This window comes from Onychomys torridus, chromosome 2 (genome assembly GCF_903995425.1).
Source record: "Onychomys torridus chromosome 2, mOncTor1.1, whole genome shotgun sequence".
Classification (NCBI taxonomy): Eukaryota; Metazoa; Chordata; class Mammalia; order Rodentia; family Cricetidae; genus Onychomys; species Onychomys torridus.
In genome coordinates this window covers 89,997,050-90,141,228 of record NC_050444.1, presented here as the reverse complement: position 1 = coordinate 90,141,228, position 144,179 = coordinate 89,997,050, and the positions used below count along the sequence as shown (strand labels likewise).

The window sequence follows — 144,179 nt, the reverse complement described above, 5'->3', positions numbered from 1 at the left end:
TGACTACTCTCTGCATGCTGTGAGAAACTTTTTAACTGCAACAAATGCTAGTCACGTTCATTCTCATGTGAAGAACCTAGATTCTAATTGTTATATTGTGTATTTATGTAAGAATATGAATGTGTGGAGGCCAGGAAGCTAGAAATGGGTCTATGAGAGGAGAAAGAAGCTTTAAGGGAAGAGGATGGGAAGAGAAATAGAACACATGTGATATGTCAGTGAAAGAGGAATTCTGTGGGAGGAAGTGTACAGGGTACAAGGAAATGGACAGGCTGGATCAACAAAATCTAAGTATATATGAAAGGGCCATAAAGGAAATCTGTTACTTTGTAACATGTTTTTTTAAAAAAATCTACCCGTAGGAATTACCTTTAGGCCCAGCATTCAGCAGACAGAAGTAAGCTGATCTCTGCGTTCAAGGCCAGACTTATTTACATAGCAAGTTCCAGGCCAGGCAGGGCTATGTAGTAAGGCACTTCCTAATAATAATAATAATAATAACAATAATAATAACCCCACATTTCATTACAAAAAACATCTTATGTTCAAATCGCTGATGTACAAATCAACACATTGTTTTCTTACATATTACCTCTTGTGAGTCTGTGAACTTGGGTTTATTCTGCTTTCTGCCTGTGAGCCTGTGAATGCAAATTTCTAGCTGTGTTTGTACCCTGAGAATTGTTGGCCTAACTTTCAAAATGTTACTCAGTCACCTCTGGTTAATAAGTGATGGGCAAATGGTAGACAATATTTAATACCGCTGGTATGCTTGTGTGAACAGTAACCTTCTCATACTGTCTTTATGAGGAACTTTCAGCAACTGAGATGGAACTGATAGATTGGAACTATTTCAGCAATAGCGCTGCTGGGTCTGAAATCAATGTCATATGCTGACACAGTTATCTGTGTTTTAAATACATTTATAATGATGAAACAGTTTTATTCTAAACCTAAGAATGAGGAAACTCTCACTGACCCAGTTCTTCCATAAGTTTCATGGCAGTAGGGATAAGCAAGCAGTTGGCACCAAGCATTTCAAGAGAATAGAAAGCTGAAGGTGTTCCTGAGTGCAGCTCTAAGCACATGAGAGGCCTGGGGGTTGATATGCCTAGCACTGAAGGTAAAAGAGTTCTTAGGAGCAGAATGGCTTTGAAAAAGTAAGGGTACTCAAAGAATTTGCAACAGAAATATTTTCTGTCAAGGGCAATGTGCTCACTCCTCCCCTTGCTTTGTGTAGCAATATGCTACACATATGCCATAAAGGAAATCTGTTACTTTGTAACATATTTTTTAAAAAATAATCTACCTCCCCTTCTTTCCTTCCAGCAGACTGTGGTAGGAAAAAACTGACCAATTTGAAAGTAAAAAATGGACTTTACCCATTTATTAACAGGTATTTCTTATTTGTTTATCATATACTCTGAGGATTGTATTTCTTCAGAATGGTATACATACATACATACAATTATATTTACTATAACTTATATGCTTATATGTACTGAGTTTAATTTTAGGTAGAGCGATAATAATATGATTCCTCATGATTTTGTCAAACATCGCTACTGTTACTTTACCCTCCTCTTTCCTTCTGTATTAATTTCTCTCCCCATCCCTGCTAAAGGCTCCCTTTTCCCCTGAGAGCACATGTCACCTGCTACCCCCTCTTTATTATTCCCCTCCCACCCCAGGCAATGGTCTCTTTTTATTTTCCTGGTTTCTGCAGTTATTCACATCTGAAGATTTGTTGCTAGGAACTTCAGATGAAGAACAGGCAATTTTTCTATTTCTGGATCTGAGTTACTTCATTCAATATGATCATTTCTAGTTATATCCAATTACCTGCAAAGTTCAAGATTTTATTTTTCTTTGTTGCTGAATAGTATTATATATATATATATATATATATATATATATAATGGGGTTTTTTTCATCAGTTGAAGGACATTCAAGTTGTTTCCATTTCCTAGCTATTGTGAATAAAGCAGCAGCAAACTGAGCAAGTATCTGTGGACTAAGATGTTGATCCTTTGGGGATCTGATAAGGGGTGGTATAAGCTAGGTCACATGGTGCACTTATTTTTAGCCATTTGATGTTATCTCCACACTCATCTCCAATAGTCTAAAATCTCACCAACAGTGAACGAGAGTTTCCTTTTCCTCAGTGTAACACAAGTCGTAAAAGGTCTTGTTAAATAAATAGATAGATAGATAAATAAACAAACACGGAGCCAAATATAAGGGTGAAAGCCTTAGAGATCAGGGAAATGGGGAAAGCCACCAGCCAACCCTACCTCACCAACTCTGCAGCTTCCAAAATGGCGTAACTTCCTGTCTACCCAGGCTTATATGCCTTGCTTTTCTGCCCTGGCATTGGCTCTTAGCCCAGCTACCTTCCTTCCTCTTCCTACAAAGCTCTGTCACTGTCTGTCTGTGTGTATAGACCTCTAGGTCTCTATGGTTGGTACTGGAACTAAAGGTGTGTGTCACCATGCTTGGCTTTGTTCCCAAGTGTGGCCTTGAACACATGAGATCCTGCCTGCTAAGGGATTAAGAGTGTGTGCTGCCTGACTTCTTTGTTTACTTAAAATGGCTGGCCTTTTCCCTCTGATCTCCAGGCAAGCTTTATTTATTAATGCACAAATAAAATATCACCACATTTCAGCACAAATAAAATATCATCACATCTCAGATCTCCTCCAGAATTTGTTGTCAGTTGTTTTGTTGGTCTTTGTCATGTTGACTGGGTTGAGATGAAATTTCAAAGTTGTTTTGATTTGTATTTCCCTAATTCCTAGGGATGATGAACATTTTTGCAATATTTCTTAGTCATTTTTTACTTCTTCTTTTAAGAATTCTCTGCTCAGGTCCTAGGCCCCTTTTTTGAATCACCATTGGGTTTTTTGGTTGTTGTTGTTGTTGTTTATTCTTTGAATTCTCTCTATTTTCAGGGTATTAGTCCTCTGTCAGATGTATAGATGGCAGATTCTCTCCCTATCTGTGGAGTTCCTTATTACTGAATTCATGAATATTTCTTCAGCTATGCAGAAGCTTTTTAATTTTGTGAGGTCCAACCTGTCAGTTTTAGGCTTCAATTCCTGAGCAAAAGGATTTCTATTTAGAAAGTCCTTTCCTATACCTATATTATGTAGGGTACTACCTAGTTTCTTCTAGAAGTTTCAGTCTTTCTGGTTCCATATCTGTATCTCTGATCCATTTGTAGTTAGTTTTTATGCAAGGTAATAAATAGGCTTCTACTTTCATTCTTCTATATGTGGACATATAGAAGTTTTCCCAGCACCATTTGTTGAAGATGACTTCCTTTTTTCAAATATTAGATGGATGTAATTATATGCACTAATGCTTTGGTATTTGATTTTGTTTCATTGGTCTATATGTCTGTTTTTGTGTCAATACTATATCATTTTTATTAGTATAGCTCTATATTTTGAGAGTTAGGATGGTATCCCTACTATGTTGTTGTTTTTGTTCAGGATTCTTTTGGCTATCAGAGTCTTTCTGGTTCCAAATGAAGTTTAAGATATATACATTATATATATATATATATATATATATATATATATATATATATATATATATGCATATAAAACTATGAAGGATGAGATGGGGATTTTGATTGGGAATGCACTGAATCTGCAATGGCTTTTGGTAGAACTGTCATTTAAAAAATATTAATACTACAAATCCATGAGTGTAGGATATCTTTCAACTTTTTAGTATCTTTATATCTTTCTTCAGCAATTTAATATTTTCATTGTAGAGGTATTTTCCCTCTTTAGTTAGATTTATTCTTAAATATTTTATTTTCGTTGATGCTACTGTGAATGGAAGTATGTCCATGATTTCTTTCTCAATATATTTGTTGTTGGTACATAGAAAAGCTATTGATACTTTTCAAATTGATTCTGTATCCTGCTGCATTGCTGAATTTATTGATTACTTACATAAGAACAGGCAATTTTTGGAATTTCTTATATATAATATATCATCTGAAAATATGAATAGTTTGATTTCTACTTTTGCTATTTATAGCTCTTCTGTTTCCTTCTTTTGTCTTATTAATCCAGCTAGTACCTCAAGTACAATAATGAAAAGAAGTGAGGATAGTTGACAGCCCTATCTCACTACTTTGAATTTTTGTTCATTTAGGATAATACTGACCATAGGTTTCTCATATGCAGTTTTGCTTATGTTGAGCTATATTCCCTCTAGTCCTACATTCGCTGGGATTTTTATCATGGAGGCATGTTGAATTTGTCAAATGATCATGTGATTTTTGTCTTTAAAACCATTTATGTGGTTTATTAAAGACAGTTAGGTCATGGGGGATAATCTTTGGTGTATGTCAGCATTTGATTTCCAAGTGTTTTATTAGGCTGTTTTCAATAAATGTTGATCAAGATATTGCCCTGTAGTTTTCTTTTTTTTGTTGTTTCTGTATCTTTCTTTACCTGGATTTGGTATTAGAATGGTATTGGACTCATAAAAGGAGTTTTGACTATACCTTCTGTGTCCCTCACCCTCACCCAGCTGCAGATCTTCTATGAAAGTCTGGTAGAATTCTGTGGTGAATCCATCTGGGCCTGGACTATTGTTAGTTGAAAGGCTTACTATGGTGATATTTTATTTGTACTGAAATGTGATTTCATTTGTATGTTAATAAATAAAGTTGCCTGGGGGTCAGAGCTAATAGCAAGCCATAGCAGAAGCCAGGCTGTGGTGGCACACACCTTTAATCCTGACAACATGGCAGGCAGATCTCTGTGTGTTCAAGGATATAGCCAGCATAGAGACACATGCCTTTAATCTCAATACCAACCACAGAAGACCTGGAAGTCTACATAGACAGGCAGTGATGTGGAGGTCATGTGGTTGGGTTTACAACCAATGAGAAGGCAGAACAGAAAGTCAATAAAAAGATAGATACACAGGAAGTAGGTCTATTTCTGAGGGGAAGGACAACAGTGGCAACAAAGGGTAAGAAAAGTGGTTTTAAGTCTCAGCTCTCAGCTACTGCTTTGACCTCTTGGGCTTTTAACTCTGCAAATGGCTCTGTGTTTCTTGTTTAATAAGACTGTTCAGCTACAGATTACTACTTTTTCAATCTCATTTCTTATGAGTCTATTTAGATTGTTGACCTCTTCTTGGTTTAATGTTGGTGGTTTGATGAATCTAAAAATTCATCCATTCATTTTAGGTTTTCCAACTTAATGGAATTATGTTTTTAAGCATTCCCTTTTAACATTCTGAATTTCTCTGGTGTTTGTTGTTCATCTTGTTTCCATGTTCATTTCTGATTCTGTTAATTTGGGTCCTCCCTTTCTCTCTTTGGTTAGCTTGCCCAAGCATATGTCAGTCTCGTTTATCTTCCCAAAGAACCAGCACTTAGATTCATTAATTCCTTATATATTTTTTTCTCTTTGCTTCCATTTCACTGGTTTCTGCTCTGGTTTTTAGTATTTTTTTTTTTAATGTCAACTAGGTTTTTATTTGGTTTGTTCTGGTGTTTCCAAATTTTGGAGTTGTGCCATTATGTCATTTATCTATGCTCTTTCTGGCTGTTTAATATAGACACTTAGTATTATAAATTTGCTCACAGGACTGCTTTCCATGTGTTGCAGAGGCTTTGTTATATCATCTTTCCATTTTAATTTATTTCTAGAAAATTTTAAAATTTCTTTCTTGGTCACTTTTCTCCTCTGTCTCTCTGTCTCTGTCTCTGTCTCTGTCTCTGTCTCTCTCTCTGTCTCTCTCTCTCTCTCTCTCTCTCTCCCTCTCTCTCTCTCATGGTTTTTCCCAACAGGGTTTCTCTATATAGTCATGGCTGTCCTGGAACTCACTCTGTAGACCAGACTGGTCTTGAACTCACAGAGATCCGCCTGCCTCTGCCTCCCAAGTACTGGGATTAAAGGTGTGAGCCACCCCCAAACCCCAGATTCTTTCTTGGTTTCTTATTTGACCCATTCAGTAATGAATTGCTAACTCTCCATGAGTTTGTTTACTTACTAGAGATTTGTTTGCTGCTGACTTTAAGTTTTATTGTATTGTGGTCAGATAGAATACATGGAGTTGTTCAATCTTCCATAATTTGTTAAGGTTTGCTTTGTTTCCCAGGATGTGATTTATTTTAGAGAAGCTTCCATGTGCTGCTGAGTAGAATATATATCTGGTGTTTGGCTGAAATATTCTGTAGGTATCTGTTATATAATTTTAATGTATGATGTTGTTTAATTCTTATATTTCTCTGCTTATTTTTTCTGTCCAGATGATCCGTTTATTGGAGAAACTAGGGTGTTGAATCAACCTGAAATGAGTTGATGTTAACCTATGTCTTTAATTCTGGATATATACTTTTTATGAAATTGGGTGCACCAGAGTTTGGTCCACATGTAATTGCTTCTTGGTTAACTGTTTCATTGTTTATAATGAAGTGTTCTTCTTTATTTCCTCTGTTAAGTTTAAGCTTGATGACACTTTTATCCAGATATGAGGATGGAAACACCTACTTGCAACCTGATGTATTTGATTGACATGCCTTTGTCCACCCTTTCAGAGATAAGTGGTGCCTATCTTCAAAGTTAATATGTATTGTTTGTAGACACCAGAGAGATGGATTTTGCTTCTTAATCCATTCAGGCAGCATGTGTCTTTTGATTGGAGAAATAAGGCTATAATATTTAAAGTTATTATTATTGACTGCAGCCATTATGTTGTTTAATTTTGGTGTTGTTTGTCTTCTCAATGGCACTTTGTTTTTCTTTCTATAATTTCTTGGCTATAATCATTCCCCCTTTCAACTCAAACATTGCTTATTGTGTTTTATATTTAGGCTGTTGTACATACATTTTTGGCTGTTTTTAGCATGAACATTTTTCTTTCTCCTTCAAATATGGCAGATAGATTTGCTGAGTATATGTTTGGCTATTATTATCTTTTAGGATTGAGAATACATTGCTCCAGGCTTGCAAGTTTTCACTGAGAAATCTGAGGGACTTTCCTTTATACGTGTCTTTGATCATTTTGTTCTTGCCACTTTAATTTTTTATTTATTTTTTTATTTTTTTATTTTTTATATTTTACTGGAGCTGAGGACTGAACCCAGGGCCTTGCACTTGCTAGGCAAGTACTCTATCACTGAGCTAAATCCCCAACCCTCTTGCCACTTTAAATACTCTTTGTTTTGTATAGTTGGTGTTTTAACTATGCTATGCATTGTTTGTTTGTTTGTTTGTTGTTGTTGTTGTTAGCTTGTTTGTTTTCTGGTCCTGACACAAAGGTTGGATATAATGTGTGAAAGGACTTTAGGTTGTGGGCAGGCATGTATAATCTTAGCAAATGCCTGTAGTTTGTAGGTGGTGCAGAAAGGAGTATCAAGACCAGGCCTGGACACTGGATATGGGACCCAGGCCAGATCCAGGGGTTGGTACATGGAGGAGTATATCAGATTGACTCACCTGGCTAGGCCCTGGTAATGAATGTACACAAAATAGCTGGGCAGAGGAAAGGGACATTAGTACTAACTTTGAAAAATGTAGTTGTTGTGTTCTTAGCATAGGATCTAGAAAGTGCCTGAAAATATTTGGCAAAATTAATTTGACTGTATTATTCATACATGCCCATGTCAGGTAATTCATAATCACCTGTAATTCTAGCTTCAGGAAGATCCAATGCCTCTGTCCCCCATGGGTGCCTGTACTTAAATGCACTGTCCCCATATATACATGCATACATATATGTAATTCAAAATAATAAAAATCTTTAAAAAAGAAAAATCTCCCTACTAGAAAAAAGCTCAGCATGAACTGGATTCTACACACAATTCTAACAGACCTTCAAAGAACTAACAATAGCACTCTTGAAATTATGTGGAAAATACAAAATGAACCTTTCTAAACTCTTTACAAAGCCAGCACTACCCTGATACCCAAACCAAATAAAGACCCAATTAAAAAAAAAAAAAGAAGTAAGGAAGAACAAAAGAAAGAAAAAGAAAATTATAGACCAATATCCCTGATGAACATGTATACAAAAACAAATCTCAACAAAATGCTTGCAAACTTATTCAAGAATGCATCTAAAAGTTTATCAGCTGTGAGCAAGCTGGTTTCATTCCAGTGATTTAGGTATGACTCAACATATATAAATTAGTAAAAGTAACTTGTCACATAGAAAGATTCAAGGACAAAAAAAATACATGATCATTTCAATTAATGAAGAGAAAGGCTTTGACAAAAGCTAACATCCCTTCACACTAAAAATTCTGGAGACAGGAGGGAAGACGGGGACATATTTCAACATGATAAAGGCTATAAATGGCAAGCTGTTGGCCAGAATTACATTAACTGGAGAAAAACTCCAAGCATTCCCTGAAAAGACTGTGAATCAGTCAAGGGTTTCCACTTATACCATCCCTGTTCAATACAGTGTTTGGAGTCCTAGCCAGAACAATAAAACAAGAGAAGAAAATAAAAGGGTTACAAATAGAAAAGGCATGTTAAAAATTAACATACATAAATCAATAGCCTTCTTATATTACCAAAGACAGACTGAGAAGAAAATCACAACAGTCCCAAGGGAAAAGAAGATAACTTGGAATAAACTTACCAAAAAGATGGAAGATTTATATCATTAAAACTTTAAAACACTAAAGAAAGGAATTGAAGATGGCCCTAGAAGATAGAGACCTCCCATGCAATGTATTGGTAGATTTAATATTGTGAACATGGCCATCCTACCAAAATAATTCCTCCCAGAAGCAGAAAAAAATCAATTTTAATAATTTACATGGAAGCACAAAAGACACTGTATACCCAAAGTAATCTGAAACAATAAAATCACTCCAAGAGGAACTGGAGAGGTGGTTCAGTGTTTCAGTATTTGCTACTTTTACAGAGCACCTGAGTTTGGTTCCTAAACCTATGGCTGCTCACAACTATCTTTAATTACACTTTCAGGGGATCTGATATCCTCTACAGGCACTGTATGCACATGGAACACTTTCATGACAAACATTTATGCATAGATAAACATACAAAATATATTTTAAAAGAGAGAAAGACTTCTGGAGGTATCATCCTTCCTGATTTCCTGTTATACTATAGAGGAATAGTAATAAAACAGCATCATAACAGACACAAAAATGACAGATCAATGGAACAGAATTAAGAAAACAGATATAGGTTTATGTACCTTCAATCACCTGATTGTCTAAAAGATGCCCAAAATACACATTGGAAAATAATATAGCATTAAATACATGTTGTGAAATTGAAACTTGATCCTTCTCTCTTACCCTCTACATAAATCAATTCCAAATGGATCCAAGATCTCAATTTGACACTCAGAATTCTGAAGCTTCTAGAAGAATGAGTAGAGGGTGCACTTCAGAATATAGGCTTTGATAAGAAAACTTTCTGAATTGGACTCTAGCACACAGGAAATAGAACCAACAATCAAGAAGAATTCATGATGTAATGTAAAAGAAACTTTTAATGAACCAAAAAGGCAGCCTACAGGATGGGAAATAAAAAACTTTTGCTAGCTATACATATGATATAGAAATAAAGATAGTAAACACCAAGAAAGCAAACAATCCAATTAAAAAATTGGCTGTGAATGGAATAGAGTTCTAAAAAGAAGTAAAAATGGATAAGAAATATATTTAAAAGCATTCACCATCCTTAGCTATGGGAGAAATGCTTATTAAAATGACTGAGTTTCTTGTTATTCCAATGTCAGTGACTAAGATTAATAAAATGAAAGACAATAAGTATGGATGAGGATGTGGGTAACGGAGAGCCCTCATATCCTCATATTGATGAGAATGGAAACTGGTGCAGACACTATGGAGACCAGTATAGCAGTTCCTCAAAAAACTAAAACTAGACCTACCATATGAATTAGCTATACCATTCCTGAGCTTCCATCCAAGGAACTCTGTTTGCTGATATAAAGACACATGCTCATCCATGTTTATAGCTAGTCTATTCACAGAATCTAGGGCATGGAAACATTCTTCATGCACATTATCTGATGACTGGATAATGAAATGGTGGGACTCATATACAATGAAAATTTACTCTACTGTAAAGAAAAATAAAATTTGTGGTTAAATGAATAGAACTGGAAAACATTATACAGAATGAGGTAACCCAGACCCAGAAAGAAAATGTCACATGTTTTCACTAATATGTGGGTTTTAGTGTTGAATCTTCAACTTCGTAAGTTTAAGTTGGAAGTACGTGCAAAATCCAGTAAACTAGAAAGGAGCCATTACTGGGGAGAGGAAAGAAAGTTCTTAAGTGAGGAGACAGAGTAAGACAGTTGTTACGAAGTGGGAAGGAGAATAATGAAGAGAGAGGTTAAGTAGACAGAAGGATGGGAAGGTATGGTGGAGAAGGATCTGAGAAGAGAAATAACATGAAGGTTGTTTGAAAAATCCATACAGAAATATACTATTTCATAAGATATATATATGAATGTATATATTCATATACATATATTCATCTAAAGGGGTTTAATTGGAATTATCTTGCATAGAGGGGAGTGCTCCTCCCAGAAGCTATAGGTTGCCAAATGAAAAGCACAGCATCAGGTATGGAATGCCTCTCCTTGAGTTGCTGGTCAGTGGTATCCCAAATGCCCAGAAAACAATACAAGATATTGCCACTGCTTTTGCTTGCTCACCAGAACTTGATGATAAGACCCTAATTCTAAAGACAGCACACTCAAGCGGGGTGACAGTGGTGAATGCCTTTAATCCCAGCACTTGGGAGGCAGAGCCAGGCGGATCTCTGTAAGTTCGAGCCCAGCATGGTCTACAGAGTGAGATCCAGGACAGGCACCAAAACAACACAGAGAAATCCTGTCTCAAAAAACCAACCAACCAACCAAACAAACAAACAAACAAACAAAAAACAGCACACTTAAGTCACAGGACATGGAGAAGCAAAACTGGTGCCAACTGGAACGCTTCCTCCCTGTTATTTTTCTTTTACACCTGCAAAAACGCTATGCAGGCTGCTGGGGGTGAGAGTCATCAACTGTCTTACACATCATCAGATCATTTTAGTTGGAATAATTACTGTCTTACCAAGATATGCCCATAGATGTTATTGTGGCACAAATGTTCCCAGGGTAACTAACTGCCTTCTGATTGGATTTAAGTCCCAGCCCACAGGAAGAAACACATACTTGGTACTATAAATCTGGCCAAACACCCATCACTAGGGAGCTCATAGATTCCAGGGCCAAGTGTACTAGTATTATTTTGCTAATTGAACATAATTTCAACTGCCTTCTAAATTCATATCTCCATAGATTAGAGATTAGTACAACTCTCATACCTCATCAGATTAGTTATTTTGTACAATGAGCAGTAGTTAACACTAAAATACACAACTGGTCAAAGTACAGAGAATAAGTGCTTTAGAGTTTTCAATAACTAATGGGATAACAACATCACATCTCCTTTCCCCAAGGCTCAGGGACAATATGAGAAGAAGAAGTGGAAAGATTGTCAGGACCAAAGCAGTGTCTTCCACACATGACTGGACCATTGGACTCATGAACTCACAGCAGCTGTGGTGCCTACATCAGACTAGCACAAAATCAAGCATCATAAACATGGTGTAGAAAGGGGCTCATGAATTGCCACCCTTAATAGTTGAATGAATAGTTGATGACTTCTGAGGGAGGCACAGTCAGTTTTCATTAAGGTAGGCCAAACATACTCCAATAGATACTCAGACACCCATGAATACATTTGATTATTATTATTAATCTTATTTGAAATTTTCTTCCAAACTAAATGAACCAAATTGATCTACTACTCAAACTAAACACTCATTGCCTTCACCACCTCTATCTTCTACTAATTGTATACCAAATTAAAGTAGTAGAATTGTATCTGTTTTCAGTTTCTTTGAGAAAAGACTCATTATACACCCAAGGGTAGCCTCAGTCTCCTCAGGTAGTCAAAGCTGGACTTGAACACTCAGTCCTTATGCCTCAATCTCAAGAGAGCTAGAATTACATGTGTATACCACTATTCCAACCAAGAATTTTAAATTCATCAAATTCTCCTCTCTCTCTCTCTCTCTCTCTCTCTCTCTCTCTCTCTCTCTCTCTCTCACGCGCGCACGCACGCACACACACACACACATGTCCCAAGCTCTGATCTCACTATTATTCTTTAGTTGTATGACAATTTAGTATAAATTGAAAAACTCCATTCCCTAGAAACAAACAACTCACAGATCTTGGGGAGTTTTTGAAATGTATAAAATCCACCCCCATTCCAGGTTATATAAGCAGTAAGAACTGCTGAGTGGAGCCTCCCCAGTTGGGAGCTGACTGCAGAGGGGTGTGTGTTTGTGTGTGTGTGTGTGTGTGTGTGTGTGTATGTTGTACACACATTTTTCTATCAGTAGATCTGTGGGGAAATCACTAGAAGAGCATCTACTGTGCTAGCCATGACCAGGGTCTGTTAGTGAGTTTTGTGGAATACTAGAATTAGAAACAGACCTCTTCCACATGAGACTCTTAGCTTCAGATTCCTTGCCAGTAAAATAAAGACAATGGAGAAGAAGCAGGAAATAGAAATGATTAAGACAATTTGAGGAATGGGGACCAAAGTACTTATTTGTAGCCAGAAGCTATAATTGTCTTTGGTTTTGTTCTAGAAGTGTTTAAGGGTTATGGTTGCCTGTCTGATCTTGCTTCTCCTTTTACATGGCTGCCTGGAGACTGTATGTTAGGGTGTGAATGAAACTTCAGTACACACCTGAGAAGGTGAGGCACAGATACCTAGTGTGTGTGCCAATTGAACTGGCTCCCTCTGCATATCTCAACCAAGCTTCTGCCATATATCCTATAAAAACATCCTTAAATTAGTATCCCAATGACTCTCCATCTCTGGAACCCACTACTCCTACACAGGAACTCTGCTTCTGCTTGCTTGCTTACCTGTTTGCTTGCTTGCTTGCCTGCCTGCTTGCTTGCTTGCTTGCTTTTAGCTCCTACCTATGAGCCTATAGTAAACTGTTTCCTAAAACCAGACCATGTCTGTGGCCGATGAAATCCATTCTTCCAATTCATGAGACAAGAACCCAGAGCAGCTCAGTCAGTAGAAACTTCATGTGACCATGAGCTTACAGCACCCTAACTCCTGAATCAAACTCACAAGATGTTAGAAAGCCTCCACAGTACTCCAGGACCCTGTTTACCCTAACCTGTGAGAGCCAAAGTTACATTTTAAGTTTTAATTACTAGGTCTAAGAGATCATGAAACGAAAGTGCCTCTGATCTTCTAGCTGCTTGCCCAAGGACAGATAGTTCCTGAAATGCTGGAGGCTATTATTTATGTAAAATAACAAGCCACACACTTTCACTCCCTTTAACAAGTTTGTTTGACCCAACTGCTGGAATGCCTGGCCACTCCCCCAGCCACATGACCGCACATGTGCTGTCCAGTAGCCAAGTAAGAGGCTTAGTCATCCCAGGGCCTTACTTCCTACATAATCCATGTGCTCTGTGGTCATGTAATTTGCACACAGCATTATCATATAATCTATGTGCATGAGTGGTGTAGCTATATAAGCCCATATGTGCATGAGCAGGGGAATCCCTAAAAAACGGGTCACAGGCCCTCCCCCCCTCTCCTTGCACAACCATTTCCATGGGCCTAAGCACACTCCTCTCTGTTCTCTTTCCCCTAATAAACTTCTATAGTGGGTTTTGTTGTGCCTTGTGGCTTTTCTCAAATGGTAAACAGCTCTGCTTAATGAATAACACAGTGCTGCATAGTAACAAACACCAACTACAACAGGAGTGCTTGATCATATGTGGGCAGGAGGTTCACAGGCAGGAAATACATCAGAATGTATGCTTGCCCCCTGGTTGGACCTGATAGGAAATACTTTAAGACCATGACCACTATGACTCAGAGCCATTTCCTGGGAACCCTGGTGTAGACCTGGCCAGAGTCCATCTATCTGGCCAGTATTTAATTAAAGTTTGCTTCAAATTTGGCTTTCAACTGTGGTCAAGGTCTTATTTTCAACCAGTGGGATAAACATTTTCTGGAGGCTCCCAGTGAAATTCAGACCACCCACCCAAATTCTAAAACTGGACCTTCACTCTGGAACTCGAGGGGTGAGGGCCACTTCAGGAGGCATGTGCCTTGAGATATTCCATGGATCTGAGGCTACCTTCAGTTCACAGACTATCAGGAGTGAATGGTCATTTTGAGAAATGAAGTAAGCATCTACAGAGGCCTCCTGGTGAGTCACAGTCTTGCTCTGTTATGTGGAATTCCTAACTGAGATATGGAGGGTGTTATAATTTAAAAACAGTTGGGGAGAGCAGACAGACACACCATGTGACAGGGCTCTTGTAGAGGGTTTACTGGAAGGATTGGAGAGAAAAGGAACATGGAAGCCTGCCTCTGAAGGAGACGTGACAGAAAAGAGAAGGGGGAATAGGCAGAGCTCACTTTTAATAGGCTTAGTGCATGCACAGAGACTATGCAGTGATGTAGTGGCCAGTGCTGGCCAGTGTACCTGCCTGAATGGTAGCAAGTGCATGTGAACAAGGGGTGCTCTTAGTGGCTATAGGTGAGGACCCCAAAAGCAGGCTAGCATGATGTATGAATGCTAGTAAGCACATGTGGGCAGGGAGTGGCTCTGGTTGGTGACACATCCTGCTAGGTTCCCAAGGGCAGGCTAGTATAATGCCTGAATCCTAACAGAGGGGATTCAGTGGAACCCAATAATCTCTTCTCAAGGGCAAACAATGAGTCTCTGTCCACCCACCTGGTTCTTGTTATCATTCCCGATACCCTCCTAGCCATTTCTGGAGTTGCTGCACTGTCAGCATTCAGGCAAAATGCTTAGTCACTCCAGGGACTTAGGTCCCACTTAATCTATGCACAAGCATGGTGTTGTTATGTAAGCCCCTATATGCATGCACCAGGTGATCCTTAAAAGAAGACTCACCTGTTCCCTCCCCACTTCCACACATTTCTCTCCAGCAGGCCTGCAGGACTATCTGCTCTTTCCTATCCCCTTAATAAAACTCTTAAAGGGGTTTTGTTGTATCTCATGGTCCATTCTTATGCCTGGTAAAGAACAGTTCTGGTTCTGGTTGGAAAGTTCTCTTTCCTACAGAAAGTTTTGTCTGTCTGTTTCTTGTTGATAGTTGTGTCTTCCTATGTTTTCTGGTGTGTCTGTAAATTTCATTGCAATATTTTGTGCTGTCTCTGTGTGCCAGCCACCAAATACCACCTCTGCCATGGCTGTTTTTATGGCCAGGGCTCAGAATTTATCTCTAAACTCTCTGGTCACTGGATTCAGGTTAGCAGGAGTTCAGATGTCTTTTGGGTGTGGGTAGCATTAAAGTTGTTTTGTGCTGTTCTCTTTTATTGGAAAGCTGGCTCTAGAGCTGAGTTATCACACTCCCTTCTCTAGACCCAAGCATACCTAAAAGTTTCCTTTATGTACGTCCTGTGTCAGATGATCTTCCTGACACTGTCAGGGAAAAGAAAGCAAAGCAGAACAGCCAAAAAAAAAAAAAAAAAAAAAAAAAAAAATTAGACTCGGTCTATGTGAACATTCTGTACCTCGAGGTTTATAAGCTTATTTTATTTGATATGGTTAAAAATCTGTAAAATCTATGAAAAAAAATTAACTTTAAACTAGTAACACTAGGAGTTGATTGTTAAAAACCTATGCATAGGTAATCTTAAAGGAACCATGTGGCACAATTCCATTTTGGGATATAAGTAACATGTGAATTACCACAATATTGAGGTAGCCTCATGGTTGGCAGCCAACTTTGCTAAGATTGGAGACTTCACTGCCATCTTGATTAAAGGTGACATGGTGGAGTGGGCCTACCTGTTAGGATTCTGCCACTCTAGCTATATGACCACACATACACAGTTCAGTAGCTAAGCAAGGGGTCTTATGTCTTATGCCATCAGTGTGCTGCTGTGTGATTATGCAAATGCACGCAGAATGGTCACACAATCAGCACATGCATGGCATAGCTCTGTAAGCCCACCTGTGCATGTGCAGGAGAATCCTTAAAAAGCCAGACACAGACTACTCTGCTCTCTTCTGCTCTCCCTCCCCCTTCCCTTGCACATGTCTCTGCTCTAGACCTGGCCATGATCTTTTCTGCCCGCCCCCCAACTCCTAATAAAGCTCCGATACTGGCTTTTGTTGTGCCTCTGACCTTTCTTGCATGGTAACCAGCACCATGTATTTTTTAAAACCAACACTACCAAGGAGGTAACAACATGTCTCCAAGATAAAGCTGCATCTTGATGCATTCATACGCAAGAATGTACCTTGTACTGGAAGCAAAACTTTGTAACATAAGAGTCACATAGGTGATATTGGTTTTAAAGACGTGAAGGTATAATGGTGAACAGCTGAGGCTTGCCAGTGTGTAGCAAGGTTTGAGTTCCTAAAGGGAGCCCAGTTGAAATGGGGACCCTAACAATTTTGGAAATGCTAGTGTTATGTGAAGTCACCAGCAGCACCAGCCACAATGAAATGGAGCAGGCTGAGATATAGAAGGCAGGGTATGTATATGCTGCCAAGGGTGGGGCCAAAAAGGTAATCCAAGCCCCTGAGGAAAACCCAAAGAATTATGAATGAATCCCTGATATTGAGCTTTGAATTAATCACACTATTGGAGCTTGGTTTTGCCTTATGCAGGTTGTAGTTGTGCCCTATATATTTCCTTTTGAAGTTAAATAAACAAAAAAACAAAACAACAACAACAAAAAAAAAACCAAACTTTATATTTTTGGTAGTTCAGGAATTTTGGAGTTTCACAGAAAACTTAAATAAAAAACTGGATAATTTTGAAGGAACAGTTTTAAAATATTTAAATTTATAAAGCTATAGGACATTTTAAGTTTATAAAATATTTTATATTATTAATATTTGAATGTAAAAATAAATAAAAGGTTAAAAATTAATGCCACAGCTATGAGCACCAAATACTAACATCAGAAACTGGGATATTTCTATCTTAAGATGCTGCAAGACAATGACCTAAGCTGTCTGGCAAATAACTTGAAGCAGCTTCTTAACTTATAAGTTCCAACCCTTTAGGAATTGAAAGACCATTTACAGAAGTAGCCTAGGGCAACCTGGATGTTGGATGTTTGCTTTGTGTTTTATAACAGTGGCAAAATTGGAGTTGTAAAATATCAATAGGAATGATTTTGTGGCTGGGAGGTTACCACAACATGGCAAACTGTGTTAAAGGGTGACAGCATTAGAAAGGCTGAATTCCACTGGCTTAGAGAATGTTTTTCCTCACCACCTAAGTTCTGTTTATGCTTAAGAATGCATGTCTAGCCTCCTTATCTTTGCTAACTTTGTTAAGCTTAAGATATTTTGATAAGCTGAGTCTTATATGAAACTTACATTCTGTAATGGTATACTAGGAAAGGACCAGGAAAGTAAAGGTGCCAGTCTTCTTGTGGACTATATTTATGAGTTAAAGTTTTATTCAGAAATTCAGAAATTGTTTTTAAAGGCAAACTTAAAGATAAAGCTATAAAGTCCTAATCTTATAGAAAGCTTATAATTGTAATCTGTTAAAGATAATTAAGACATGCAAAGTAATAGTCAGCCACTTTAAAAATGATCAAATTCTTTAATGTGTTCAGAACTATAATTGTAGTTATGCTAAGTACTAATGTAATTAATTATAAGAAAAAGGTTTATTTAGCCTCCTATATGTGTTTTTAAGGTTTAGCCCAGGTTTATTTAGCTTATGTCATATAACAGTAAAAACAGTAAATGTATAGAACAAAGAAAGGACACTGAAAGCCACAAGAGAAAAAAAAATACAAACTCACACATAAAGGGAGACCCATGAGAACAACAGCAGCAAGGAAAACCATGAGAGCCAGAAGAGATTAGAATGATGTTTTACAAGTTATGACAGATCACAGATGCAAGACCAGACTACAATATACCTAGCAAAACTATCATTCATAATTGAGGGAAAAAGGAAAATTTTCTATGATAAAACAGATTTAGGGGATTTATGTCCACTAAGCTACCTCTACAGAAGATACTGGAAAAAAGACTTAGGTCTGAAGATAAACACACCCAAGGAGGTAAAATCAGCAAATAATTCCAGAAAACTGACAGAAAAGAGGCTTAAGAATATACGAATGATGGTGCACACTCTGGAGGCAGAAGTAGGCAGACCTCTGATAGTCAAGGCCAGGCTGGTCTACATAGTGAGTTCCAGAGTTTCAGCTAGGGCTACATAGAGGGACCATGTCTCAAACAGCAGGTAAGTAAGTAAGTAAGTAAGTAAGTAAGTAAGTAAGTAAGTAAGTAAGTAAATAGTTGACTGAATAAAAGAGGTCTGAAAAGAAACCCACAAAACAACATGACAGAAAATATTGTTCAGTAACTCTTAATATTAATAGTCTGAATTCCCCAATAAAAGTACAGATTAATAGAATGGATCAGAAATAGCATTCACATTCTTGCTGCCTATAAGTAACACAATAGTGCAATAGTGCCACAAATGTCAGTGGAGCAACCAACCATTTTCACATTGGGTTTAAAGGCCACTCCACAAGATAGAACCCATACCTGGAGCCATTATGGAGCCAAGAACCCTGTCAAGTCATAGGTTCTCAGAAGAACATACTACTACTATTCTGCTAAATGGATATAGCATTAATCCAACTCCATGTGATTTATCATTAAACCCACAGATTAATGCATTTCTCAACTCTTATCAGAGAAGCTTGTATTTGTCATAGATGATTAACACAGCGATCCATAACTTGTCAAGGTACAGAGAATAAGAGACTGCAGGATGCTCAATGTTAATATATATAAAGGAATGTATGTGGACCCCTTCAAAGGCTCAGGTATCATTATGGAAGGGAGGGTGGAAAATGTAAGACCCAGAGATAGTGACTACAAGTAAATATTTTCTTTTGGACATGGCATGGAAGCATCACATGTGTACTCACAGTTATTGTGGCAGCATGTACAAGATCTGTTCAAGCACAAACCAGACCTAATCCTAGCATGAAAAGGGAAGTTGGACACACAATCCCACCCTTAGCCATGGAGCTACCGGCTATTGTTAGTTAGTGGGGAAGGAAGAAATAGTTTTCTCTAAGAGTGTAGCCAGTCGAAGAATGTTGGAAGGCACAACTGGTCTTGAAGGTTTTGTTGTTGTTTGTTTGTTTGTTTTTCTTTTTTAAGAACACAAAGTTAGATGGGTAGAAAACAGGGAATGATGAATTTGAGAGGAGTTGGAGGAGGGATGAATATAATCAAAACAATGTACAAAGCTCTCAAAGAACTAATTTTAAGAGAAGAATTTTTCTAGTTGCGCAGATCAATAACCCAGTTAAGAGACAAACTCGCAGGAAGGCACATACACTTTAAGCCACACCACAATGATTTGAGCGATAACTATCCCTTTAATAATATAATGCATTTTTTTCTTCTCAGAATTCCTGTCCCATAGTGCAGTTACTTACAGAGATTTGGCCACATAGCTTTTTAAGTCTGCTTGCTTTTCTAAATTAGTCATAAAACTGTAATTTTCACTTTCTTTCTCTTTCTTCTAAGCCTACTTTCCCTGACATTTGGGGTTTCTCTCTTTTCTAATACTTCGCATTCTGTCATGTGGCTTCTTCTCTGCCATGTAGTTCTCCTCCATTCTGGCCCAACTAAAGTGGCATGGCTTTCTTCCCTTATCCATCTAACTCCCCTGGGTAGCTACCAAGATTTACAACTTGCTTGCCCTGAGGATCATTTATTTATTTATTTATTCATTTGTTATTTTTCCAAGGATTAGACATAAGTCTTTCTTAGCCATAGCTACTTGGTGGTGGGGCAGCAGCATGTTAAGTGGTCAAAGTATGTGGCACCAGTGCCAAGCCAGCCATGCATCAGAGATGTGTTGATGATGGAGACCTCGCCCCGGTAGTAGCCAATTATCTCTGGCTTTATCTCCACCTGACTGAAGGTCTTACTGTTACACTTGCCTACTATGTTGCCCACCATCTCAGGCAGGATGATCATGTCTTGCAGTCTTCATCACTTTTGGCTTATGGTACCTCCTTCTTTGCCTTGGACAGACACTTGAGTAGCAAGTGTTGCTTCGGCCATAGCTGTATGTCTGTGCACCAGATGCATGTATTGCCCCTAGAAGCCAGAATTTCTTGGAAATGCAGTTTTAGACATTTGTTAGCTGTCATGTTGTTATTGGGAATTGAACCCAGGTCTTCTGGAAGACCAGCAAGTGTTCTTAACTGCTAAGCCATCTCTCTAGCACCATTGATCCATTCTTAAATTCTTTTATTTACCAGACTATGAACTGGAGGCAGAGTTTTCCCTTCCAGGACATTATTCCAAATTACCACATAGAGACTTACATTAATTGTAAATGCTCAGCCAATAGCTCAGGCTTATTTTTTTAGGTTAACAGTATTTTTTCAAGAATCAAACCATTTCTCTTGTCAGTATCACAACTATTTCAATAATTGAAATATTCTGTACTGTGATATAAATTAACTGACTCTATATAGAAGACACTTATTCTAAAGACATTCAGTAACTATAATCTAGAGAAAATTAGGTCCCAATATCTAAAAGACTGAGTATTTATTGAATCATCTTATTTGGAATCACAGCTGTAATCATTTTCATACTTGAACAGCTGATATTGTTCTTTAAGCCTATAACACAGCTTGAATGGAAGCATAAGATTCTTATCAGCAAAACAGAGGTATTGACTATATTTGTGGAAGGGTTCACAGTAAAAACACTCTGAGGAGGACTGTTCCTCTTACCCACCATTTCCCATCATAGAGATGAGAAGTAGACAGAGTGGATACATAGAGTTGAGGGTACCTTGCACTGGAATCTCTGAGGAAAAAAATCTTATAAAGAAAATGTGTAGGAAAACTGTAACAACACTTGCCTTATGAAGAGATGTGAACTGTATTTTCTTTAGTATTAAAACTAATTTGTCCTTAGCTCTAGAGATTGACATAGATACTGTCTTCCAAACATCTTGCTTACACAAACACAATAAAGTAAGTAGACAGGAGTATCTGTGTATAAGCAATAATATGCATGATAGGGTCAAGTAAATTTATGGGTATCAGCTTATACCACCATACAACTTTGTGCTTGCTTCTAACAAAGGTCTCTAATGCATATACTACTTCATTACTCACTTTCTAGAAATTTGCATTAAGTGACTTGAGTTCTAACTCATTCAATTTGCCTCAAGCAACAGTACTTATTATTTCTGTCAATGGAGAACATTTTATCTATGACAGGTCAATATGTTTTGCTCATTTCTGATATGATTTCATAGGTACCAGTATAAACAAGAAGAAGCTCAAACACATATTAAAGCTTACCTTAAAGTGACAAGTGGATTCTTCATTAATTAGCAGGAGATGAATGAATAAATAATTAGATACTGTACAAAAACTGCTGTCAATCTTTGTACCTATAATACAATTATGTGATATTTTGATTTTTCATGCAGAAAAGGGGGAATTTAAATACAATGGAGTTATGTCTCATAATAAAAGGGCCTAATGTGGGAAAGCATACAGAAATGTTGGCTGTGGTGTTCATTAGCCACCATCCACTATTATATACAAGAGCATTCCAACATTGTAAGATGGAGGAGAGGGCATAAAAGCCTAGAAAAGTGAACACCAGGACCAGGATGGCTCTAGGTGACTCTGGACTCAGGGAATGCACTGATGGAAACATGAGTGCTATGGATGTGTTGAACCCATTGCTTGTGCCGGTAGAAAATGTCAACCATGGATCCACCAGTCCAGGCAATCATCACAGAAAGCAAGACTTCAGGAAATACAATTAAAGGTATATACAATAAGCCTGTGAGCTCATTATAACCTACAGTGGAGCAATATTTTAAATCTCTTTTATGTGTCAGGCTTTTTCTGTTCCCTTTGATATATAGATACACAGGGAAAATAATATTTATTATCATGTACAGGATCCAGCAAAGGGAAATGGAGAGTCCAATGTACTTTGGAGCTTTGATTTTCAGATCCTTCCAACATAAGTCACTTGGACTGATAGTGATGGCCTGATAGACACTCAAGAGACTGATGGTGCCAATAGACATGTTTCTGCCAAGTCTTTGAATGTACAAAAGTAGTTTGTAGCCAAAATCACTGATAAAACATTCCATCCCGAAAGCCTGTATTGTCTCTAGCACACCTTTAGAAACAATGATCAAGGAGTTGGCTGTAAAGAGGTGTGAGAGAAGAATTCCTTGATATTTCACTTACACTACTTCAGAGACAGCACCATGTGAGTATCAGCTGAGGGTTAGCACTCTTAAAGGAAGTATTGGGGAATCTAAAGTTAGATAGTAAATTGTATGGATGAATTGTGAATTTTGAAGACAAAGCCATAGATTGACATGTAATTTTATATTCTTTCCAGTAACATACAGAATTCCAGTTTCCAAAATATTGGCTACAATGTGATCACTGTTTCCATTCTGTAAGATGCTTGCTTATCCCAATGCTTACAAATAGCTGCTCTTTCCTACTTTATATTTGTGCTATGGCATCATGATCCATACATTAGATCAAATGAAAGCACTGACATTCTTATCTTGTTTATTCCGTAACTGAGTGTGCACACTTGAATACTTCAGTAGTCCTACAAAGTCATTACTGTTGCCCAAGTAAATTTTATTTGAGGAAATGACTTGGTGTTTTGCACACACTGGCTTTGCAATTTTAAGCACAAGTGATTCTGGCATACCCACATAATAACTATAGAAATTTCAATTAATCATTTTGCTTAACCAAGTAATTTTTGCAATAATTTATATAATTAAAAGATGCTAAGTGACAGAATGGACCTAAAGGATTTGGCAGTAGGAATAGTGTTCTTACTCCAGAGCATAGTTGGAATTCTGGGAAATTTCTCTCCTTTCCTACTACTATCTCATCTATTACTACATTGAACAGAAGTTAGCTCAGGCTTATTACTAACCAACTCTTACATTTTAAGTTAACCCATATTCCTTATTTATGCTCTACCACATGGTAGTACCTCTATTAGCCTGCTATATTCATCTCCTATTCCTTTTGCATCCAGCTGGTGACTCATGTCTCTGCCTTTCTCCTTCCCAGAATTCTCAATCTTGCTTTCCCTCTTAACTTTATCCTTTTCAGATATTGGCCAGTCAGCTTCTTTATTAAACAATCACAGTGACAAAGCTTCACAGTGTAAATTGATTATCCCATAGCTTTCCTCCCTTTTTGTCAAATTAAAAATGAAGGTTTTAACTTTAACATGGCAAAATTATATATAATAAAAGTTATTAAGTAAGAATTAGTTACAATATCCAGTCCATTTGTATTTGGGAAAATAGAGAAAATATACTATTTTCTATCTTATCTTGGTGAGTCTAAAGGTTTATATCTAATTTGTCTTTTTATCATAACTAAGGGAAACTATAATTGTAATTACCTAGTCTTTAACTCTATCAAAGACCCCAGAAGGGTGAAATGTTACCTATTGACAGGGACATCAGACTGTCTGGACAGCCACTCAAAGTTCCTCTTAGGGCATACAACTCTGGCCTACAGGCCTATCATATCTGACACTTTCCTATAAAGCAGGGAATTCTGAAGGACTGTCCTACCTTGTCTTGGCAAAGTTTGGCAGTCGCCTTTCTTGTGTCCTGCTGGTCCAATTTGGACAGTATATTGTCAGTAATTAAGGCAGTTTCTTTGCCCACATGGCTAGCTTTTGCCATAAAGAAAATAAACTCCATAGGGAGTTTCTTTGATGACCATCATATTCTCTGAAGCAGAGTCATGCTGCCAGGAGTCTCACTGTCATGAAAAGCCTTAGGTTATTAAACATATTAAATGCCATACTCTATAGGACTTTGAAGTATTAGAAGAACATCTATCTATCTAAATACATTTGTTTATGACCTTGAAAACATATCTAACATGACTATAAGTTTGACTATTATATATGACTATTAATCTGTATTTTTAATCATATATTACATTTTAAATGAGTTGCATAAATACAATAACCCAAACAAGACTAGAAACATAATTCAGTATAACAAGATTAACTTTAAATTTGTATTAATATACAAAAATCCATACCAATGTAAAATATTTAAGATTAGTAGTTGCTTTTTTGATTTAAAAGTAGATCAAATAATCTACCTTTTTATCCTATTATTTGTATATCCTCCCTTTTTCTTTTCAGAAAGAGATCCTTGAATCTAATCTCCTTTGTTCAGCTTTTTTCCTGACCATTACTAGTAACAACTTGAAACCAACCCTTCTTAAATGATGACAAACATCCATTGCCAATCCTTTGGGACTGTGGGCATAGTTCTCTAGACTACTTCCTGTTGATTGAGGGTGCTGGTAATCTATGGGGAAACATGAGAAAATTCAGAATTATGGTCAGGTCCTGACTGGAGTATTCTGTGAGGCTAGATCATCTTAGTCATCAGCCTTGAAGCTGTTCTGGATGAAGAATTCTGAGAAGACTGTAACAGAAGCATTTTGAAATGTTGGATTGCCTGGGCCATCCATTTTCATTGATGTTTGCTTGCCCTGAAAATATATATAATTTTAAAGGTAATATACATCTCTGCTTAATATATATACTCTTTAAAATTTATTTATTTATTTATTTTTAAATTACACTCATGATATTCATTAATTACACTCATGATATTAATTACACTTGTGGTATTCATTTTTACATTCACAGTATTCATTCAATAGTTATATTTATGATATTCATTAATTACATTAATTGTATTGATTTATTATGTTCATGATATTATGTACTGATACTACTGTCCATTTGTGGGACTTTTCCATCACACAAAACAGAGATTCTGTACTTAGGAAATCATTGCTCTATACCTTTCGCTTCTCCATCTTGAGATAACATCTATTCTTTCTGTCTCTATAAATTTTCATGTTCTATAGAAATACAATTCTATAATAGTTGCCTTTTTTTGAATGTGAAAACATTTTATATACAACTGCAGAAGAAATAATACACAAATAGAATAAACATGTAAACAGGTTATAATTCAAAAGTCCAGGGTTATTTTAAATAGTAAAATATTTTCTCTGCAGAAAATAGTAAAAATGATAACATTTCCCAATAAGCCCTTTTAAGCCAAATATTAGCTGAATTATATATATAAATATTGATTAAATTCTGGGATACAGAAGAAACCTATCTTCATCTGTTCAGATATATATATACATATATATGATATATATTATACATATACTTAATACATTAATAGACTGTGCATTGTACATAAGTCAACCAAAGATGATTTTTTGTTTTATGTTTGAGCAGATAAAATATACATCATGTGTCCTGTGATTCTTTTAGGTTTATTTCTTTATGTTTTTAGTCAGAATTTTCAGGGGGTCTTCCTGGATCAAACCTGATTTTCTTTAACATGGAATGAATCCACAGCTTCTCATTTCCCACTAAAACAAAAGCATAACCTCTTCTCCAAAATTACACATCTTTTGACTTAATTTCTAAGTCAAGACATTTTCAAAATATATAAGTTGGTTTCATCTAGCAGCCCTCATAATCCAGTGTATCTTAGCAGCTATCACTTCTTCCTCAGCAGTCAAAAAATTAAAAGAAAACACAATAATAATCTTTACATGGTTTATGTCTTTTATATTACTTTAGTCTCCTTTTTAAGGACTTTACTATTTTAAAACTGTATTTTTAAATCTAAGACCTTATATACTCTTTCTCTTTTCTCTCCCAAGCCTATGCATGTTTTCAAACATACTGGGGCCTGTTTAGAGGTTCTTTCTGTCTGAATCTGTCCTTACTGTTCATCTGTAACCTTTTCTGTCTGCATGAGCAAACACAACTGCTGTATAATTTAAATCATGGATGTTGATAGCTGGATCCTCCCCCTCAGTTACCCGAGAGTCTAGTCTCATAGTGGAGGTACAGTTATCATCAGCTCTGGGAGCCATGTTTACCATCCCAACTCTGGGAAGTTTCTGGGTCCATACCACCACTGAGTAGTGTGCCAGCTGCTGCTCATGAACTCCATTTAAGTGTTTGGTAACAGGACCTCTGAAAAGAGCCATGCAGTTTTTGCCACTAGCATTGAGCCAGAAAGTTGTCTCCTTTAAACCACCAGCAAACAGAGCCCACCTAAGGAAATGCTGCTACCAAGAAACCATGCTTGACTCCATTCTTGTGTGTCTAGAATAATTTTTTAAAGCTTTCTCAGGCTTTATGTGGATGTACATAGCCCTGGATGTTGGGCACCATATGGAGGTAGAGTTTTCCCTTCCTGCAAGATGCTTCCAAATTACCACACAAAGATTACATTAATTGTAAATGCTCAGCCAATAGCTCAGGCTTTCTACTAACTAGCTCTTACATTTTAAGTTATCTCATATTCCTTACTTATGCTCTGCCACATGACAGTACCTCTATGAGCCTGCCACATTCATCTCCTACTCCCTCTGCATCTGGATGGTGACTCCTGACTCTGCCCTTCTCCTTCCCAGCATTCTTAATTTGGATTTCCCTCCAAACTTTATCCTGTTTAGCTATTGGCAAGTCAGCTTATTTATTAAACCAATCACAGCAACAAATCCTCAGTGTACAAAAGGATTATTAAATAGCAATGAGCCTAAAAGACTAAAATGGGTAGTCTTATTTCTATGATAATATGTGGCAGCTTTGTTGAGACTCCTCACAATTTCTACAAGGTGACTTTTCAGAATTTCTTTCCTTTTTAAAACCTATGGACTTATGGACTTTTTTTTTTCTCTTCTTATTTGTTTTTCTGAGACAGGGTCACAGTCTGTAGTCCAGGCTGGTCTTGAACTCACATAGATATACTTGGAATTTTCCTGCCTCCATCTTCAAGTGCAGGGATTACACAAGTGGAATCACCATTCTCATTTTTATCTTTTAATTAATTTCTTTTTTTTTTTTCAGGAATTTAAGATGTAAATAAGAGGACATTTAGCTTTTCTCCAGCACAGAGGAATAACTTTTACTGAAACACTCCCTGGAGTTTGAAGATAGTGTCTTCATAGAACTGCTAATTGGAAAGTACTTTTCTTAAGACAGGCATTATTCCTTGAGAGAGGCTGTTTACATTAATCCACATTTCTCTAATACTTGTCAGTGTTTTGTAACACATTTTCAAGTGCCGATTTGCCAGTTCTCTCCAAGTGTGGAGACTGCAAAAGGAGGAAACTGCATAAGGAAAAGGCAGTCCCTTGGGGTTGGAGACTGTCATAGTGAAATACATCATTATCATTTTATTTAATTATTGGTATATAGATGGTAGCTAGAAATACTGAATGAACTGATTAGTCATTGTGTGTGGAAAGTGGCAGTTTCCATGTATTTTCACATTTATTGTCCTTTGGGGCAATTGATACTTATTACAAACTGCAGATTGAGTGGCTGAAGAAATGGCTCAGTGGCTAAGGGCAATTGCTGCTCTTGCAGAACACCTGGATTGGATTTCCAGCACCCATGGGTCAAAACTGTCTGTAAATCCAATTCCAGGGCATCCTCCTTTGACCTCTGGGGACACAGACACAAATACAGGCAAAACACCCATATACACACATATATAAATAGATAAATATAAAATAAAAAACAAAGTGCAGACTGAATCTATTTACACACAAGTTATAACATGTTAATGTCAAACAAAATTTTCCCTTTAATAAACATAATACAGACTGAAAAAAATGAAACTAAAGAAAAATCTATTTTCTTTTAAGACAGGGTCTTATGTAGCTAAGGATGAATTCAACTACCTTGAACTTCTGATGCCTGGCCTCCATCTGAAGTGCTGGGATTATAAGTGTGTACCACCATGCTCACCTTGTTCACTGCTGGAAATCAGACCTGGGGCTTTGTACGTGCCAGGCAGGACTCTTACAATTGAGTCATATTCCTACCATAAAGAAAGAAATAGATGCATGGGGCATATTAGCTATCTCTTCTCAAGCTACACCTTATCACTTTTCAAGGTATTTCTGAAACACTATTTATTAATATGTTATAAACACAGTGGGCCTTTCATTCCTCTCAACCAACAGCTAATTGAAAATAGTGGGGGGGGAAAACTACTGAGCATTACAGACTCTACCGTGTCATCTGTTAAATAATGACATAAAATGACTTCACAACATCTATATTTCATTAGGTAATGTAAATAATCTAGAGATGACGTAAGTACACAGGGGGTTGTGCACCATATATAAGGGACGTGAGCATCTACAGATTTTCACAGAGGTTTAGAACCAATCCTCTAATGGTTGCATTAGAGGATAATTTCAACTATTAGACTTAGCGCTATTTCTAATGTCCATGTTAATGTGTCATGCTGAGTACACAGTAAAACAATGGACATCAGCATCATACTCCAAAACATTGAGAAAATTGTGCTGCAAACAGCTCAGTGCTATAGTGCATTGCAAGCACAAAGCCTTGAGTTCAGATTCCCAACACGCTTACATAAATAAAAGCCAGTGCTGGGAGTTGGAGACAAGGATTCCGAGAGCTTGTTGGCTAGCCACTCCATGCAAATGGGTGAGTTCTAGGTTCAGTAAGGGACCTGCCTCAAAAACTAAGGTGCAGGATCAGCGAGCTGGGAAGGCTTACCAGTAAAAGGCACTTGCTGCCAAATGTGAGGAACTGATCCCTAGAATCTACAAGATGGAAGGAAAGAGCTGACTTCTGAAAGTTATCCTTCTATCTCCATACATGTGTGTTATGTATGTGTGCTTACACACACACACACACACACACAAACACACACACACACACACACACGCGCGCGCGCGCGCGCGAGAGAGAGAGAGAGAGAGAGAGAGAGAGAGAGAGAGAGAGAGAGAGAAGGGGGAGGGGAGAGAGAGAGAAGAGAAGAGAAGAGAAGAGAAGAGAAGAGAAGAGAAGAGAAGAGAAGAGAAGAGAAGAGGAGAAAACACACTAAGCACATAAAAGTGACAGACTCCTCAGGTGAAAAGGAAAACCATAGCCCTGTTCCATACTACCCTGGTAGTAGGGTATAGATGAATTTCTAAACAGTCTTATTAAATAAGAAACACAGAGCCAAATACAGGAGTAAAAGCTATAGAGATCAGAGAAACAGATATAGCCACCAGCTAACCTTAGTTCACCATACTGTGGTAGCTTCCCAAGAGAGCTACTTCCTGTCTAACCTGTGCCTTTATTGCCTTGCTGTTCTGCCCTCTTATTTGCTCTTAGCCCATCTACCCCACTTCCTTGTCACTGTCTGTCTGTACAGACCTCTAGATCTCTATGGTAAATCCTGGGATTAAAGGCATGTGTCACCACGCTTGGCTGTTCCCTAGTATGTCCTTGAATACACATAGAGACCCTGCCTGCTATGTGATCAGATTAAGGGCATGTGCTACCACTGCCTGACTTCTATGTTTACTTAAAAATGGCTGGCTATGCCCTCTGATCTCCAGGCAAACTATATTTATTAACATACAAATAAAATGTCACTACATTTCAACACAAATAAAATATCACCACAGTAGTGGCCTTTTTTCTGGAATTGGGATGAGTTCCCATTCACCCTCAGAGTTGGCCAGTGTGTACTACTACTTCAGGGGACTGCACATTCCATATGAATAGAGGGAAATTGATTTATTCCCATCACAAAGATTTGAAAGTCCATGGAAGGGTTGTGTGTGTGAGGACTCTTTGTCTTAGAGAGGGACATGACTACCTAGATCCTCTTTTCATTGTCTGTTCTGTTCTATTCCTCAAAGAAGCAATTTATTTGCTATTTAACATAAACAGTTTGTTCTTTATCTTACAAATTTTTCTAGTGATTATGAACATCAAAGTTCACAAAATGATATAATTTAGAGGATTATGAATCCAATGTCCTAATATGTGAAAAATATCCATTTTATACTAACTGATAAATGGTAGATGTTTCAGAAAAACAAACAAAAGTAAATGGAATAACAAAATTTAAACACTTGATGATCCAGAGCAAAACCACTGGGTAATACTTTATTACTTATGGCAGTTTGTCCATGATCAGATAAAAACAAAAAACCTTAAAATTATTTTTTCTAGAGATAGTAAATAAAATTTTAAACTGAAGCAAATGACATTCACATAAGAGAAATAGGTGTGGGGGCTGGAGGGTCAGCTCATCTATTAAGCATTCTCCTTGTTTTTTCTGAGGACCTGGGTTCCATTCCCAGCACCTACAGGTGGCTCACAGCCACGTGTAACTCCATGGGATCTAAAACTCTCTTCTGGCCTCTTTGGGCACTGTACACACTTGTTCCACATAAATATATGCAGGGTAAACACACGTAAAATAAGAAAGTTTTACAACAAAAAACACTTGTGGGCAATGAATTTATTTTCTTAGACTTACAAAAAGTGTTTACATTGTTTTTTACGTGTGTGTGTGTGTGTGTGTGTGTGTGTGTGTGTGTGTGTGTGTGTTGACTTGTACATGGCATAGTGGTCCTTTAAAGGTCAGAAAACATGATGCAGGGGAAGGGTCTCTCCTCAGTTGAATTTCCAAGACTGAACTCAGGTGGGAGGCTGGGCTCTAAGTGCCTTTACTTGCTGGACCATCTAGAAAGCCTCTTTCTAAACTTTTCATCGTGAAAAATTTTAGACACAAAAAAGATAAATGGATAATGAAATGAATAGCTGGAGATTCATCCCACAAATTCAATTAACAGCAAACCTGTTGCTAAATTTTATTTCTTTTCTCTATGACATATTTGTTGTAGAATATTATTTCAAGGTATATTACTTTTATGTTCATTTGATTAACTCTGTGAAGCTGTGTTACTGTGCCTGTCTAAAACACCGGATCATCTAATAAAGAGCTGATTGTCCAATAGCAAGGTAGGAGAAAGGATAGGCAGGGCTGGCAGAAAGAGAGATTATATAGAAAGAGAAATCTGGGAGGAGAAAGTAAGGGAGAGAAGGAGGAGGACATTAGGGGCCAGCCACCCACTACACAATGAGCAACAGAGTAACAAAGAAAGGTATACAGGAGTAGAGATAAAAGCCCAGAGGCAAAAGATAGATAGGATAATTTAAGTTAAGGAAAGCTGGGAACAAACAAGCCAAGCTAAGGCTGGGCATTTATAATTAAGAATATGCCTGCATGTGTGATTTATTTGGGAGCTGGGTGGTTGGCCCCCAAAAAGAGCAAAAACAAATAACAACACACATTATGTATTTGTAGCTACAGACATTGCCTTTGTATGCTTTACCATTTAACTGCACATAATAACAACCTATTGATATAATTATAACATTTTCACTAACAAAAGAAACTGTTATATGTATATTACCTAATATCCAACACACATTAAAACTACCTATAACTTGTTCCAGGCTTTCAATCCAGGAGCTAATAGAATTTACACATAGCATTTTCTTCCGCCCACCCTCGCCAGACCCAGAGATCTTGCAACATTCTCACACTTATCATTTTCTTGCTTCAGCCTCCTGAGTACTGGCATCACATGCATGTGAGGCTACACTGGGCAAAATCATACAGAATATCAGATACTTAGCAGACATCAAGTTTTTTGTTTTGATTTTTTTTTTTTTTTTAGGTGCTGGGGATCATAGCCAGGGCCTTGAACATGCTGGACAAGACTCTACAAGTGTGCATTTTTTAAAATTCTTTCTTTTAATCTTGACTTTAAAAATAAATTTATTTGGGAACTAAAGTCTAGCTCAGAAGTAAAACCATTTACTCTTCTTTTAGAGAAGCTGGGATCTGTTCCCATTACCCACATGGTGGCTTATAAGCATCTGTATCTTCATTTCCAGGGTATCTACCACCTCTTCTGACTTCCCCAGGCACCTAGCATACATGTAGTACACATACATACATGAAGGCCTGTATTACACTTTTCTTTCCCATCTGTCAGTTCCTAAATAACCTACGCGGTGATTCAATATTAATTATAAATGCCCAGCCAATAGCTCAGGCTTATTACTAGCTAGCTCTTACAACTTAAACTAATACATTTACATTAATCAACATTCTGCCATGTGATATTACCTCTCTTTCATCTTGCACCTCCTGTTTCTTCTCTGTGTCTTGCTGGTGACTCCTCTGACTCCATCTTTCTTTTTCTCAGTGTCCTTAGTCTTGTTTTCCTGCTTAACCTTATCCTGTCCAGCTATTGACCAGTCAGCTCTTTATTAAACCAATCACAATGTAATCTACACAGTGTAAAGGAATAAGGGACTATTCCACAAAGGTCAAACACTTATATGCATAAAATAAAAATAAATAAATCTTAAATAACTTTATATCCATATTTATTATTGTGTGTATACATATGAAATCTATGTGGGAATAGTTGTAGAGGGCAGAGGACAATTTTCTGGAGTTATTTTTCCCCTTCCATTGTTACATGGGCTCTAGTCACTGAACTCAGACTGCCAGGCATGATCAGCAAGTGCAATACCACTGAGCAATCCTGCCTATTCATTTTCCTGAGATGTCATTGCTTTTAGGAAATAATCCTCTCACTTTTTTTTCTATCTGTCTCTTGACATTGACTTTTTATTTTTTTATACTGAGAATTAAACTTAGGAAGAAGCACTGAGTATATATATCATAGAAGATTTAGACTTGTTTAAGACTCATAACCCTGGCTGGCCTTGTATTTAGTATGTAGGCTAGGTTGGCCTTGAATACCTGATCATCTTGTGGGTAAGAAACTGTTCTTGCCTGGGCTGCTTGACAAAACTAACATGCAGGACCCAGAGGAAGGTGACCATTAAACTTTTCAAGGCAAGATGGCCCTTTAGGTTCCTGCTTCACAGAGGAGACTGCCAGATATTTTACAGGAAACAGAGAGGAGTGACTGAGAGACTCTAGACCTGCAGGCTGAAAAATGGATGCCCCAACATTGCAGAAGAACTTTGGGTGACTGTCCAGGCAGCTATCTGTTTTTGTCATTCTAGATTTTTTGGAAGTTGCTTATAATGCTCTTCCTGTTTACTTAGATAATATTATATCCTTCTGGGGTCTTTGATGTAGTTGAAGACTAGATAGTTATAATTATGGTTTTCCTTGGTTATGATAAGGTAGATATAAAACCTTAGACTCACAAATATAAGATACATAGGATATCTTCTTTAATTTTGCCAAATACAAATAGACTAGTGCTGGGGATGCTATGAATGTGTTGCTGTGATTGATTGGCCAGTAGAAAGTCAGGAAGTATAGGGTAGGTGGGATAAGGAAAGAAGAGAATTCTGAAAAGTGGAAGGCTGAGGTAGATAGACACTGCCCGCCATCATGAGGATAAGCATGATGTAAGATACCAGTAAGCCATGAGCCATGTGGCAAGGTATAAATTTATAGGAATGGTTTAAGATATAAGAACTAGATAGCAAGAAGCCTGCCATGGCCATACAATTTATAAGTAATATAAGTCTCTATGTGTTTGCTTGGGTCTGAGTGGCTGCGGGACTGGTGGGTAAGAGAGATTTGTCCTGACCGTGGGCCAGGCAGGACCAGGAAAACTTCAGCTACAGACTAGATATTATAACTATAATTCTTGCTTGATAACTGCTTTGTTATATGTAATTTTACTATGTTAAAGTTAAAACCTTCCTTTTAAATAGAAAGAAAAGGGGAAATGATAGGGGAATGGCATTCTGTATGTTGTGAATGTGTTGCTCTGATTGGTTGATAAATAAAACACAGTTTAGCCAGGAAGTATAGGCGGGGTGAGCAGACTAAAGGAATGCTGGGAAGAGGAATAGCAGAGTCAGGAGTCACCAGCCAGACACAAAGGAAGCAAGATGTGAAGGCAAAACTGAGAAAAGGTACCAAGCCATGTAGCTAAACATAAATAAGAATTCTGGATTAATTTAAGTGTAAGAGCTAGTCAGTAATAAGCCTGAGCTAATGGCCATAGACTTTATAAGTAATATAAGTCTCTCTGTGTTTACTTGGTCTGAGTGGCTGTAGGACTGGGCAGGACACAGAAAAACTTTCAGCTACAATCTTATCTTCACTTCCCAATGTCTGGGATGAAAACATGTGTGGCCCAAGTACCTAGATGGTTTAGATTTTTAAAAAGAGCCCAAGGATAGTTGTTCTGTGGAACGTCCCATCAGTTTATGGCATCTGACTTCTAGACCTAGACTTTACATTTTGGAAAACATTAAGGTACCTTGAACATACCCTGGTATGATTGTGGGTTCTTCAGATGTTAAGAACACCAGAGATCTCCTTTTAGTTGAGCTAAGCCTTACACTCTTCAAAGACCTAGTTAGTTCCAGAAAGAAATTTTATCCAAATAATATTGTCAGAACAAAAACTTTCAAGATCTGGAAAGTATCTGGTTCAACCTGTCGATTTTCTTGCAGTTCCTTGCCTTATAGTCATTAAAGGGGTCATGTGTCCCCTCTTATTAAGCAATTTTTTAGGAAGCAGCATCAAAGTATGGCTCAAACCACTTCTGTCTTGTCTACCAAATATCCTTCAGCTACAGTCCAGCCCAAGGCAAAACTAACCTTTGACCAACTAACTTCACAGTAGATTAAAATAACAGCAGAGGTGTGTTCACTGAGATCCTTTACTAGACTGGATCTTCAGGCAGCATTTGATCAGGTTCCCAAATACTAGCTCTGCATTTCCAAGGAACCTGGCTAGGTGCACAGGGGAAATCGCTAACAGGAACCTCTTCTTCTTGAAGTATTTCCAAGAATCTAATCTTAAATGTTTTATTGGTGTGAAAATCCCTCATTTTTTTTTTTTTTTTTAAAGATAGTCTTGGGTTAGACTGGACTTCATGAGAATGACCTTGAACTTCCTGATCATCTTGCTTCCCAAGTGCTAGATTTACAGGCATATGTCACCATGCCCAGTTGATATAGCACTGGGCACTGAATCCAGAGCCTCTTGCAAGCTAAGCAACTATCTTACCAACTGAGTTATGTGCTCCCCTAACAACTGCAAATGAATCAGACAACCCTAACTGGAAAGAATGTGCTACCCCAGTGCATGAGAAGTAAACAGGATTAGAAGGAAGCAATATGCAAAGGAACACACAGTACAATACCATTTCTATCTCAGCACAGTAATGTCTTCTAATAAACACATGCCCTTTGGGTTGATACTTCTCCTGAAATACAGACTTAGATAAACAAAAGTTTGTCCCTGGCTGACTGTGTTCTAGGGCCAAAGACACAAGACTCTTTACCAACCTGATTGAATGGCTTCCAGCTTCAAAGTGCAGCATCTCTGGTTCTCAAAAGGCTTAGTTGAATACTGAGTGAATAGCTAATCTCTTACAAGTTTGGGGGCTTTAATGAGGTAAACAAGTGGCTGGACTGCAATAGTAAACACTGCAGTTCCTCCCAGGCTCATCTCAGTTTCCAGAATTCTTTTCCTCTCCTTTCACTAGCCTGTTTTCTCAAGTTTGGTGTCTTATCCCGTGGAAGCATTGAAATTGCAAAAGAGACCTTTTTAATTATAAGTACTACAGTAATGAATTCAAGTACACTCATTTATCATAAAGGGCTTTCCCATCTGTCTCTAAAGCATACTTAGAAATGCTGTGTATTTGATAACATTAGCACCAAGCATCTTCCACATGTTAATGTTTAGCGTTTTAGATGTTGTTGCTGTTCCTCTCCTCCTTACAACTTAGTGGTGGTTCCAGAAACAACACATTCATCTGTGTATTTAGGAGTGCCTGTGTGGTCTCTTCCTAATTTATTTGTTCTCCTGTCCTAAGGGATCCATCACAATCCCCCTAGGCAGGGAGATTAGGGAATAGGGCTGTCTGCCTTTGCCCACCATGCCAGGCGAGGAAAAACAACTTCCCCAAGTCCCTCAAGTTCTTCTGGCCACTGTACAAATTGTTCTTGAGCATGGAGAGTTTCCAAAAGCCCTAATTAGCAACTCACAGCAAACATTTCTTTGCATTAGCTAATGATCCGGCCACACTTGTAAGCAAACAGAACCAACGTATCTAATCAATGCTGAAAACCAACCAAATGACTATTAAACATCTGGATGTAATTTTCTAGTTAGAACAAAATGAAAACATATGCAGGTCCCTTTGATCTTCATCTTAACAAAGAAATTGTTGATAAAAAGCATACTGGTCAGTCAATGTGTAATTTTCATAACGTCTGCTGGTTTCTCTTCAAATGCTCCCAGTTTAATTTGGTTGGTTTCCTGCAATCTCTAATTTGACCGTATTGTGTGAAACCACAGGAGATTCTCTGGATGTGATTTTATTTGCGGTTTCACTGCTGCATGGAGCTGCTACTGATTTCTTTTCCTTCTCTGCCTTCTCTCTTCCACCTCCACTCTTTAGGAACAGGGTGGAATGAAATGTTACTGCTGAGAAGTCCTTCTGCACTCTATTCCTAGGTTTAAGAAAACACTCACTTCAAACCAAACCAAACCAAACCAACCCAGCCCAAGCATGTTGACTGATGCCTATAATCCCATTATCTTGGAGGCAGAGGCAGGAAGACTGTTAGAAATTTAAAGGCCAGTTGCATTTACATAGCCAGTTCCAGGCTAGGCAAGTTCACAAGCAAGACCTCTATCTAAAATAAATAAATAGCTCAAAACAAAACAAAGGCTGGGGATGTAGCTAAGCTGGAAGAATACTTGCCTTGCCTGCAACAAACCCTGTGTGGTGGCATTCTCATAATCCTAGAAGCAAGAGAATCAGAAGTTCAAGGTCATCCTTTGCCACACGGCAAGTTTGAGGCCAGCTTGGACTACACGAAACCCTGTCTCAAAAACAAAAGAAGACAAAATGGCCACAATCATTTATTTCAAACCATTATTTATGTTGAGAAACTAATTAGCAAGAAAGGAATGCATACACATCTATATATGCACCAACAAAAAGTGAACCCACTAATAAGCTTCTCCCCGACAGAGGATAAAATGGGTATTATTTTTTTCCGAACACAATTTCCTATGGAGCTGGTGTAGTTAACATTGTTAACAGATTTCAAATGAAAGCCAGGCATGGCAGTACATGTCTGAAGCCAATCCCAGCACTTGGGAGGCAGTGGGAAGAGGAGAGCTACACATTCAAGCTTGGTTTACACAGTGAGTTCTAGTTTTGCAGGGCTACAGAATGAGACCTTGTCTCAAAAAACAAGCATACACAAAAACGTGAAATATCAAAATTATAGATTTAATGAGCAAGACCATGTTCCTCTAAATAAGCTACAGGTAATTGCACATATATTATTCATTTCAAACATACAATTAAAGCAACTTGATTGTCTTAAACATCATCATCTGTAATGTAGTTTGATGAGAGTTTTGTAGTATAATTATTACAGCATGCCAATCACAGAGTAAATATGACCTTGAAAATGAAAAAGGACACAGCCTTCTTCTACTCTCAAGAAAGATGACCTGAATGGAAAGACACATTCAAAACCCTGTTTTGTGTGTGTGTGTGTGTGTGCAATCAAAGGGCTCCCAATTTTAAAATCACTATGCACCCCCAACCCCATACTTGATTTAAAAGAAACGAGAAGGTTTCAAAGGCTAGTACAAAGAAAGCATTAGTAAAGAGAGAAATTCTCGTTTTTACTCACAACAAACTGGAAACTCTAGTGAGTGGCCATACTTTCTTGAACAGTAGGAGTGGAGACTGTAAGCAATGAGTTAGAATTGATTTGGAAAGTGACCCTTTTGCTTCTGATCCTAAACCTAGTAAAACTTAATTATCAGTGTGTTCCAGTAAGGGAAGGGTCACCTGATAGGTAAAGCTTGGGGACGGGACCTCAGGGAGAAAATTTCATAGTAGGGCACAAGCACAGACTTGTGGCATACTAAGCACTTCCTACCCAGCTTGGGAGCTGATCATACAGACAGGCCACTCACTGACTGGGGATTGTGATCAAGTCACTGAAGGATGATTTCAAGGAATATGTTAGTTACCCAGGATAAGAGGAGTTAAAAAAAAATCCCGTTTGGCCAACCCATACATCACCAAATCTAACCAAGGAAAGAGAGGCCTGTCTTTCTTCCTTTTCATTCTGCATGCTATGAAAATGCATAAAATAAACCTGTTTACAGTTCTATGAGAAAAGGAGGGCCTCAAACGACACTGAATCAGTTTAGGCATTTACTGTGGTCTGCGATTGGCTGATACTGTTCTTTTGCTTTTCATTTATAACTGATATTAAAATTAATGCACTTACAGACATATCAGTAGCATACATGTTTAAAAAGAACATTACACGTACTGTAATGTATTACCTATTTTTCTGTATTTCAAAGAAAAAAATCTGTTAAAAGCAAATTCACATCTATTTCAGTAAGCTCCTTCCGGTATGTCTCTATAAAGTAAAATAACGGGGATGGAGGTATTAATGTCCCAAATTTGTTAACTAGGTTTCAACAAAAGATAAATGTTTGCCCAAGCGGTACCTTGGTGCCTTTCTTACCAGAGAAATTACCACCAGGAGGCTAAAACAGCATCATTCACTCGTGGCTCACATAAAGAAAAATAAAGCTGCACGAACTGCTCTTTAAAGAAAGCACACGTGTGGCCATACTGCAGGTTTTCTGCTGGAGAACTAGGCAAAAAGCGGAGACTCTCAGCATTAGTTCCATAGCATGTCTCCTTTATTTAAAACTTGGAAATTCCTCTTATGTCAATCCTCATTAAACAAGACCCTTCCTTTACCAACTCTCAGTGGTTCACACGCCTCTGCCAGGAGTACAACCAATGCAAACGGGGAGGGGGAAGGGCAGGTTTCGGGTCTCAACGCTCGTTTATTCCATTGTCTTTCGTTCCCCAGAAATTTGAAACTGACTAGTGCTCTCCGGGCAGTCTCCTAAAACTCTCGGCCACTTCCCTCCTATCCAAATAGTGAAATCATTTCAAGATCAGAACCCGGGTTTCTCGCGGGGCGCAAAAGCATCTCTTCTGCGCGTGGGACACGAGTGTCTAATACTGCTGGCCCCTTAGGAATCTTCTCCGCCAAACCGAGCCAGGTCGACCTTTCACGAAGTAGTGCGAAATCTTTCCAAGCCCATGCAGCGAGCGGTCCAGTCTTCCCGCGATGGTGTGCGCATGCCAGCAGCTGTGATGCTCACGCACTTTCCATCAAAGGCACAGTTCACTTCTCGTGCGTCCGTGGAAAGGCACCTCGCGGAAAAATAAGCTCCCGACAAAGTTGTGAATGGAACCTCACCTTCAGAGTAACAACGAACCAAGGGAACCAATACAAAAAATGCATTCTGTTCTTGTTACCAAGATGCATGCCCTCCCCCAACAAGAAACCCCCGCGGTGAGTCTCAGGTACTTTCACTGAGATTTCCTTCAAGGAAAAGAGGAGCGAGCAGCAGGCTTCTGCAAACTTCAGCCCCCCGCTTTTCTCGCCCCCGGCGCGCAGGCCGCTCGAGCACGCGCGCACTCGCGCGCTCCCCAACTTGCCCCACGTTACTTTGATTGACAGCCCGGCTCGCCGCTCTCCTTCCCACCGACCTTCGGAGGCGGCTTGCCAATCTTGGCGTCTGACCGCTCCCCATTGGCTGGTCTCTGCGTCCCGCAGCTCCTCGGGCACCGCGGCTCTCGGAGCGCACAGGACGCGCTGGCGGAGGAGGGGCGCAGGCTGGTGGGCGGAGAGCCGGGCCTACAGAGGCCGCGCGAGGTGGGCGGAGCGAAGACCAACACTGGCTGTGGCCGGCCGGCGTCAGCGCCCCACGTTGGCACGGCGCACGCGGTTGGCTGAGTGGCCGCGGCTCCGCCCACGTCCGCGGCGGCTCTGGCGCTTGCAGCCCCCGCCGCTCGGCTCGGGCGGGGCTCTGGTTTGCTAGCGAGTGTGAAACCGCGTGTTAATGTAAGCGGCGCGAGAGGCGCGGGCGGCGGCAGGAGCATCGGCGGGGACCCCGCGTCCCGGGGCAGGAGCCGGGACTCGCCTTCGACGTGGCCGGCAGCAGAGGGAGGCCGAGCGGCAGCGTGCTCTTCGTCGCGTGGACGTTTGCCTCCGGGTTGTGAGAGAACTTTGCGGCGGCTGGAGCTGGTCTGCCCTTCGCCAAGAGTCGGGGAGGGGAAGGCAGGCGCTGGGAGCGCTGGAGCCGCGGAGCGCGCCCGGCGGCCTGATGCCCGGGCTGGAGGAGCGGCGGGCCGCCGAGGGGCTGCACCGCGAGCACTAGCCGCGGGCCGGAGGGAGGGCGCGTCCTGGCGCGACCCTGCGCAGCCCCCGCTTCGTCCCCGCAGCTCCGCGCCGACCCGGAGACTCTGCAACGCTGCTTGCCGAGCCTCCGGTGACCCCGAGCTCACCGTCGTGGGAGCGGGTGACCTCCCGACGTTTGCCGCTGGCTGTCGACGTGGGTTTTAGCCAAGGCGCCACCTGCACGGCCGCCGCCGCAGGGAGGAGGAGACTCACAGCCCGCCTGCATTCGTGAGCCGCCAAAGGGAGCGCGGCCGGGGGGCACCGGGTGGAGGACCGCCGTAGGACCCGGCGCCCCCGCTGCGCAGACTCGCAGGAGCGGGGCCGAGCCGCCCGCGATGTGGTCCTGAGGGCGGGGGCCCGCACCCGTCGCGCCCTGGCCTTCTATCCTGAGCGCCCCGCGCGCCGGCCTGCTGCGCTGCTCCGCGGTTCCCGGCGGGATTCAAGTTGGAAGTGGCGCGGAGGATAGAGCTGTCCCGGAACAGAGCCTCGGCTGCCGCCAGAGCGATGTTCCCGCAGAGCCGGCACCCAGTGAGTCGCCGGCGCGGGTGGGACCCTGTCCCGCTCCGGAGCCCACCAAGCCCCGCTTCCCCCTGCCCCGCCCCCTCCTACTGGATGTCTAGACGCGCGGACCGGGGTCTCGCAGTCGCTTCCCGCCTATCCCGAGGCCGGAGTGATCCTGCCTTTGCCCCTCGTCTCGCCTGTTTACATGTAGTCAGTGCGGCCCGGTCACTCCAGGACTGGGGTCTGAGAGGGAGTTGGCATTTCTTCTCCGGTCCCGGGGTCTTTATCGCACGGTGTGGGGAGGGGTGGCCCTGAACGGTGAAGCTCTGGCCTGGACCTTCTCAGCCTCTCCGGGCCGGTGACCCCAGGGCGTCGGGCATGCATGGTCCACGCTGGAGGTAGATTTGGCTTCTGAGCCTCTTGAGAAATTAGGGCCCCGGGAAGGTCCGCTTTCTCCCTCTCTAAAGTGAACCGAGGGCTCGAGTTGGGGGCTCCGTTTTCCACCACTTCTAACTTTATTTTTTTGTTTATGTCCCATCCGCTTCTCCCTCCTCCTGACTTTTCTCTGCTTTACTCCCTCACCCTCATATCTCCTTCCTTGGTCCCCCTTGCTGGTCACCTGCAGACGCCGCACCAGGCTGCAGGCCAGCCCTTTAAGTTCACTATCCCGGAGTCCCTGGACCGGATTAAAGAGGAATTCCAGTTCCTGCAGGCACAGTATCACAGGTGCGTGTGGACCTGCTGGGGGTGGTGGTCACCTGGGGGTGTCCTTTCTCACCCGGCCAGGCTGCTAGGGCTGTGTACTTAGTGCTTGTGTCCAGGCGGTGGCGTGTGGAGTCACAGTTAAGCCCTGTCATTCATGTTACCCCCCTCTCTTGGCTCTTCCTGGGCCGCCCCTTCTGTTGTCTCCTCCTCCTCCCATTGTTTCCCCCTTTGCGCATTTGCGGCTGTTCTAGGGAGTCTCTTTTCGTGTATTTTGGAGTTGCATGAGAACCGTCAATATTTGCACTTCATTTATTTATTTTGCAACAGGCTGAACTAAAACATGGGTTCAATCAATGGCTCAGCCCTGGAGTGTGCGTTCAGGAAAGCAAAGCCATGTTGAAATCTCTGTTTGCCATACTAGAAAATTGGGTTGTCTGAGACAAAGTCCATTAGGGAAGGCTAGATGCGTTTAGCTGTGCCCATCATGGGTGATTAGGCAGCAGAATATAGATAATGTGGTGGCCCACACTGGGGTGTTTGGATAGGCCGAGGGAATAGAATCACATTTACATTGACCTCGGTTCTGGGTTCTTTATGTAATGATATCTTCTTCAACGGATTTGCTAGTGACAATTCTTACTAAAGCCCCCATCTAAAGTGAATATTCCAGAAAGGTTACTACTTTGCTCCTGTTGGGTTTTGACTCATTGGAGCTAAGCCATAACTTCGAAGGAGATTTTTGCTTTTGTCATGCTTGAGAAAAAGGACAAACCTAAGGCTTGGTGGCTTGTGTGTGAATTTTCCTATTTTGTCAGTGGCTTTTTGATTTTTTTGACCTTTTATCTACTTTCAGTTGAAATCTCCAGAACTTGAGGCATACTTGCACACACTGTTTACTGAACAGGGGCAGAACTTCAGCCCACTTCGTTGCTGTAGCTGCGTGTCATATTTTGGCAGGGATTCAAAAACCAAAGATTTTGAAAGGCACTAGTCGTTATAGGAGTAACTTTCCCAGCGAAGTTTTTCAGACCTGAAGACTGCCTGTGCTGGAGAGTGGAGGTTCTGCAAAGGACAGACTTTGGTGCAGCCAAAAGAAGTCGGATGGGGACAGCTGAGGGATCTGTTTTGATAGCTTTTTCGTTCTTGCCCTCTCAACATGATCTGTGCCCCAAGAACAAAAAGAACAGTAGTTGGTGGCGATTCCCCCTTGTTCACTTTTTCCAGCGTAGAATCCTAGCTTACGACTTTCCCAAATTGTTTTTGCTTAAAGTGCAAATATGTGAAGCAGATGTTAAAACAAGTGACATAATGTTTACCTTAAGCTGCCTGTTTTGTTTCCGTAGTCTTAAGTTGGAGTGTGAGAAATTGGCAAGTGAAAAGACAGAAATGCAGAGGCATTACGTGATGGTAGGTATCAAAGATAGGATGGCTTTCTTTTCACGTAATTGTGTGTGCCCTTATTACAAAAATGTGAGCTAATGACATGCTCGGTTCTTCTCTTTACAGTATTATGAAATGTCCTATGGATTAAACATTGAAATGCATAAACAGGTAAGCTTTGTAAATGTTCAGCTGAGGAAGCAGGTTATAGGGTTTTACCATGCTGGTTTTGTCTTCAGTCACTGTGTGTTAGGGGTGGGTGTTTGTGGGCTCTGTTTCTGCCCTTCTTCAAGTTTGTGTCAACACTCTGCAGCAAGGATTGCTTCTTCACGGTTACTAGACTAGCTGAGGTGCTTTAGAGATGTTTACAGGCAGACAGGAACTGAGCTCAATTTACTTTTCCACCGACAGACTTATCCTTTAAAGATCTCAGATATACTGTGGTTACTGGAGTTTAGGAATAGTTAGTATTTTTATATGTTTGGGTATAAAATGTGGAAAGTGAGGGGTACTTGGGAGTTTCTCTAATCAGATTTAATAAAGCATATGACTTTTAGAGTGCTCTTATGCTTTGGTGTTCTGCAAAGTGACACTCAGGATTAGTGGCTTATTAGCAAACATGTTTTTGAAAATTTTCTCAGTTGATGCAGAATTGGAGGTGAAAAAACTGTCTTTTTACGGCCAACAAACGTGTTGGAAGGTGCTTCAGTTCTAGTGGTTTTAAAAGCATGGAAAGATTAGTGACTGGAAAGCTTTAGCAATGACTTGAGTTTGCAAGTTCCCATAAAATTCACACTTATGGCTACTATAATGGTGTATAAAAAGAGTATTGAGCTGGAACAAGACACTAAGGACCTCATAAGAGAAGAAAAGCTAAATGATTGCTCAGCCCAAAGGACCCTCAATTGAGTAGTCATTGTCTGCCAAAGAAAGCATTAATGGCAGGGTGCAAGTGTTCTGGAGATATGCTGACATTCACTTTATCAAAATGCTGGTACAATAAGTCTTTTAGAAATCGATTGCCTCTTAAAAAATTATCATCAGATGAAGTTGCACAGTTGGACACGTTTCAAAGTGCAACAATACAATTCTTACTTGATGTATATGTGCTATTTCATCTCAGACCCTTGTTTCATTAAATTAAAGAGCATGGCTGACCGGCTGGGGCATGGTGGAGAAATTGATTAGTTCAGCCTTCAGATCTTCCTTATATTCAAAGATTTTCATTAAGCAAATCCATTTCAGAGTTGAATTCTGCTTTTGTAACTCTGCATTCTTTGATTTTTAATTCATCATAGATTTTATAATTACATACATTAGATCTGTTCTGAGATACATGTTTTCAAAGCACTGAGTCAGAGCCTTTCAGTAATATAATGAGCGTTTCACAAAATGTTTGTTTTGCTGATTTGTATGATCTTTATGTGGTGTTGTTTTACTGTGTTTCTGCTGCTAGTGTGCTTTGTTGAGGTTTTTTTAGTCAATGATAGTGAGCTGGAATATCTTTGGTCTATGGCCATTTAAATTAAGTATGTAAATAAACTTGGTGTAAGAATTCTAATTTGCATCTTTTAAGTTACTCTGTGGGGCACTTTTTCCCTTTTTTATTAAGTATTCTGGGCACTGAGCTTTTTCTTAAACACATAAACTGGAAGGATTTAATGACCCACAGACTCTTGTACAAGGGAACAAGTACCTCTAAGTCCTGTGATGTGCTGGTTGGTGTTGGTGGGGAAGCAGAAAGAGGTGTGTTAATTCTGAGTTCTGGTGACTTTTTGTTTACTATGTAGAGAGAAAGGAGTAAGGAGGAGAAAGGGCCAGGAGGGTCAGACACGTCTTGGACATTTGTGGGTATATACTATCTCTTTGGATGACAGTCTGCATTAATAATACACTGTATAATTTGACCAGTAATTTGAAACAAGTGGGAAGCTAAGAGACACTGTATTCTTTATAGTAGTGTATTAAGCCCCCTGAAATTTAGTTTATATTTTGAATGCTGACAGACCCTTCACTGGAGTGGTGTGCAAAGTCGTGCTGTAATTCAGTTTAAAGTGGTCTTACATTTGAAAAACATCCTTCTGAGTGTCACACGTTAATAGTAAGTTTTGAGGAGTCATTTGGTGCTGTTGGTGATCATAATTCTTATTAAAACTAGTGACGTCTGGCCCCCAGGGTGTAGCCAGGCTCAAATTGATGCTTTTTGCCGCCTGATCACCAGCATGGCCTAAGTGCTCATTATATTGTAGAGAGGGCCTTTGGAGCTCTCATTAGATTTGACAGGAATTCTCTCTAGGGGGAAACTGGGCATTAGCGAGACTCCTGACAGGCTGAAATTATTCCTGCTTTATGGCTTATAACCAAATGCTAGCAAGGCATCATCGGGGACACAAAAAATTGTCATTTCTGACAACATCTTTGTTACTGAAAAGAGGGTAGCAATGGGGGAATTTTGCATGGAGAGCACTTTAATGCCGTTAAGATTTGTCTCTAGTGTGGCTCCTGCTTCCCTTCCTAGCTTTCAGCAGCTTTGTCAGGATCTCAGCACTGGTTTTTCTGTCTGGAAGTTTTAAAGTGGAAGTGCATCCAAATCAAGAGTGGTATAATTGTGGTTTCCTTCCTTGGTGTGCTGCCCACAGCCCATGTTTATGTTGTGTCAACACTTCCTGATAAAGTCTTCCATGACTTTCTCTCCTCCATTCTGTGGCTGGTTACAGAAAAAGCAGCTTACTGAGACATTTTTTTTTTTCTTTAGTGCTTTTTAATAGGCTGCTGATGTCTATCTTGGTCCATGTAGGTGGTAAATTCTATTTCTGATGAGCGGAGAGGTGGGACCTATTTGTGAGAAAGCAAGGCAATTCTGAGAACACCAAAGTGTTGAAAATTACAGCTGGTGTGAGTCTTCATTCAGGAGCTGATTCCCAGTGTATGAGCTATAATTTGTTGTTGTGTTCTGTGTCCCTTAATATTTTGGGAAACAAGATGTGCCAGTAATTATCTTTTCTGCATGGTGATAGGGTGAAGGCTACAAGCCTTGTGCTGTGACAAATACCTGTAATGCCAGCCTGGCAGTAAGATGGGGATTTTGAGTCTGAGGTCAGCCTGGGTTGCATAATGAGACCACTTTGCAAAGAAACGGTGTGTGTGGCTGTAAGTGGTATTCCTCACCTTTGATTGTACCATTTTCAATGGCAGTATGCCTCCTGTGCCCTACATGTTGAGAAGTAGCTGGGTAGGTGCCTTGCTGTACCTAGGCACCTGCTCAGCACCTGGAGATCAGGGCTCAGCATCTGGAGATCAGGGCTCAGCATCATGGAAGCTTTAGCTGGGGTTGCTTGTTCCAGAGTTACCAGAGCTGCTTCTTGTGTCCTCCAGGTCGCTTTGGGAAACATGAAGTCAGTTGCACAATCACTTTTGGACCTGTGTCCTGACGTACATCTCTTCTGCTATGTGTCTTTCCAGTTCACTATTTCTATGCTGATTAATGTTACAACTTATAATTAAGAGCAGGTGGCTAGATGAATGTTCTACAAGTTAGGGAAGTCAGCAACTCTGGCTTTCTGTGATTTGAGATCTGTGGGGATCTAGCCATGGGAAGTAGTAAGTTGTATCCCATTGAGCAATACTGTTCTCATCCTAAACTGTGTTCAAGAACAAAAGAAACATGGCAGGATTCTTGTTGGAGACTGGCAGCCAAGCAGTCACGGTCTGTAACTGCTTTCTGTTAGAGTGGGCAGGATGAGCCCTGGGACTTCAGTCTGACACTGGAACGAAAGACAACCATTTTTTTCAGGTCTGATTTTTGGCAAAATCACATGGTATTTCAGCACAAGCACAGTATCTCACATATAATGAATTTTGGAGTAAAACTACCATTCACAGTTCTGATGTGTGCTTATAATTTTTCTTAGAAAACAGATTATTCTTCGTGTGCGTGCCTGTGGATTATTTAGGTGGAACTGGTAGGCATTCATTCCTTAGGTGGGAGGCATTTTGTATCTTTCTGTAAGATTTACCACTGTTTCTGCTTTCATTCTGTTGGAGAGAATGGCTTTGATTCCTGATCCTTCTGCTTTTGCTTCCCAAGTGCTAGGATTGCAGATGTATGCCACCAGGCTTTGTTTTTTGTTTTTTGTTTTTTTTTTTTTTTTTAAACTGCATGTGTTGTTTGTCTGCAGTTTGTTGCTTTGGGAGTTTTTAAACATCACATTTATTTTGTGTGTGTGTGTGTGTGTGTGTGTGTGTGTGTGTGTGTGTGTCCCCGTCCATGTGTGGCAGGCACCTTTACCTGCTTAACCCATCTCACTGGCCCCAAGATTCGTTTTAGGAGGGAACCTGAGACTCTATACATGTCAGACACCAGATCTACTGAGCTGCTCACACCCTAGAGCCTTGAGAGAGCCTCTGTCCTCCCCTCCCCCCAATCATAGACCCAGGAATGACTAGCCAGAGGGCAGCACTTAGATTTAAGCTCTACCAGGTTTTAATCTCCTTGTAGTACAAAGAGAGTAGCTGTCATCAAGATTGGAGTGGCCCCTAACTTCATTTTCATGAACCAGGCTTGTCCTTTACAAGCATGAGTTCAATGAGATAAAGCTGTATTTAAAGCCTGGAGTTTAAAGTGCAAGATTAGCTTGCAGGATTTTTTTTTTTTTTTTTAATCAGCAAACAGGGCTGATTTCTTACTACCTAACCATGTCTTGTCTAGCCCTTTCTCTAGTTTCTGTCCATGGCCTGTACTGTAGCAAGAAAAGTGCAGAATCTGTCTAGAAATTTAAGGAGGCATCAGGAAAAAAGTTATCAGAATTAGTAGGCATATAACCAAATTTATATTCAGTTATGTTTATGTTGAGGGTTTCCACAGTGGGGGCAGATGTGTATGAATGCAGGTAGTACAAGTACAGAAGGAGGTCAGAAGAAGGAGTTGGATTCCCTGGAGCTGGAGTTACATGTGTTGGTGATCCTGCCTGTGTTGGTGCTAGCTGCTGGGAATGGTCTTCTGCTAGGGCAGTGTGTGCACTGCTGTTTTTCAGGCAGGATCCCTGTATACCCAGGCTGGCCTCAGACTTGAGTAGAATTGAACCTGGGTAGCTCCCAGTGTCAGAGTTGCCTCTCCCACTTGACAGTACTGCCTGGGAGAGTCCCTGAGATCTATGGGTTTGCTTTGGATAGTTAGAGGTCCCATAATTACGGACTGGGCATCCCATGAAAGAGTTCCCAGGTCTTCAGTTTATGTCTTTGTAAATTGAAGGTGAGCTTGAATTAAAGTCTGTTACTCAGTGCATGAGCCACACCAGCACACACAGATCCAGCACTCTGTGTACAGACTGAGGGGAGTCCTTCACCAGAGCACTTAAAGTGTTCTACCAAATAGTGTTTAATAAGAACCACAAACAGAAAAACCTTTCTTCAGTAAATAAATCACTTTGAGTGGTATTTAAAGATAGATTTAGTTACTGGTTCATAGACCATTTTACATTTCTGTACAGTTGAGTCTTTGTTGTTTTCCTCCTTGTGGTTTCTGGAGGTGGATTAAGTAAGAGGAAACAGAGGAGGCATTTCAGGAGACTTACTCAGTCAATCTGTCCATCTCTACTGCTTGCTGATTTTGTTGGAGAGGCTGGCCTTGAACTTAAGATCTTCTGCTCCATTCTGCCCAGTGTTGGGATTTCAGGCCCTTCTTCCCAGCTGTAGTGCTTTTAAAATCCAGTTTTAAATACCCATTTTTGTCTTTTTGACAAAGTTGAATGTTTATACCATCAAAGTAGCCCTCATAATAGCATTAAAGAATTCTGCAGGAGTGTATGATACAGTACTTTCTGTAGAAAGCAAGACATGCATAATCATGCCTTGAAGCTTTGAAGTACTTCATTGTGATGGAACCCAGAACCCAGGGCCTCGCACATGGTAGACAAATACTTGACATAACCAGCCTAGCTTGCTATTTTAAAGAGTACTGGGGTATGTGTGTTAGGGTGCTGGAGGTAGGTGGGTGTCTAAGTAGGAGAAAGATTTTTCTGTTTTTGTTTTTTTGATAGAATGGTCACTCACATATTGTTTACAAAATTTTACTGGGCTTTGTATGTGGTACCATAAAAACCTATAAAAATCATACTTTCAAATTTTCTCAGCTTATTATCCATTTACAATGTTTTTTAAATGTTAGTACAGTTATGAAGTAACCTGTGATTTAGCAGAATTATTTCAGTTTTTAACATTTGAAATTTGAATTGCTGTTTCATTCTGTTGACCTACTTTGAGGCAACCACAGAATCATTATGAGAACATAGCATTGACTTTCTTCTCCTTAAAACTTTCATACTGGCTATAATAATGGTTTTCTAAAGTTTAAGGTCAGTGTTTTATGGCCCTTTGACATTTTTGGTAGAAGGAAAAAAAATGGAGAGAAAAAAAATTCTGAAGTTTTTATCAATGAAACTTTCTCCATCTGCCAAATAGAAGAACTGTGGAAACAGCTCCACAAAGGAGCAGTATACCTAACAGATGCTGCTAGGTGCTCATCATGCTTTAGAGGAAATGAGATGACCTCATGCTAATGTGGGACACAGTCCTGCTGTTCTGTTAACCCTCTGGAGTGCTTTCAGTATTTGACTGGATTTGTTTTAGCAGCATAGTGATCCAGCCTGGGTGTTGACCTGTGATGCCTGTACATCCCACTCACTAACTAAAAGTGCCAATGGAACAGTATATTTCATTGGCTTACCCAGTTTGTCCCTTGGTAAAATACACACACTAACTCTGTCAGAGAACTGGTTTTCCATGTGTTACCAAACTTGTAACTTTAGGACTTTTCATATAGTGACTGCTTCAGGAGGTTGGGGGTTGGGGTCTCCTTTAATTTCTATTTCCCATTAGCTTGTCACTCATCACCTTTTCATCGCCTCAGAGTATTTTCCCTATTATTATTCCTTGCAGTCTTTTAATCCAGCCAAATGGATCTCTGTGTTATAGGTCTTTTAGATTTTTTTTAACTTCACATGGCCTCCCTTAGCTTCCTTCAAGGTCTTTTTATGTCAAGGTCTTCCCAGGAGTTAACTCACAGGTTGTCACACCACTTAAGCGGTGTTTTGTCTCATGCCTTGTTTATTACTCTGGCTTATCTACAGTCTGCTGTCAGCATGTTTATGTACATTCTCAGGAGTTGAGTTATGTATCACATACTTGATGTGCTAAGTATACTCCCATGTTCCATGGTGGTTGCAACCATTTTGGACCCCTATCTTCTGAAATTTGGTGAGAAGTCCTTTGCCAATAACAACAAAAGAAAACCACTTGTGTCCATTTTAATGTCCCAGATAGAAAAAGTAGTCCTACCCCAAATTTCAGATGCATCAGTAAATGGAATTCAGATTAAAATCCTGAATCAAGAGTGATATGGGAAAATGTACAGAGACAACCAGCCAAACTAGTGGAAACGCATGAACTGTGTACCAATAGCCAAGGAGCCCCTATGGTACTAGATTAGGCCCTCTGGATAGGCGAGACAGTTGTTTAGCTTGAACTATTTAGGGGGCCCCCCAGGCAGTGGGATTGGGACCTGTCCCTGGTCCATGAGCTGGCTTTTTGGAACCTAGTGCCTAGTAGGTAGGACACTATGAGCAGCCTTGGTGCAGGGAGGAGAGGCCTGGACCTGCCTCAACTAAATGTACCAGGCCCTGGTGACTCCCCATGGGAGATCTTGCCTTGGAGGAGGTGGGAATAGGGGGTGGGTTGCAGGGGAAGGCTGGGGGTGGGAGGAGGGAGGAGAGGGCAGTCTGTGGTTGGTACGTAAAATGAATAGAAAATCTCTTAATTAAAAAAAAAATGAAAAAAAAAAGAGTAGTAATAATGGCCCTTATGCTAAAATTTAGAATGAAATCTGTTTAGTTGAGCACTGATCATCTCTTCTAACTACTTGCTCTGGGTTTTTGTTTTTATTTCTTTAAACTTGTTTGAGACAAGGTCTTAATTTTGTAGCTCAGTCTGGCCTGGAACTTGCTATGCAGACCAGGCTGGCTTCAGACTCAGATCCTCCTGGGATTAAATATGTGTTATATCTGATTTTTCTTCTCACAAGTAGTTTATACTTCAAATATCTTTGATGCTTTCAGGCTTCAGGAGCACACAGCTGCCTGAACTAGTTCATGGAGGTGGCTGTTTCTTTCTTTTAAAGATTAGTTTTATCTTCCAAAAAAATTATGTGTGTATGGTCATAGGCCACCTTATATGGGTGCTGGGTCTTTGCAGGAGCTTTTAACTGCTGAGTGTCTATCCATTCCTCCTCCCTGCCTTTTCTTTAAACAGTCTCATGTAACTAAGGCTGGTGGCAAACTCACAATGTGGTTACCTTCACCTTGAGGCTGGGATTATTTATAGGGTTAGGCTACCATGCCTGGTTTCCCACTGAGGCATCTTAATGAGGAGTTTAATTACACTAATATGTTTAGATTTGGACTTAAAAAAAAAAAAAAGGACAAAATATCCCATTGTTGTTGAAGGCTGCATTTAAGAGTGAACTGAGTAAACCATTGCTTGTCAATTATGGACACCCAAGCTGCTAGTAGATAGGTGATTAAGTTTCATTACAGTCCTTATGATTATAGCCATAGTTGTGCTTTCTTTTAAACTTTCACATTTTTACATCCTCCATGCAAACATTTTATTGCATTAAAAACTAAATATTTAGGAAAAGAGAGGGAGGACTGCAGAGGTAGCTCAACAGTTAGTTAAAGGCCAGGCTCACAACCAAGAAGAACAAAAAGGAGAGAAAAGTGCACAGTGAAAACCCATTAGCACTCATTCACCTGTATGGTGTCTGAAGTCTGTAAATTAAAACGTAATAAAAACTACTGGCCTGTTGGTTGTTAGTCTTGGGTAGTGGGAGCATGGCTGACCTAACCAAGGTTGGCCTTAATTATTTGCCAAGGATGGCTTTGAACTTCTGATCCGCTTGCTTCATCTCCTAAGAGCTTGGATTGCCTGTTTGAAGAAAAAAAATGGGTCTGGATAGTGGGGGTGGGCTTGGTATAAGTCAGGGACTTTTCTTTTTCAACCAACGTTAGTCTGATTTGATATGAGGGGGGGTCTTTATATGTATTTTAGGGGTTCTATCTTAATGGAATCTTCCTTCTTTCAACTAAACTTACCCTGGTGCTTTTGCACGTTTGGATTACTGAGTTACATGGTGCTGAGGTGCTTCTCTTCAACTCCAGAAGCATAGACTTGACTTAACTTAAATGGGGAGGCTCAGTTGGGGAGATGGCTCAGTCAAGTATTTGCTGTGTAAGCATGAAAAACCTGACTTTGATCCCCAGCACCACCCACAATTCGGTGCTGTGCCTTTGTAGCCCTAACACTGGGGGTACCCAAGGGGAGGTAAGGGGTAGGGTGTAGGATACAGAGACAGGTAGACTGAGCTTTGTTAGCCCAGTCAGTGAGTTCTAGGTAAGACATTATCTAAAAATTAGAATGAGGACTGACTGATGAAAATACCCAACATTGACCTGGTCTCTAGACTCCATGTGTGTATGGGTACATCCTTCACCTCCCCACCCCTACTCCCACACACAGGAAATGCCAGACTGCCTCACTAGGCCTCCAGCCACCTTGTTCTAGGCCCTTTAATGAAGCTTTAAGGTACCTTGGAAATCTGCTCACTGTGTTTGCTAGGGAGAAATCATTTTATTATTAACAAACAGAGACAGGAACTGCTTTTGCAAAAGGAGGCTAATTATGAAATTTGCCTGTATATAGTTAGGGATTTTAGTTGTAGGTGGTAAAAGAATGTCAAGTGCCAGGGAGCCAACTCTAAGACTCCCTGTATGGGAAGCACAGTGGTCTCCCCAAGGCTTAGGCCTCAGGGTCCAGGTTGGCTCTGCAGGAGCCAAGCTTTTGTTCCTTCCCACCACCCTCTTGATGCTTTGAGCAAACTGTGAGCCAGAGCCACTTAGAAATGTGGTGACTAGTGGTGTATTGACAAGCTCAGCCACAGAAGAAACTGCATCAGGGATTGGCAGTAAATATATTACAGCACACAAGTGACTTGCCGATACTGCTTGTTTAGCAGTTTGCAAGGGCAGTGGCAGTATAGATTTTTGAATTAGAAGGGAAGGGCTGTTCTTTCTCTGTGCAGAAACATCTACTGGATGTCTGGGGAGGAAATTGATTGGGGAACAGAATACAGCTGCCTCTATTTGTGCCATTTCATAGACTTCTATGGATTCATGAGTGAAATAAAAAAGTTGATTTGGGTTCAGAGAACAGTATCTTAACACTGATCTACATCTTAGTCCAAAATAGAGCTGGAAGAAAGGCATCTTGTCTGCCTGCAGCCTACAGTTAAGGTGCTTGTTTCACTCGGGATTTTGTTTGTTTTTTGTTTTTTATGTTTAGCACAGCGTCTCATGGAGCCCTGGTAGCCTCCATTTCACTGTGAAGGCTGGAGTTGGACTCCTGATCGCTCTATTTCTACCTTAGAGGGATTGAGATTATAGGCATTTGGTATTACTCACAACCATTTTTTTCCTCTTTTTAAAATTTTGGCAAAAAAAAAAAAAAAAAAAAAGGCGTGGCATTTTCATTGCTACTTTGGTTTTTGTTTTGTTTTGTTTTGTTTTGTTTTGTTTTGTTTGTTTTTCGAGACAGGGTTTCTCTGTGTAGCTGTGTAGCTTTGCACCTTTCCTGGAATTCGCTTTGTAGACCAGGCTGGCCTTAAACTCACAGAGATCCACCTGCCTCTGCCTCCCGAGTGCTGGGATTAAAGGCGAGCGCCACCACCGCCTGGCTAAAATTTTGGGTTTTTAAAATGATTTTTCTGAAATGAACTTTGCCATTGTAGCTGGGCTAACCTTGAACTCGAGATTGCCTTGTTCTTCCCAGACAGCTCACCAGCATAAGCTACCATGCCCAGTTGAGATAGTTGTCCTTCTTAGTGTCTTGGTTTGCAAAGGTTCTTTTGTTTGATGTGAAATGGGCTTCATTGACACTGTGGTGACTATCGAGTCTGCTAGCCATGGGGCTTCTTGGGAGTGGCTTTGCAATAGCTTCCTGTCAGCTCCTCCAGGTTCCCCTTCTTTGTTGGGTGGGTATGAACTGCATCACTTTCGGTGATGTATTCAATAAATGAGAATACAGACAAGGAAAACTGGGGGGCGAGCAGAGCAGCTCCCTGCCAGGGAGTCATGGAGAGCTGTTATCAGATCCACTAGCCCCTTGCAACTCCATCCATGCTCCTGCCCATGCAGGTCCAACTCCATGTGTACTTCCATCTTGTTTTTCTCTGTCTGCATCCACTTTTCATTTTTCTCCTTGTAATTGTAAAGCCTTGTTTATTCATTCCTTCTTTGGATCACAAGCATTTGTCTTTAGGTTCAAAAGGAAAATTTGAAAAAAAATACAGCCCTTGTTGGCAGTCTCCACTGGTTAAGAAATATAAAATAATTAAAATAATAAACACAGGCCCACCAGCAATGTAGCTCAAGTAATTAATATAACTACCAGGGAAAATACAGTGGGCTGAGGGTTTTGTTTTGTTTTCATTTATGGGGATGGATGAACACTAAATAAGACTTGGTTCATTTTTACAGAAGCGAGTTTCAGCAGTATAAGTGGTAGAAAAGATGTGTAGGTATGTTTTAGATTCTTTTCTTTTAATGTAACAAAACTAACTCTGAAGTTGAAGAAATTGTCTTCCTGAAGATAAAGGGGTTTGTTTGCAGGGTTACTAGGTCAAGTTGTGTGGTTGGAGAAAGTTTTGAGTCTTGAAGCAGGTGTAGGTGTGTGTGTGTGTGGGTGTGTTTGCGTTTGTGCACGCGCATAGGTGTGTGTGTATATCTGAAGCAGGGATGTGTGTGTGTAGGGGGTGTTGTCCACATGCTGTTTTCTTTTTCTTTTTGCTATATAATCTGTAAAGTGCTGTGTAGAGAGCTTGTATAATTATATTTCTGTATCTCTTTGATCTGGAATATTTGTTGACTGGTCATATTGACAGCTGTTGCCTAAATCTTAATATTTGGAGAAGTAAAAACAAAAATAGCAAAACCCTCAGGTAAGAGAAAAGCGTGGCCTTTGAGAGTAGTCGTGGATATTTATTGTCTTTATTGTGAGATAGGTCTTGCTCTGCTGTTGCCCAGACTAGTCTTGAACTTACTTCTAAGTCTCATGAGCCTCCTGACTCAGTTTACCGAGCAGCTGAACTATAGACATGGCCTATTGCTTCTGGCTGATGTGCTGGAAGTTGAAGCTTTTAGGATGCAGGAGACATTTCTTATGTCTGTGGTAGGTACTTAGGATGAAGAAAGGCATAGCACAGTTAAGCTTGTTCTCAGGAGCTAAGAAGTAGCCCAGTTGTCCTGTCTGTCTGTATAGGAAGCACCAGTTGCTGACAGCTGTTTTGACCTGCCAGTTGGCTGGGCTTCCAGAGCCTTTCCATTTGTAAGCATGCTGACTGACTCTCTTACATTTCTGGGCCATGAGCTCCCTTGGGGCCAGTGTCTATGTAGCTATTGAGAAGACTGGAATTGGCCCACTGAAGTGTCCATACCTTCTGGCTGACCAAATGCCAAAATTGTACTGATAAATTCAAGAGGGGAACTACTGACTTTTGAACTCTGTAAGAAACCTGTTTCTTACTAACCTTGGGTGCTGGGGTACTGTTAAAGTAAAGGAAGGAAGGACATTTTGACTGTTGGTTTCTCTGACGGTGACGCCACCTAGTTTTTCAGTTGGTTGTTAGATTTGTATATTTGTCTTAACTAATTTACAAGGAACTTGACTCAGTTCCCTTAAAAGATCCTGAGTTCATTGGCAGTGTTTTTTTTAACAATAACTTTAGCTATTGTTTTGGCCATATATGGCACAGGTTCAGTATCTAAGAAGTGATTTAAAGTAAGTCAGATTTTCTGATCAGCTTCTGGGATTATCCTTGCCAGTTTCCTTCACTGCCGAGATTGACATTGCTCATTAGTTTGTGTGGAATGAGTGTCAGTTGTTGCTTTTCAAATTAAAGCAAGGACAGGAAAGAGCTTTTTGAATAGACTTTGCATTGTGAGAATATTGGTATTGACACTGTTTATAATCTGGAGTACAGTTGGAAGGCTAGATTCTGCTGTTTGTCCCATACGGTTTAATATGGCTGTACAGGGGAGATGAATGTGGCTCCTTTTCCAAGTCTATTACTCAGGAGGACTGTAAATTTGATTGGCTGTTACAATTCTAGCAGAATCATTCGATTTGAGAGCAATAGAAAGATAAGATATCCAATTACTCAAATGATTTGCAGGGTTAGCCAACGTTGTCATGGAGACATGAGTTGGAACAAATTAAATTTTAAGCAATAAAATAATCTTAAAGCCCGTCTGGGAACAAGAAAATTTGGCAGTAGCACTTACCTGAATTGAATCTTAGCTTGACACGATGTTGTTTGACATTGATATACTGTGGGGGCCTAAACATTATATATAGTACATTGACATTGATATACTGTGGGGGCCTAAACATTATATATAGTACATTGTCTTTAAGAAGTAGCCCTGCTAAATCAGTGAAGGAGAATATTGATATAAAAATCAAGGGGCATATGCATTTATTCTGTGGCTTAAATGATAATTGGCCCTAGGTTCCTAAGATGTTTTGTACTTAAGGATTTTAGTGCCTTAAAGATGAAGCGTCTTTAATTGGACATTTAAAGAAAAGATTGATTTAGCAGCCACATGAGTTTTCAGAGCAGGTCTGCCCCTGTGTGTTTGCAGATGCAGTAGAAATCCTGTGGCAGCCTTTCAGTGGGGGTGGAGGTGTGAGCATGCGTATGTCTACATGTACAACTGAGGAGTATTTTGGCATATACTTCTGCACTGAAGGTACTTCTTTGTATTTGCTGAATTTTCTACTTTGTGGTGTCACTTGCAGACTGGAAAACCATCCAAACTTCAGCTGATGACCTAAAATCCGAGTAATCACTGGTCTGAGGTTTAGAGGTTGTTCCCTTACTACTACATTGTTTAACTGGTTCCTGGCTTGTGCCTTGGATTTGAAAGCAGCCCAGTGCCCAGAAGCACAGCAGGTGGGCCTTTTACCCATGCCTGTTAGGTAGATGGAGATGAAAATTGGTCTGAGGTCGAGCCATTTGCTGCATTCTCACAGCCTTCGATTTTCTTCTCATCCTAACCACAGATCATCTCAAATGATTCAGTAATGACCAAAAGTGCAATATTGACCTTTATTCCCTGGTGGATTACTGTGTTTCACAGTCCAAATGGCAGGAAGTCTATTCTGTTCTGTAGAATGAGTGCAACATTATTGAGTCAGCCTAGCCCTGTGGGAACCACACAAGTGCAGACCAGTGTAACAGAATATGTGGGTTAAATTTGGTTTCTGATGCTTTGGGAAACGAGAGCTGGCATGTCTTGGAACCCACACAGTTAGTGGAAGAATATTTGGGATGTTTTCTAAAAACACCCACTTGCATTGATTTGTCTGCTTTTTTTTTTTCTCCTTTTTTAAATTTATTATATTTGTGTTTTAATTTTACACATCGGCTATGGGTTCCCCTGTCCTCCCCCCTACCGCTCCCACCCCCACCTTTCCCCTAGCCCCTCCCCTCCATTCCCATCTCCTCCAGGGCCAAGACTCCCCTGGGGATTCAATTCAATCTGTTGGATTCAGTACAGGCAGGTCCAGTCCCCTCCTTCCAGGCTGAGCAAAGTGTACCTGTGTAAGCCCAAGGTTCTGAACAGCCAGCTCATGTACTAAGGACAGATCCTGGTCCCACTGCCTGGGCTGGAGAGATGGCTCAGCCATTAAAGGCTAGGCTCACAACCAAAAATAAAAGATTTGTCTGCTTTTAAAGTAACTTGTGACTTGGATCTAGCCATGATGTAAATTGCTCTCATTTCTGTCAACCTGGGTTGCCTTCCCATTCCCATTCTACTTCTATGAACTTCAGGATGATAATTATAAAACCATGGTTCATAATTACAAATGGACATGACTATGCGTTTTCTTTCTTATACTTGTTCTTATGTATATTTTAGTTAATATGTATATTCAAGAATCCTGTCTCCTCTATGCATCATATGATTTTTCTTCAGAAAGTAGGTAGAGTGTTGCTATCTTAGAGGACTGATAGTTTTTCTTTGGATTGGATTTCTCTGTAGGTTATATTTCAGTGTTATACCCCCTGTTCCCATAAAGCAGTAATTTAATGTGTGGTTAAAGTATAATTCCTCATTGCCTGCCTCAAGCAAAGCTGCACCATTATTCATTATTCTGTAGACTCCAAGTCATTCTAAATAGTGAAGCTTTTCTGGGTGTTAGGCCTTACAGATTTGTTCTAAAATGCTTTTGAGAATTTTATTTTATTTTATTTTATTATTTACCTTGTTAACATTCTGCTGCCCTTGTGCTGACTGAATGTGTCTGGGACTAATCCCTCGACTCTGATAGTAGTTCCCCTGTTCCCTCCATACAGTCCCTCTTCTGGATACTCTGGAGCTTTGTCTGTTTCCTGATGTTGATTGAAAGGACAGTTAAGCTGGGTAGTGGTGACACATGCCTTTATTCCCAGCATTTGTGAAGCAGGTGGATCCCAGTAGGACAGCCTGCCTGGGTCACACAAAGAAAAACAAATAAACAAACAAAAGTCTCCCCAGCAAAAAAGATGAAGAGAATTAAGCATGCCTACCTGGGAAACCAGCATCGTTGCCTTTCTTCTTATGGGACTATCCCTGGCTGATAGCTCAACCTGGGAAAAATGGTAAGGCAGCTCAGGGGCTGGGTCTTTTCAGCTAAAATTAACACAGATCCATGTCACCATCACAGCTACTCTGCTAGGCCATGGTTATCCTTGGTCTGGGTCTTGTGTTGGAGTAGCAGCTTTCCCTGAGATGTCTCTTGGGAAGAACAGCAACTGTTGCCATGTGTGTGCAAGTTATTTAGTTGTATGTAGCATGTTTATGAAGTTAGGAAACCCATAGTTTCATTCAGCATCTACATTGGCTAAAGATTTCAATGTGTTAAGGAAACACACATGCAAAATTGCTTCTTCAATTATTGCAAAGTTGTAAGCCTTGGGAGCAAGGAACCTTTGCTATGTCACAATGGACAGTACAAAGTAGAAGTCAAGGTGACTGGAGGTCAGTACCAACCCAAAATAAGTGACATGGGCCTCAGTAATAGCTGTAGTAAAGGGAATGTTGTTTGTATCATTGCAGTGTCCCCTACCTTGTGAAACAGTCACTGCTATATTTCGGCCGGAGTTTGACTTTCTTATTTCCTACCTCACTTGTCTCACACAGGTCATGTTTTGGTTGAGCAGTTGTGGTTCTAATCTTTTGGGGATGATGATGATGATGATGATGATGATGATGATGATGTCGTCACTGGCTTTTTCGCCTACTGGTCTTTGTTCTGTGAAATACCTAATTTTTAATGTGCTGCCAAGAGTTGAAGATGTGGCTTGTTTGGGGTATCTATGGAGAGATTGGCTTTTTCCAGCCCAGACCAGTAGAATTTGTCTTGGAATCCTATGGAATTGCAGAAGGTATTTTGCTTTAAGGGCACCAGAAGCTGTCTGTTTTTCTATCCTGTAACAAGTCAATATGATTTCCTGTGAACAGGCCCTTTGTGAACTCTGTAACAAGGGTTCTTGAATAATAGAAATGAGCCAGTTACAAGCCTAAACAGCTGTGATGCTTTTGTCAAAGATGCAGCTTTACCATTGTGACAAATTAAAGCCCAAATGTTCTGCTTGGCAACAGTTGGGTCAAAACATTTTAATCATTAATTAGAAGGAACTGAGGGTGTGTGTGTGTGCAGCTTATACAAATACATCACAGACTCAATCCTCATCTTAGAAAATGCAACTGAATTATTTGGGGAAAAAATTGGGGCAGCCCTCAAGTGGGGCCTGACAAGCTTGTCATTTGCAAATAAATCAAAAGACCATCATTGCAGGAAGGAGACCCAGTGAATAGACTTGCTTTGTCATTCTTTGATGAGCCCTACACTCAAGCCTGCTATTAAAAATGAATGCATTCAAGAGGCTCTGCATTAAGAACATAAACAATTAAGGGCACTTGAGCTGGTCTACTGAGAGCTGCTGAAGAGAAGAGATGCAGGGTTTCTGCATTCTGCCTCCAGAGCCAGAGAATGGGATCAATTAGTGTTGCTAACTCCACCCAGGCAGCCTTTGGCACTTTTTTCTTTCTTTTTCTTTTTTTCCTTTCTTCTTTTCTCATAACCCCTCCTTGCTTTTAGAGAGGCTGAGTATAAAGATGAGCAGTGAAAGAAAGGGTGCCTGAGCCTGATGGGAAGGCTCAGGTTTAGCAAGTGTAGAGGCTGCCAGGTGATGGGGAGAGGGAATATAAAAGTTACTATCTGCAGTAAGTGTGATAAGTTCTGTGTAGTGGACCCACCAAAAGCTTTCTTTCATTTGGTGCTCTTTGTTTTGTATTAGTTACAAGTTTCAAAAAGGGGTACATTTACATTGCCATGGGGTGGGGTAATCGAAATGGTACCTGGGATTTTATACAAGAGACAAGTGTGATCCTGGGCCCTGGGTTTGTGTTCTTATTTTGGTCTTGTCTTATAGAACTGCAAAAAAGGCTGCTCAGATGTCATATCAAGGTTTTGTAGAGAGTCCTTAGGCTGGTTATTATAACCTTTGAGTCCATTTCCAAGAGGATTTCGTTTGAAATTTAAAGAGATGCCACAGGGCCAGGCTGGAGCTAAGCACAAGGTGCTGTGTCATTGTTTGGTAGTAGATGGTGGTAGATCCTAAAGTGACCCTGAGTCCCTACAACTGCAAAAGCACCTGGGAACCATGAGGAAGAATTGCAAGTTTCCAGGTCCAGATCTTTGGCAAAAGCCCTGGAGCTAAGGGAGATACTCTGGAGAACAGACATCACTGATTACCTCAGTTTGAAGATAACTCCCCCGGCCAGTGCTATTGCTTAGGGCTTTGGCATGTGCCTTACATGTGCCAGGCCCTGGATTCCATCTCTGAAAGCACGACAATAACAAAGTCAATCTCACATTCTGTCAATTTAGATTTTTTTAGGTTTTTCCAACATGTCATTAGTGATTTTATTGACATTGTATATTTTAAGCAGAAGTCTTATTTGGTATATCAAGTCTATCTAGTGTCTTAGGATTTTGGATAACCTTACCTTTTCATGAGCATGTTACTAATACCAGCCAGGGGTTACAATGTAAAGCCATAGGATAGCAAATTCCTTAAAGGTTCCTCTTTCCTGCACAGGGGATGGGAACACTGGATGAGATTTGCAGTGCTATGAACATGGATAGCGTTGTTGGGGACAGTTTGTGTACATGTACCCTGAAGTAACTTTAGATATGTCAGAATTACCTCCAGGAACTAGAAATGATTTTAAGAATTGTGCTCCACAGGTAGGTAAGGCGGGACTGATATTAATATAATGTTCTTTGTGGTGAAGATATTGACTATAGCTTGCTTGCATTTCATAGTTGGAGTTGCTTCTAAAATGCCTGTTCTGGGCTAAAGAGGCTTTCTGCCAGAGCATTGAAAGAGTACAATGACCTTGCCTTTACAGGTCACAGGGTGTACTTGTGATACCATTATTAGCTGAGGGGTGACGAGGCCTGTTTGGATTGTATGTCTACCTGTCTTAGTTAGGGTTTTTATTGCTGTGAAGAGCCACCATGACCACAGCAACTCTTATAAAGGAAAATTTAATTGGGGCTTGTAGTTCAGAGGTTTAGTCCATTATTGTCATGGTGGGAAACAAGGCAACATGCAGGCAGACATGGTGCTGGAGCTGAGAGTCCTTATATCTTGATACAAAGGCAATAGGAAGTAAACTGAGACACTGTGTGTGTCTTGAGCATATATGAGACCTCAAAGCCTGCCTCCACAGTGACACACTTCCTCCAGCAAGGCCACACCCACTCCCAACAAAGCCACACCTTCTAATAGTGCCACTCCCTTTGGGGACCATTTTTTTTCAAACCACCACACCACTCATTGCATTGCTTTGTGAATAAAACTTGAGTTTATCAGCTTTAGATATGGCTCTTCTAATCTTCCTTTACTGTGTTAGTAAACCATTTTCTGTAAGTGTTGATTGTTGATGTCTATATATGTGCTTTGAGGATGGACAGAGAGACGGGTATACAAATGATATCAGGGATTGCCAGCATAGCTGCTGTCAGGGTTGTGGGACTGATAGCTCTTACTTTCCTTAAATAATAAATAATAAATTGAAACAATAACTTAAGAACAGTGTTTAGAAAGTCTGAGGTTGAGGGAGTCACATACTCTTATCATATAGCATCATCAGTTTTTGTTTTGGGTATCAGCTTACAGCATCTGACTACACATATGACCTTTAATAAAGGACATACACAAACATGCACACATGTGTACATACTGTCACAAGGTTTCTGTTCCCCCTTACTCCATCTGGTGAATGTATTGGCCATTTTAGAACCATCATAAATACAGTTTTAATGGTTACTTGCCATGCATACAGGTTGGCATGTATTTGATCATTCTTTTTAGTATTCGACAGCTGATTTACCAGGAGGCAAATGTTAGGTTTCTTAAAAACTGGAATGGTTGTAATGTGTTAAACTATTATCGAATCTTTATCTCCCTCTTCCTCCCTTTAAAATAAGCTGTGCAGTGAATTTTTTTCATATATGGAATGCTTTTTAGTTTAACTATTTCCTTATAAATTTTTAGCTATGGGAACCTTATTCTAGGATTTAGATAATTTTCTGGTTTTGAAGCATGGTCTTATTTCAAAGATGAACTGTATTGGGAATCAGGTGTGTAGCTCAGTGGTTGAGCACTTGTCTACCATGTGAAACCCTACCTAATGTCAATTCCCAATACTGCTAAAAATAAAACCAAAAATGACTACTGTGTTATGTAATTGTCCTCAGTGACATGTATTTAGTCCAGTTTTCCTGAATACTCAAATTAGATTGTAATAAAAAGCTTATTTTTTTCAAACAGAGGCGACTGTAGCCCAGGGTCGACTCAGCATCACTCTACAGCTGTGGATGATTTTGAACTCCTCATCTGCCTGCCTCCCTGCCCAGGTGTCAGGGTTTACAGTCATGTGCCACAACACCCAGTTTTATGGGGTGCTACAAATTGCATTCATGGCTTTATACATGCCAGACAAGCAATTTGTCATCCTTAGCTTATATATATTATATATATATAATATATATAATATATAATGTATATATATAATATATATAATGTGTGTATATATATAATATATATATATATGTATATAGTGTGTGTGTTTGTGTGTGTTAAGTTATAATAACAAGTTCCAAATGACCCACTTTACAACAGAAACTTACCAACACTTCATTTACTGTTTTTCTCTAGGCCTTAAGATTGGTTCAGGGAAACAAAAATCAAAAAGAAAAAAACATAATGGTTTTGGCAGCCTTCAATGTAAGCACTACTTTTTAGGATCCTTCACTTTGTAATTTAATCCTGGTGGAGTTTCACTTTCCTAAACTGACTTTGGGCAGAGTGCCATAGGACTGCCTAGAGACCTATGGGCAATTATTCTCTCACAGTCCTTACCTTGCTTTGAGCTTCAAACAGCACTCATTATGCATTAACTTTGGTTGTAGTGGGGAAGTGTATGAGCCCCAGGGAGTGGGCTCTTTAGTCCTTGTAATTGGACAAAGTGTGAGGAGTTTGAGAAGAGAATGCTGAGCTTTTAGGAATTAGAATCCTGTAATTGTCACATGCAGCTCCCCCAAGGACACACTTCAGTTTAAAAGCTCTGCAAAACATTCCAGTTTTCTTCCATTGCTGGGTTTTTGAGGTATCTCGTGGTTTTCGCTCCTTGGACGTATGCGTGCACCTCTGCATCACTGTTGTTGTTTGGGTGGTCCTAGGGATCAAACCCAGGGCCTTGTGCATTCTGCTTTTCTATGTCCAATATTCCTATATACTGAATTGTTCATGTATTGGGAGGCAGAGGCAGTTGGATTTCTCTTAGTTTGAGGTTAGTGCTCCTAAGTATTGGGATTACAGATATGTGGCACTACACTCAGCTAATAACTGTGGCTGTTATCTTATACACGGTCTCTTTTTGGTAAACAGGGTGTTACTATACTGCTTTGTCGTGATGGTTTATTTGGTGGATCTTAGCCATTGAGTTTAAGGATACAGGGAGAATGAACTTTGTACTTCACTCAAGTTTGACTTTGATGGTATGATGTGTTGGGGAATATTATCTTATGGTTTGTTACTTTTGTTTACATTGCACTTGTTTAACTCTGTGAAGCTGTGTTACTGTGCCTGTCTGAAACACCTGATGATCTAATGAAGAATTGGCCATTATCAAGACAGGAGAAAGGATAGGTGGGACTGGCAGGCAGAGAGAATATATAGAAGAAAAAATTGGGGAGGAAAGGAAAAGAAGCCAGAGAAGGAGGCAGACTTCAGGGGCCAGCCACTCAGCCACACAGCAAGCTAGTAACAATAAGGTTTACAGAAATTAAAACAGAACAAAAAACAGGAAAAACCTGGAGATGGAAGATAGACAGGATAATTTAAATTAAGGAAATCTGGAAAACAACAAACCAAGCTAAGGCCAGGCATTTATAACTAAAAATAAGCCTCTGTATATGATTTATTTGAGAGCTGGGTAGCAGGCCCCCCAAAAGAGTAAAAACGAACAGCAACAATGATGAGTGTGAACTGATGATGAGTTTGAGTAGATCTGGGAGAGTGAAGGCGAGTCCTCCTATCTCCATCTTGTTATATTGAGATAATTTGTTGGAGGATATGATTGGCAAAGTGTATGACAGTTATATAACGAGGCTTTTGTTTTGTTTTGTTTTGTTTTGTTTTTTGAGACAGGGTTTCTCTGTGTAGCTTTGCACTTTTCCTGGAACTCTCTTTGGAAACCAGGCTGGCCTCAAACTCACAGAGATGCGCTTGCCTCTGCCTCCTCAGTGCTGGGATTAAAGGTGTGCGCCACCACCACCCGGCTATACCGAGGCTTTTTAGCATAGGAGTTTAGTTTATCAAGTGACAGTATGAGGATCTTGAAGAGCGCAGAGAAAGTATTCTTATGGTATTATGAGCAAAGGCACCTTCTGAGTGGATTTGAGGGAGGCCTTGAAGAATTGGAAACACCCTTAGGTTTCTATAGCACTTTGGAATAGAATACCTGTCACTTATCCGTTAGTTCACTTGACTTTGATGGAACTTTGAGATAGAGTAGTCAAGTTCCTGTTAGGTAGCACACTTATTATGATCTGGCAGTTGAATCTTAACTTGAGATACCTGATATGGGTTTACGAGGTGTGAAGCTAAATTTTTGGGTTATAGTACATTTCATAAGGATAAATCAATATGGGGAGCCAATATGTATAAGGAGCATAAAAGATTGTGCTAGATAGATAAATTATACCCCTGCCTCCTTCTAGCTTGGTGGATACAGGTAGTCCAGAGAGTAAGGCTTATTCTCAGAACTTGACTTGGCATTCTGGGCAGAGAGCTAGAGCAATGGCTCAGTGACTAAGAGTACTTGCAACATAACCTTGAAAAACAGAGTTTGATCTCAGCACCCATGCAGTCTTATGCACTTGTGTCAGAGAAAGGATGATTGCTGGGGCAGTCTTGAGTGCCTACGTAGCCAGTGAAGCTTGCTTCAGGTAAGGAACATGAAGGATAAATAAGCACACCCACACCCTCCACAAGCTTCCAAGATTGGAAATAGATGCCCTCACCTTTTATGTTCATATACCACACATACTAATACAACATACCCAGTTCTGTGTGGAGTTGCTTGTTGAGTTGGCAATGACCTCCAGATGCTAATTTGTCATTGCTGCCTTAAAGTGTCAATTGTGACCTAGCAGTACCAAATATATTTTCACCTTTGAAAAGAAAGTTCTTTGTAGGTGGAAAATACAGTTGTGACACAGTGTTTTATTGGATTGTGCAGTTTTCAGGAGAGGTGGAAGGTGGTATCAAAGGGTTTAACACTTTTGAAGATTTATTTATTTTTATTTGATGAGGGTTTTGTGTGCCATGCCAGGTGCCAGAAGACCATAAAGGGGTATTGGATTTCCTGGAATGGGAGTTATGTTCTGGGGTCCAAACCTAGATCCTCTGCAAAAGCACCAAATGATCATTAACTACCAGACCATCTCTTCAGCCCTAGGTTGTGAAACTCTTAATACTAACTGAGGTAGGGCCTGATAGAACCTGCTTGCCAGCGCTGAGACCTAGAGTGGGTGCACAACACTGCTGACTGTTAATTCATACTAAATTAAGAATTCTCAAAATGCCCTTGATAGCAAGACAGAGGTAATACTCAGAATCATTTGTTTATTTCCCCCCACTGCTGCGGTCCACATCTTGAAGGGAAGGAAAAGAGACATTTTAGAAAGTGTGGATGTGGGAATGGAGATGCTCTTCATGGTTAGGTGCATGTGGCATCCTCACTTCCAGAAGAACTCTTGTTGATATCCTGCAGGTGGACAGAGTTGTGTAGCTCAGCAACTTAGAAGTAGAAGAAGCAGACTTGGATTGAGTTCCTCTGGTTTTCTTGTCAGATGGTTTAAGGTTGGTTTAGAGACCTGGCAAAGGGAGGGGACTTCTGAGGTAAGTTTCCTCCTCCTGCTCTGTGTCCATTCCTTCTCCAGCATCTGTTTAGAATTTGCAGAGCATGTGACATGGCTTCTGATGGCTTCTCATCACTTTTGAAGCTTTGAGCTCATCACTTTTGTCTTGTTTCATTCTAATTAGTTTAACCTGGTATTGCTTTTACAGGAATCTTTGGTCTGATTGCTTCTCAGTCACTTTAGTTATTAAAAGTTTTACTACTAAGTTCACTCTGTTCAAAATGGGTCCTTTTCTATTTTGTGAGACAAGGCTTCACTGTATAATCCAGACTGACCTTGAGCTCAGTACTTCTGCTTTAGCCTTCTGTGTTGTGGAATTACAGCCTGGTGCCATCACACATAACTCAGAATAGGTCTTAATGGTCTTCTGGCCATGTTCAAGTTTACCTTGATGCCATTTTATGTAATAATACTACTATTAAGGGTGAGGATTTTGATCATTGGAAACCAGAGTTAATTTCAGCTAGATAAATTAGTATAAAGAAAATAGCTGCGGCAACAGAGAAACAAACTACAAATTTTTTATATAATCGTAATGTGTTCTGATCCTTAACCTAAAAGCTAGAAACAACGGAAGAAAGCTTATCAGTTTGGCTATGTAACTGAACATTATAAGCAGCAGAAAAGTCCGTATTAGGCAAAGCTGGGAGATATGTGGCAGGTTAGATATATTGGTTGTTTTATTTTATTTTTTATCAACTTGACACAGGTAGCATTAATATGGGAAGAGGGAGCCTCTATTGAGAAAATGCTTCCATCAGATTGGCCTATAGGCAAGTCTTTGGGGGCATTTGCTTGATTAATGATTGATGTGGGAGTGCCCAGCTCACTGGGTGCTTCTACCCTTGGGTCCTATATTGTATAAAAAGATTGAACAAGCCATAGGAGACAAACCAGTAAGCAGTTTTCTTCCATGATTTCTTCTTCAGTTCTTGCCTCAACTTCCCTCAGTGATGTTGAAGTAAACCCTTTCTTCCCCAAGCTGCTGTTGGTCATGGTGTTTATCCCAGTCACATAAATAAAAGGATATCAGGCAAACCAATGAAAAGGATAGTATTTATATTTATTTTACGTGAAGAGTATCTACACAGACCAGGGTGTCTACACAGAAAAGAAAAACAGTAGATCAATACATATCCATGGAAACATGTTGGACTCCAGAAACAATCCAAATAATCCAAATAAAAATGATGAGAAAAACTATTTGATGGATAGGATTTAAATATGTCCAGAAAATCCATTATTGACATGGGCAGGAGAGCAGGCGCTTTCATTCATAGAGCGTTTCTCCTGGGCAGTTTGGCAGCATGCTTCACAGTCGAACATGCATATACTCACTCTGGCCCGGAAGTTCAGAGTGTGTGTGCATGGGTTCCTTTTAGAGATCTATATGGAGCATTATTTGACACAGACTTTGGAATTCTGGAAAATTTTTGAAAAAACTTCAGTGTCTTCTGGTGTCATTGCTTAGATGTCTGGTTGCTCACATAGTGGGTTATGTTGATATTCTCTGTACTGTCTGTTTATTTACTGGGCAGTTGTTTCCTAAGAGGAAAACAAATTATAGAAAAGGATTGTATGGAATGGAACCCATTGGTAGTAATGTTCTCCTACTTTGGGCTTCTGTAGGTCAAGTGAGAGACTGGAATGATGGCGGCCCAGGGATGTCTAACATGATGTGTTTAGCATTATTTTAGCTTTCTGGCGTGCTTCTCTACCCATGTACCACGGTGTGCATGTGTTACATGTTCAAAGTGAGTTTGTGACACTTTTTGCCCTCTACATTTTGCCCAGTTGGGGATTATACTCAGGTACTTGTGCACATCAAGTAAGTAAGTACCTTAACCTCTGAACTACATTTCCAGCCAAACATACGTCACTCAAAACAAAACAAAGCAAAGCAAAAGGTTTATTTTAGGAATTTATGTGTTTGATTGTTTTGCTGACATGTATGTATTTATACCACATTCATGTCATTCCCAGAGACCAGAGGATATAGTGTCCCAATGAAACTAGATTTGCAGGTAGTTACAAGACACCATGTAGGTGCTAGGAACTCAACCCCAGATTTCTCTAAGAGCAACCAGTGCTTTTAGCCATTGAACTGTCTCTTTAGTCCCATATATATCACTTTTACAATTGGAAAACTTTAAGTGCATTTTGAAAGAGAAAGAACAGAATGATGCTAAACTGTGTGGAAGGTGGGTACAGGGGTGTGTGTGTGATCTAACTACCAAAAGGAAAGGGAAGGTTGCCTGTGCTTTGTGGGAGAGTCCTGACTTTGAGTTACCTACCTTGAGTGGATGAGTGATAATGATAAATGAATTGTACAGTCCTCACTGATTTCTGTTTTGCATCTGGCACAGCTGCTCTGGTTTTGCCCCTTTGGCTAAAGAAAGGTCTTGGGTTTGCTCCATACATAGATCATATCCCCTTCCTATACATTCCTTTTATGATGTGGTCTGTAGAGCCATTTCATTGATGATCAGGAGAATTGGGTTGGTCTAAATCCAGTCCCATGAAATCAGAGAGCTTAGCTGTTCATGGAACTAGAATCAAGTTGGAAGACAAAATGCAACTCTTACATATACTTTATTGTAAAGTTCTTGGGGGTTCCTGCTTTGTTTTTCTTTGTTCTGTGTCGTGGACATGGCCTGTTCACATCCTAATTTTCTTTTCTTGATTCTTTCCCCTACTTCTCTCTTCTTTCTTCTTCTTGGTCTTAAATACCTTGGATTGGCCTTGAAATCACTAGGTAGTAGAAGACCTTGAACTCCTCCAACTTTCTGGTCTTCCAGTAATCAAACTTAGGGCTTCATGTATCCTGGTCAGCTGAGCTACATCTCTACCCTCTTGATCTTTTCTATTGCCTAATGTAGTAATAAAGGCAATATTTATTAAGCATAGATAGAAAATGTGGTGATATATTGTATGCCCCAATATATTGTGTACCCTAATAAAATTTATCTGGGGTCAGAGAACAGAACAGGCACTAGGTTAGACATGGAGGCCAGATGTAGTGGCACACATTTTCAATCTTAGCATTCCAGGGGCAGAGGTCTGTCTGGATCTCTGTGAGTTCAAGGCCACACTGGAAACAGAGCCAGGCATGATGTCATACACCTTCAATCCCAGGACTTGAGATCTTATGTCTTGCTTGGGAAAGACATGCCTTTAATCCTGTGATGGCAGGAAGCAGAAAGGTATATAAGGCATGAGGACCACTAACTAGAGGCTTTTTAAGCTTTTAGGCTTTTAGCAGCAGTTCAGCTGAGATCAATTCAGATGAAGACTCAAAGGCTTCCAGTTTGAGGAAACAGGATCAGCTGAGAAGTTGGCAAGGTGAGGTTAGCTGTGGCTTGTTCTGCTTCTCTGATCTTTCAGAAATCATTTCAATACCTGACTCGGGTTTTTTGTTAATAAGACCTTTTAAAATTCGTGTTACACGAAAATGACGAAACAATAAAAGCTGTTATTGGGCTTCTTTATGTAACCTTATTTCTTCTCTAGGGCTTCTGCCTTCCTCTCCTCCTTTTTTGCTCTCTCTTATCTTTGTTCTTTCCAGGATTTATTTATTTGTTTGTTTGTTTTAAGCTAGGCAGGGACTTCACCTGCTTTATTTACATAGAAGTGATATAGCCACTCAGAGCATCTATTGTGCTTAGCAGACCCAGGGCCTTGTCAGCAAGGTCTTGGTATTTGGCAACAACACATTTACTCAACATGCATGACTTGTCACACTCTAGACTAAGTTCTATTATTAGTTATATATTTTATGGTTTCTTTACCTTTTTGAAATAATAAATGCTAGTTAAAGACTTTGGGGAGTAAGTAAAACCATTTTATTTTAAACATTCTCTGTGAAGACTATATGTAGCAGAAAAATGTCTGAGGCCATTGTAACTGGTGTAAGTATAATGAACTTTATGAGCAGTTTTTTAATCTATAATTTTTATCTTTTTGAAAGAATTTACTATAGTGTGACTTTTTTTCCTTTCCTAGCTTATCTCAGATCTTCCCCACTTCTCTATCAACCCAACTTCATGTTCTGTCTTTCAAAGAAAAAAGAACAACAAAACAAGCATTAAACCAACTAAAGAAGCACCATGGCATTCATTTGGTGTTAACCAACTACTCCCGAGCCTACCCTGGAGTGTGGCTGATATACCCAGTGCCACTCCATTGAAGAAAGCCAATTCCCCTCCTCAGCAGCTTTTTTTTCCCCCTTCTTTTTTAAATAGAGTCTTGGTTAGGTGTGGGACTTTGTCCACTTTGTTTCTTTGTTCTGGGACTTTGTCTGGCTTGAAATTGTTTCAGGTCTTGTGCATGCTGCCAAAGTCTCTTGAGTTCATATGTACACCATTCCTGTCCTGTGTAGCAGGTACTGTGTCATTGGAGTGGTCCATCAGCTTTGGTTCTTAGGCTCATTCTGCTATCCTGTATAGATAGATCCCTGAGCCTGGAGGGGAGGGATTTAATGAAGACACCCAGAGTGCTCCAAGGTATATCACTTTCTGCACATTGTCCAGTTGTGGGTCCCTGTGGTAATTCACATCTATTGCAAGAAGCAGCTTCTGATGCTCTTATCTTTGGGTATAGCAGGATATCATTAGGAATCACGTTATTGCTGTGTTCCTTTAGTAGAATAATGAGGTACTTGGCCTCATTAACAGTTTCAGGCTTGGGTTGCATCTCCTAGAACCTGCCTTAAATACAATAAAAGAGGGGTTGGTTACTGTCTTAGTTAGGGCTTCTATTGCTGTGATAAAATACCATGACCAAAGCCAGGTGGTGGTGGCGCACACCTTTAATCCTAGCACTCGGGAGGCAGAGCCAGGCGGATCTCTGAGTTTGAGGCCAGCCAGGGCTACCAAGTAAGTTCCAAGAAAGGTGCAAAGCTACACAGAGAAACACTGTCTCAAAAATCCAAAAAAAAAAAAAAAAAAAAAAAAAAAAAAAAAAAAAAAAAAAAACAGTCACCATGACCAAAAGCAACCTGGGGAAGAAAGGTTCATTTCATTTCAGAGTCTAGTACTGAGGGAAGTCAATATAGAAATTCTGACTGGCAGGAACCTGAAGGCAGGAGCTGATACAGACAGAGGCCATGGAGAAGTGCTGCTTACTGGCTTGTTCCTTGTGACTTGTTCAGCCTGTTTCCTGCAGTACCCAGGAACCAAACCCCCAAGGGTAGTATCACACACAGTGAGCCGAGCCCTCCCATTCATCAATCAAGAAAGTGCACCATAAGCTTTTCTATAGGCCAGTCTGTCTGGTGCCATTTTCTTGGTTGAGAGTCCCTCTTCTAAAATGGGTAAAGCTGACATAAAAATATCTAGCACATTTGCTTTTTTAGATTTGTGCCATCATTGTATCAGTGGGTCTTTTTACAGGCAGATCTCTGTTGTAGGTTGCTTGGTTTGTAGCTAAATGAGATTGATGATTACTTTTCACCTGTGTATAGTACCTTCAAACACTATGAATGAATACTAGTCAATAGCAGTGAACCTTCTAGTTGGGCATCAGTTTCATTTCTCCTTTGATGACATAAGTAAATTGTGTCTTCAGCAATAATAAGGTATTACCTTCCGATTGTCGATGGTAACCAGTAGCCTTGGTAATAGCATGTAATATTTGGGGAGATCTCTGGGACTCCTTTAGCCACCTTAAAAAGATGTAACCCATTCTTGGTACTGAGAGTTTTATTTGGTAGCATATGGTGTCTAGTTGGGTAATGTTCCCCATTATATGATAGCTCCATTTAGATATATGTATATTTTAGGAAGCTTCTGTACTAGTAGGTTTCCATATGGCTTTTTAATAAGTCTTTAGTGTTAACTGCACTCCTGTATTCTGTCTACTCTGCCTTCCCTTCCCTTCCCCTTTAATTCTATTCTAGTTTCCCCTTTATCTCTTTATGACACTGTGTTCTATTTCCTCTACTTGGAAGATCCCCTTCCCTGTTCCTCCCTTATCCCTTTCTACCTAATCTCTGGGTATTCTGAATGAAATACACATACCTAAAACTTAAAAGCTAATATTCACACATTAGATGATTGTTCTATCTTTGTCTATTTACCTACAAATTTCATTTTTTTTTCAAGAGCTGAACAATATTTCATTGTGTAAAAGTGCCACAGTTTCATTATCCCTTCATCATGGGCATTGAGGCTTTTTCCAGTTTCTGGCTATTATGAATATAGCAGCAATGAGCATGGATAAGCAGGTGTCTTTGTAGTAAGATGTAGAGTCCTTTGGGTATGTGCCTAAGAGTGGTATAGGCGGATCTTACCTATTCTCAGCTTCCTGAGGAACTTCCACACTGATCTCAATAGTAGCTGTAGAAGTGTTCCCCTTTCTACAAATCTTCACCACTAATTGCTATCATTTGTTTTATTAATTTCAGCCATTCAGACTGGGGTATGATGAAATCTCAAAATAGTTTTAATTTGCATTTCCCTGATGACTAAGAAAGTTTAACGTTTTATAAGTGTTTCCCAGATTTTTGTCTTAGATCTTTTGAGAGAACTGTTTAATTCTATGCCCCATTTTAAAATTGGTTTGTTTTCTTAACATTCAGTTTGTTGAGTTCTTTGAATATTCTAGGTACTAAACTTCTGCCATATGTATAACTCATAAAGAATTTTATTCTTGAGACTACCTACCTCTTCGTTCAGTTGATGATATTCTTTGCTATATGGAAACTTGAGATTCATGAGGTCTTGTTTATTAATTGTTGGTTTCAGTGCCTGCAGTATTCAGGGTCTTATTCAGAAAGTCTTTTCCTATGTCAATAATTCCAAGCCTATGTCCTACCATCTCTTCTATCAGATTGAAGGTGTCTGGCCTTATGTTGAGTCCTTGATCCATTTGGAGTTGAGTTTTATACAGGGTGATACATTTGGGTCTGTTTTCATTCTTCTATACACAGCTACCCAATTTGGTCAGCATCATTTGTTAAGATACTGTCTTACTTCCAGTGTGTATTTTTGGTTTCTTTCGAGTTATGTCCAGATCTTCAGTTCTATTCCATTGATCAATGTATCACTTTTCCTTACTATTGTTAAGTCTGGATGATGATACCTCCAGCAGTTTTGTTATTCAGCATTCTTCTCATTCTTATAGCGGTTTTAGTTTTATGTGTGTGTGGGTTTGTGTGTTACTATATGAAGTTTAAGATTATTGTCTAATTTCTGTGAAGAATTTTGGTGAGGATTGCATTGAATCTATATATAGAAAAGCAATGTTAATCCTACTGATTCTTAAGTGCCGTCTTCATTTTCTTTCTTCAGTGTCTTAAAGTTTTATTATACAAGTCTTTCACTTGGTTAGAGGTATTACAAGGTTTTTTTTTTTTTTGAGGTTATTGTGAAAAGTGATGTTTCTCTGATTTCTTTCTTAATATGTTTGTCATTTGTATGTAATAAGGTTACTGGTTTGTATGTGTTTTTATCCCATTACTTTGTTGAAAATTTTTATAATTGTAGCAGTTTCCTGGTGGTGTCATTAGGGTCTTTTATGTATAATATCCTATTGTCTACAAATAAGGATGACTTTTCCTTGATTTCCTTCGGTTGTCTTAGGGCTGTAGCTAAGACTTTGTACACTGTATTGAGTAGATATAGAGAAAATGGACTTCCTTTTCTGGTTCACGGTTTTAGTAGTATGCTTTGAGTTTCTCTGTGTTTAAAGTGATGTTGGCTGTGGTCTCGCTGTAAATTGCCTTTGTTATGTTGAGGTATGTCCAAGGCATCCCTTTTCCTCTAGGACCTTTTATCACGAAGGGATGTAGGATTTTATCAAAGGCCTTTTGTGAGTAGAAGATTTAAGTTAACGTGCAAAGTAGTGGGCTATAGTATGACATTTTCATGCATATGTGTTATTGTATTTTGTAGATTCATTCCCCTTGGCTACTCTCACTTTTTACCCCTGCCCTGTACCCTCTTGCTGGTTTCTTTCCCCCTTCAAACAACCCCCAAGTTCTGCCTTAATGTCACACATTCTATTAACCTCTCTACCCCTGCAGGGTCTCTTCCTTCTTGATTGTGATTCCCTTTGTACTTCTTCTGTCTCTCAAACACATACACATGCCACACACATAAACACACACACAATGCACTTTGTGAAGATGTTGTGTTTTCATTTATCATTATGGCTGCACAAAATTGTATTGTGTATTTGAACCACATTTTCTTTTATCTGCTCATCTGGTGATGAACATCTAGGCTGGTTCTACTTCCTGACAGTTGTGAATAGTGAGATTATTTGTGGTTTGTTGACTTATCCAAGAGTGATACAGCTGGCTCATACAGTAGTTGTATTTTCAGTTTGTTTTTTTTTAAGTATCTCTACTCTTTTGTAGTGACTGCGGCAGTTTGCATTTGCACCAGCAGTATATAGTGAATGGACACAATGGAGAGTGTTAATACCTCCTTTCTTCTGCCTCTGCCCTTTGCGACTTTGAAAGTCAGATTGCATTGACATCGTGATTTTTTTTTTTATACCATTCTGAATAAACTTTCTGTAACTGTAAAAATGCCCCACAGTATACCCTCAATGAGAAAGTGTTAGGGGCTTACCAACTCCAGGTTGAAATGACCATATAACCTAAACCATGCAGATTTTTCTGACTTGAATACTCCTTAGTTTTTCTTTATTTTTAATTTAAAAAATATGTATATGATGTTTTGCCAGCATATATGTCTGTGCACATGTGTGTACCTAGTAATCACAGAGGCTAGAAGAAGGCATGGGAGCAGGAATTAAAGGTGGCTATGGACCACCATGTGGGTGCTGGGAGTAGAACCTGGGTCCTCTGGGAGCAGCCAGTAATTTTAAGTCATCTCTGCAGCTCCATCATTATCTTTTAAGTGACCAGTAAAATGTGCACTTATGCCTAGTCTATAAAGAGCACTGCTATCTGCTGTTTATCTCCAGGTAATTATTGGTACCATGTCTTAAGGAAACATTTTTCTGTCCCCTGGAGTGAGAGTTAAAGACTCAAGTTTCACCTTTCTGAACTGACTGGGAGGTGTTCTAAACATGTATGTGACTTTGTCTTTGTAGACTGAAATCGCCAAGAGATTGAATACCATTTGTGCACAAGTCATCCCGTTTCTGTCTCAGGAAGTAAGTAAAATGTTCAGCTGTTAAAGTGCAATTATGTTGCTTCTCTGTTTGCAAATTAGCCAGTTTTAAGATGTTAATTTTACCACAAGGAGTAAGTTTGAAGAACATCTGTTATATTTGAAGTGTGTCAACCCTGTCCTTCTGTCCAAGGCATCCAAGGGCAGGCTGTTCAAGGGGTGGCAGTTTCTCAACCCCAAATTATTATTATTATTATTATTTGGAAAATTGCAGTAACTATCAAGCATAAAGAAAGCTTTGATGTGTGTATGTGTGTGTGCGCGCCTGTGTGTCTGTCCGTCTGTCTGTGTGTCTGTGTATCTCAGTATGACCTGGAACTCATTAGGTAGACCAAGCTGGCCTCAAATTCACAAAGATCTGTTTGCCCCTCCCTCTTCAATGCCTGGATTTAAGGTCTGTTCCATCATTCCTGGCTGTGCATGTGTTTAGGTAATATGTGCTTGATACGATTCAGGTACCCTTTTGTGTTTTCCTGAGCCAACTTCAAAGTGACTGCATTGGGGTTGATCTACATGAAAGTAGGCACTTCATTTATCAAGTGCATTCCATAGAGAGAGTAGATGATAATCATCATAAAGATAAAATAAGTATTCACATGGTTTTGACTCAGTCATAGGCATAGATAAGCCAGGTGGTTTGAGTTGACTTTAACATTTGCGGGGGGGGGGGGGGGGGTACTTCATAGGAGTCATTGGAGATTGACTCAGCATTATATTTCAATTTTGTTTGAAAGTTTTACCTTCTTTCTGAATAATGTACTTTCAGTATGTAAATATGAACGTATGGTGCCGTGGGGGAGGCCCAGCTGTTGGGAGGTTAAAAGAGTATTGGATTTAGCTGTAGAGTACCCTGAGTTCCCTGATTTGCTGCCAGTTTTCAGTGATCCTTGGCTTCTACTAGCCTCCTCAAATTGACTGTGGCAATATTTTAGTTATATGTGGAGTTGGGGAGTGGGCAAGGTGAGTTTTTATTCTCTAAATTGAAAACAGAGCTTTCTTTCTCCCTGAAGGGTGAAACACCAATAGGCTAAAATAGGTTACAGAGAGAATTCCCATAGTTTTTTTTTTTTTTAAATGGCTGATGCATCTAGAGTTTTTTTCATCAGAGAAATCACTGACTGATTATGTTTTTAGTATCAAGATGGATGTTTGAATTGTTAATGAACTTCATGCTCCCAAAGGCACCCACTGTAAAGTCCTATGAGACCTAGCTGTCCCACTCTGTAGTGGCCAAAGACTGTAGTTACTACTCTTGATGTCCCTTCTGATATTACCACCCCACAGGAGTTCAGTGGTGACTGGAGCCTTTCAGAAATAAATGGTAGCACCATCCCATGGCCCCTCCTTTGTGTTCTGTAAAGTGACACGTGCATGAGGTCCTGCTTATCTGTCTTTATTGTCAGAATGAACAGGGAAATTCTTAGCTGTTGCTAACACATTTTCTTCTCCTTGTTTTCAAAGCATCAACAACAGGTGGCCCAGGCTGTCGAACGTGCCAAACAGGTGACCATGGCAGAGTTGAATGCCATCATCGGGGTACGTGGCCTACAAGGTCTACCTCCTACAGTGTGTATCACCAGCTTTCATTTCTTTATGGTTTGATGGCGTAACACACACACACACACACACACACACACACACACACACACACACAACTAAGTTTGTGTTACTTAGAGATGACTTACTTGATTAACACGGGAAGGTGAACGGGGTTTGGGTGTGTGTGGAGATGTATAGGGAAGAGGACAGTGGCACAAGGGGGATGAGAGGAGAAACACTGGAAGAGGAAGGGAAATAACTTCTGTATCCTGTGATACTTAAAACTGCCCTTGCTGTTAGTGAGGTCGAGGCTGTCCATCAGTTTCTCAACGCTCTTCCTTGCTTCTGTCTAGTACCCTTCCACCACAGCGGGGTCAGTATAGGAGTCTGAGTTATTCCTGGAGTTGCCTTTGCCTTTTGCTTTCCTGGGCACTGGAACCTGTGTGGTTTTTTGATTCTTCTTTCTTGTGCCCCTTTCATGAATTTTAAAGTGGCATACCAATGAAAAGCTCCCTCGCCAGGGAAGGAGTGTTAATTGTCTGCCCTAGTGCTCTGTGACCTTTCGGGGTTCACATCTCCTCTGGAGTTTAGCCATCTCTTCTTGCTGGTGAAGCTGGTTTCTGTTGTCAATCACAAGTCATTTGTTCTGCATTAAGGGATCTAGTGAACCAGGCATTCTGTCTCTTTGCTGGAGTTTGGCCCCACCCACTGCAGGACCTAAGGTGATTCTCATGTGCTCTGCCCCTTTTAGACTAAAGGAAAGAAGTGGCTGAAATTGGACCGGGGAGGTCGCTTTATTTTATTCATGTGTGGGTTCCTCGAATGGATTCAAAATCACTCATTTATCAATTTATGTTAATTGCTTGTGAGAAGATGCCCTGCTGGTCTTTATAGTTCCCTCAGACACTTTGTAATGATAATTAGACATGCTGCTGTAGGGATTAAGAGTGCCATAGTCCAGTGCTGTGACAGACAATGGAACCAGTTAATCTATCAAGGTTTAAAATTACATCCCCACTGGAGATGGGAAAAACACAAGAGCCAAGGAGGATTAAAGAATGAGCCTCAGCTTGAAAACCCTCCTTTCATCAGTTTCTCAATTGCAGATCTGCAGTTGGGGTGCCTGTGGTAAGCTATTGGCAGTCAATTAGGTGAAATAAACTGGGAGGGTGACCTTCATTTCCTTTTAATAGCTTTTTCCTCCGTGAACCAGGGAGCTTCAGTGGATTTTCAGCTTAGATTTTATTCAAGCCGCTTTATTGCACTTGACAGCTTAGCTCTGCATAAACAGTTCTCCCTCCTTCCCCCAGGTCTGGGCTCTGTCTTTCTTCCCCTTCTATATCACATTTTTGACTGTTACTTAGTGGGCTCTCTAATCACATTCAACCAAAAACACAATTATGCCTGCGTTTGTCTGCTGCCTTCTCTACCCTTTTCTTGTGTAATGAATTGCTTTATTTCAGAGATCAAATCAAATATTCACTGGCATTTTTGCACATACTGTGTTTGATTAGAAGAGACTAATAGCGATTGTACTTGTAGCTGGAGCAAGGAATTTTTTAACCCAAATGAATGAGGATGGAAAAGCCTGTTTTGATTAAAAGAAAACATATGCAAAGCAGATCTCAAGGGCCCTGTTCAACTTTGTGGGACATGTTTGTTTTCTGATAGGCTCTAAATTTTTACATGTAATTTTTCTGGTTTGTCTCTGGCAGTACTGGGGATTGAACATGAGGCCTCACACATAATATGTGTAATTTTTCAATAAATAAAATGGTAGTTTAGAGTTCTCATAGGCACTGCCCAGACCCTGAAGGTCTTCTTTGAATCTACATTTCAGAAGGGGGATTTGTATTAGCCAGATATTTGTAGTTAATACTCATTTTGAATGGAATCAGAAAATAAGAATAGGTTATCTTAGAAGGGTGGATGAATTGCAAATTTTATGGCTTTAGTAAACATGTTGAGATTATCAAGACAGATTTGCTTTGATAGCTTAGTAATAATGGCCCAAGTTGGTGAATTGGGTTCAATGTAAGAGTTAATGCATAGGTGTGTTCAGTATTTTAGCATATGCAGTTTTTAATTTTTGAAATGGTGGGATAGGTATATTAATTTATGACAGGCTCTTTGAAAGTGTGCAGTGATCAGAAATAGCTCCTGCCTTTAGCTTCATGCTTTGGCATATGCTTGATTTTTTTGCTTGAAAAGAATTGCATACATCCTGGAAAATCGAAGTAGCATAAAATTGGGCTGACAATTCAGTAGACCTTTGCACCCCTTCATTGCACATGCAGTGTGCCAGCCTGTCTGGCCAGAGGGGAGGAAGCACTGGGAGACTGTTCATACAGCAGCTGTGCAGAGAAAATGCAGCCTGTTTGATAGCAGCTGTCAGTATTGTTCTGGGATGGGTTAGGGTGAAGAACAATGGGAGAGGCCAAGCTCTTCATCTTCATTGACTTTCAGGCTAAGAAAAGAAAAGGTTTAGACGTCTATTTCAAGTGTGAAAGATCGTAAAAGAGAACACTTTAAAATGCAAATGAACTGAAACCCTCACCTTCCCTTTAAGGTACAATCAAGGCCCTTATGGTTTGCCCCAACAGGGATAAAGATATTTTGTTCTAGCAAAGTAGCTTGGGCTTGTCAAGGACACCAAACTCTTGGTGAGCTCAGCTTGTATTGTTGGCCTCTGAGTGCTCTTTCACTAGAAGAGGGGAAGGTTCTACTTTCTTCTGTCCTTGTTGAGTGAGTGAGATGGCAACTTCTTACCAGCATGTAAATGCTTCTCCAATCTAGGAGAATTACTGAATTTTAGTTCTTTTCTACTTGCCTTCAACCTTTATCTAGAATGCTAATATTTAAGGAACAGTTTTCACACAGCTAATTTTTGAATTTACTACTAAAATATTTTTGTTAACTTAAACAAAACAAAACACAATTTTACCTTATGCCCTGGCTGACTCTGTGTAGACCACGCTGGGAGTGAACTCACAGAGATCCTCGTGCCTCTACCTCCTGAGTACTAGGATTAAAGATCACCACACCTGGCCTTTTGTTGACCCATTAACAGCAGCTTTAATAGCAAATTTGGTGACTGGCATAATATTTACTGCTACAATGCTTTTTGAATTACACTTCTCAAAATCTCTTGCGCTAATGTGTTCTGTTGTAACAATTTCAAGAATTTTCATTAATTTTTGAACTTGGTTTTATTTGTGTGGTGCGTGCGTGCCTGCCTGTATGTGTGTATGTTTGTGTATGTGTGTGTGCTCCCACGCATCATTCCATGCTACTTTTCTTCCCCCAAACTCTTCTCTGTCCTCACTAACTTTCAAATTTATTACCTCCTTAATTAATTAGTTAATCCCCCCTTCCTCCCTCACATAGCTCATGCAAGGCACGTGCGTGTGCGCGCGCGCGCGCACGCGCACGCGCGCACACACACACACACACACACACACACACACACACAACCTATGTAGAGTCCACATTTTTGTGTTGTTCCTATGTGTTTAGGGCTGGCCACTTTGGATTAGATAACCTATTATAGGGCTTGTGGATTGTCACTTTTACCAACCTTTAATTGATTTTCTCCCTTCATCTAGGGTTGGGACCTGGTGAGATTTCCCCATCCAAATTGGGATGCCAACCAGTGTTGTTATTGTGCAGGTCTTATTTTAGGCATTCATATATTGAGATTTCATGGATGCAGCCTCCTGTCAATAGCTGAGAAACTTAGGAGCCACAGCAATCTCCACCATGGCAAGATGACACCAACGGTACAATACTGGCACTTATAGCTTGGCAGTAACCAATAGCTCTCTAATTGGACGTAAGGCCCATTGTATGAGAGGGAATTCATGCCTTATGTTGTAAAACCAGCCAGTTACTTGTGGGTGGTAAGGTCATTGACCTTAGGAGAACGTAACTACGGCTACTTTTTAAACCAGTATAACTTCCCAGTTTTATTCAAATACCTACCCTTAGTAGTCACTAATCAGAATAGCTCTCACTGCTTCTTTTTTACAACACTTGGAGGCAACTATAGTGCAAAGATCTTAACTGGCTCAGGACTGATTGGTTTCACACACAAATGCTGTTAAGAAAACACTGCGCATTGTGGGAAAGAGAATCCATTCATTTGAGACCTTGTTCTTGAAGAAGAGCCATATTGATGCCTACAGCAACTTTTTTCTTTTTTTTTTTAACTTGGATTTTTATTAAAACCTGAAAATCAGCTGTTCATGATGTAATATCTTATTAGTAGGGTGGCTAAAGGCTTTCTGAAACACAGAATTAGGGAACTTCAGGGTGAGTCCACGTTCTGTTTGAGATTGGAACTAAATGCTCCTTTCACTCTGCTTGAATTTAATTGAAGTTCAAAAAATTTTTTTCAATCAGGTTATATCACAAAAAATTACTGTGGATCGCTATGTTATAAAGCTGCACAGCTGCATGGTTTTTCCTCACTTAGTATATATTTTCTGTGTAGTGAAGTACATACCTTTGAAATGTCTACCCTGATCACTATGGCCCCTTCATATATCAAGTACCACACTTGACAAGGGGCATGTGGTTTCTGTCACCCAGTATGTTCTTTGCTTTTTAGTAAATTTTACTGCATGCTGAAAGAAAATAGTTGGTTTTTGAGTGAAAATAATGTAATAATAAAAGCTGAGAGCCAGTCTTCTCTTAATTTAAAGAAAAACAATTACATGGTTATATATTTTATTTCTGACCATCTGTTCCCTAATTTCCTGATGTTTATACACAGTAGATAGATACATTGTAGTTTCCCAGTCTGTAGATAGATAACACATAACTTAATACCTTTTGAGGGCTAAGACTCTGCTGGAAAGCCTTCACCCAGCATATAATCCCACTCCTATGAACTGTAGTTTTGCCTGTCTCATTTCTGGGTGCTTGTGATGGATTTGTTAGATGTAGTTGTCCAAGTTCTTGGGTATGGTTCCTGTGTGTGTATTGTTTCTCCAGGTTGCCGTCCGTCACGTTGGCCTCTTTATGAGTTTCGTGGGTTTCCTTGAATGTATCACCTTACAATATGATTCAGCGGTGAAAAAGCACCGCCGTTCTCCTCCTCACCAGTTTGTTTCTGCAAACCTAGACCTTGGATGTGCTTGACAGACATTTTACTGCTGAGCTAGCCCTTCAGTCTTCGGGATAGCTTTAGAGTGGAGGACAAATGGAGATAGTCAGTGCAGACCACTGTTGTTCTTCCTGCTCCGCAGAAGAGTACTCTGCTATTGTGACTTTAAGAGTTACGGGAGAGATTATTTTTCCTATCCACAAAACACTAGCTCTCTTGTATTTGGGCCTCATTGTTGACTGTATGAGAAAATTTTAACAAGATTCCCTCTGGGAACTTAAGAAATGTGGTACTAATCTAGGGAAACTTACTTTACTTTGTAATCTATTTGGATACAGTGTGACTTACTTTTCATGCATACAGTTTCTGTGAAGACCAGGATAGCTTCAGTTATTGGTTAGATTTGTACATTCCGGCTTCATAGGCAAGCTTACACCTCTCTCTACCTGAAAACTACTTTGTATAAAGTGAAAGCTTGGAGTATTGTATGCTTGATAGCTGTCTAGTATGTATATGTGTTTCTGTGTGGGATGGCTGTATATCTGCAGAGGAGGAGACTTTATGCTTAAAATAATGAGTTGTAGACCTAAAAAGCACTCCACTGTTGCATGAAATGATTGGTTCAGGGATTAGCAAACTGTTAGATTATCCTTCTCCTTTAGCTGTAGTTGTCAGCTATTGATGAGATTGTAGTGTGTGAAGTTTAAAGAGGATGAGCTTCTTATTCTTAGACTATGCAACTAATCCCTGGGAAGCCCATCTTTCAATCCACCCTTAAGTGCCTTTCTAGAAGAGTGGGTATCCTGCTACTTGGAGAAGACCTCATAGGTACAATAAATGTGTGTCTTCTAGTTCCAAAGACTTAAGACTTCTTAAATTCCAATAGTCTAGTTCTTTATTAAATTTGCAAAGACAACATTGCATGGAAGTTCTAATTTTTCTGGACCCCGTCCCTTCCCTCATAAAATGGTCTCGTTGTATAGCTCAGGCTGGCCTGCGACTCAGATCCACCTGCTTTTGCTTCCCTCATACAAGGATTAAAGATGTGTATACCACCACACCCAGTTAGAAAAGCATTCTTTCTGTGTGTACTATTCCTACAGGTTAAGTCAGTTTGGCATTTTTGTTTTTAAAATAAAATACTACCTAGTATCTCAAATGCATCTGGAATTGGCCTTGCTCTCTGGATTTTCCCACAGTTAATATGCATTTTAGTTACTAGAAAAGTTGCTGGCACATTTATTTCTTTTAATTTCCCTGCCAAATGCTATAGTATGAATTTTGATTCCACTTGGTATAAGGTATTTCATAATTAAACATGTTTTTAAGAGGAAGAAACTGCTCCATAGAAAGTAAGATATCCCATTTGAGAGGTTAAATATGTGCATGGGTATGTGGTTTGTTTTTTAAATTGAGATAACAGTTTAAATTAAATTGACCCCTTAAGTCATATAGTTCATTTGTTAGTATATTCATCCATCACTGTCTCATTCTAAAATACTTTTAATCACCACTGAAAGAAGCCCTGAATCTATTATCATTGACTTCCCATGTCCTCTCTTCTAACACTTAGTGGCCACCATTTGGCTTGTTCAGCATATTGTATATAAATAAATACATATAATATGTAGCTATTTATATTTGGCTGATTTTACTTAGCATGGGGTTTTCACGGTTTTTCTACCTTCTAGCTGTGTGTCTGTAGCTGGCCTGGAACTTGCTATGTAGACAGGGCTGTTCACACAAACTTAACAGGGATTTGCCTGGTTTTGCCCCTCTTGTGCTGGGAGTAAAGATGTGAGCTATCATACCTAGCTATTTTATTTTATTTTATTTTATTTTTTGTACAGAGTCTGGGCTGGTTACAATCCAAACAGCTGGAAATGATCTTGAACTTGTGGGACTTTGATCTTCCGAGTGCTGGGATTTTAGGCAGTCTTAACACAGTGCTGAGGATCAGCTTCAGGCTATGTGTATGTTAGGGAAATGCTCTAGCAAGTGAATTATAGTTTTTAGTCATTTTTATTAATGACTAATACATTGCATCTACTTATCACCTTTTTTTGTCTATTTATAAGTTTGGGGGATGATCAGGTTGGATCTACTTGTTGGCTGTTTTGGATAATCCTGCTGTGAATAAGTTGATTCCTGTCCTTTAACCACGTATGTCTCAGGGATAGGACTCAGGTCATGAGTCTTGGCAGCAGGAGATTATCTCTGCCTAGGAGTGGAATTTGTTTGTCGTAGGCAGCTTTATATTTAATTCTCAATCTCCCATCCAATTTCCAAAGTGCTTGCACCATTTTACATCTCCAGTGGTGCATGAGGATTCCTGTTTCTATACCATACATTTTCAGACCTTGTCTGTTTTGTAGAATCTAGCCAGCCACTCTGTATGTTAAGAGGTAGTTCCTTGCACTTTTAATTAACATCTCCTTTCTGATTTTAATGAGTGTGTTCATTTAATATGTGTATGGTTTGGGAAGTGGATCTCCCTAAACATGACTTTTAAAAACATGTTCTAATTCAGAGCCTTTTAAAGTACTAGAGATCAGCTGTAAATCCAGTAGTGAAGATGGGTAGACAGGGTAGTGGTTATACAAGAGTTGGTCTCAGCAAACACCGGGAAGAGTGAGGATGGCAAATACTCAGAAGTGTGCCCTCTTCATCCTGATCTCTGTCTGCATGGGTGGGATCATTTCTGCTTCTGTCACCATTTTTGCCCTTTCAGCTTTAGTGGAATACCATTGACAAATAGAGATTCCATATATTTAAGGAGTATAACTTAACGTTTTGATCATATTATCACAGTCAAGCTGATGAACATATCTGTCACCTCATAGTCTAATCTCATCTATATTTATGTGCACTTGAGATCTTTTAGCAGATTTCAAGTACACAGCATGGTGTTATTACCTGTGGCCAGGATGCCCTATATTAGATTTCCAGAATTTATCTTACATAAATTTAAACTTTGAATCCTTTGACCGCCATCTCCCTGTTTTGCCCAACCCCTGGTAATTGCCTGCCACTGTACTCTCTGCTTCTGTTAGAATCTAGACACAGGTGGAGCCTGGGGTTTTAACTTAATTGGTAGAGTGTATGTCTAGTATGCTCAAAGCTCTGGTTTTGAGCCCCAGCACCAGGGTCATCATTGGCTGCTCAGGGCCCTGGCTTAACATAACAACAATGCACATACATTGCTAAGGCATTGGAATATTTGCCTTTTTAGTTAGATTTATTTCAGATTGTTTGATGTCTTCTAGGGTTACCCATATTATTATAAATGGTTGGATTTCCTGGGTTTGGTTTGGTTGAGACAGAATTTTGCTTTAATAACCCAGACTGGTCTGGAGCTTGTGATCCTTCTGCCTTAGCCTTAGGTGCTGGAATTAGAGGCCTGGGCCATCACACTGAATTGTGTTTGCTGCATTTCCAAGACTATGTATTCGTAGTTGTTTTTGTTGTCTATTTACATGTTGATGAACTCAGTTGTTTATGTATCTTGGCTGTTGGGAATGATACTTCCGTATTTCTGTAAGTGTAGATATCTCTGAGAAAATTTTATTTCCTTCAGGTATATGTCTAGAGTAGGGATTCTGCATCACATGGTAGTTCTGTTTTAAATTTTTTATTCTTTTAGAAGCTGCCCAGTGTTTTCTATAACAATGTTGCTGGTTTAGATTCCCAGCAACACATAGGTTCGCTTTACTCTATACCTTCTTACTAAACTCATCTGGTTACTTTTTGATATCTCCATGCTGACAGGCATCTTGTTTACTTTGATACTCATCAGTGATGGGAAGCATTTTTACATTTTCTTGATGACCCATCTTTTGAGAGTTCCTCCTGTTAATTCGTTGTTTCTTGTTGAGCTGAGTTCCGATGTACGGCTTGGAGGTATTTCCTCCCATTTCTTAGCCTGTCCACATGTCATTTCCTGGGCCTCTTAGTGTGTTGCTACTTTATCTTTATTGTTTTCAAGTGGCTCGAGTGGCTGGAGAATTCTTGGCCCCAGTAAGAGCTTTTTCTGTTTGTCACCCTTGCCCCTCTTGTAGAGAGAGGCCATTCATGTAGTAGGTTTTTAAACAGCTCCTATAGTGGCCTTGTGCTGCCAGAAAGCCCTTCTCACTGATTGTGAGTGAACAGATTACTTTTTTCCTTCTGTCCTCCAGATCCCCAAGATAAGAACTTGAGTGTTTCAAAGAGTAGAGAACTAGGAACTATGGAAACCTATTCTACCGAGTTTAGCAATGTCACTTGTCTGTCACATCTTGTCTTCCTTAAAACTGTTTATATACATATTGTTGTCAGTACTGTTTGCTGTAATTCGGACATGGAGATGCTTTCAGTGCAGTTGGGTTAAGTGTGATTTTGGTGACATGACTTTTCCTAGGTTTGTAAAATGGGCTAAATTTCTGGAACTTGGTGGCTGGTGGCATGGAGTTTTAAATCTTCCCACAGTTTTTGTCCTTTCTGAGCAGCTCTGTTGTGATGGACTCTGTTACACTTGTGATTTAGAACAAAAGTACCAGTGATCATACCACTACATTATAGTCCAAATGTTAGCAGCACAGCCAGGTTCTTTATAGTACGGTTCTAATAGCATGGCTGTTGCTTATTAATGCGGTTGAGGTTACTCTATTCCTTGTGGGTTTCCAGGATCCTTAACTCAGGATTTGGTGTTTGCTTTCATCTCTCCCTCAGCCTGTTCCCAGTTCTTTCAGTCAGAGACCAAAACTTTACATGACTTTCTTCTATGTATCAGAACACTCTGTGGAAGTTTTCAGGGTGGCCCCTTTTACAGTGATCTTTTTTTTTCTTCCCTTTATTGTTTGAATTTTCAAGTTGTTAGTAAGGTCAGCATTATAAAGCAGATTTTCTTTTTAAAAAATTATTTATTTTTATTGTTTTGTGACCAAAGCTGGCACAGAACTCACTATCTAGTGAAGAATAATATCTGAACAATCTGTCTTCTCAAGTATTGAGATAACCAATGTGCATCACCATATCAGATTTTACTTGGTGCTAGGCATCCATTTGAGCTACATTCCCAGCCCCTAGTTAGTTGATTGGTTATTGTTTTTGAGACAAGTCTTCCTATGTAGCCCAGGTTGGCAACAGTCTTGCCTTAGCCTGGCAAGTGCTTAAAAATGTGCTTAAGATAGCTGCCGTGTGTATGAAGTGTGTGTGGTGGTATGGGAGGTCAGAAGATGACTCTGTAGTGTTGGCTCTTATCTTTTACTGTTAACCTGGTTCTTAGCATTGAATTTAGGACACCAGTCTTGCTTACAGGCACCTTTACCCACTGAACTATCTTCACAGTGCTCAGATATTTTGGGTTTTGTGGTATGACAAGGGATTTGCCTGGCGATGACAGTTAATGCTTGAGTATTGAAAAGTGTTATGTTTTAAATGGCAATTTGCAGAATTACTTTGGAGGTAGTGGGTGGAAAGCAGCAGTGACAAGTTTCTTCAGCACTGGTGGCATTTTGTCCCCCTTGATTGTCTGGTGGAGAGCTGCACTATGCATCGAAGGATGTTTAACATCATCTTTTCTCAGGCACAGGATGCTTGTAGCACCCACTCTCCTATTTGTCCATGTCTCAGATGTGCCAGATGTCCCTGTCAAGTTACTCTACTTGAGAGCCTGGTCTTGGGTGATAGCCAGAGGAGTGTGCTATTTTGGAGGAACTATGCTCTTGAAAAACATCTTGTATGTGTTTGCACTGCTGGAGAGAGATTGAACGAGTAGGCATGAGCATTCCAGGCTTCCCTCTACCATTGAGCCCTTACCCCAGGCTTTAAAATTTTACTTCAAAATGACAGCTGTACATAACTGTTTTTCTTGTGCCTCTATGTAGTATAAAACTGTAATTTTTAAAAATTAAATTAAAAAAAATTCTAATGCCTGAATAGGAGTTTGAATTATCTTATCCTTGCTGTCATGTTGAAAAAAGTGACAGATGACATTTGGGTCTGAGGAGGGCAGGCGTATAAAATTTTTCTAAATGGCAGAACTATTGTTTGGCTGTCTAGCGATTCCAGTATTGTATTGGGCATAAGACACGTTCTTAAATGGTGTTGCTGCTTTTGCTCTGGATAAGGGTGATATGTACCAGATTGTCTCTAAAACTTTGTCAAGAGAAAATGTTCCTTTAGTAACAGATGGAGTCAGGTGTGGCTGCCCTTCTAAAGTTAACTTATTCTGATGTGAGCCCTCTATATAAATAAATGTTTGCTTTTCCAATGTTAGGTATCTACTTTTGGAAGAAAGGCCAGTGCTGTATCTGGGAACTTGATTGATTTTTACAGGTCTCCTTGGAAGAGAGCAGTGATCCAGGAACAAGCATTGAAAAGATGGGGCTGAGAGGAGCTGTGCTCATGAACTCAAAGAACTAGCTTGTGTTTGTCACTGCCCTTGGTCACCGTGGTAAAGTGGATCTGTGCCCCAGTTCTTGGAATTGTGTCATTTCGAGAGCATGTATCTTGCCTACACTGGGAGAAAAACACAGCTCTCTTTGGACGATATGGCCTTCTTTCTCCCTTCTGCTACACATGTGAACTTGACCTTGTTAGGTAGCCAAAGTGCTTGTGGCTCTGAGCACTGTGTCACACCTCTTTGAGCCCCGTGCCTAAGCACCCTCCCGTGGGTGAGGACTTGGATGGGATAATGAACGTGAATGCTACTGTGGCTGGAGGAAGAATGGGAGGCACACACTCAAGTTTTTAGAGCCTAGAGCATCTTGATGGCTATGACCCATCTCTTGGTTCTTCAGTTTCACTTCTTCAGAATATTTTGCTTTAAAAATTCCATAATTTTATTTATAAAAATATTTTGTTTGAAGCAAAAAGGCTTTCAAGTTTCTTAAGCCAAGGATGGATGAGCCCAGTTACCTCTAGGTAACAGAAAACTGTTTTTGCGGGGCTTGGAGAAAACAGGACAGGGTAGAAGTGGGAGGTCTCTGGGACCAGTTAGTCTGTTGAATATTCCCATTGATTGTCATTACCCCAACTCTTCAGTTAAACCACATATAGCTACTTCACAGCTATGACAAAGTTCATGGTTATGTACACACAGCCCTCTTTAGTAGTGTGTTATAATCTGCTTTAGTTTTGTTTTTTTTATTTTTTGTTGTTATTAAAGTTGAATTTGTATGTGGGAGGAGGAGTCTTTACAGTGTGTGTACCTCCTACATGTTCTCTAGCACAGATTTGCTGCCAACTGAAATCCTGTCTCTGAGGTGCTTAGCCAGTGGTTCCCTCCTGCACGTTTGTAGAGTGGTAAGAGGGGTGTCATGCTGTGGTTGTCTGTTCCGCTCTGTGCAGTTTCCTTCCTTCTAATCAGTGCTGTGCCTAATGACCCGAGGCGGGCTTGTGTTCGCTTCACTGCTTCTTCGGAGCTGGACGTGGCTCGTGCTCGCCACGTAATGATAGTAATTGCTAGTAGGGCAGACCTGTTCTTCATCCTCCTCGAAGCGCATTTCTTGTGGCAGGTGTCTCATTCCTAATTAAGTGCTAATGAGCATGCCTAGTGGACCGCGATGCTGCTGCCAGCTTCTCCGGCTTTCTGTCTCACTGTTGCTGAGCTCTTAAAAGGTGACAGAGCAAGAATTAGTGTCTTTTGGATGACAGGAAGGTGATTTTACGTGTAAAGAAACTGTGATTGTGATCTCAAGGGGAGAATGAGTAATTTATAAATAATTTCCAAGAATGCTATTAGTGCTGCTGTCTGCTTGGACCTCACCCGTTTTCCATTTTCCCCTCTTATTAAAGCTAATTCTCTTAGGAAGGAGTGGCAGTTTGAAAAGAAGGTGGACTCCTAAAGGTTTTAAGGGTACTGGGAATGGTTGGAATCTACTGAACTCATCTTTGAAGAGTTCAGTGTTCCTGTGTGTTCCAGTGAGGAGGAGTCAATAAGTAAACAAGCAGTTCAGGCCTGAGAAATGGACATGGGTTAGAATCTTAAGGATTTTGTACATCACACTTTAGACATTGAGATTTGACTCTTTCTACTGTCAAATGAATTCTGTTTTGGACAGCTGAGACACTTTCTTGTATATTTACTTATTTTAAGTGTAATACATTAGAGCAAGAGTATGGCTTCCTATGGACAAGTTTATAACTTTTGGAACTGGTTAGGGAGTAGAAGCAAAGTAAGCATCGGCAAAGGAACCTGGGAATGACGGGAATGAGGGGGGCGGGAGCACTTGGCCCTCTAGATCTCTGCAGTCAGAAAATTCTTGGTTTCAGCCCTTCTTCTGTAGTGTAAAATAGTTTGTGGAGCTGGGTTTAGGAAGGAGGTTTGGGTGAAAGGAATGGCTAAGAACTTGACCCCAGGGTTTCTTCCAGCAGCCAGAGAGTAGTGTGGGGGCAACTGTAGAGCTCACTGACTTGTCCCTTCACCCTAGTAGTTCCCCAGTGCTGCGGAGCTAGGGTGCTTCTGAGAAATGGGGATGCTGTTGCTTCCTTACAGCTCTCAGAGGGTTTGGTGAGTTAAGGACACAAGCTCACGGTGCCTTCCAAATGCCAGTGCTTTCTGAGTTCTGGCTTTCATTCATGGCATCATTGTGACAGTTAATGTTGGGTAAAATGTACTCATCTTCTAAATAGTGTGGTTACTTCATTGTGGGATACTCATTATGTCCCCTGATTAGCTGCAGTCAACTCCGAATCAGTACAGCTTAGATTCAGTGACATATTGGAGTTCTTCCTTGGAGGCACTTAGATGAGATCCACACATGAATCTTTTAAAGTAGCCAGACTTGTCTGATACTGGAGTTTCATTGTCCAGGTTGGTTACAACATAAAGTTGCAGGTGTAGACTCTAGGGTTAGATTGTGGGATTGGCTGGGGGTGAGTACTGAGGGGCAAAAGATTTTGATGAGTTGAAAGCACTAACCTCATTTCCTCTTTCCTGCCTCTGTCTCCATTCCCTTCTCTATGTCCAACTTCTGGTTCTTTCTTACATCTTCTGTTATTTTTAATTTTTCCTGGATGGTTTCTCTGTCACCACTACCACCACCACCTTCTCCTTTTCCTCTTCCTCCTGTTCTTCTTCCTTCTCTTCCATCTCCTTCTCCTCTTCCTTCTCTTCCTCCTCCTCCTCTTTCTCCTCCTCTTTTCTTTCCTCCTTTTGTTCTTCCTCTTCCTGCCCCCCCCTCCTCTACCTTCTCCAACCACTGCCAACAGCAGCAGCAGTTGCAAGCGCAGCATCTCTCTCATGGCCATGGACCCCCCGTACCTCTCACGCCTCACCCTTCAGGACTTCAGCCTCCTGGCATCCCACCCCTTGGGGGCAGTGCCAGCCTTCTAGCACTGTCTAGTGCTCTGAGTGGGCAGTCTCACTTGGCAATTAAAGATGACAAGAAGCACCATGATGCAGAACGCCACAGAGGTGAGAGGCCGGGCAAGCCAGATTAGGCTTTGCTCTCATACTCAGACAGTGCTGCAGAGCTGTGCCTCGCTGTGGAAAGCCCCAGCCCCACACAGAGAGCAAACAGTGAGATAACAGGAGCTGTCGAAAGCTTTCCACTGACACTCAGTTCACCCTGCCACTCTTCAAGGTTTGCCGTGGGCAGCTGTGGGTTTTTCTGTCTTGCTAGCCTGCAGGCATCTTGACATCTTGGTAACTGCCTTTTTAATGCCAGTGGCCTGTACCATATTATGGAGAACTGTTAACTGCTTAATTGGGTAATTTTCAAAGAAAGTGATGTTTGTTAAATGGGGCGAAATAAGAAGTTAAATTTGAAAGTGAATGTGTTCAAATGAAAGGCTTGACAGTTGCATCTGTTACTAGTTTTGTAGGCTTTAATCCTAGTGTGCATTAAATATTGGGCAAATTGCACTTGACTAATTTTTTGAAGAAAAGTAATTTATTCTGTCAAGAAATTAAAAATAGGCTTTGTGTATGGTTAAACTGTAAATCTTATGTTTACAAAATACTGTAATTTTCAGGAAATCACTGTATTAGGAATGTGCAATGACTTATATAAATAAAGCCATTTTTAAAACTGCCTGGGGCCTGTGTTCTAATTATTCCCCCCTTTTTTTATTTCTGTTCTTGCCTCTGTGTCTGAACGGGCGTGTCTGTGCGTTTCTTGGTAACCTCGGGAGCAGACAGAGAGCCGGGCACGGTAAGTACCCCAGCGCCTGTTGCACATGAACACAGACCCAGTTACAGCAGCAAGCTACCTTCCTTCGAACACAAGCACCAAGCAGACACACAGACGCCCCGTGTGTAGTGAACTGGGTTCCTTCCTGTTTTCTTTTTAAAATCATCTTATTTTTGTGAGTACTTGCCCTCTTGTCTCTTTCATAAACCTGGCCTTTGAGGAGAGGTGCCTGCCTGCTGTAGAAGTCAAATTGTTTGCTGGGACTCCTTACTGCTCAGTGTAGATAGCCCAGTCCTGCTTAAGTGTGCATTATATGTGGAGTCTAGGTTGCATGCAGTTTAAATAATATTCACTTTTATCTTAACATCACCATCACAATTATTGCCCATATGTGAATTAGTGCTATTTCTTTCGTAGTTGCTGGTTTTCCCTGTCTGTTTTTCTTTCTCTTTTTTTTTTTTCATATTTATTGTTCAAGTATAAACTTGATCTTAAATTTCCTTTAGAACTAAGACTGCATCTAGTAGTAACTTCTTAAAAACATGGAGCTTCAAAGACAGGGCTGTGTGTTTATAGAGCTCACAAGCCTGAGTCATACATACCCTTTCATGTGCTGAATGCTTACCTGTGCTTGCACATGCCAGTTAATGGTGGGGAGACGTATTTTAAGGATGCAGAATGAGAACCTGCTCTGTTTAATGGGGATGGCCTACAGATTCTTCCTGTTATATCCCCATTTTTAAACACAGTAATATGTTGACCATCTATAAAGCATGGTTTAAAAAAGGGGGGTGAATGGGATACCAAATTTTAAACAATTTCCTCCTCTTTTTCTGTTTTTTCTTTCTGTGCTAAGAATTGAACCCAGGGCCTCATGCATGGAAGGAGAATTATATATCGTGGGACTTGCTCCCAGTACTGTTCCTCCGTGTGTGTGTGTGTGTGTGGTGTGTGTGTGTGTGTGTGTGTGTGTATGTATGTGTGTGTGTGTGTGGTGTGTGTGTGTGTGTGTGTGTGTGTGTGTGTGTGTGTGTGTGTGTGATGTGAGATTCCATTATTACCACAATGTGGGTCTCGGGAATTGAACTCAGGTTGTCAGGCTTGGTGGCAGGTGTCTTTATCTTCAATCATATTCCTTCCTTCCTTCCTTCCTTCCTTCCTTCCTTCCTTCCTTCCTTCCTTCCTTCCTCCCTCCCTCCCTCCCTCCCTCCCTCCCTCCCTTCCTCCCTCCCTCTCTCTCGCTCTGTGTCTCTCTCTGTGTGTGTGTCTCTCTCTCTGTCTCTCTGTCTGTCTCTCTGTCTGTCTCTGTCTCTCTGTGTCTGTCTGTCTGTCTCTCTCTCTGTCTCTCTCTCTCTCTCTCTCTCTCTCTCCAAATACAGGTATATGCCAACATCCTGAACTTTTTTTGTTAAGAGTTTAGGAAGAAAACAAGCTCAGGATCCCCTATCATGTTCCCATTTAGAATAGGTACTGCTTTAAAAGTTCTCTTTGAGGTAGATACTACTGTGCTTCTTGTATTGGGATTTGTCCAGGGGTATGGATAATTATTTCATGGAGAGGTAGTTCGGTTTTAAATTATTATAGCATAGGGTTTTATAGGTAGTTTTAGGAAGAAGGGAAGAAGACAGACCCAGCTTTAACTGGGAAATAAAGTACCTGACAGACAAGAGTATAAGGTTGAGTAAATGGGCTTTGACTTATGAAATGACCTTTATGGTTTACTATTTTGGTTTCATTGCAGACGGTCATCTTTTCTTCTATGTTCATTCAGTAGAGTACAACATTTTAAAACCCCAGTTTTGAACCTATAAATTCAGCAGAAGATATGAAGGACTGTGCTGTGTGTGTTTCATCTGAATTCATTTTATTTGAGAGGGGACTTTTGTAATTTAATATTTTCTCTCTTACTATTTAACCTTGAATACATTCATTGAGTGTTCCCTACATGTAAGGCATCTACAGTTAGGAGTATATAGCTATGCAACAAAGGCATTTTGTCTGTCAAGGACAAGACAAGTAAAAGAAATGCTAAAAGACCAGCTGTGATGTCATAGTTCTGCAAACGTTTCCATTGGCTCAGGACTCAGAAATGCGTTCTACACAAACAGGTTTTCACATCGAAGCTGCTAGAGGTCTTACCTGTATGTAATTTCTCCAGTGGCTACTTAAAATTTTGGCTGAATGATATATACAAGTACTTAATCATTGGAGGAGGTGAGGGTGTGGTAGGAGGGGATCAATTGCATACTCTTTCAAATTAGGTTTTTAGTTAGCATATAAAATAACAAGTTTTGTGATGGCCTTTTTAGACTTATGTGTTTCTTTATTCATATCTACTTGCCCCTTCCTCCTGTCCTTCACTTCTCCTTTGTTTCTTTCCTTTTTTCAAATAGCCCCTCTCTCTAGTTGGATCCTTAAAGGAGTATGAAACAGTTCTTGAATTTTAGGAAGCTATGGATTATTTTTAAGTGTGTATTAGAGTCAGTGAACTTCATAGAAACATGGAGGATCCCAGGCACACACTAGTCTACGGAATAATCTAAAAGAAGTGATGGCTTGTGCCCTCTAATGTGTCAGATTTTTGACATGCTTGAAAGAATATGTATGTATGTATACTGGTGTTTGTTTTTTTTGTTTGTTTGTTTTTGCCTAGTAACTGTACAATCTTGGGTAGTGAGATAAAATGGGGAAAGTACACTAACTGTACCCAAACATTAATTGAATCTGTAGAGGAGTTAAATTGTTCTGTTTACCTAGGTTAGTTTTCGATGCAGCTATATGAAATTAAGTAGCTTTTCAACTTAGCATAAAATTGAATATGAGAAACACTGGGTAATGAGATATGTGTACTCTTAGTGACTAAAATATTGTTATGCTGTACTTGATAAAGCGCTTGGAGTTGTGAATCTGAGTTTATCTGAGTTTACTTTGCTCTTTGCTGCTGTCTTCCTTCATCAGAGAGATGAAGGTGTTTGCTGCGGGCTAATAGTTTCAAACTGATCTGACTCGATGTTTCTCATTTTTAATTAAAATTACTGAGGACCCCTAAGGAATTGTTTCTCTTGGTAATATACTTTGACATTTACAAGATTAGAATAAAACTTAAAAAAAACATTTAGGTACAGAGCTACTCAGTTGTATTAGTTACTTTTTAATATTAATGAAAAAGCAATGTTTTCTTTGAAAAGGGCTTTAATGGATGAATTTGCTTTTTTCATATTTGCAAATATCTCTAGTGCTGACTTAAACGTTGCTGGGTTCTGATCAGCCTATATTCAGTCTGTCATACAGTTGCTTCCATTTGTCATTCTTGAAGAAAATTGGTCTGAAGAGATTGTGAAAGTCTCCGGTACCTCCTTTTTTTTGCCCAAGTTGGGGGGAGGTCTTCAGTCAAACTCAGAAAACTTGAGTCATTAGTACACTGACTCCTTATTGTTATTTTTTCCTGTTCTTTTATATAAATATTTTTAAATCAAATGCAAAAAAAGAGCATATGCAGAGGAAATAGGGTGTGGCTTCAGCTGTTTGGTAGGTACTTAATCTTTATCTTCCAATGATAGTGTTACTCAGTTTGTTAGTTTATGCTTTTAGGTTAGAAAACAAAAGAACCTTAACATAGGCAGTATGTTTTAATGTAAAAACACAAAATAACATCCTATGAACAGAATGTTCCCAGTGGATGAGCCAGAAGGTAATAACCATGAAGGGCTTGTAGCATATCTACAGGACTTTTCCTGATCGTCACTGTCTGTTTTGTTTTAAATTTGACCTGTAATTCTCAAAATCTGTTCTTTGCCTGCCTGATTTTTTTCTTCAGTTATCTTGTATGCAGATGTGTGTGAGTACAAGTGTGCCATGGTGCACATGGAGAGGTCATAGGACAATTTGTAGGAGTTTGTAGGAGTGGATTCTCTTCACCAAGTAGGTCCAGGGATCAAACTTGGGTCATTAGTCTAACCAGTAAGCTCTACCTTCTGAACCAACTCTCCAGCCTCTTCCTTTTATTAGACACAAGGCCTTACTCTAGGCATTTCAGACTCACATCAGTTTTCCTGCCTCTGCCTCCTAAGTGTTGGGATTATAGGCAGGAGTCCATCATGCCTGTTTGTTGTTGTTTTGCTTTTTAATTTATAAGCTTTTATACATAAGTACAGCTATTGAACAAATACTGAAGGAAGGCCATACTCAGCATATGAGTGTTTGCTTACATGTATCTGCACCACATGCATACCTCTTATCTGCCAAGGCCAGAGGAAGGCATAGATCCATTTGAACAGACAGTTGTTAGGCACTGTGTGGGCCCTAGGAACTATACCTGGATCCTCTGCAAGAGCAGCAAGTGTTCTTAACTGCTAAGCTGTTAATAGTGTGTATATTATATTAATATTGTTAAGCTAAGCTATTAATAGTATATATGCATATATATATATATCATATTGTACAAATGTTTCAGTTGGTTTAAAGGTGACTTGCATTAAATTTTGACTCAAAAGAGTATCACTTAAACACATCTACTTGAAATACTTGGCATTGGAGGATCAACAAATAATTATGTCTTTAAAAAGAAATGGTGTAACAGTCTAGATGTGATAAGTGTGCACCTGTAGTCCCCATATGTGTGGGTACTGCTCCCCTTTAAAATACAAGCAGGAGAGCCAGCAAGACAGTTTAGTGGGGAAAGGTGTTTCATGACCTGAGCTCAGTCTCTGGAACCCACATGGTAGAAAGAGAGAATTGTCTTCTGCAAGTTGTCCTCTGATCTTTACATGCATCCTGTGGTGTTGTATGTCTCTACCCTAAGGGTACATACGTATACTCAGAAAACAAAAATATTTTAAAGATTTAAAGTACAAGTTGTGCAATGCAGTTGTGTATGTGAGGGTCCATCTGCCTGGATGGCAGTGTGTCATCTATGGAACTGGTCCAACCAAGCAGGCATGTTCAGTACAGTACATTCAGCTTTGTTGAAAGTAAATAAGGACAGCAAGGCCTCTTTTGCCTGACTATTTACAAATTAAATTTTGACTGGATTTGTGAAGAGATGGCTTGGAAATACAGGCTGAAATGGAGGTGACTCCTGTAAAATGTTGATTTTTCAGACACAGTAGGAAATGGGAACTGTTCTTAAGCAGTTGCCACTCCACATAACTGTTTTGGCAGAATTTAAAACTGCATGGAAAGTGACATCATGGCTGTGAATTAAGTCCTGAAGGAGGCAGGCCTAGTGATCCTAGGTGGTTGAGTTGGTGTGTACCTGTGACAAGTGTGGGTGGGATGTCTTTCATCAGATGAGTTCTGAGGCCTGTGCCACCTAGGAAAATTCTTAGGTCTGTCCCACTATGATTATACAAAAACATGTCTTTCACCCACAGCCAATTGAGGTTTGTTTTATTTTATTTTATTTTATTTTATTTTATTTTATTTTCTGTGTGTATAGGTGGTTTATCTGTGTATATGTCTGCACCACCAGTGTGCCTAGTGCCCTCAGAGGCTACAGGGCATTGGATCTTGCACTGAAGATGGTTGTAAGCTGCCACATAAGTGCTAGGAAATGAACACAAATCCCTTGGAAGAGGAGCAAGTGGTCTAACCACTGAGCCATTTCTCCAGTCCCCATTCAAAAGCTTGTGAGCAAGCATGTGGTTCTTTTCCCTTTTCCTTTTGTCATTGTGATGATTGTTATTTTCCCACTGGACATTCAGATCAGCAGCCAGTATGACATCTCAGTGTTTGAGGGGAGTTGTGGATGTAAGTGCTGTCAGAAATCCAAATGACTCAGGTACTGTCCTAATGTTTTCTCAATGTGGGACCTTTTTTTATATTAGAAAACCCAGTTTGAGTATCTTCTCTGAAGTGCTTGGATCTGAAAGTATCTCAGACCTGAGTTTTAGATTTGAGAATACCTATAGACTTCTATCCTACTATTCAGAATTTAAAACCTAAAATGCTCTGAAGTACAAAGTACTCAAAAAGTCCAAAGTGCTCAAAAAGTTCAGGTTTAGGTGCTTTGTAAGTATTGCACTTTATATTAGAGATTCTTATCCATATCTGGGCTGTAGAGAGCAGAAAAGACACCAAAGTACCCAAGTAAGGAAGGCTTCGCACACTGGCTTTGCTGTCTCTAGATTATGAGTTGGGGACACGATTGTGTTAAAGCCATTTAGGCTATTTTTATGTATTCGTTCTGCTTTGCTTTACCTGGAGGAGGAGTGTAAAGGCAACTGGTGAGGTGAGAGTTGTAGTTTAATGCATGACATCCAGGTACAGTATTACAGGGTTAGTCTCATCTCCTGAAAGGCCCAACTGCATTTGACAGGACAGGTGTCTGTGGTCCAGGTACAACTTACCTACATTATGCATGTAACGGAGAGACAAATTAGCTCTCTTCAGGCCTGCTATGGAGTTTGGGGAGGTTATGTGTGTGCCTGTAGACACATTTTCTACTTTCTGTGCTTTTGACAAGTGGCTAATCCCTATGGTTATGGGTTAAAGTACATGTGGGTAGCAGAAAATGTGAATGGTTGATTTGTACTGCTACAGAAGTATAGTGTAGGGTGATGGCTTGATTGCCATCGTGTAGATGGAGACAGCAGACAGATGTGATGGGGTGCATCTTTGCCTAATTGTTTTAATGTTCCCTGAGAAGTTAATTGTCTGTGTGGAGTGTGCTATCAAATTAGGTTCCCACCATCGTGTCTTAGTGTAACTGAGGATAAATGAGGTGTCTCGAGTCTCCAATCTGTGCCTCTGACACAAACACTTGTCCTGCAGGGCAGAGAATGTTCCCAAGGGAAGCAGTATAGCAGCTTGAGAATCCGTTGGATCTGTGCTATTTTGATATTAGGAAAGTCTGTCTAACTTTTGCTGTGTACACGAGTAGTTCTCCTGTTTGCTAATGGTGGTTTCAAAGTTTAAACTTGTTGGCAGAAGTTACCCAGGTGCATGGAGGCTTCTGAGACTAATGTTTGAGAAATGTAGCATTCACAAGGCATATCGTTAACTTAAATTTCCAGGATTCTCTGAGTAGACCTGTGCAATCACTACTGATAAGGTGCTAAAAAAGAAACAAATCTCTTGGATCTAGATCATAAAGATTGACTGTTATCCTTATCAAAGCCCCTGGGTCTTTGCTGCCTTATTTAGTAGGTTCTTAGCATGCAATGATAGATCAAGATAAAATAATACCAAACTTCCTTGAGGTTTAGCTGATGCTTATACTGTACTTTCTTACAGGAAAGTATGGTTATAAAATTGCATTTGGATGTTTAGATATTTTAAGAAAACTGTTGACCTCCTTTACCCTTAGGTTGAATACTTTGCTGACTGCTTGTTCAGTCTTAGCCATTTACTGCAATAGAAAATGCTCTGGTGTGTTTTATGAAGGATGTTCTCTGTCGTAACAGTATCATCTCAATGGAATATACACATATTGTTTTCCTTTGAGGGGGAAAAATTTGTTTTTGAGATAGGTGTTCACGTAGCCCAGGCTGCCCTTGAACTGCATGTCCATAACTCCTAAATGCTACAATTTCAGGCTTGTACCACTCATTCCGGGTTGTGTTACTGGGAGCTCCTCTCTTGCAGAACTTCACAGCTGTTCTGTGGGTAATGTGCGTAGATGTGACTCTAGCAAGTACCATATCTGTAATACTCATTTGTTTGCTGCTGGTGTAGATGCCCCAAGATTTGTTCTGCTGAAATAATTCCAGGTTGTCGTAAGAGAAGAAGCCCCTTTGTGTTGGGTAGCATACCTCCTCTCTTAACCCTATCCAGTCATTTCCTGTGTAATTTCTTCATACAAACAGGATGAAGTCAACAAGCAAGGCTGATCTGTGTTTCCTTTCTCAAATATGTCAGATAAGTCTCTCCCCTTAGACTTCACTTGGCTCCAGAGCGTAAGCATGTGCCACACATAAAGGCTATAGTTTCAGAATTTTAGTTTGTTTTGTAAACATTGTTTTCAAACTTTGGTTTGCTCATGTTTGTCATATTCCCGTGGGCTGCATAAGTCCGTGTTTGACTTCCTGTAAAAAAAACAAAACAAAACAAAACAAAAAACGTAAGTATGGTGATCTTGTTTATTTAACAAAATTTTAAAACTAAAACTTAATATACAGTCCAAAAATCTCAGTCCTCAAGACATTTGTAATAGAATTCTGTCCAGTGTTTTCAGTGTTTGAGAAGTGACAGTGTATGAGAAGCCCTATAGGTTGTTTAAATTTTCAGTTACAAGGTGAAATGACAGCCTCTTGGCCAGGATGAGAGCCTGCCTGTCAGCGTGACAACACTGGATATGGTTCTCATGTTGGTCAAAATCTGACACAATGTTAAGTCTTGACCTGGCAGGTGAATACTTAAAAAACCGTGTCTATTTGATATGTTCTGTGTGGTAAATTAAAATCTTGAAAACGTGTGCTCTGGGAAGAGCCCTCTGCCATGGCATCATGTCTATTGACCTCTTGTCTGTAGGGAATAGCACCCATGGATGTGATAGGAGTGGATTCATTGCTTGTGGCTCTGCTGAGGGCTTTGCCAGTGCTTGTCTTGTCTCATTAGTGGTAGGATTTATGACTGGAAAGGCAGGAAGTCTTATCTTTTTTGGTATTGTGTGTGTGGAGTTGTGTTTACCTGGGCAAGAGTATGGGAGGCTTCAGGTAGAATTTGGCTATCTCTTAGGTAACTCCCCACCTTTGTGGTTGAGACAGGGTCTCTCTGAACCTTGTGCTGGCCATTTCATTATTATTTGTGTAATGCATTTTGTTTATATTTATTGTGTGTGTGTGTGTGTGTGTGTGTGTGTGTGTGTGTGAGAGAGAGAGAGAGAGGGGGGGGGGGAGGGAGGGAGGGAGGGAGGGAGGGAGGGAGGGAGGGAGAGAGAGAGAGAGAGAGAGAGAGAGTGTGTGCCTGCTTGCCTGCATGAGTTTTTATGTACAGTGTGTGTACAGATACCTAAAAAGGCCTAGGACATTGGATTCCCTGGAACTAAAATTACAGAGAGCTCTGAACCTCCTGATGTGGGTGCTGAGAACTGAAACCCAGGTCCTGTTTATACTATTAACCACTGAGTATTCTCTCTTGCTCCCCAACTCCTTTTTTTTTTTTTTTTTTTTTTTTTTTAGAAATTTCATGGTATTTCCCAGTAAGGTTTACTCACTTAGAAGTAGACTATATTCATTTTTTTTTTAAATTGTATATTCACATTTGGTGGGGAAAGTCTGAAAACCAGATTGGTCAAGAGATTGTATGACTGATTCATAGTAAGGAAGGAGTATCTGAGAGCATGTATCCGGCATTGGTGTGTCACATTAGAATGTGCAGCACTAGTTTAAAGAGCCATTGTTGGTTTTATTTAAGTGATATAGTTGGGTAAAAATATGTCTGTTCAGAAAGCAAGCTTGAATTTACCTTTCTGGGAGAGGAGACACTTGTACTTTTGAATCTGTAAGTACTAGAATGGTTCTAGTCTTGGGCCATTCAACTCTACTGTCTGGACATTTGATGTTCCAGGTAAAACACAAAATAAAAAGGGTGTCTCTCAAAGGTAGCCTGGGCCTCTTGCTATACATGAATCAGGCTGCCTGTTACGCTTGATGCTCTGTCCCCGCATGTGTTGCTGACGATTCAACTCAAGGCCTTACATGCTAGGCAAGTGCTTGGCCAGCTCTCTTCAGGCTTTTTAGGAACTTTAAACCATTTCAATTTCATTGTTCTTCAGTCTTCCCTTAAATGCTTTTTAGATAACGTAGACGATAGATACTTCATGACATAGAATGATAATTTTTGAAGGAACACAGGGACCATTCAGTCAGTGTTTATGTTTTATCTTTTAGTTCTTAAAACATGTATTAGTGACTTATAATGACCATCAAAATAACTGTCCCATCTTCAGCCAGCCATAGCAGCTGGCAGCAGATGGACACTAGAGCAGTACTTTTGTTTTAAGAAGAAATTCAGCAGTACCCAGGAAGTGACTGGGTTTTAGAAGAGCAAAGGAGAAACATCAAAGATAATAGTATCTTGGTCAGTAGTTGGAACTCTGAGACATTGCTTGTTGCTGTCTGTGTAGCTCCGTAGGCTGGGGCATTGCATTCAGAAAAACTGCTCATGGAGGCAAAGCTACCATGATGTGTGGTCTCTTCCTTGGAGGGTGGACTAAAAGCTTAGTCGGTGTCTGGCAGTAACATGAGGCAGGGTTCCCTGACTCTGCCTGTGACTCTTCAGGCCTCCCTAGCCCACCTTCTTTGCTGCTTTGCTTTGAATTAAATTTACAGAATCGAAGGCATAAAGAGATGCTTTGTTTTGTAACTGTAGTCTGCTACTGTTACAAATGGGGCCAATTTTCAGGTGAGCAGGCATGTTTATTACTAGCCCAGTCCAAATTTAGGAGACATTACAGAGCTTTTCAAAGCCTTTTCAGGTTAGAGGCCTCATTTAAGCTGCTGAAATGGAAATTAAAGTAGTATGTTTTTAACTCACTGAAGCAGAGGCCTTCAAAGCATGGCAGCTTTAAAAGTCTGTCACTGAAATGTTACTGTCCTAGCAGAAACTGTGGTGTTCCTGTACAAGTGCAGAATGCTTTGGAGTTTAGACTGAGTAGTCTCTGAGCAATCACCACTGATTTTGCAGGAGACTTTGAAGTTGCTCCAAACCTGGACTCAGTCACGTTTTTGCCATTCACTTGTGCAGTGATACACAGCCCTACTCCTGATCCATTTGCTGGGTTCAGATCCTGGATGTAACCTTGGGCTAGAATGTATTTAATATACTGGTAACTGCTTTGTAGGAGCTGCATTAATTCTGCATCTTTTGCCAGCCATGGACCCTGATTAGAGTCTGAGTGTTGTAAAGAGGTAATTATAATTAGTTTGTGGATCCAGTCTGCTCACCTTTCAGCCCCAGCCACTGTGGGTCTTCGAGCTTCTCCATATTGAATTGTGTGGGTCCCTCTACCTTTTATCTAATCTTCCTGGTCATTTGTTTTGTTTGAACAATCATTACTTAAAAACAAACAAAAAAACCTCAGCTTTTAGAATCAACTCTACAGTGTGACAAGAGGCTTCAAGCTGCCCTTTGGTCCCCAGGTTTCTTTTTCTTTTTTTCTTTCTTCTGTGTGTAGTGGAGCTGGGAATACTGTAGGGTCCATATTTTATCCCAGGGAGCTTTGAGAGCCAACCACCTGGCTAGTTATGTCTGGCTGGTAAAAAGTGAAAACCCAGGACCTTAAAAATGTGCCATAAAACATTTGTTTCTGGTATATACTATTGTATTGTGGTCCTATTGGTGTCAGGAAAGGTAGCTTAATTGCTGACCCAGGGCCCTACCCCTGCTTAGTTCTCAGGCATCTTAGCAGAAATTGGGGTTATCTGGGCCTTGTGAAAGGCAGTTTTTGCATAGCTCATTCAACATTGTTCAAGGCAGTAACACATCACTGAACAAATTGCCCCTTGCATATGCTAATCCAGTTCTCAAAAGAACTCTTTGTAACATGTTCTGCTTTAGCTTGAGGGGAGATGGGAATTGAAGGGCTGTCCAGGTCATGTCATGTGACCCCAAAATATCTAAAATGCCTGTTTTCTTTGGGTCAACAGTTCATATTCAGCATATGCTGATGAGAGTGTCCTGTGTAGTTTGTGGCAAAGATTAGTCCTCTAAATGTGAGAGCTGCTTTTCTTATTAAAGGTTTATAACTGACTAAGATTCCCTCTTTGAATATTAAATTTCAGTGGTATTGGTTAACAATGCCAGATCTTATTTTCAACAGTATATTAAAAGAATTTAAAAGTCCTTTATTGTTGTGTGGAAAAGGTGATTTGCCATTTGGAACTACTATTTCTCCCTCCTGCGTCTTTGGTGCCTTTTTAGTGTGGCACATGGTGACTTCTAGTCATAATATGTGCCTAATAGAATGTGATCTCAGGAGTTACTCAAAGGCTATTCATATTCTTCACCAAGAAGTTGCAGTAAAAAAGAATAAAAACACATCTACACACATTCAGCAAGAGTCTGTTTTTCCAAGAGTAAACAGAAGCACAATTTTAGAGAATAGGGCCTCAAGGATCCACCAGGATTTAAATAGTTTGATGCAAAATCAGGTTTCTTTTAAGCTCTGTCTAAATTCTTACCACTGGAGTCTTAAGACATGTTATTTAACAGGGGTGCAAGATTATTGGGATCCTGTTTCTAAAGCAGTTCTTCCAGGTTGGGTTTTAATACATATAAAGAGGCCTAGGAAGAAACCTTTATTAGTACTTTTTTGTCTTACAGAGTAATTCCCTCTTGGTCCCAGACAGCCTAAGAGGCACAGATAAACGCAGAAATGGCCCAGAGTTTTCCAGTGACATCAAAAAAAGGAAGGTGGATGATAAGGATAACTATGTAAGTGAATAAAGGACTTCTAATAATAATTGCTTAGTTACTGCTTTCAATTTGAGTGAGTATCTAGGTATACTGCTAGAGTGTGGTAATTCTGTATCATTTCATATAGCAAAGCAGGTAAGTTCCTACGTAGAAGGACTTTGTTTCCCTGCAGGGCTGTTTGTTATATACTTCTTTTGGGCGTAGATTTTTTTTTTTTCTTCTAATTTAGTTACTCACAAAGGGACTATGAAAGTATCAGGTTAGTTGTATAAGGCTATAGCACCAGTTCCTGGAGGCAGAGGCACAAGGATTGCAATGTCACGGCCAAATTGGGCTACACAGTGAGACCTTGTATAGATAATATATAATATGTATTATATATACATTATATATATAGTAAAATCAATGTTTGTAGAGAATAGCTGTGTGGTAGAATAGTTTCCTAACATATGCCAGGCCTTGGGTTTGATCCCCAGCATGAGAAAACACACACACACACCCCAAAAACACTTCAAGCAAAATGTGGGCTTTGGAGGAAGTACTCTACTCTGTACTTGGGAAAGTTTAGACACAGGGTTATATTTCCTGTGGCTTGTCCAAGGCTTCAGCTAATAATAAGTAACATTTTTGTGTGTGAGTGTGTGTGTGTCAGCATTAGTGCCAGGAACCCTGTGCAGTGACACAGATTACTTTATTTAGTTCTTATTATAACCTGCCAAGTTGGGTGTCCTCTCCATTTCATAGCTAAAGAAACTTACCCAGAGCTTGTGTTTCATCAGAGGTCATGATTAGTGAAACTCAAAGCACCTTATGCCAAAACCATGCTGTATTGAAGCTTTGAACCTGTTCTTAGAATTGGCATTTCCATAGAGGTCCTAGATCAGTCTACAGTTTGTATCATGGTTTAATAAACATCTGAAGAACCAGTCATTGGCTCTGCCTACTTTCACCCAAGCTGCCCCTATCTGTTGACCGGAGCTGTGTGTATTTCCTTTCATTTGTAACATTAAAATGTTAGCAAACAAGAAGGTGGTCTGTGAGGTTCAGAAGGTAGGAAATTTGCTGAGACCCAGTTCTGTGTTATTAGTTTTTCCATGAGGTTTGTATATTTAATTCAACAATGAGGGACTTGGAATCAATATCTTGGCCTTACGGTTTTATGGTACTTATGTCTTGTCTAGTTAGATAAATGGACTTGGGGTGAGATAATGAGATTATATTAGGACACGTAGGAGGCCAAATCTTAAGACCAGAACTCTTTGAGAAAAGTTTACTGTATTGTGCTGGCTAATGTTTGCAGAAGGGCCCATTACAGAGCTAAGTTTCACTTGCAGAAGACATGAGTGATTCACCTCATATCTCCTTTAGTTGGGTAAGAGGGTGCTGGAACTGAGGATCTGGACAATGCTGCAATGCACTTAAATAGGATAAAGACTTAGATAGAGGAAGACCATGTTATATAGCAGAGTAAGACAAATTCAGTTTATCACATTTATGAAGTATAAGATAGGAGTTTGAAGTCCTAAACAAGTGATAAAATGATGGGAATGCTAATTATCCTACTTTGACCATTATAATACTATATTAGTATATATATACCTGATATATTTTCATTGAAAGGAAAGTTTTTTGTTTTTTTGTTTTTTTTTTTTAATTAAAAAGGAGTGCAGTAGTAGTGAATTGTTGGCTATACTTATCTGTTTCACCCTTTCTGCTATGGTCATTTTTATAATTTCTTTTTTTAAAAAGGAAACCCTTCTGGTTTGTATTTGTTCACTATTTCTTCTCTTGACATCTGAGAACATTTGTGCTTTTATCTGACACTAAGCAAAGTACATTTTATCATTTTTTTTCCAATGAAAGCATTTCAGTAAATTTTTAAATTGAATTGCTCCTGACTTTTTCTATTTTGGCTGTCAATTTATGTTGCTGGTGAACTCCATGGTTCTTGTATATTTACTATAAGTTGTGCTTGGCTTTGAAATTTCAAAACTACCCCAGTGACATACTTCATCTAGTAAAGCCAAACTTAACAAACAGCCACCAACTAGGGGCCAAGTATTTAGACATCTGAGCCTATGGAGGACATTCTTATTCTAACCACCACACTAAGAAAACAGAATTTTCCCAACTTTGATATGGGAATGAACTCATCTTAAATTGAGCAGCTTTCCTGAATGCTTTGCAGACTGAATGTAACCTTAGAATTTGCTGTGATTAGCCAACTTTGTAGTTTAGTGATAAACAGTAAAGACCCTTACGCTGGGTGGCAGTACCCTCCAGCTACCTCCATCTAGTTTCCTTCCTTCCATCCTTCCATATCTCATGCCAAAGAACCATAGCTTTTTTTTTTCTTAACCCACATGTGTATGTGGTGTGCCTGAATATACATGTGGATGCCTTGAAGATGACATTGTGTGTCTCTGAAGCTCCAATTTTGTTTTGTTTTGTTTTGTTTTGTTGAGTCAGAGTCTTGCCAATTCCTCAGAGTCCATCTACCTAGAATGAACAGGGATCACCTGTCTCTGCCTCTTGGGTGATGGGATTACAGGTGGCCTCTAAGCCTGTATGGCATTTCTGTGAGTTCTGGGGATCTGATCTCCAATCCTCATGCACAGAAAGTACTTTAGCCACTGACTTAATCTCTTCAGCTACTCCACTGCCCATTTTTCTCTTCTTTTCTCCTTTTCTTTTTCTTTTTTTTTTTTTTTTTTTGACAGGATCGCTTATATAGTAGCCAGGTGTAACCTTGACCTTAACCTTCATGACTTGAGTATTGGTGTGTAGCACTACACCTGATATTGTATAGCTCTGGGGATCAAACCCAAAGCTTTGTCAATAGTAGGCACTCAGTGAACTGAGCTTTATCACCAGCCCCCAGAAATTTGTTCTTTACATGGGTTAGAGCTTTTGTTTTCTATTACAACTAGTGATCTCATGGGAAGATGATGTAAATAAATTTATCCCTATAGTCATGAGTCCCATATTATCTAGTTGTGCATCTTCAAAGTGATATGTATCAAAGAAATGGTATATTATTCTTGACTTTGAAATCCATTGGACTAAGAATCTACTATAAAGTTCTAGGAAAGATACTGCCATTGCAGACATCAAGCCCTTCATGAGCAAGTTTAGATCAGGTAGCTGGCTTTCCCTGCAGCAGCGTTCATGCTGAAGCTCTGTGTACCCCATGTTAGAGGAAGAGGGGGAAAGGTAGTTGTACATGCCTATAGACTAGAAAGGAGCCTACAAGCATGTCCTAAGTGTTTAGTCTGCTACCAAGAACTACTGAAAGAAATTGAATTGGTCAAAACTTATTCTTAGCTTTTACTAAACAAAATTAATTTTTTTTTTCCAGGACAGTGATGGGGATAAGAGTGATGACAACTTAGTTGTGGATGTGTCTAATGAGGTAACCATGCTTTTCATCAAGGTTTCTCTTGAATAGTGTTAAGAAAAACCCACTTGTAAGTGAAAGAAGTTGAGTCATAGTGTCTGTGTCTTATACCTTCACATACCAAGAATTTAATGGATGTTTAGGAATGGGGTAGTCATCACCTAACTGAAACTATAATTTCCCTTTTAAAAACTGAGGTTTGGAGACATAGCTTAGTTGAAGAGTGTTTGCCTACCATTGGCACAGATAGACCTGGGTTTGATGCCCAGCACCACCAGGAAAAAACAAACAAACAAAAAACCTGTTTCCTAAGTCATTTTTAATTTCTATGTTGAATGTCTGACTAGAAGACGCACCTGGGAATTTGGAGGGATGTGATTATTTTTTTCTGTGGTATGGTCCTGAGTATGTTATAAATACCATCTTGCTTATTTAGTACATAACACTCCTCCTCAAATCTAAAAGATTTTCAGTATTGTCCTTTAACTGAGAGTGTGGAAAAGCATTTCCATTCTGAACTAAAGCATGTCAACTTCTTATTGTGTGTTGAGGACCCTTCTTCTCCACATGCAAGTCCCACACACTCACCCCGGGAAAACGGAATTGACAAAAACCGCCTGCTGAAGAAAGATGCTTCAGGCAGCCCAGCATCCACAGCCTCCTCTGGAAGTTCCTCTTCCCTGAAATCCAAAGAAGTGAGCCTGGTAGGTGGAGGCTCATCTTCCCCTGGGCGACACTGCATCTTTGGAACCCTGGAATATGTGAACTGGGGGTTTTGCTGCTTAAGGGTTGTATGTTCAAGTATTGAAAAGAAGCACTTTCTGTCCTATTCAGTGTTCTCAGTTGTCTCTTGGGCGGTGATTAGAGTAGTGCAGGCTACTCTGTGTATCATTTTCTTCCTTAAATATGTTTATGACTCTGTTCTGTGAAACTTAACAGTTGGCAGCAAGTAATTGTCTTAAGATGGTAGTTCTCAACTTGTGGGTCTTGACCCCTTTGGTTGTTCTCATGACCCTTTTATAGGGGTTGCATATCAGATATTTACATTACTATTCAAAAATAGCAAAATTAAAATTTGGAAGTAAAAATGAAAGTAATTTTATGATTGAGGGTCACCACTGTAGCTGAAAGTTTTTCTGAAAACTTCAGCTACACACCACAACATGAGGAACTATAGTAAAAAGCTACAGCATTAGGAAGATTAAGAACCACAGTCTTAAGGTATCTTGATTTTGTTAAGCTGCTGTCTTTTGGAAAACTTAGCCATTGTGCCAGGCCATGTCACATCAGAATTGGTAGGTACACTGGAGGCTTGGGATATGCAATAATAGTGAATGCATCATAGCCCATTTATGTCATTTATTCACTGAACAAACTTTGTAAAACTGAAGATAGTGGAATATGTCTGCAGTGGTAGTGCTTAAAAGGATACAGCAGGAAGGAAGCTCTTGAGATGGGAGTCAACTCTGCTACCTTGTAAGACTGCCTTGAAGTTAATCCTTACCCTTTTAACCAAGAGTAAAGCCAAGCTTGAGTGACTTGTTGAGAACAATCTGTTAAATCTAGGCCAGAACTGGGGTATTTGGCTCACTTTCTTTTCTACACCCTGGTAGTTCTTGAGCTGTGTTCTAGAGGCACAAGGAGTCTTGAGAGATAAAAGAAGATAGCCTTTTTATCCTGTTATTATCCTGTTATAAAGGTCTCTAGCAGGTGATAAATCTCCTATCTACACTGGTCAGCCTCATTAGCTCAGTAGCCACATAGGTGGCTACACCTCTCTCCAAAGAGGAATTCTTTCTAGGCCTTTGTCTAAGCATATGAGACAGGTACTTTGTAGTTGGAAGGTTTCTCTGGTCCTGCCCACCCCCACAGTCCTGCAGCCACTTATAAAATAATCACTCAGAGGCTTAATATTATTTACAATCTGTGTGGCCTATGGCAGGCCTCTTGCTAGCTAGTTCTTATATCTTAAATTAATCCATTTCTATTAATCTATGTTTTGCCATGTGTACTGTGGCTTACTGGTCTGTTGGCTTGTTTCCTGGGCCCCAGACTACCTTTCTCTTTCCTGTCTCCTTGGATTTCCTGCCTGCCTTTAAGCTGCCTTGCCATAGGCCAAAGTAGCTTATTTATTAACCAATGGGAACAACCTAATGTTCACAGTGTACAGAAAGACATCCCCCAGCAGTACTTCTAAAACTTTTATCTTGGAAATGCTGATTTGACTTTGAAGTAATTGGCAGTTCCATTGTCTATCACTGTCAGTCTGAACCCCCAAAAGGTGAGGCTGGGAAAAGGGATCCACTTCAGATTTGGAGGCCAGATATACCCTTGTGAGTAACTTGGAAAGAATCTCTATATGGTCATCATTCTAACATGGCATGGAGCCAAAGTTCACAAGCTTGATGGAAAAATCTTTTTAAAATAAAATTTGTGGAGAAAGAACTGTGATCATGCTCTGTGTCTCCTGCTCAAGTTTTAATCTGGCAGGAAGAGGAAAGGTCAACATTTCTCTCTCACAAGTTAATGCTGTCAACATTGTGTGGATTTATGAAAATTGGCTGGGAGTAACTAGAAGGTGCCCAGTGTCCCAGCTGCTGTTGTGATAAATTGTGTAATATGGCTTGGATTAAAAATAATACTCATTTAATTTGTTTAATGATACCAGCATGAAAAAGCCAACACGCCTGTTCTGAAATCCAGCACACCAACGCCTCGAAGCGACATGCCAACCCCGGGCACCAGTGCTACTCCAGGCCTTCGTCCAGGTCTCGGCAAGCCTCCAGCCATGGAGCCCCTTGTCAACCAAGCAGGTCAGCACCCCTTCTCCTGCTATGCTTTGTTTCTTCCATCCCCAGCTTGATGTGTTGTCTGCTAATCCCGTGACAGTTTGCCCCTGAATGTGAAGCACTTAAAGCTGTCCTCCTGTCTCTGAAAAGGCTTGGTAACAAACACATTTGTCCTGGGTTTCAGCAGCTGCACCAATTAGTCTCCAACTATTTACATCCAGCTTTTCTTTTATTTGAAAATAATTCAAATCCTAGGGATTACCGTAAAGTTTCTGGTAATTATTTCAGACATAATCTTACAGAATCTGTCATTGCATGTCTGGTGTTGCCAATATTGACCAAAATGGCTTGCTGATTTTATAGCCAAAATATACATTTTGCTGCCTGTAGTTGCCTGTTTGTTGGTTGGTTGGTTGCTACATTTTCAGGAATCAGTGGTCCTTTGCTGGAAGTTGAGAGGGTTTTGCTTAGACTCTAGCCCACGAGGCCACTCATAACTTTGAATTTGATCGTCCTCACTGTACAAATTAAAACATTAACAGCCCAGTCCAGGGGGAAATAGCACCAGAATGCCCCTGCTAAAGCCCTGCTCTGGTTTGCGTAAATCCAGGATTTGGTTTTCATTTGGAATTGGTACCAGGGAGTGGAAAGTTCGGACTGAAGGAGAAATCTTGGATTTTATCCAGAAAATCTTCTTTTGAGATTAAGTCAGGTAAACATGAAGTATCTGTGCCTTGGCTTGCCCTTTGTGAATTGGGTGCAAAGATGTTGATTAATCCTCCTAGCTTCCTGGTGCGGCTGCTTTGCCAATGAGGAAATATGGGGGTTGTGCTTTCTGTCCTGGAGGAGAATTCAGCTCTGGGAAGGAATGGACCTTGTGTATAGATTGGGGCTGATGATCTTCATTCCCCTCACCATCATAACTAATGACTGGAATCACTGGTCAGGTCTAACCTGACGGTCAGTCTCATCACACGTGGCATGTTTCCTTGCAGCAGCTGGCCTGAGGACGCCCCTGGCAGTGCCTGGCCCATACCCTGCCCCCTTTGGCATGGTGCCCCACGCGGGCATGAATGGAGAGCTGACCAGCCCTGGCGCTGCCTATGCAGGTCTACACAGCATGTCTCCACAGATGAGTGCTGCAGCTGCTGCAGCTGCTGCAGCAGTGGTTGCCTATGGTCGCTCCCCAATGGTAGGTCATATGCTTGAGTGTGCCCTGGGGAGTGGGCAGCCCAAAGGATGCAGGACTAGAAGTGTAGGGCTGTGGCAGTGGGCTTCTGGGTATGCAGACTGGGATGAAAGGCTTTGAGTTGCATCCTGGGGGCTCGGGTCTCGAATGCATGCCCTCACTGCCCTGAGAAGGATACAGCCAACCCCGTGCTTGGGAACAAACACTAAAGATGATTCCCACTGTTGAAGCCACGTATTTACCTTCCTCTTGTCAGCCTTCGTCAGTATGCTGGTTCATTAAGCTAGGGCAAATGCCTTTTGTTTCATTGTGTCTGTGGATGAAAAAGGCAGTGTTCAGAGGTTCCTTGGATGATTCCAGGATAGATAAGGCTTTCTCTCACCGAAGTAAAAATTAGTCTGAAAGTATTGGAATAATTTCAGTGCTTTTTTTCTTTTTGAGCTCTTTTCCTTTTTCTACATCTTAGGAAAAACATTTGAGAAGCCATGCTTTTTCTTTCCATGCCTGTATGTTCTTTAAAAGTGAATACCCTGGCTTATGTAAAAGAAGTTATTTGTGTATGACGTGGACAGATTTTAAAACCATACAGCCAGTCTTTCCATGTTGCCTTACCTTCTGTCACTCAAATGGCTCAGTTTTTTACCTAAAAGATAAAGAACTGTATTTGGAGGGTAAAATTGTACCAGGAAAGGGAATAAAGTAAATCTCACAGAAAATCTTTCCTGTAAGCCATTTGAAATATATCATGAGCAGTATTTTTTTTCCTTAACCTCCTTCATTGGATTGCCCCTTGAATCTAGTATGATAAGTAGCTAATAGTTGTTATGCACAAAGACGACATGGGAATCTAAATACTGACCTTGATGAGTAAGTTACATGCAGTTTTGGTTACCCCAACAAAGGAGTAGGGGATGGGGGAGGTGCTCTTGGAACTTGAGGATAGCAGCTTGTTTTGCTGTGTAAACATTCCATGGTGCTCTGAACTGCCCCCAAGGAAGAAAAGAATGAAATAGCCCATGATATTAGAGCTAGGCTGCTCAGTATCCCCCTGCACTTTCTTAGTGAGGTAGGACATTGTATATTTTCTTTTGAGAAATACCAGCCATCGTTACAATGCCCAGGGGGTAAATGAATTTCTTAAGTGAACTCAATGTCCACAGAGTATCCATCTTACATAAACTAAATCTGCCACACTTTTATTTCTAGGTTGGTTTTGATCCTCCTCCCCACATGAGAGTACCTTCCATTCCCCCAAACCTGGCAGGAATACCTGGGGGGAAACCGTAAGTACATTTGTTCCTTGGTTTGGTTTGTTTCGGAGGTGGTAATATCAGTAGTCTGGAATTCCCAAGGGAAGATAGGCTTGGACGTTTCCAAGGAGACTTCTGAGAAGTATTAACACTTTTCTATAAATAGACAACTTGTAGGTGTCATGCTTCTGGCTTCTCCCTGTGCATGAGCTCCTGAGCTCAGGCATGTAGTTAATTTTTGAAGAGAAACTATAGAAGATGAAGACAGGTAGAAGAAAGAGCTGGAGGTGATAGGCCCTCCTACCTGATCCTTCTGCAGGAATGTGATGCCTTGATGCATGGTTGGAAAGCAGTTGCCACATTTTCACTGGTGCTGTACCCAGGCAAACTGTCATTTCTTTACCCAGGACAGTGCGAGCTTTTCCTTATTTTGGTAGAAATAAGTTATTAGATTGGTCAGTCCTGTGGGTCACCCTTGTCCCTGTATGGATAGGTGCTTTATTTTGTCATACAACACTTCTCAAATGCAAAGTTTCCTTATGGGGAAACAAGGGGCTTAAAGGCTACAAAAGCATCCAGAATTTGCACCCCCTCCCCGTTGTTTATTATTCTGATTCACCAAACCAACAGAAGTCACCCCATAATTTCCAGGAATTACTAATTTTCTCAAGTTTTATACAAAACAGAATTGAAATATGAAGGTCAATCTCTCTCTCTCTCTCTCTCTCTCTCTCTCTCTCTTTCGCTCTCTCTTTTTCTCTGTCTCTGTCTCTCTCTCTCTCTCTCTCTGTGTGTGTGTGTGTGTGTGTGTGTGTGTGTGTGTGTGTGTGTGGTGTGTGGCTGGGGGCAATATGAAATGCTGACTTTCCAAATGAGAGGTTCTGAAGGGTGTGCCTCAGGCTTCCACTTAGTCTTTATCCTACCCCTTGCCCTTAGGGCTTGCCTTTACCTTTAATCGGGTGCATCTTGAGCATAGTGAGAAGGACTAGGAACTGTCTGGTAAGAAGAGTTACAGTCTACAATACTAGTATAGAAAGCTGGTGTTCCTGGCATGCCTAATGTAGAACATATTTCTTAAAATTGTGTATGTGTGTGTTTACACATGGTTACAGGTGGCCTGTGCACCTAAGCATGTGCATATATGCATGGTTTGCAGCAAAAGACAGTAATGGTCTATCTGGCACTGCTAAGTTCTTCCTTGCCTTGTGAGTACCTTGTCTTTCTTTGTGTTCAAAGATGTACTAACACCAGCCTAGTGTACATGCTGTAGACCCCAGCACTCAGGAGGCAGGGCCTGGAGTATTGTAACTTTGAGGAAGGCCTCATCTATCTAACACAGTCCTGTCTCAACTACAATAACCACCACAACAAAAAACTATAATCCGTGATTATGATGTGCATAGAAACAAAGGGTGTAGTAGTAGATTGTTAAGACTTAAGATGTCCATTGGTATCTGGATCTGAGCTATTACAACTATCATGTATGGGTTAAGTGGCTTTGTGTAAGGAATACAGACAGGATTAATTAATATTAAGGAGGCAGTGAACTTTCCCCATTGCTGGGTTCTGGTATATAGTCTTATTGCTGATCTTAATCCATTAGCTCACATGAGAAAATGTGTTCTCTGTTATTACTTAACCATTCTTGCTCCAGTGCTTCTCAGATTTATGGTGACAGATTTAGCTGAAGAGTGGTATTTCTAAAACAGGATAAAATAAATTTGGGGAAAAGACACAAAATCTAAGTACTGTGTAGTAGGAATCTTAAAAGGTCTTATTAATGAAATCAGACCCGAGGCCAGTTATTGGGGTGATTGCTGGAAGATCAGAGACACAGAACAAGCCACAGCTATCCCACCTTGCTAGTTCCTCAGGTGATCCTTTTTCCTCAGGCTGGAAGCTTCTGAGTCCTCATCCCAATGGCTCTCAGCTGAACTGTGCTGCTCCGAAGCCTGAATACTTCTCCAGTTATGCTTAACTACATGCTTTACTAAACCTGGTACCTGGTTTTCACGTCTTATATATCTTTCTACTTTCTGTATTACTCCCTGGGATTAAAGGCTGGGTTTCTGGGATTAAAGGCGTGGGTCACCATGCTTAGCAGTTTCTAAAGTAGCCTTGAACACACAGTGATCCACCTGGCTCTGCCTCCCAAGTGCTGGGATTAAAGGTGTGTTATGGCTTACTTTTCCCATTTTTTAGCCACCATTTTTGGCTTTGTTCTAGTGGCTGGCTGTTCTCTGACCCCAGATAAGTTTATTTCGGGGAACACACAATATTTCAGGGAACACAATACCCACCACAGTACTGTTTGTTACAAGAGTCAGCAGTAATGAAATGACTGTCAGCTGTGTAAAGCTCTTAGTGACTGCTCATTTGTGACAGACAGTAGCAAATGTTTACAGACCACACTGAGCAGAGCTGATCTGAGGCACTTAAAAGAAATAGAGACAAATCAGCATGTCTTGGGTAGGGCGAACAAAGTATAAAGGTTACGCAAATAAGTCTGAGAAAGTGCAGCTGAGGGAGTGTTTGTGTAGGCTTGCTAAGGTGGGACCCATGACCTCACAGTGTACCATGTGTACGGACAAAAGACTCTCCTGAAAGTGGTCTGTCCCTGTGTTACCTGCCTTGAGGGCCTGATAGTGTGACCATTAGAAGAACAACTACCAACCACAATTCCACTTGTGGTCAGTTACATAGAAGCAGAGCAGTAGATGACAGGCAAACACATATACATGTGAACAAAATTGAAATGAAAAAAATCTCCTTAGGATGAGACACAGACGTAAAGCTAAAGTATATGTGGAAAGGATTAGATCAGCTAGGATCCAGTGATCCGGACAGCCAGATCCTTTAGAGAACAGGAGGTGAAGGACTCATGTGCACATGGATGAGTGCTTCCAGAGACTGAACTCCAGGTTTAGCTGGGCTGGAGGGGCATGTTTATGTCTGTATCAAGTTGATTATGGTAGCCTCTCCATGCAGCAGCATGCCTCTGAACAGGTATGTGCAAGTACAGGAAGCTTGGGAATGTGGAACTCTTCAGGCCCTTGATCTGCAGTTTAACTCTTCTTCGCCTTGTCATTCATTCCCCCAGAGGCCACGCTGTGCTGCTAATCTGTCATCCTCTTTATGTTCATAGGATCTGTTGCAACATCCAGCCTTTTACCCACTGCTTCAGGGTACAGTTTGGGGTCCCTACATCTGCTCAATTCCAGGCACTATCACTTCCTTACTGTGCACCTCAGTTTTTACTGGGACCTGCTGCCTGACTAGTAGGGACCTGGATGGGAGCTCATAGCCCAGGAAGTGTGTGATGGGGAGGAGACATTTGTCCTCTACCCTTTTAGAATCTCCCCATGGTCTTAGGGTAGTGGTTCTCAACCTTCTTAACTTTGTGACCCTTTAATACAGATCCTTATGTTGTGGTGACCCCCCCCCCCCAGCCATAATTTTTTCATTGCTACTTCATAACTGTAATTTTGCTACTGTTAAGAATCGTAATGTAAATATCTGTGTTTTCCAGTAGTCTTAGGTGACCCCTGAGAAAGGGTCATTTGCCCCCTCTCCCAAAAGGGGTAATGACCCACATGTTGAGAACCACTGTCTTATGGACTAAACTGACAGAATACCACATAAATTGTGTTAAGTTCTTATATATTCTTGAGATTCTTCAAGAGAAAATAAAGTTTCAAAGAAGTATCAAGGCAGAGAACCCATTGCCTTGTACATAAAGAATGATAGAGAAAGAGTTTAGATTCAAGGCAGGCACTTGTGGTGGCTGTGAGGTATTGGGAAATGAATGGAAGAGAAGGGTTATTTTGAACCATGTCAGCATTGAATCCGAGAGTTTGGTGATAAGCTGCAAAGTGGGAAGTTTTAGGACTTGATTTTATGGGAGATGGGACAGAGAGTCCCTCAAACTAATATGCCAAAGAAGTATTTTTAGGTGGTTTTCTTTCCTTTGCTCTGGTAAACACTACAACAAAAAACAGGTTGGGGAGGAGCAAAGAGAACAGGCATTATTCGACTTACACTTCTAAGTGTCACTGAGGAAAGTCAAGACAGGAACCTGGAGCAGGAACTGAAGGAGAAATCATAGAGGAATACTGCTTACTTGCTTGCTCCTCAGATGCATGGTCAGCTGTCTTTCTTACATCTCCCAGGACCACCTACCACGGATGATGTGAATTGGACAATGCTTACTTTGGGCAATGGTGGGATGCTTGCCCGGACCATAGCTCTGGAAGTATTTCACCTATCAAATAGCACCTCAGGTGCCATGCTCATGGAACCTTTGCAGATGTGTTTTCACAGACATTTCTGTTCTGGTAGCCTTTTGGTAGGTCTGTGACACACACCTTAACTTTGCATCATGCTCATGTGCGCAAGTCCTGTTTCTGTTGTTCTCCTCCTAGTAGAATTAAAGTTCCCAAAATTTCCTTGTCCCTTGAGCAGAGGTATGTAGTAAACATATTTATTGCATTTTAGTAAGCCTAGGTGAGCCTAGGATGGTGGTGTAAACTCCCTTGATCCATCCTTTTTGAACGGAGATGACTGATTTTTGCATTTCACTATTAGAGTTTGTAAGAGGAAATCTTAACTTTATTTCTAAACCTTTAAGACAAAGACAAGATGTAATTGGTGAGTCAGTTTAATGTGAATGTGTTTCTAGTTTTAGGAGATCTAAGAGGGTCCTCAACAGAGAAATTTAAAAGTGCATTTTTTTATTTTATTATTCATTCATTCATTCATTCATTCATTTATTCATTTATTTATGTATTCATTCATTCATTCATTCATTTATTCATTTATGTATTCATTCATTCATTCATTCATTCATTCATTCATTTATTTATTTGCCTGTAGCATCACTTTCCCTATAAGTAAATCCATGTTCCTCACTCCCATGATAGCACCTTTGGGGTAGCCGTAACTCAGAGTAATGATCGCTTGGCTTTAGATCGTGGGGTAGTTAAGTTCTCTGATCATTTGTTTGAAGGCCAGGCTCCTAATTCTGAAGTCTTCTGCCCACTTCTTTAGAACTTAAATTGGGCTTTTAAAGTTCTTTTTGGGTATATAGCCTAAAGGGAAAAGAAAATCCTGCCACTGGAGAGAAATTACCTCTTAGAAAGAACCTGTGTTTTACAGTAGCTTCTAGCCAAGAGGGGTCCAGTGCCAGCAGTTTCCATTCTGTGCCCCTCTGCCATCTTTGATGACTAGCCTGGATTCCATAGCTAGTTTGTCTAGTGGATGTGAAAACCTAGTTCTCTTCAAACTTAGTGTGATTGTGTTTGGGTTCTTCAGAAAAACAGAACTAATATCTGATAGGGAGGAAGGAAATTTATTAGGAAGAATTGGCCCCCATGATTATGAAAACTGAGAGATCCTGTGGCCTGTCACCAGTAAGCTGGAACCCTGAGAAAGCTGACTGTGCAATTCTAAGTCTGAAGCAGAGGAGGTAGGAGGGATGGGGAGTGTGTAGTGGTTTTAGTCCAAGCCTAATGGCCAGAGAACCAAGGTGTTACAGGAGCAGGTGACATAACAGCCTAATCATAGAGTGAATTAATGCTTTCTCAACTTTTTGTCCTGTTTTGGCCCCTCAGTGGTCTGGATAATGCCCACCCAGTGTTGCCTGCTGGCATTGGTGAGGGAACATCATTTTATTCTGTCTATTTGCCATTTTTAGAATGAGACAATTAGACATATATTCAACTAAATAAACAATCTCTCCCATCCTAATACCTTGAGGCTTAAATTTTACTTAATGCATTTTTCCATTAATATGGTAATGCCATCTTCCAAATAAGGCAGGGATTGTACCTTGATGTATATATTTCCACTCTGAAGATGTCTGGATGCCAAACTGGGAAAAAAAAAAATCTCCAGAAGTAAAGGATTTTACTGATTTTAAAAGTTAGGTGTGTATAAACGCTATTGTGGTGTGAGTGTAAGCTAACCTCCATAGACTCATGGCTTGAGTGAGCACTTGTTCCCCAGTGGTGTGAGTGTAAGCTAACCTCCATAGACTCATGGCTTGAGTGAGCACTTGTTCCCCAGATCGTGGTGCTATTTGAGGAGGTTGTAGTGGGAAATGGGCCCTCATTAGCAGAAGTGGATTTGGGGGAGAGCCTTGAAGGCTATGTTGACCTTTGGTTTCAGCCTAAATAACATTTTGCTTCCTGATTGGCCAGCATGTGAACAATCCTCATTGCATGTTTTCCCTATGAGCCAGATAGCTCCACCCACTTAGCCTTTCTGTTATGATGTATTATACCCTCTAAAAGTGTGGACAGCAAAATCTCCCCTTGTTGTGTTTGCTGGTATTTTGCCATGATAACCAAAAAGGGAACTGCTGCAGATCACATTGGCAGGAGATTGTCCTGTAAGCAGATACATTATACACTTAACAGACTTATTTTATACACTTAAATTCTTAGATTAGCAAGACTGTGATTCTTTTTTTATGCTGCTGTATTGCTTCCTCCACCTCAAGCCTCTTTACCTTTGTTCATTTCAGGCCACAAGTATTCCCCAAAAATCATAAATTACATAATTCTTACATGTTTTAGGAGCCAGTTGCTTCAGCCCTCAGTCTTCAGGACCTATCTTTCTCTGTTTGAACTCTAGTGGCCCCAGGGATCCATGTATAGTGTAGTGCCTCCATCCTGCTGGGTCCCACAGTCTCCTGAAAGGTGCTTCTTGTTTATTAAAGTTAAATTAAGGACTGCATTTGTACTGGGCCTATCTGGATTAGATACTTGGCTCTACCTAGTAGCTCAGTAATTTCTCTTGGTCCACCTTCTTCTGTCTCTGGATTCTAAGGGACATTGAAATAACACACATACCAAAGATTTGATGTTGTGCTACAAGCATTCTTTTTGATGTGCCTTCACATAATCCGCACTTCAACAATATTATTTATAAGCTAAGTTTCTTTCAGGCGGTGATGTAAAAATAGAGGAACTAGGCTGGTTACAGGGCCCCGTAAGGACTTGTAACAAGCCTGAAAAACTGAGTTCAATCACCGGAACCTACCTGATGTCAAGAAGGGAATTGATTCACAAGTTGTATTCTGAACTCCACATGTACACTATGGTATGCATGGACCATACACCAAATAATAAATATAATTAAAAAACATCACAGAGATGAGGCTCAGATAAGTTCAGTAAGTCCCCACGTCTTAACAGCAAATGTTGTGAAAGCACAACCTGCTCCTCTCCTCTTGAACTTCACTGCATCAGTTGTGCTAGTCAAGGCCCTGCTTAGATTTAGCTTCTTCCCTGTGCATTGCTGTTGGGAGAGAGAGGCCAGCATCCACTTGATTTCACCCTGTTCTTAGCTGTGTCAGGGTCTTTGTGGTCCAGTTCAACCCTCCATGGACTGCTTATCCCTTACAAAGTTGTCACCTTCTCTTTGCCACATGTGGTATATCTGCTTAACAATAGTTGATAAAAGTCAATTGCAAGCCTGGTGGTGGTGGTGGTGGCGGTAGCGGTGGCAGCGGCAGCGGCGCACGCTTGTAATCCCAGCACTCGGGAGGCAGAGGCAGGTGGATCTCTGTGAGTTCGAGGCCAGCCTGGTCTACAAAGCGAGTTCCAGGACAGCCTCCAAAGCTACAGAGAAAAACCCTATCTCGGAAAAAAAAAAAAAAAAAAAGTTAATCGCATAACCCAGGTAGAGAGAGGATAACTGACTGCTTCTTTATTTAAGACTTTTCCGTTGGTTTCCTGGCCTTTCATGACTCAATATATGAGTGATCAACAACAGTAAATGACTTATTTTCATTCGGTGGTTTCAGTGGTTGAGCATTAGCTCTCCTATGGGCTGGTGAAGACTTTCCACTTTTCCTTAAAGAACTCTTGAACAGTAAGGGCAAAAATGTCTCATGTAATAAATGTAGCAGAGATTTAGAGGAAGAGCCACCTGTAGGTGGGGTAGATGGGGCCTGGGTTAGTAAAACCATACCTGGGAGAGAGAAAGTGCTCTTCTAGGCAGAAGGGAAGATTTCCAGTTAACATGGAACACCTTCAAAGTGTGATGACATTTAATGTTTTGGGAACTGGTTTGCTGTCTGAAGCGACTGGGAGCTTAGTGTCATGAAACAAGGCTAGTTGGCCTTAAAATATTGAAGGACCTCAGAAGCTGTAAAGAGATTGGAGAGCTAGTTGAGGTTTTTGAACTGATCAGGCTTTGGTACTTTCAGCAAGGACTTTCACATCATCAGCCGTGCCATATCCTTTGGGCAGTAGAGATTTGGCCTTCATCTCCCAGAGTCTCTGCTTCATTACTGTTCACTGGGTTCTGCCAGTGCAGTTCACTCTATTTCCAGGTCACTGACAAGTCTGTAAACACCCGTTTTCCTTTGGTTGCCGAACACAGCATAGCTTTGTTAACGGGAGCCAGCCTGCTTGCTCAGGATGAATTCTTGCTATTCAGCTCTCTGTTCCTAGGAGGAACTCAGAGAGGACCCTCTCCTTTTAGCACTTCACCTCTGCCATGTGCCCAATAAATGAAAAGCCCTCCGGTCTCAACAGGTGCTGATTTCCTTCTAAAGTGGTAAGTCCAGTGGGCTTTCTTTTCACTTCTCTCGTTCCCCTCCTGATTTCAGAATCAGAAGTGAATTGATCAGTAGGAGTTCGGCCAGAAGGCTATGGGAACAGAGGCCTCTTGATGGGGATGGGCTTAGTGTAGTACAGTAGTCTCAGTTCTTTTAGTTTCTGACTCACAATTTGCTACTGGTGTTCTTCTCTAGGGGCATTTGCTAAGTCTTTTTCTAGAGACATGTCACTGTGTTTGCTCCTGGGACCCACTTCCCTCCTGCATCATCTCTTGCTTGCCTGATTGCTCCCACCCACATTTTCCTCCTTTCCTGGATTCCCTGATGCTTGCACTTGCCCACTGGTTGGATATTCAGCTGAGGCTCATTGGCTGTTACATCTCTGGTGGTTTAACTACACTACTGTTTCCTGGGGACCCACTGTAGTTTCCATGCTGTCCTATTCCTCACAACCAATTCTTTAGAATTCCACTATGCTTACATTGTATTGTTGTCGTTTTTGCCCTGTGGCTCAGGAAACAGATCTTCAGCTGCAGACTAGCTAGTGAGTAAGACTATATACACTCGGTACAGCAAGCAAGCTAGTGCCTGCTGCGGGCTGCAGGAATATATCATAAGAACTCAGCTGGTTATGGCAAAGTCACCACCTGGAGGAATCAAGGAATTCCTTCAGAGGAAGCTGAATTCCAAGGAGCTTTTGGTGTTACTTGGCTTGTTATATATCAGCTGTCTTCTGTTAGGAAAAATCATGTGTGCCATCATAGTTTTCCCAATTGATTTTTCCCTAAGAAGGGCTAACAGTGTGGACTGATCACTCTCTGGACATACACATTCCAGGTATTTGGAGAACAGCTTCAGGAAAGGCTTTCTCTGGAATCAGATATCTCCTTTAGCCACTTTCAAGGACTAGCAGTAATAACAGTCCACATGCAAGTCTCCTGATTTAAGGTAAATTCCACAAGGAGACACCGCCTACTAGGTCAGGTGGACGTTAAGTAATAGCTTTATACAATTCAGCTGGTACCCTCCTTTTTTACAGCCTTACTAACTTTATAGACCCCTAACTCCTTGCCTAACCTCTTCTAGGAATATTTAGATGACCTGCAATAATAGCTATGCTCAGCCCGAACCCCAGTTCAAGCCTCCCTGTAATTATCATTAGCAGCATCCGGCCAGGTCCATCCCCAGATGGTGGAAAGTACCTTATCAGAGATACCTCTGTACTTTCTAAGAACAGACTTAAGCATCCAGGCTACCTGTTTGAGAAGGCCTGGCAGATGAGCCGATTAAGCTTACCTTCCTCCTTTCCCAAGTCTTACTTCTAATTCCAGATCTCCCTTTAACTATCATCAGAGGCATCTACCTGTACACAGGTTACCTAGCAGCCAAGCACACTTTCCCCCACCCTGCAGAAAAATGGAAGATAGCTTGGACAGATAGGAGCCACAGGAAAAAAGAAGGCAGTTTTATTTTCTCTCATTGACCTAGCAACTTATAGATTCTTAACATTTTCTACCAATCATGTTTAAGACTATAGTTGAGCACATAAGATCTCTCTTCTTAGATATTACCCAAATTTAGCCTTTAGTTAATTCATTCCCCATTGGTCACTTCCCTTTGGGGTTGCAAATGATAATTAACAGTTATTGCCCCTTTATATGATTCTTATCACCCCTGTTTGACCCTGGTAACCTGGCTTTGTACTCCCAAGGGATTATTGCTTGTAAGTGTATATATACCGGGACTCCCAGGGCACGGAGGGACGGAGAAGAGAAAAGAGAATGGAAGAACTAGATGGGTAAGAACTTGAGAGGTCAGAGAGACAGAGAGCAGGGAGGGATAAGGAGGATCTTGACCAGAGAGTACGTGTGGATGAGATGGAAGATGAGGAAGAATCAGATGGGGAAGTACTAGCTGGGTAAGAACAAGATGAAAAGGGCCTAGATGAGGCAGAATTAAGACGAGAGAATTAAGATAGAACTTGGAGCAATAAATAATTATAGAGAGAAATCAGGCAAGAAAGGAGCTAGGCATGAGAACAGAACTGAAGCTGTGTAAATAGGATGTTATGCCAGGGGAATTAAAGCAAGTAGACTATAGAGCTTCTTGTGCTGAGATTCTATTTCCCCAAAATAGTCCTTGCCATTAGTAGTTCTTTCTCCTGAGCCCCTGAGATGTATAATACTAAGGCTAGTCCCTCTATTATTATACAAGAAGTGCCTCCTGTCAGGTCCATTTAACACAAAAGTCTGGGATCTCAACCTGGTCATAGGCTTAATGTAGTGGGTGAGTTGGCTAGGAGACCTTCCCTCTACTTTTTCTTGATTAAAGAATCGATTTTAAAGGGGTATTATAGATCCAGAGCAGTGCATGTATCATGTGTATACACCTCGAATACTTCTCACTGGTGATACCTACCTCTTAGAACAGCTCAGATTGAGGAGCAATGCCAATCCTTATCTCCTGAAGCCCTGTTTGTCACTTCAGCTGTGAGGGTAACCAATTCTATAACCTGTGAATTTTGCCTATCTTTAAACTTGTATAAACATAATCAAGCTGTCCTTTTGTCTGACTTCATCTAGAATTGAGGTCTAAAAAATATGCATTGATAGAATAGTTGTCGCTTATCTACAGTTTCGGGTCAAGTGCAGTCTGGAATTAACACCATAAATAAATAGCTTTTATTTATGTATTGGTGAGTGGGGGTGAGAGAGAATGTGCATGTGTGTGTTTTGGTATGTGACAATTATAAATTAGATTCTAGCATTCTGAGTAGTAGATTTGCTTCATTTCACATGGGAAATCAGTTGTTCTCTTGTCCATTGGTTTTGCTCCGTGTACACTGAATGTATACACAGGGGGTCACAGTCTCGCTGTACTGCTCCACCTAGCCTCAGATTCAGGGTTCCCTTGCCTCTGCCCCCGAGTGGTGCCATCCCAGTCAAAGTCATTTGTTGTGGTCTGTGCATTGTGGTGTTTGTGTCCTTAATAATAATGGACTCAAAGTGTAAGGGTGGTGATGCTCATGATTTGGTTAGAATGTGTGATACTTGATCTGTTTCATTATTATCCTCTTATTCTTAATGATTTGTAAGTTAAAATTCACCATAGATTGTGTGTTGGGAAACTATAGTATGGTGGGTTTTTTTGTTGTTGCTGTTTTTAAATCATCTTCTGTGGCCCAGAAATGTATCCCCTAGAGATAAATAAGGACAGTTTTGTTCATTGTTTACAAATTCTCCACCCTGATTGGTGTTGTTATTTCTTATTCCTCATCCATAGAGAAGATAAGTCTCCTCTGGGATCTCTAACATTGTCAGAACATTGGTTGTTAAAAGTTCCTGTTATTTTTGTGGGTGAATAACTAATTCCAGCCATTTCTGTTCTCCTCTTGCTTTTCTCCATATGGATTCCTGGAGGAGAGCTCACTGCCTGTGTGTCCTGGTTTGTTCATTTGTTGAGGCTCTGCAGGTCATTGAGCTGTCCTGCTTCCTCCCAGGACCCAGGACTGATATATTAGCATCCATCTGGGCTTCCCATGGGGCAGATGGGTGTGCACAGCTCTCATTGCCCTGTGAATCCATTTTAAATTGCCTCAGTGTGAGCTTACTGATTCCTGTGTTGTAAGAAAAACACATCTGGGAAATGGGTCTCCCAAAGACTAGCAGATATCTTTCCTGTCTGTACTTGGTACAGATACTTTATTAATCTGAAACACTTAACTCTGTAATCAGCAGGATTCTAATTGAAGATAAAGTAGCCTCCCATTGAAAATAGGATTTCTGGAAGGGCACCTGATGTAAATGTTTTTCTCACCTGTAAGCTCCCATTTTGATTGATGGCATAATGAGAATTCAGCCTCTGCCTATGCCCTACCATTGCTCTTGTAGCCAGAAATTTGATGGGCAGGTTCTCTCTTCACCTAAACCACCATTTTTTTAAAAAGTAGTGCAATCTAGCTGTGTTATTTTATGGGAACATTTCATCCACATCACTTGAATACTCCTTTATCACTTTAGGACCTTGGTCATGGTACCTGGTGTTTGGGATCATTGTGTTAATAAGGCAACTCTATTTATTAGATCTAGATACACTTTGAAGCACCTGGGAAGAGAGTCTTAATAAGGAGTTACCTAGATATGGTTGTCCAGTAGGCATGTCTGTGGGGGATTATCATGATTATTAATTGATATATGAAGCTCATTATGAGCAGCACCATTCCCTAGGCAGGAGGTCTTCAGTAGTATTTAGAGGCAAAAACTAGATGAAAGTGAGAAATGAGGTTGGATCCATGCGTTTATTCTCTGTTCTTGGCTGGACATGATGCTTTAAGTTCCTTCCTTGACTTTCCTATAGTAGTGGGCTGTGACATGGAATTGCAAGCCAAGTGCATCTTTCTTCCCCTGAGTGACTTGTTAACCGGGTATTTTATCACAGCAACAGAAATGAAATAGAACAGTTACATAACTTGCTACTAGATTTTGCCCTACGAGTTATTTGAAGTCCAAAATTCTTCTAGGACTGGAATAGTAGACTCAAACCTCTCTGCTTTGGCAGTTTTGTCTCCAAGGGCAACATAGTACTAGTTGATTGAAGCTGCAGATATTCCATAATAAGTAATATGGGTCTCTATTCAAATAACTAATATGCATATGTGTTTTTGTATTGTTAAGAATACAGAGGGTCTTACTGGATTTAAAAAAAAAAAAAAACACTGATTTGGAGGATTGAAGAAGTAAGCAGTAAGGTGGGTTGCGCAAGTATGTGCGTGTGTGATTCTGCCTGGCTCCCATTCTGTGGCTCAGTTATTCAAACTGAGTTGTACTATCTGATTGCCAGGCCTGGTGGCGCACACCTGCTACCCTAGCTAACTGGGAAGGTGACAGGAAGATGACAAATTCAAGGCCATCCTAGGTGACTTAGTAGGACTCTGCTGTGGATGAATGATTGCCAAATAAAACATTGTAGCCAGGCAGGAAGTATAGGCGGGACAAAGAGGGAGGAGAATTCTGGGAAATGGAAGGCTGCCCGCCGCCATGATGGGAAGCAACGAACCACATGGCAACTTATAGATTTATAGAAATGGGTTAATTTCAAATATAAGAACAGCTAGCAAGAAGCCTGAGCCATTAGGCCATACAGTTTGTAAATAATATAAGTCTGTGCATTTGCTTGGGTCTGAGGGCAGCAGGAGCTGGGCAGAAACAGGATGACTTCAGCTACAGGACTCTGCCTCAAAAAACATTTTTAAAAGGAGCTAGAGATACAGTTTAGCAGTAGAGAGCTTTCCCAGCACGTATAAGGCTTTAGATTCAATCCTCTGTAATGCAAGGGGAAAGAAGAAAAACCGAAACACCAGAGTAACCACCATTCTTTCTGTGTCACAGTGGGAGCCATTATAAAACAGCATTGTTAACAGCTTGGGACAAACAGCCACTTTCCATTGGGCGCTGGAGCCAGTTTTCTAGGGGATGATGGAAGTGTAAGATCTTCCCTTTAGCTGCGGGGACAAAACTTTCAGAGTATTTATTTGATATTTTGCTTCTGTAGAGGGAACTAGTAATCTATTTTTTTATTTCCAGGCTGATAAATGTGCATTTTAAGTGCAGTCTCATAGAGACATGATATTGAGTATCAGTTTTCAGTTTTGTGCCAAGTTATTTTGCACAAATTGAGTTATTAGCAGAATAAAAGTTCAAGAGCTATGTTAGTATTCATGGTGTTTACATGTGTCAGAATGTCAAGGACAAGTTCCAGAAAGGACTCATTCTTACCCAAAGAGGTTGCAGAAATGGAAAAATCCTGCAGGCTTTGTTTATGCTGGGTGACTTAAACTCCTAGATCTAGTGATGGCTGAGATAGGAGGAAACGGTGCTTTTCAGCCTGGGATGGGAGTGGAAACAGTGTATGTCTTCCATTCTCTAAAGTGTCTTTGCTGTTTTTGGGGGGTTTTTTTTGTTTTGTTTTGTTTTGTTTTTGTTTGTTTGTTTGTTTTTGGAGGGGGGCAGGTTCAAGACAAGGTTTCTCTGTGTAGTTTTGGTGCCTATCCTGGATCTCACTCTAGACCAGGCTGGCCTTGAACTCACAGAGATCCTCTTGGCTCTGCCTCCTGAGTGCTGGGATCAAAAGCGTGCACCACCACCGCCTGGCTTTGCTGCGTGTTTTATGATGACCATTGTGTGCTAGCTCTTGGGAGTAAGTAATAATTTAATACATTGGAAGAAAAAACATGTTGAATTTTGTTGCCAGAGATCAAAGTTCATGACTAGTTTGTGGCTTATCTGTGTGTATCTGGGAAGAGAACAGCAGACAGATAGCATGGAAGTTTCAGTTCTTGTGAAAGTCAGTAACCCATCACCATCTTCAAAGTCGCCTTTTCATCTGAAGGACTTTCTGAGTCCTGTCAGCTTGCTTAGTTAGGCATTGGGAAGGACAAGCATCTCTTGTGTTTTTTGACAGAACCTAGGGCCTTCATATCGCAGCTAGGGCTCAACCCTGAGCCATCCCCTGTAGTTAGAGTTTTCCTGCCTGGCCCAGTCAGGACAAATCTCTCTCACCCACCAGTCCCACAGTCACTCAGACCCAAACAAGTAAACACACAGAAACTTATATTGCTTACAAACTGTATGGCCGTGGCAGGCTGCTTGTTATCTACTTCTTCTATCTTAAATTAACCCATTTCTGTTAGTCTATACTTTGCCACATGGCTTGTGGCTTACCAGTACCTTACATCTTGTCATGGCGGCAGCTGGCGATGTCTTTTTCCACCCAGCCTTCCACCTCCCAGAATTCTCTTCTCTCTTGTCCCGCCTATACTTCCTGCCTGGCCACTGGCCAATCAGAACTTTATTTACACAGAGCGATATCCACAGCACTTCCCCTTTTCTTTTTTTTTTTAAAGAAAGGTTTTAACTTTTACATAGTACAATTACATATAACAAAACAATCATCAAACAAGAATTACAGTTACAATATTAAAGAAGATATCCTATCTATCTTACATTTGTGAGTCTAAAGTTTTTATATCTAACTTGTCTTTTATCATAACTGAGGAAATTATAACTATCTAGTCTTCAACCACATGAAAGACCTCAGAAGGATATAATATTACCTGAGAACCAGGAGAAGGATGATAACAAGCAGCCTGCCATGGCAATACAGTTTCTAAGCAATATAAGTTTCTGTGTGTTTACTTGTTTGGGTCTGAGTGACTGTGGGACTGGTGGGTGAGAGAGATTTGTCCTGACTGGGCCAGGCAGGAAAACTCTAACTACAATCCCCAGTTCCTTTGCTTCACTTTTGAAAATGTTGTAAACTTTAATTTTTAGATAAGTTTTAGGTTCACAGCAAAGTTTGAAGAAAGTTCTCAGATATTTGTCTGCTGTGGATATTGCCCAGTAGCCAGGCAGGAAGTATAGGTGGAACAAGTAAAGAAGAGAATTCTGGGAAGTAGAAGGCTGAGGCAGAGGGACCCTGCCAGCCGCCACCATGAGAAGCAACATGTTAAGATGCTGGTAAGCCACGAGCCACATTGGAATTTATAGACTAATAGATATGGGTTAATTTAAGATGTAAGAGCTAGACAGCTAGAAGCCTGAGCCATTAGGCCAAACAGTTTAACTAATATAAGCGTCTGTGTGTTTATTTTATAAGTGGGCTGTGGGACTGCAGGGGCTTGGTGGGACCTGTAAAAAACTCTCCAGCTACAATTGCCTCTCCTACTTTTCTTTCAAGTGAAGAACTAAGTTGAAAATGCTCTCAGCAAGTTCTGCCTGACTCTCATTGTGCCACATATGGTACTCTGGCTAATGTGAAGTTCAGAAGATGCTCCTTTAGCTGGGTATTTTGCCTCTGGATAAAACTGGGGTTGGTGGTTCTCGAGTAAATATAAGAAAATACTGGGTAGGAAATGTCTGTCATCTAATATAAGAATCTTTTTTTATTTTTTTCTTGGTTATACAAAAGGGGTTTGAGTCAAAAGCTTAAAGTAATATGTTGTAAAAAGCTGTTTTTTAATTTTTTTAAATTATTTTATGTATATGTGTTACTGTATTGTGTGTGTGTGTGTGTGTGTGTGTGTGTGTGTGTGTGTGAGTGAGAGTGTGTGGTGTGGTGTTCAGGGATGTAAAAAGAGGTGTTAGATCCCCTAGAACTAGAGTTACTGATGTTTATAAGCCACATGTAGGTGCAAATGTATAAGAACAATTTTATATATTAAAATATTTAAAACAGTTTATGTGGTTTAGAGCATTATAAAAATAATAGCTTGAATGTAGACTCTTAAGTGTTTTGCATTAGAAAATACTTTGACTTACTTTCATTTCAGAAGGAAAAGCCTTGGCAAGGAAGCCCCCACCTTTCCCCATCTCCAGGCTATGGCTCCCTTTGTGATAAGTGTGTTTTTATTTTCTTTCATATAGAGCGTATTCTTTCCACGTTACTGCTGATGGCCAGATGCAGCCTGTCCCCTTTCCCCCTGATGCCCTCATTGGACCCGGGATCCCCCGACATGCTCGGCAGATCAACACCCTCAACCATGGGGAGGTGGTGTGCGCAGTGACCATCAGCAACCCCACAAGGCACGTGTACACAGGTGGCAAGGGCTGCGTTAAAGTCTGGGACATCAGCCACCCTGGCAACAAGAGCCCCGTCTCTCAGCTGGACTGCCTGGTGAGCGAGCATGAGGGGCCTGAGCTTCACTTCTGTCAGGAGGGACTGGAATCCCCTCTGTTTTCTGTGTTAGCTGCTCAAGCCCCTCCCCCTCCCCCAAATTGGGCAGGGTTCAGTTACTCTTACTGTGAGGATTAAATCCTAGTATTGATAGGTTTATTTTTGGAGATGTTTTCCAGTGGTTTGGCACTCACCTTGTAGACATGTTTTCTAAGACAGTGCCCCATGGAGTAAAAGAAAAGCAGATAATATGGACTCTGATCCCTGCAATATACTCACCTTTAAATTTTCCTGTAAACTCCAGATAAATATCAAAACAACATTTGCTAATATGGCATGAAAACCCTTCCAAACATGTTTGGTATTGTCCAGTTGGTAAGGGAGATGTTTTGCTTTCCTATCCTAGATTCAGTAAGATAGGAACAGAAAGAATTGTCTCTCACAGCACCTAGCAACCCCCATCAAGAGCTTAACCACACCCATTTGCCTTAGGATTGTTAGATCTGTACTATAGGTCTTCAGCAGACTATGAAGCAGACTGGGCTGCCCTGCCTCTGCTTATCTGTTAAGATGTTATTCTCAGACAAGAGGGGCAGATCTTTTAAAGACTTGGTATGCATGTTTGTGTCTATCTGTGTTTCTTCCCTTCTCTCTTTCTTTCTCTCAATTAGCCATGCTAATATTGAGAAAATCAGTCCACTAAATTCTTAGATAAGTATTCCTTAGTCATTGGGCATCAAAAACAAAAGCAGATTTGGTGGGACTGCACTATCCAACAATAAATGTTGGTGAGGAAACCTGTTCCCCATAGGGAACAGTACACTCACACTTGCCTTCCACCTATATGCTTTTGGGTCTGTCTGTGCACTTGGAAATCAGGAACACGGTTTAGACGCCCTGTGAGTTTGTTTACTCTTTGGAAAAAGACAATGGCAGTTGAACTCTGATCTTGCCTGTAGAACAGAGTGTCCATGAAATGCCTCTATTGAAGTTAAAAACCAGAACAGCATTTAGGAATACACAGTATTATCAGTTGGCAATGTTCTACAGTGATTACATTCTATTATTTCACAGAATAGAGATAACTACATCCGTTCCTGTAAATTGCTACCTGATGGCTGTACTCTCATAGTGGGAGGAGAAGCCAGTACTCTATCCATCTGGGACTTGGCAGCTCCAACCCCCCGCATAAAGGCAGAGCTGACATCCTCAGCCCCTGCCTGCTATGCCCTGGCCATCAGCCCTGACTCCAAAGTCTGCTTCTCATGTTGCAGTGATGGCAACATCGCAGTGTGGGACCTGCACAACCAGACCCTGGTGAGGTGAGTACAGTGCCCTTCCTAGGGGAAGCCTCAGTTAAGAGGCTGCTGTTCGTTGAGTGTGGATATAAGGGCAAACTGGCCAGCTGTGAGTGAGGAGAGCAGTCTTGCCTTATGCCAGAGTGTCACCAATACCGTGTCTCCTTCGTGTTACCATTCTTTGGTTCACATTAAGATGGAAGATCTGGCTTTGTCAAATAACAATATAATGTGTAATAAATAACAATACAAGGGCCTCCAGTCTAGATGCTTTGAGTTTGGCTGGAGTCCGGTGTGTGCAAACAGAAATCTACTTACACAAGACAACAAAAGATTATTAAAAATGAGCTTTCATGAATTGGAACCACAAAATGGCTTTAAAACCTCTATATTTCACTATAGCTAACCATGAGGGACATTGCTCTTGGAAATATGTGGACCTCTGCTAAGCTTCTAGATCCTCCCTATTCCTTCAGCAGCTAGTCTGGCTCCATTTAGTGCTCATACCAGAGGTGTTCCAGAAAATTATTTTTAAGAGAAAGCACTTAAGTCAAGTGTAGTGGTAAAGACCTGTAACCCCAGCCTTTAGGAAGTAGAAATGAGGATTTTAAGTCAGGGCTGTCTGTATTGTTGTCTTCTACTTTATAGATGAGGAACCCAAGCACAGAAGTTACTTTGCTTTGGACCTGTAGTCAGACCTGACATTCTGTTTGCTGGCTCCCTGGAGAAGCACCAATCATATATATATGGGGGGGAGAGGGTAATATGTCTTTTAGCTTGGACTGACCATGTGTGGCCAGTGGCTCTGTGACAGAGTCCTATATCTCCTATGACACAGCATATTCTCAACAGTCAACAACTTGGCAGTCACACTAGGGTGTGCATGGAGGGGGAGGCTGGAGGAGTACCCATGGAGGAAACATGTTTGGAATGAAGAACTAATAATTAACAGAGTTGAAAAGGTGACAAGAAGTTAGGAGGAAAGGAAAAGGTTGTGACAATTGTTTGAAGAGATGAAAGGTACCACAAGGACTCCTTCAGCCTGGGGTGATCATGGAGAGGCCTGTTAGCACTGTCGAGGTCTGCTTACTGGGCAACAGCAGGAATACTGGGCATGTGGGATGAGGGGACTAGTTGGGACAGGATCTGAAGTAATGATTGAGCTTCTGAGAAAAAGATTTCTGGCTCATATCTTGGCTAAGAATTCGAGGCAGCAGTGGTGATTTTTCCTTCCCTTACACTTTTAAATTCTAAGCTTGGCGCTCTGTGGCAATAAGGTATGGGGGGCCTAGAGAAAGAAAGGACCTTCTTGGCATTGAAATTCCTAAGCAGTTGTATGCTGGGTCTTTCCTGGTTCTAAAGGTGGGTCCTGACCTCTCTAATCTGCCCTGGCCAGTGCATGCTCAGCATGTAGAATCAAGTTTGTGAGAGTCACTGCATGTACCCTCCTCACATGCCAAGCCCAGACCCTTCTGTGCTCAAGTTGCTCTCCCCACTGCCAACCTGACTTGTTGCCTCATGCCCTTCCAGGGGTCAGAAATCCCTGCCACCCAGTTGATTTGGATGCTCTTTGGACATTGCATGAATGCCCCTATAAAGAAAGCCCTGCACCCGGGGTGGGATCTGGCAAGTGTCTGTTGTCCTCAGTCCTTTTCTTTGTCTCTGCCTAGCACCTCTGAGGTCAAGAGGCTTGCTTGACCCTTGGTCTCTGGGAGTCCACATTTCCTAATGCAAGGCCCTTTCTGATTCAGAATGGCAAGGCTGAGTACACAGGAGAGCTCATGCTGTGCTAGCAGGAAGGGCACTGCTGGTCAATTCTCTTCTGAATGAATGTGTTCTTGGAATGAGCCTTTTCCTTTCTGTGGGTTCAAGGCTTGGCCACTGAAGGACAGGTTTTTATTGTTCCTTAAGGAAATTATTTGGGTTTTGTGTGTTTATCTTTATTGTCTTTTAGTACTTAAACTCTTTTCCAGACCTGGGAAGAGTTTCACTGGGTCTGTTTATCACAGGCCCTAGTAGCATACTTGACTTCTGGCAGCAGCCTGCAATGCCATTCCATTTCTTTAGGCCTTGGATCTTGAAAAAAGAAACAAAACCTGCAGGGGCTGTTTCCTGTGCTCCTCGCGGGAAGGTTAGTTTGATATTGCACACCAGCAGACACTGAGATGACACACAGTGAGTCCAAAACTAACAACACAACAGTGTTTACTTTGAGCTCTGGCAGGAAATCATTATTCAGTCTGGTTTGTTTTATCAGGCAATTCCAGGGCCACACAGACGGAGCCAGCTGTATTGACATTTCTAATGATGGCACCAAGCTCTGGACAGGCGGTTTGGACAACACTGTGAGGTCCTGGGACCTGAGAGAGGGGCGGCAGCTGCAGCAGCATGACTTCACATCACAGGTGAGGGCTAGGCTAGCCTGCAGTGGAGTCAGGAGGGTCTGTATGGCTCATTTTCCCACTCTGGCATGGGGGCAGTCAGATAAACAGATCTGCATTCAATTTAAAATAACAGGTTTAAACCCACAGACTGCAGCCCCTCCCCCGGCCTGCCCCGTGTTTCCTTCAGCAGGATATATATAGTCTGTGGTGTGTATTCTCACTATCAAATGCAGACTGAGAGTGAAATGAATATTGACTCAGGAAGTCTCAGAATATGTGGATACCCATCTCATTTCTTAACCTTAAAAACAATCATGGTGAAGTCCCAGCGCTGAGGGGACAAGTGGACCCTGGGTTCCATCCCTAAGTAAGAAGCTATTTGCTGTTGATAACCACTGACAAAGGAAAATCAGTTTTCTCCAGTGGAGGGTCACCAGCTGTGTCCTCCACACTCTGGGCAGGCCCAATACCTCAGAGTAACTGGCCAACACAAACTCCATGGGGGTTTTGTAGAGGGGGTACTTTTGTTTTGTTTGGGCATTTTATTTTTGTCTTATTGGTGGTTTTGCTTGTATTGTGGTGTGTGTGTGTGTGTGTGTGTGTGTGTGTGTGTGTGTGTGTGTGTGTGTTTGTGTGTGTGTGTGAGAGAGAGAGAGAGAGAAGGAATGAGAAGGTGGATAGGAGGAGGGTAGTAGGAAGTGGGAAGCATCTTTAAGGAGTTGGGAAGGGGGAGTGACCAGAATACATTATATAAAAATAGAAAAATATGGCCAACTAGATCTCAAGGGTTGTTTGTTTGGGGGCTTATTTTGTTTTGTTTTTTAGGATAAGGTCTCATTCTGTAACAGCCTAGCTTCAGGCTGGCCTCAAATGCCAGACAGTCCTAACCTACTGCTTCAGCCTCCAGAGTACTAGGATTGAAGATGTATGCTGCTGTTATAACTGGAGTTTTCAAATAATAGGAAGACATAGTAACTTTTGGATAAGTACAGATGTCATGTTTCATGGATCTAGACTCACTTGGCAAAGCAGCACTTGGCCTTCCTTTTTCAGTGTCTTCCTCATGGTAGAGTTGTTGCTTTGTTTTTTACTCAGGACTTGATTTGCTTGTTTGTTTATTGGTAATAAAAATAAAAAATAGGGTAACGATAAAAACAACTACACTTCTGTTGCTGTGATAAAATCCCATGACAAAGGCAGCTTAAAGAAAAAGGGTTTATTTTAGCTAACCATTCCAGGTTACAATGCATCATTGTCATAAGGTCACAGCGGCAGGAGCTCGAGACCGCTGGTCAAATTACATCCCTAGTCAAGGAGCAGAGAGGAAGGGAGTACTGTGCATACACTGGTACAGTCTCTATGTCCTTTTTAGTCAGGCCAGGGCTCAGCCTATGAAGTGGTGACTTATGTTCAGGAGTCTTTCCACTCAGATAGCCCAACTAAGAAAATCCTTTGCAGGCATACCTACAGGACAACCCAATCCAGGCAATTATTCATTGAAATTCTAGAATTGTGTCAACTGTCATATACTAATTTTAGGTGACTATTGATATTTTATTTATAATATTTCCTGTTCTACCCTTCTGTAGAATATTCAGGATATTATTTTTGGTGACCATTTTTAAACTTACTAAAATTTCAAAGGCTCATAAATGTCAAATATATGTAGGCCCATATCAAATACAGAATTCCATGTGTGCACCTTACCTAGCCTAAGCAGTTATCAGCACTTGGCCAGTCCTCGTTTTACTATCCTCACTCCAAACACTGGATTATATATCCTAGACATTGTATTTTCTTACACAAATATGTCAGTTAGTATATCTTTATGATAACTTTTAATGCCATCCCCAATGATGATTTCTTATTTCACAGCATGGATGAAACTATTTTGTCTCCCACTTGTTCAGTATAGGGTTCTGGCTTTGCTGCATCTCATGCCTCTTCCCAATTTGGATTTGGCTGATTAAACCTCCGTTTTGCCATCCCTTGCTGCCTTTTCACTTTCTTAATTTATTGAGTAAAATCATCAGTGATCTTGTCCTCCTCATAACAGATCTTCTCCTTGGGATACTGCCCAACTGGGGAATGGCTTGCTGTGGGGATGGAAAGCAGCAACGTGGAAGTTCTGCACGTGAACAAGCCTGACAAGTACCAGCTGCACCTCCACGAGAGCTGCGTGTTGTCCCTAAAATTTGCTTATTGTGGTGAGTTCAGCTGCAAGGCTGTAGATGGCCTAAATGAAAAATACTTTTTAAAAATATGGTTAGAGATGGTATCTGGGGGAAAGAAAATGTTCCTCTCCATGCAGCTGGTTGCAGTAATTCTGTTCTATAATTCTATTGCCCCTCAGAGCAGAGTAATGTCTATCTCAGCCTGCTTTGTTAATTTGAGAAAAGTCAGCAGGCAGTGAAATAAGCTTTGAGCACACACTTGGTTTGTGGTAGGGGTGGGGAGTACTTGCTAGTGCTCAAGAATAGTAGAAATCACTATGTACTGACTATAATGAGGAGCCAGGGTCAGAGGGATGGTTAGCTGCACCCAGATTCTTTTCCTCTGAATGAAAACAGAGAAAGGAAAGTCCATACAGAGACTTGTCTTTGTGCTCTGAATGGTTATTGACTGTGAGGATAGATGGGTGAATGTGTAGCTGATACTAATTAGACATTCTACATGTATCTGATACGACAGGAATTTCACATTAGTTCAGGCATTTCACATTAGTTCAGTATTTAATTCTTTTTGTTCTTACTGTTTCCATAAGACTGAAAATGACTGTGATGCTGAGTAAAGTATTAAATGACTCATTGTGTTATCACACGCATGTATACAAACAAGCTCAGGTGGGTATGGAAGCCAGTGGTCTTCCCACTCACTATCTTGGCTTTGAGGCAAGACTTTTCACTAAACTTTGAGCTTGTCCTTTTGGGTAGACTAGATGACCAGCAAGTGCCTAAGGCCTACCTGTTCTATGCCCTTTCCCAACTTATTTCCAGGGGTTGGATTCCAAGTACACAAGGCCACATGCTAGAAATCTGAATTCATGGACATGCTTGCACATGTTTATCCATCTCCATGGCCCTTTGACAATGTTTTCATTACAAATAAGATCACACCAAAGAGCCTAGATTTAAAACTTGCTTGGATCATAGACTAACCCTTAACTCTTTAGATATTGCACTTGGTATGTTAAAAACGCTCTCTTTTGAGCCAGACGTAGTGGTGCACACATTTTATCCTAGCATTTGGGAGACAGAGGCAGGTGGTTCTCTGTGAATTCGAAGCCAGCCTGGGCTACCAAGTGAGTTCTAGGGCAGTCAGGGCCATTACACAGAGAACCCTGTCTCAAAAAGAAAAAAAAAAAAAAGCTCTCTTTTGAGCCAGCTAGATCATTCCATGGGTAAAAAAATACTTATTACTCAAGCCTGGTGACCTGAGTTCAATCTTTGAAACCCATGTTAAAAAGCTAGTTGAGATAGGCAACATCTGTAATCCCTATGTTCCTACAGTGAACTGAGACAGGTGAATGGAAGCCAGAAGCTCATAGGACAGCAATAGAAACAGTACTAGAGACCTGTCTCAACAAGGGGGAAGGAGAGAACCAACTCCGGAAAGCTGTCCTCTCACCTTTACACACACACACACACACACACACACACACACACACACACACAAATACTAAAAACAATGCTCTATTTAATTCATTCCAATGGGTAATTTTAATATTGGCTACATGTGCCTTTGCTAATTCTAGGCAAGTGGTTTGTGAGTACTGGAAAAGACAACCTCCTCAATGCCTGGCGGACACCGTACGGAGCCAGCATATTCCAGGTATGGAAGTGCTACCTTATGGCCTTTGAAACAACTAATGAAGTTGCCTCAGAAATGGAACACATTAAATATTCTCTTCCTGTTGTTTTTTATTACAGTCCAAAGAATCCTCATCAGTACTTAGCTGTGACATTTCTGTGGATGATAAATACATAGTCACTGGCTCAGGGGACAAAAAGGCTACCGTTTATGAGGTCATCTACTGAAAACACTATGGCTTCATATTTACAGTTGAATTGGGCCAAATGTTTGGAATTTGTAGAAATAGAAAAGTTATAATTAAAAAACAAAAACAAACAAACCAACTGAAGAAACCTGTTTCCAAATGTTGACACAGAACTGCTTTGAGTCTACAAAGAGAAGGCAACAAGTCTGGAATAGACAGTCACCTGTCTACCTTTGGACACCACAACCACACAGAGGCCACAAGTGTGGGATAGAGGAGCAAGCTGCTGCCAGTCAGTCACACCTTGCCCAACTGTGAGCTTACTTTTCTGTTCCTTGCAGTTCACTTCATGTTGAGTCCTCTGTAGAGCAGTGGTGTCTCCAACGAACTTGTTTCTTGGTTTTGCATCTTGTGGTTTTTTTGTTTTTTTTTTTTTTGTATTTTTGTTGGTTCAACATTTGTATAAATTGTAAATATATTTGGTTTACTACAGTAAAGCCTTTAGTACCAGTAAATGGTTTTCTTCCTTGACTGTTTTTAATTAACATTTTGGATTATGGATGTGTGTTTTGAGAGTAAAGTCCATGCGTGTGTAGGTAAGTTCTCAGTGCCCTTGGCTTTGCACAAATATCTTTGATCGTGGACATCTGCTGTTATTGAGACTGATCCTGACAAGTCCTTGTGGATCACCAGAGACTTGGGATCAGAACTGGAACTGTCAGTAAGTGACAGCTTTAATAGAAGTTGGAATTACTTTGATACTCATCCTTTGAGACGTATGACTAAAACTTACAAACTACTATCATGATTTTTTTTTTTTTGTTCTTAGCAGGGAGTCTTACTCCATATCACAGGCTCACTTTGATCTGGTAGCACTCCTCTTGCCTCAGCTGGAATTAGAAGTGTGTGCCACCTTTCCTGACCTTTTTTTTTTTTTATTTAGATAATGTAACAAGGAGTGAGCCTGTTTTCACACATTCATCCCTGCTGCCTTCTTCCCCTCTTTCCTTACCCCAAAAAGATCCCCTTCTGCTTTCATATTACATAATGTGAGTCTGTGTATATGGTTAATTCTAGATTGTGTGTATGAGAGAAAATACATAAGTTTTTTTAAGGTCACAAATTAAAGTTCTGCCTTTTCCTGGTGTTTTACTGACAGGTAGAGTCAGTTTTTCCAAGGAAAGCCCAGACTTTTCTTATCTACACTCTTTCTCTTGTGTTTCAAGAAATATATAGATGATTTATGTTTTGTTTTATGATGTGTGCTGTTCGGAAATCTCTAGAGTTCATGTCCCTGGAAAAGTGAGGTGGAAAGTCATCTGGTTATGTCTCATTAGTACTTACTTGATCTATTATGCTAATTTACTTACTCCAGCAAGCCTTGCCCAGTTCATCTCATTAAGACTGTCCCTGCAGCTCTGGACATGGCAGTCTGTCATTAATCTTTTGTCTTTATTTTTATAGACAAGCTTTTACTAACTAGATTAGGTGATATCTGTAATCCTGGGCTCTTAATAAGTTACCAGGCATGTTTTCTTTTGAAGAGGCCACACAACTCATGCTTTATGTACTTGTTATTTACTGCTATATATTAGAAAGTAATGGCTGTTAAGTATCAGTAAGTAAGGAATTTCCCATGCTCTTGTTTTTTTACAGTTTAGTGAGTTGGCAGTTGTTCATTGTGCTTTTCATTTATCATCAAGACCTTAAAGATATAAAAAAAAAAAACTTTAAAAACGTTAGTTTTCACCAAAAAAAAAAAAGTTTCTTCAAAGTTAATAAAAATACTTTTCATTAAGAGAAAAGCTAACCATAGTGACCAAAGCTGATTTCTCCTTCTCTTCCCTATATGTCAAAGTCAGTCTGTGTGCCTCTCCTTTCCTTCCACCCAGACACCCAGCTATATAGTGGTATAAGGGCAAGGGATTTGTTTCTCTCCCAGCTTAGACTCAGGCATAGACAGCAGTGTTGCTGTAGATTTACAAATCCTCTTCCACGTACAAGTAGGGAAGGATTGGAAGTCCTGGGAAATAAACACTGAAAAGAATCTGTTGTATCCCTCCCTGCCTTTCACCAGTCCATTAGCTGAAACAAACATGGTATGTCCAGCCTAAAGGAGATGGCTGTGGGAGCTGAGAATGAGAAGTGAGAATTTGGGAAACTGTCTAGGTTATTGTATCTCATTTGTATAATGTCAATGATAAAAGTTGTTGTGCCTATTGCTCAAGATCTTGAGGACCATAGTCAGTATGTCAATAGGATATAGTAGCAACTATCTCACAAATGGTGCATAAGTCTGTTGTTTTCCCCATTACAGTGTAATTCCACGTTAACACTCTGTGTGTGTGTGTGTGTGTGTGTGTGTGTGTGTGTGTGTGTGTGTGTCTGTGTCTGTGTGTGTACATGCATACACATAGGAGCTTCTACATTTGTAGGTTTCAATATGACTTTCAAAAGGTCTTTAGTGTTACTTATTCTCTGTTTTCTATCCTCTGCCTGGCACTTCATCCCCCACTTGAATTCATTACTTCATGTTTCATTATTCCAGTTCAACCCTTTATACAACCATGTTCTATATATTCTCCCTTGCAAACCCACTCCTTCTTACTAATTTCTAACATCTATGGGTGTTTCAAATAAAATACACACATCTGAAGATTCAAACTTAACATCCACAAATAAGAGAAAACATGAACTGGTTGTCTCTCTTGGTCTAGAGTTACCTCACTCACAATGATTGTGTCTAGCTTTATTTCATTTACCTGTAAATTTCATAACTAGTTTTTTTGTAACAGCTGATTAAAATTCCAGTATGTAAATATACTTCCTTTTCAGTATCCATTTATCTGTTGATGGACATCTAGGCAATTTCCATTTCCTAGTTACTGTGAGAAGAGCAGCTATGAACATTGATGAGCAGTCATCTCTGTAGTGGGATATAAAATCTTTGGAATCTATGTCCAAAAGTAGAATAGATTTATCCTGTGGTAGATCTACATAGTGGTTGAGTAGGTATGGTCCCCAAGACTCATGTATATAATGCTTGACCTATAGGGAGTGGCATTATTAGAGGAGGTGTGTCACTGTGGAGGCAAGCTTTGAGTACTCATACATGCTCAAGGTATGCCCAGTCTACAGTAGCTTTTGTTGCCTGTAGATGAAGATTTAGAACTCTCAGCTCCTCTAGCACCATGTCTGCCTACACACTGCCATGCTTCCTGCCATGATGGTAATGGACTGAACCTCTGAAACTGTAATAGAGCCCCAATTTTCATCTTTGTTTTACATCTAGTATCCACCTATGAGTGAGTACATACCATGTTTGTCTTTCTGAGTCTGGGTTACCTCACTCAGGATGATTTTTTTCTAGATCCATCCATTTGCCTGCAAACCTCATGATGTCATTGTTTTTCTCTGCTGAGTAGTACTCCATTGTGTACATGTACCATATTTTCTTTATCCATTCTTCAGTTGAAGGGCATCTAGGTTGTTTCCAGGTTCTGGCTATTACAAACAATGCTGATATGAACATAGCTGAGCAAATGCCCTTGTGGTATGATTGAGCATTCCTTGAAGGAGGGGACTGGACCTGCCTGTACTGAATCTACCAGATTGAGCTGAATCCCCAGGAGAGTCTTGGCCCTGGAGGAGATGGGAATGGAGGGGAAGGCCTGGGGATGGGGGAGGACAGGGGAACCCATGGCTGATATGTAAAATTAAAACACAGATATAATAATAATAATAATAATAATAATAATAATAATAATAATAATAATAAAAGACAGAAGTTGGTACCAGGGACTGGGGTATTGCTGTCATGGTGCCTAACCATGCTTTTGTTTGGAGGAATATGGATTTTGGGAGTTTGGATTAGAAAAGCAGTTGAATGTTTCATGTGGTACTTAATGGGCTATATCAGTAGGAGCATGGAAGACAGTGGTGCTGAGGTTGATTTGAACTTTGAGAGCCTGCGTCAAGAGAAGAATGTGAGTGTGTTCCCTAGGGACTATCCTTGTGATGTTTTGGTAAAGAATGTGGCTGCTTTTTACCCTTGTCTGAAAAGTCTGCCTGAGGGTAAATTGAAGAGTTTTTTTCATTAATTCTGCTAGCAGAGGAAATCTCAAAACAGCTTAGTATTGTTTTTGTTGTATGGTTGTTAGCATTCACTCTTATAAAGATCTAAAATGGAAAGACACAGGCTGATCAAGGAAAAAATACTAAATACTAAAAATACTAAATGTACAATTTGAGGAGAAGTGAAATGGAGCTAAATCCAGTGTTCAAGAAGATAAACAGATTTTAAAAGCCTCATGTTAAATGGAGTAAAGGGAGTGGAGACCTCAGGGCAGGATTCCACCCAGCTAAGCTTCCAACTAGTAAAAAGAAATTGAAGAACAGGTTAGGTCCAGGTGTGGTGTTATACGCCTTTAATCCCGGCACTCAGGAGACAGGCATGCAGATGTCTGAATTCAAGGCTAGCCTGGTTTACAGAGCAAGTTCCAGAACAGCCAAGCTTAGGCAGTGAAGGTAACCATCAAAAAGAGAAAGCTGGTGAAGATGTAATTGAATGAGGAGACTATGCCCCAGCCCCAGAAAGCAGCAGAATGCAGCAGTTTTGGCCATGTGGTTCTATTTTTAGAGTCAAGGATACAAGAAAGAAAATGTTTCCCTCCACAGCTAAGGAAAGGTACTGAGGCCAGGCATGTGTCAGGTGTCTCTGCATAGAGGCCCAGAGAAGCCATTGTGTGAAGCTGTGGCAGTGAAGCCTGCATTGCCTTGGAGACCCCAGGATATTCAAGATGCCAGAGTCATGGGATATGTGCTGAGAGCTGCTAACAGGGAGTGGGACCAGCTCAAGAAAAAGAAGTATGTTGCAGTCAACAACGCTGAAGGATTTTGGAGATCTAAAGAGTGTTGTGACATCAGACATGGAGATGCAGAGTTTGGTGTTTGCCCAGATGGTTTTTGGCCTTGCTTTGGTCCAATTATTTCTTTACTATGCTTCCTTGCCTCCTCTATTTTGGAATGGTATATCCTGTGCCAGTATATTTTAAATGTATGTGATCTGCTTTTTTTATTTTGATTGTATGGGGGATTATAGTTAAGAGATTGCATGAATCTCAGAAGGGACAACTCTTAAACAATGTTGAGACTGTTATAGATTATGAGGACTTTTGAAGTTGAACTGAATGCATTTTTGCATTATATTATGACTACAAACCTATGGGGCCAGGGAGTAGAATGTGGTGGTGTGAATAGGAATAGCCCCCATAGACTCGTGTATGAATGCTTGGTCTATAGAGAGTGGCACTATTAAGAGGCATGGTCTTGTTGGATTAGCTATGGCCTTGGAGGAAGTGTGTCACTGGAGGGCTGCACACTGCCATGCTTCCTGTCATGATCATAATGGAGTAAACCTCTGAAACTGTATGCCAGCCCCAGGTAAATGTTTTCCTTTATAGAGTTGCTATGGTCATGGTGTCCCTTTACAGCAATCAAAAACCAAACTAAGGCAAGCTGATTCTAGATTTTTGAGTATTCAGACTGGTCTCCGGTTTATACCCTACCAGCAGTGAATTGCCGTTCTTCTCTCCCCATATCTACATCAGCATTTGTTGGCCCTTCCTTGCTTGCTTTTTTCATCTTGGCCATTCTGCCTCCACTGTAAGGTGAAATCTCAAAGTAGTTTTAATTTGCATTTCTTGGGCAGCTAAAGATGTTGAACATTTTAAAAAGTGTTCCTTAACCATTTGTAGTTCATCTTTTCATAACGCTCTGTTTAGTTCTGTGCCTCATA

The 144,179-nt window shown here is 40.5% G+C and overlaps 1 protein-coding gene across 6 annotated transcripts; it reads left to right on the top strand.

Annotated features, from left to right (window-relative positions):
* Positions 1-40,522: 40,522 nt before the first annotated feature.
* Positions 40,523-138,883, top strand: Tle1 (TLE family member 1, transcriptional corepressor). Of its 6 annotated transcripts, none has more exons than XM_036177963.1 (20): positions 40,523-40,871; positions 41,470-41,570; positions 42,893-42,956; positions 43,056-43,100; positions 75,645-75,707; positions 77,186-77,260; positions 91,566-91,767; positions 92,490-92,506; positions 104,750-104,860; positions 108,201-108,254; positions 108,791-108,943; positions 110,908-111,052; positions 112,027-112,220; positions 113,424-113,500; positions 130,454-130,703; positions 131,778-132,025; positions 134,259-134,406; positions 136,442-136,592; positions 138,140-138,216; positions 138,315-138,883. In XM_036177963.1, the coding sequence occupies exons 1-20, from the start codon at positions 40,848-40,850 to the stop codon at positions 138,420-138,422; spliced, it is 2,307 nt and encodes a 768-aa protein (XP_036033856.1). In that variant the 5' UTR covers positions 40,523-40,847; the 3' UTR covers positions 138,423-138,883. The 6 variants fall into 6 exon arrangements, with proteins under 6 accessions (XP_036033856.1, XP_036033851.1, XP_036033850.1 ...); XM_036177958.1 differs by having other exon boundaries at positions 77,186-77,290; positions 91,563-91,767; XM_036177957.1 differs by having other exon boundaries at positions 77,186-77,290; positions 91,563-91,767; positions 112,024-112,220; positions 138,315-138,882.
* Positions 138,884-144,179: the final 5,296 nt, after the last annotated feature.

Coding starts and splice junctions, on each gene's coding strand:
- Tle1 (XM_036177957.1), top strand. CDS start 40,848: ATGTTCCCGCAGAGCCGGCACCCA. Junction 77,291..91,562: donor TACAAGGTCTACCTCCTACA/GTGTGTATCACC, acceptor CACTGCCAACAG/CAGCAGCAGTTGCAAGCGCA. Junction 113,501..130,453: donor GGAATACCTGGGGGGAAACC/GTAAGTACATTT, acceptor TCTTTCATATAG/AGCGTATTCTTTCCACGTTA.